Here is a 144,179-nt window from a genome sequence, read left to right on the forward strand (position 1 = left end):
GTCTGAAACGCAGGAGAGCTTCTGTAAAGTTTGGAAGGTAAGAGACGAGGTACTGGCAGAAGTAAAGCTGTGAGGACGGGGCGTGAGTCGTGCTTGGGTAGCTCAGTTGGTAGAGCACTTGCCCGCGAAAGGCAAAGTTCCCGAGTTCGATTCTCGGTCCAGCACGCAGTTTTAATCTGCCAGGATGTTTTATATCAGCGCACACTCCGCTGTAGAGTGAAAATTTCATTCTAGAAACATTTTCTGTTCTCTCTTTTTCACTATGAGATTTACTTCAGGTAAATTTAATCATTTCATGTTGGTACTTTGTTGATGATCGCATTTTCCCATTGTGCTACCATTAGGCTCTTCTACCAAGCCGATAGTCATCAAAACTAAGAATTCCGGCCAATTAGTCCTAGAGATAACTGACTACTTTTCGTAGTTTGAGTAAAAGACTTAATAGACTGTTCTACGAACAAGATGACACAAGGTGGTCAATTACAATATGCACTAAGTTTTTAATAGATCTTTAGTTATTAAATCAGTCATCTTGCATTGCACTTCCACGTGCCTGTAGAGAGAGGATCATTAGCTTTCAAAGTCTTTTCCACATCAAGATTTGCATGGAGACGCTGATTCAGTCTCTACAGGCGCGTAGAAGTTCTTAATTAGACATAACGTTTTCGTCTATGTGATTACTAAGTAATCTCCTCTACAGTATTCACTAATTCAACAATATGATATACCTTCATAGCTCAGCCAAAATAGAATTTCTTAAGTACTATAATTATTCAAACAACGAACAGAATAATTATTCAAACAATTCCAACAGTACGTTTAATGTTTATTCAACGAAACTCTAAAATACATATCACTTAAATATTGAAAACTTTGTTTGAGGCAGCAATCAAAACGTAATTGTCAATTTTATTCGGACTTGACAACAGCATAGTAATCCGTTGTTCTGTAGGGCTGGCAACCACAGCCAAACCTCGGCATTTTTTCTAAAAAACTTCTGCACTGGCTGTATGAATGATTTTTATTAAATCGCACCACTTATCGGTGTATCTTCAGGCAATGTGAACAAAAAATAATATAATAAGAGCTCATATAAACTATTCCCCCCCCCCCCCCCCCCGAGCCATGGACCTTGCCGTTGGTGGGGAGGCTTGCGTGCCTCAGCGATACAGATAGCCGTACCGTAGGTACAACCACAACGGAGGGGTATCTGTTGAGAGGTTAGACAAACGTGTGGTTCCTGAAGAGGGGCAGCAGCCTTTTCAGTAGTTGCAAGGGCAACAGTCTGGATGATTGACTGATCTGGCCTTGTAACAATAACCAAAACGGCCTTGCTGTGCTGGTACTGCGAACGGCTGAAAGCAAGGGGAAACTACGGCCGTAATTTTTCCCGAGAGCATGCAGCTTTACTGATTAAATGATGATGGCGTCCTCTTGGGTAAAATATTCCGGAGGTAAAATAGTACCCCATTCGGATCTCCGGGCGGGGACTACTCAAGAGGATGTCGTTATCAGGAGAAAGAAAACTAGCATTCTACGGATCGGAGCGTGGAATGTCAGATCCCTTAATCGGGCAGGTAGGTTAGAAAATTTAAAAAGGGAAATGGATAGGTTAAAGTTAGATATAGTGGGAATTAGTGAAGTTCGGTGGCAGGAGGAACAAGACTTCTGGTCAGGTGACTACAGGGTTATAAACACAAAGTCAAATAGGGGTAATGCAGGAGTAGGTTTAATAATGAATAGGAAAATAGGAATACGGGTAAGCTACTAAAAACAGCATAGTGAACGCATTATTGTGGCCAAGATAGATACGAAGCCCACACCTACTACAGTAGTACAAGTTTATATGCCAACTAGCTCTGCAGATGACGAAGAAATTGAAGAAATGTATGATGAAATAAAAGAAATTATTCAGATAGTGAAGGGAGACGAAAATTTAATAGTCATGGGTGACTGGAATTCGAGTGTAGGAAAAGGGAGAGAAGGAAACGTAGTAGCTGAATATGGATTGGGGCTAAGAAATGAAAGAGGAAGCCGCCTGGTAGAATTTTGCACAGAGCACAACTTAATCATAGCTAACACTTGGTTTAAGAATCATGATAGAAGGTTGTATACATGGAAGAACCCTGGAGATTCTAAAAGGTATCAGATAGATTATATAATGGTAAGACAGAGATTTAGGAACCAGGTTTTAAATTGTAAGACATTTCCAGGGGCAGATGTGGACTCTGACCACAATCTATTGGTTATGACCTGTAGATTAAAACTGAAGGAACTGCAAAAAGGTGGGAATTTAAGGAGATGGGACCTGGATAAACTGAAAGAACCAGATGTTGTACAGAGTTTCAGGGAGAGCATAAGGGAGCAATTGACAGGAATGGGGGAAAGAAATACAGTAGAAGAAGCATGGGTAGCTTTGAGGGATGAAGTAGTGAAGCCAGCAGAGGATCAAGTAGGTAAAAAGACGAGGGCTAGTAGAAATCCTTGGGTAACAGAAGAAATATTGAATTTAATTGATGAAAGGAGAAAATATAAAAATGCAGTAAATGAAGCAGGCAAAAAGGATTACAAACGTCTCAAAAATGAGATCGACAGGAAGTGCAAAATGGCTAAGCAGGGATGGCTAGAGGACAAATGTAGGGATGTAGAGGCTTATCTCACTAGGGGTAAGATAGATACTGCCTACAGGAAAATTAAAGAGACCTTTGGAGATAAGAGAACCACTTGTATGAACATCAAGAGCTCAGATGTAAACCCAGTTCTAAGCAAAGAAGGGAAAGCAGAAAGGTGGAAGGAGTATATAGAGGGTTTATACAAGGGCGATGTGCTTCAGGACAATATTATGGAAATGGAAGAGGATGTAGATGAAGATGAAATGGGAGTACGATACTGCGTGAAGAGTTTGACAGAGCACTGAAAGACCTGAGTCGAAACAAGGCCCCCGGAGTAGACAACATTCATTGGAACTACTGACGGCCTTGGGAGAGCCAGTCCTGACAAATCTCTACCATCTGGTGAGCAAGATGTATGAAACAGGTGAAATGCCTTCAGACTTCAAGAAGAATATAATAATTCCAATCCCAAAGAAAGCAGGTGTTGACAGATGTGAAAATTACCGAACAATCAGTTTAATAAGCCACAGCTGCAAAATACTAAGACGAATTCTTTACAGACGAATGGAAAAACTAGTAGAAGCCGACCTCGGGGAAGATCAGTTTGGATTCCGTAGAAATACTGGAACACGCGAGGCAATACTGACCTTACGACTTATCTTGCAAGAAAGATTAAGGTAAGGCAAACCTACGTTTCTAGCATTTGTTGACTTAGAGAAAGCTTTTGACAATGTTGACTGGAATACTCTCTTTCAAATTTTAAAGGTGGCAGGGGTAAAATACAGGGAGCGAAAGGCTATTTACAATTTGTACAGAAACCAGATGGCAGTTATAAGAGGGACATGAAAGGGAAGCAGTGGTTGGGAAGGGAGTGAGACAGGGTTGTAGCCTCTCCCCGATGTTATTCAATCTGTATATTGAGCAAGCAGTAAAGGAAACAAAAGAAAAATTCGGAGTAGGTATTAAAATCCATGGAGAAGAAATAAAAACGTTAAGGTCCGCCGATGACATTGTAATTCTGTCAGAGACAGCAAAGGACTTGGAAGAGCAGATGAACGGAATGGATGGTGTCTTGAAGAGAGGCTATAAGATGAACATCAACAAAAGCAAAACGAGGATAATGGAATGTAGTCGAATTAAGTCTCGTGATGCTGAGGGAATTAGGAGTTTTGGTATTTGGGGAGCAAAATAACTGATGATGGTCGAAGTAGAGAGGATATAAAATGTAGACTGGCAATGGCAAGGAAAGCGTTTCTGAAGACGAGAAATTTGTTAACATCGAGTATAGATTTAAGTGTCAGGAAGTCATTCCTGAAAGTATTTGTATGGAGTGTAGCCATGTATGGAAGTGAAACATGGACGATAAATAGTTAGGACAAGAAGAGAATAGAATCTTTTGAAATGTGGTGCTACAGAAGAATGCTGAAGATTAGATGGGTAGATCACATAACTAATGAGGAAGTATTGAATAGGATTGGGGAGAAAAGAAGTTTGTGGCACAACTTGACCAGAAGAAGGGATCGGTTGGTAGGACATGTCCTGAGGCATCAAGGGATCACCAATTTAGTATTGGAGGGCAGCGTGGAGGGTAAAGATCGTAGGGGGAGACCAAGAGATGAATACACTAAGCAGATTCAGAAGGATGTAGGTTGCAGTAATTACTGGGAGATGAAGAAGCTTGCACAGGATAGAGTAGCATGGAGAGCTGCATCAAACCAGTCTCAGGACTGAAGACCACAACAACAACATAAACTACTCGATCCCCCAATTTTGAGGTGTAAATTAAATTTTTAAGTAGCCAGTTTTTTTAATGAAACAAAGTACTCACATACGCAATTTATAACATAGTAATGTTGAACGTTGCCCTGTAGCTGCTCCCCACAATTCACGTCCAATATACCGTCATCTGGTGAAAGCGGTAGTTAAAATTTAAAAATATTTTTTAAAATGATGGGAGCGGCAATGACCTGGAAAATAAAAATAAAATACGATGCTGATAAAACACTCCTAAACACGAACGACGAAGAGCGGAACATTAGCATGAACAAACAGCGGAATTAGACCCATGTAAATACATCAGAACATACCGTGCAAGTTGAGAGGAGCCGCGCGGCACCGGAACGCGGAAAGCGCTCACGCAGTGGCGCGAGAATCGCCCGAGGCCGGATGACGTTTACAAGGTGAGAAGAGTGGGGGGTGCTGAACATTTGATAATTCATTATGTCTATTTTTTAATCTAATACCATACTATGTGGCCAATATAAAAAATGGGCAGTTAGTTAAAACTAAGAATAATAAATGTGGTTCTGAATGCGTAAGGCACGGAGTACGCCTAAAAATATATTGGACAGAACCTGCTAACAAGTAAGCTATAGGGGTAAGACTACATGTTTAAGTAATCAAAATTTTCTAAAAGATCCTTGTGTCTCAATCGTTTGTGAAGATTTTTGATCATCTACATTCACTCTAAATCATATAAGCGATGTTATCTCAGTTAAAACAAGACGTCTACAAACAACATAGCAAACACGAGAATGGCCAGTAGATGTTCCTAGGGCACCAGATTTAAAGCTGATACATCAACGTCACTACTCCCATCAATGAAACAATGAAGAGAGAGGAACAATAGTACTCGAGTATAGTGAGAATTTCAGTGGTTCTCAGGTGAAAATACGTGATGCACTCTGATCGGACGCCATGTAGTCTAGCAATAGCGAAGGTTTTCTGGATCCGGTAGGTCTGGTGTGGATGATACAGAGAAACCAGTGAAGGTGAGGTGTCTGTTTCTTGCTCAGTCTACAGTGCTATGGAGTGGGCAGCATCAGATAGTGTCACCCCGAGCAAGTTGGTTCTCTAGTGGGGGAGCAGAAGTAAATTCAGCAATGCTCACCTTGCAAGGGTATGGATTTGCGAGTATTGTTTATGCTACAGCGATGGTTCTAGTCCGCACACGGCAGGGGCGCATCGTCAGAATCCTGACCGGAGCTGTCGTGCAGCGTGGGTCGGAGCAGAGCGTTCTCACTTGGCACTACCCTGTAATGGCTGAGGATGAGTCACTGCTGATGCTGCAGCCATGGGCGTAAACTTGCAGAAAGATGTTGCTAGCCGATTGGCGGGGCTTGTTGTGAGGTTGGTGTCATCCAGGGAGCGAATAGAGCCCCCCTCCTCCACGACATCTGGCTAGCGGCGTCTGGTGACGCCAGTCACTACACAGACTGTGGCCAGTTCGACCCTTTGTCTCATCAGTGATAGATGCAGAGCTGTATTTGTGATGCTGACTGAGCCTGGCATGTTCACCAGTAGACTGTGATGGGGTCACGAGGGTTCTCCAGAACCCATGACAATTATCCACTTAACAGTGGTCGCTGACTCAAGACTCCTTGACAGCTGGGCAGCCGATATTTATACACACCCAGACGCAGCACATCTTCACGTATACGCCTCAGGTATCAGCCTTTCCCTCTGTCGTCACACTCAAGCGGCTTCTTGGATTTTGGTAACACTGTTGACTGCTGATGTGATGTTGGCTGTCAGAAATCTGTGGCGGTTACGTGGTCATCACTGTCACTGGCAAGAGGTGTTACAAAAGAAGATAAGTGTGTGGTTACAAGACCGTGTACCAGTTATTAGTGCTCTGATGCTGAAAGACCTAAACATCGTGAAACATATTCAGAGTATTAGTATTTTGAACCATATTTTGGTACAACAGCAGCAAGTAATACTTGTAGTAGTTGTGGTTGCAACAGTAGTTTGGGGGGTGTCCAGAGACTTAAGAACGTTTCGGTATAATCAAATAAAAACAGAAGATACCAACACAAAACCTTATTTATGACGTTACTGTACGTTACTGTATTTTTCAACGTAGGCGCCATAGCTGTAAAGGCACTTATAGTAGTGTGGGACAAAGTTGTACTCCTTTGCCGCCAAAGATTTGACTCAGGATTTCACTGCTTGTTTGAGGTTTCCATTTTCTGCAAACTGTTTTCCACTCAAAAATACTGATAGTTTCATGAATAAGTGACAATAACTTGGTGTCAAGTACGACGTTGAAGTTTTTGCTGTGTTCATGTTGATGCCATAATATCTCATAGCTCCCCACTCAGATCTTCTTTGTGGACACTGGTCCCTCACTAATTAAAGATAATGAGCGTCTACGTCACTAAAGCCGCTTTAATTACACTAGCACCAGTTATATTCTTTACTTGCTACACATTTAGTTAGGTCAAACATTTTGTGCATTCCGGGACGAATGAAATACACACTTCCTACATGGCGGGATTTTTAATGGGTGGTGCCATTTTAAAGTGTACAGAAAAAGAGACTTGATCGCTCGACTGTAGAACTCTGCTCACACCGAGATGGGGGAAGAAGCTAACCGGCAGCTTTGCTCTAGCGATGGTGGGGGACAGGCGCCGGGCGTTGGGCTCGATCGTTCATTACTTTCTGGACAACCTCATTTCTAAAATGTGGTATCGGCTGCACTTTCAAATTTGTGGCCGCGTTTCCCACAGCCGCCACCAAAGCACGAGGGCGCTGCCACGAACGATTACGCCGCTGCAAACAATATGCAAGCATCCCCTTCCCGGAGCTCCAGCGGTGGACCTACTGAAGTTCGAACAGTCATGCACAGTCCGCATTTTGTGTGTTTGTCAGTTGAATAATATTTACCGACTTTTATAGTGGCTAGAGCTCGACATTTTCAGAATACATGTTGCACTGAAGAGTGACGGGTTTATAAATCTATTGTAACTGTATATGTTTCAACCTTCAAGTCTTGTGTTCACGACTGAAGCTTAAAATACAGCAAAAATGTTATGCATTATTACCACTGTTTGATATTGTATTGTATTGTATTGTATGTTAACCGGTGGCCTAGAAACGACGGAGGGCCTCCGTCCCCTCCGCAACTGCAGTGTTCCACAACCCCACGACTACCGCAGTCCAGTTCACCCCTCCGCCGCCCCACACCGAACCACTCTTTCAGGGTTATTGTGCGTTTCGGCCCCCAGTGGACCCTCCACCTGCCCCCCTCCCAGGGAACGTCTCACACCAGACGAGTGTAACCCCTATGTTTGCGTGGTAGAGTAATGGTGGTGTACGCGTACGTGGAGAACTTGTTTGCGCGGCAATCGCCGACATAGTGTAACTGAGGCGGAATAAGGAGAACCATCCCGCATTCGCCGAGGCAGATGGAAAACCACCTAAAAACCATCCACAGACTGGCTGACTCACCAGACCTGGACACAAGTCTGTCTGGCGGATTCGTGCCGGGGACCAGACGCTCCTTCCCGCCCGGGAGTGCGTTAGACTGCGCGGCTAACCGGGCGGGCACTGTTTGATATCAGGTGTAGAACAAATTAATATCTGAAGTCTCTGTTCATGAACAGCATCTGTTCGTCGCTCCTGTGTTCACTAAAGAACCACATAGCGTGCAAGGGAGTCATATCATAAAACTGTAATCATACTTGACATTAAACACTAACAGCAGCAGAAGGTAAAGATATTAGCAACATTAGTTAAAGCACATTGATGTAATCAAAACCAATAGCTAGTTTTCTGGGACACGAAAGGAACAACTGTGAGTGAAAAAAAGCAACAGGAATACTACAGAAAAAAAGAGCTCTAAAATAGTTTTGACGTAATGATTTACATAAATTTAATGTGGTGTGCCGCTGTCAGCAAGAAAATGGTGTGGAAAGAATTAATAAATAAATAAATTTCAATAAATAAAAATTTATTCTAAAAATGTTAGATCTTTTAAGGGTGTAGCTCTGTGTACACGATATTGATTTGTTGATTCCCACATAGGTTATTTAGTGACAATTAATAGTGAAACTATGTTACTGTTCCTAATTTCATTCAAGAATTCGACGGGGCCCTGATGAAACGATTCCTTCAGTGCCAAAGGAATCCATTTTTACCTTTTCATTTTTTAAATACAGTCGTACGCAGCAGTATGATCTCTTCTACGGCTAGGTTTCTACACCAAATAATACTCGTAATTACTCAACTAAAATATATCATAAGGCTCATTTTGTAATTGCCTTACTAGTATGTTACCAGAAAATATTCCACTTAGCTGCCAGAACCTATGATATTCGAACTAACCCCTATAACAGGCCTGAATAGATCTAGCTCTCATAACAGAGCAGTTCAGCCATACTGAATGTCTTAGACAAATGATTACCACAATTTCATCGTGATACTTTATATATAGTATAGTGAAACAGTGTCACTTTAAATACAAGTTACAGTTCTCAGTTACTTTATTAAATATGTATTTACATCACCAAGTATTCATTTATTTTGCTTGTTAACTCTTTAGTTGAAAAGAACACAGAAACTTTTCTTAATTCACTTCTCTCATTCTGACACCACAATTAAGGTTTCAGGTTTTAAAATGAAACTTAATAATACAAGTTTTCAGCGTCATTTTGTCGTATATGGTGGTCTACTTAATGAACCCTTCATGACCTACAATTGATAATCCATTCCTCCCTCTCGGAAATTTCCATCAATAATTAGTAAGTTCAAACAATAAATCAAATTACCTTTCCAACATACTGTTTTACTTTAATTTTAATAAATTTAGTGTGATGACCAGCATCTAAGAAGAAAAGAGGCGATCGTCTGGTTATTGGTCAAACAGACGCCTACATTGTTACTGCCTTGAAACTGCTCCAGTTTGCTTGTCAGTAGTAATCCTTAAGCACAAACAACTCGTTGTGAGCTGCGTCATGTATCGGTGAAGATCAATAGAGATTGTGAAATATGGTATAGTATTTTATTAATAATTTCGTTTCATTTTTATTTTCTCATGTCATTGATATGAAATTAATAATTTTATTTCAATAAATACAAATACAATAGTTCCATCTTCAAGCAAATAAAATAATAAATGAAATTAATAATTCCATCTTACTGAGAAGAGAAAACTGAAAACGAAGTTAACTATAATGGACAGTACCACGATGCTTAAGTGTTTAGTTGTACTTAGGCCGTTTCCTGAAATTTCTTAACATTTGTGGGATTTAAGTATCAGGATTATGTTCAGGAACGACGAAACCGCCATTTCGCAGTGACTTGTTACTTATACTTTACAGATGTTTCTCTCGAGTTTTGGATTAAGTCCTTTCTGGCAGAGAGTATTCAATATATAGGTGCTGTTTCTCCTCTTCTCTGCAACTGGTGAATATCTGTAACATTTGTGAGGTTGAAGTATCAGGATTATGTTCAACAACATCTAAACCCCAAATTAAGGGAATTTTTCGCAGTGCCTCAGTAACTAAGCATTAGAGATGTTTGTTTCGAATTCTTAATTAATTGCTTTCCTGGTAATCATTATGTATCAGTAAAGTGCTGTTTATTCTCTTCTTTGGAATCGGTCAATGTCTGTAACAGGAAACAGAACAATATATTAATACATCGTGAGAGATAAGTGGCTGTAAGATAATGTAGCCCTACCACATAAAATGATGAAATGCTTTACAGCATTTATAAACGTATGTTGTAGGGTCAATTGCATTCCATAGCAGCTGAGACACGTTGTGATATTCTTTATATTCAAGAAAGGATATAGAAGAAATTGAGAAAATAATGGAAGAATAAGATTCCTGAATAAAAACCGACAAGGTATACTACAAAATCATCACAAAAAGAATCAGCAAAACTGATGTAGTCATCTTTAACAGAAGAGGAATCAAGATTCAGGAGACGAAGGTGCTGTATTGCTAACATAACAAGCTTGGACAAAATTGTAGAAAAATATACAGACAAGAATAAGGAAATATAATCTCTTTGATTTCATTAAACCTTTTAATCGTGATGCTAGACAACAGAGGTTTATCTAAAACTTTAAGAGAAATCATAAAAGGCATGTATGAATAGTCACTTATATCTGTTGTAGGGAAAAGTATTCAAAATGGTTTTTGAGAGCATGGGCCTAGGCATGGGACAAATGTTCGGCTAATCCGTTTACTTTACCCTAAAAATACATTCTACAATCTTACGATATTATATAATAACTAATAGGTAATTATTGCTGACACTGAGAGTAATCTGAAAAGAGAAGCATGTCAACAGTAAAGATAGTGCGCTTCGTGCAACCAGAAGTTACCTGATAAGATGCAAAGACAATTGTAATTTATGCGAAAAAGAAAATTTTGTCCCATATCGTAATAAACAGGAAGCAGTAGAACAACTAACAAATAATAAATACTACGGGTGCAGTATATCTCATGGAGGCTGAATTGATTTCGAAATTAACGTAGAGAAACTTAAAGTAATGAATGGCAGAACTAACGTATGGGAACGAAAGCTGGCTAAAAGAATAAATGAACTGATGCAATAAGGATCCAGAGTGTACAAATTAAATTCCTGAGATGTGCCGAAGGAAGCACATTTTCGAACGAGAAGTTCAGAAATAAGAGCAGAGTTACGATTAATGACTCGAAATGAAAAATAGGAAGATTGGTGAAGCAAATTTAAAGAGCACATCACTAGGAGGGAAGTTGACAGACTTCAAAAAAACACTACAAAAATATTAGGCAATAAGAAGAAGCAACATGGGGAAACTCTAAACCATGTTAAAAGACTTAGATTAGTCTCTGTAAGTAGGCGGAACAGGCAATGGCTAATATGTGCAGGAGAATATTACGATGATGACACCATAGGTGTAAATAATAATACACCACGAATTGCAATTCTCTCGTTCGTTGATTTTTGCGTTGTTATCAAGATCTTGAAATAATTCCTCCAGGGAGGATCGTGCTCTGTTAGTGTTCCTAAAACGTACCGAAGGGTTTTCCATATCGTTAGAAGAGCTTTTGGAGGAAGTTATTCATGTTTGTCCTTACCTCTTGTGACATATCATATTGTGTCGGGAAATGGCATGAGTGGAACGTTCTCTCTCCAGAAGGCCATGCGCTCGCCATATGGGTCGTGTGCGATCGAGAAGTTGGCCTGCATCAGAAAGTAACTATGGCTGGAAAGGTCGTAGGGCTGCCACACCACGGGATCCGCCTCAGGAGTAGGGTTGCTGTTGGGGCACACAGACATGCATTATTCTTTATGTCGTCTACAGATCCTCAGACGAACACGTAAAAAGCAAGACTAAAAGTTACTTATTAATTACGTGATGAAGGAAGTACAAGGCAGAATATGCTTAATTCACTGACATTCAGTTCTATAAGCATACCAGAAAAAATATCAGTAACATTAACTAGATTTGGCGACACTACGGCGTAACACCACCTCTGTAATTGAGAATAGCTTCAGTTCCGCAATACCGAGACAAAGTATGTTCTCTAGTATGCTATATGCAGCTGAAACCACTCACTAAAGATAAAATTCCGTTGAGTATCCTAACTGCGAGGATGTTGATAGCTACATTCCGTCTACTGTTCGAAATAATCGCAGACCATTTGGATGGGATAGAGATTGTGTAATTTAGACAGCCATTGCGGCTAAAATAAGGTTATTATCAATTCACCAAACGAGAATCGTATACAGGCAGCTCTGTGAACACAGCTGACGCTACCTTCGAACTCCGGTGTGTTCACAGCGTACGCATCATCAAGATCTAGAAGAAAGGGCAACACCTGGGCATCGCTAATGCTGTAATAAACGTCGTCGTTCACCTTCACATTACCCTCAATACGCTGACTCTAGTGGTGGTTTCGAAAAACACCCACAAAACATCACAGGACCACCTCCGTCCTTAACTACTCTCGCGTATACCGTGCGTTATAGCTATCACCACGTCGTGGATGATCGCGACGATTTGCGTCATTAGAAATGAGACAAAATCGCCACTCAATGGACCAAACTACTCACCTCGAGACAGTTCCTGTCAAACTCCTACACTGTTTGTCCTAACGAAGACCTGCAGCATCGTGGGAAGCTGTATTCACAGATCTTTTGCGAGGATTCCAACTTCTCATGTCCATTTCACGAAGTTCCCTTTGCAGTCCACCACGAAATTTTCACTCTCCAGTGGACTGTGCGCTGGTATGGAATTTGCTGGCTAAATAAAACTGCGTGCCGGACCGAGACTCGAACTCGGGACCTTTGCTTTCGCGAGTTTCTGCGTAGTTGGAAGCTAGGAAACGATATACTGGAGGAAGTAAAGCTGCAACAACGGACCAGAGTCATGCTTGGGAAGCTCAGTCCGTGTAGCACATGCCTGTGAAAAGCGAAGTTCACGAGTTCGAGGCTCGGTTTGGCATATAGTTTTATTCTCCCAGGAAGTTCCTCTTTGCAGTGTTCAGCAAGAATCTGGTTCAAACTGACTTGCATTCGCCGACAGCAGCAATTCCTATTAGTACTGTTTAAAAAAAAAACCATAGGTTGCATGATATACGTTATTAACTCAAGAACAATGCGTTTCGTCCGGATTATGTTATGTTAAAAAATATGAACTTTTCTGCCAAAAAGCATTTATCACGGACGCAAGATACTGAATAAAACCTATCAAAAGGCCACTACATGGAGACGCTATTATGTCTGACGTGGCCTGCATGAGGTTACTTTATTCGGTAACATATTTACTCACGTATGCTTTTTTGGAACAAAATTTCTAACTTTTTAACACAATCTGATGATGCTATATTCGGGAGATACGCATTGTTCTCAAGTTAATAAGGAATATTTTGCTCTAACGACTGTTTTAGAACGTCGGTTTACCACCACGCCAAGATGGAATTTCTAATTGCAATAGGGTCTCAAACCAAACGCCAGTGAAAAGGTGACACTCGTCTTATTACAGTGGATAGTCACATGGTGTCACTCCTAAATATTTATAAAAATCTCCGAATCCCGCTGTTAGCTTTTACATTATGTTTTACCGTCTTTCTTTCACGCGCACGGTATATATTTTTAAGAATGTTTCTTCATTCCATCAATTTTCAACCGGAAGCATATTCTTAACGGTGAATTTAGTTTTTGATGTACCGGTAAATTCCTGTTTTCCATTACGTGAAAAGGACATAACACATGCTTCCGAAAATAATTGATAAGAAATACATCTCGGCAAACTGCTAGTTGAATTACGTTAGAAGAAAGCTTTGAGGCAGAAGATCTGCCGTTTAAGTCAGTTGTCTGGTATCAATCTCACTATGACAAACAGATCCGAAGTGTTTATAGACGGCACAAAATCTTATGTAGTGTTGTAAAGTCGGTGATGATACACAGGGTGTTTCAAAATTTCACCGTAAAACGTCAAGGGTATATAGAGGATGTTTTGAGGAACAAAACGAGATCAGGAGCGCTTGTCCGGAAACGTCATCCAACGACACTACACGACTTCAAAGTAACTGTGTCCGTGTATGTATATATATGGTGATTCCGAGATGATGCTACGTATTTCAGGGATGATGGATCAATTTGATGTAAGGGGCCAAGGTCTGGACCGGACCGAGTTGGAAGGGAAAACGGAAAATCTTTCTGGTAACTCACAGTGTAATACATGTACAGGTACTATTGCTGGCAAGATTGCAGCGTAAGCAACTTTGAGAGGTGGTAGTACGCACCGAAACAAGAAAAAAATGTCTAGTAAAATGAGCTTACAGTGCATACTTTAACAGCTGTGAGCATTTGTTCAGTAGTGCAGATGCTTTTCACAAAAGCAGCCGGCCCATGTGGCCCAGCATTTCTAGGCGCTTCAGTCTGGATCCGCGCGACCGCAACGATCGCAGGTTCGAATCCTGCCTCGGGCTTGGGTGTGGGTTATGTCCTTAGGTTAGTTAGGTTTAAGTGGTTCTAAGTTCTAGGGCACTGATGACCTCAGATGTTAAGTCCCATAGTGCTCATAGCCATTGGAACCACAAAAGCGAAGATAAACAAGTGCTTACAGATCCTGAGATATGCGTTGTAGAGCCTATGTTTACTATAATTTTTTTGTTTTAGTCTGTATTAAAGCTTCTGAAACTTGTCTACCATAAAATCTTAGCAACAACAGTGTCGGTACGCCGGCCGGAGTGGCCGTGTGGTTCTAGGCGCTACAGTCTGGAACCAAGCGACCGCTACGGTCGCAGGTTCGAATCCTGCCTAGGGCATGGATGCGTGTGATGTTCTTAGGTTAGTTTGGTTTAATTAGTTCTTCTAAGTTCTAGGCGACTGATGACGCATAGTGCTTAAAGCCATTTTGAACAGTGTCGGTACATGCATTCCACTGGCAGGGGTATCAAACAGATTTTCGTTTATAACTTTGTACTCCTTCGTTTCTGGACCAGATTTCGTTACCTCAAACTGATAAATCCTTCTATCATTCCTGAAAGTCTGTAACCTCACGAAATCACCCTCTTTGTACATACGTACATATAGGATAGGTGGCGGAAAAAGTATGCGGAGGCAAGACAACACATCAAGTTCCCACGCCCCAAAGTAGAAGTTCACCATTCTCCCATCAGGCAGCGCATACGTCATCATATCCCCCGTTTTATATTGGAACCTCGTGGCAGTCGGACGCTTACGGATGGAGAAAACACGATAAGTCACGTTAGTACATTTAGATGTAAGATTTCTATAATTTGACTAGGAGTTAGGTGAAACTAGATGTAATTAAAAATTAGATAAACTCAGTACCGGATCTGGCGGCTATAAGCTTCCAGTATCCATGACTTTATTTATGTGTTATCTGTAGATTTCTGGAAAAGAAAATAGCGAAATGGGGTAAAAGTATGCAGGTCTGTAGGGGTAAAACTTCGCAGGGCATACTTTTATCCCTTCATAAAACTATTTGCGATCTTTTACTTTAGATAAATCATTATTCACTTTAGAGAACTTAGTTTTTCTTTTTGTTGTTTTTCTTTCGTTGGAGATCGGTTTATTCAAACGCGCCTACCTCTCAAACACACCCCGAGTATAAGCACAGCTTATATACTGATTTTTTTTTTTCGGGAACCGATAGAGAACATGAACGCAACAGCCATTTACAGAGGCGTTCTACCATCAAGCTCCTGGCCTTATTGAAAACGGGAACGTAATACGACAAGCATCCAAAGTTACCGCGATTTCAGAGACTCCCTTAACAAGACGTCTTAAGTCAGTCACAGGCAGTGAGCAACTCGGCCGAATCACGGAAATTTTTCCATTGGAGGAAGAATAATAGTGCAGCACTGCATTTTCCTCGATAAAAGTTTTCGGCCTTACTGTCACATCACTACGACATTTACTTTTTGATTGCGCGGAAAAATAAAGAGTTGCTAAATTTTATCTCATGTATTTATTTGTAATCCATTTTATTTTCTTCAGCAGGGTGTAACATTACGCGCTGCGTACTCTTGTTCCATGCCCAGGTACTCAAAATTTTACTACTCTTCTAATAATAATTGGATAGCAACGAAACTATTACACAGTGTTACCAAGATATCAAACTAGGTGTTGCATGCTACCGTTCGTCATTTATATAAACGGTTTATATAAACGGTATCGGCTAGTAAACTTATCAGAACATCAAAACAAACTGCAAAACGATTTAGAAAAGATATCTGTATGCTGCTAAAATTGTCTGTTATTAATTATTATTTAAATGAAACGTGTGAGGTCATCCACATGAGTGCTAAAGGGAATCCGTGAAACCTCGGTTACACGATAAATCACTCAAATATAAAGGCCGTAAATTCAAATAAATACCTACGAACAACTCAAATTGTAAAGAACGCAAAGAAAATGTTGTGGGGAAGGCGAACCAAATACTTCGTTTTATTGACGAAACGCTTACAAGATACAAAAATCTACTTACTGCCTACGTTACGATTCTCCGTCGTCTTTTGGAATACAGCTGCACGGTGTGGCATCCTTACCAGATACGTTTAAACGAGTGTATCGAGAAAGTTCAAAGAAGGGCAACGCGTTTTGTAGTGTCGAGAAATACAGGAGAGGGTGTTGCTCACATGATACAGGATTTGGGGTGGGCATCATTAAAACAAAGGTGTTCTTTGTTGCGGCGGAATCTTCTCAGAAATGTCGTCACCAATCTTCTCATCCGATTGCGAAAATATGTTTTTGACACTGTGCTACATAGGGAGAAACGACCATCATAATAAAATAAGGGAAATCGGAGTTCGCAAGGAGAGATACAAGTGTTCGTTTTTCCGTGCGCTGTTCGAGATTGGAATAACAGAGTATTATTGTGAAGAGTGACCGATAAACCCTCTGCCAATCAGATCTGCAGAGTATCCCTGTAGATGTAGACATATATGTAGATGTAGTCGATGTAACAATGCTGCAAGTTCTTAAAATCATTTTGTAAAACAGAAATTAATACTTTTATCCGCCCCCCCCCCCTCCTTGCCATACAGGAGTCAGTGCCCTATAACTACGAAGCTCTGTTGCGTCGTTGAATGACATTTCTGGGCACCGGTTTCTGTCCTCCATTTCCGGCAATCCATCAAGTGGAACTGCAGCTGGTCACGTAGTATTTGGATTTTTAAAAAAACTAAACACCGTCCAAACAGGCCTTGGAAGGCGCAACAGTACCGACCGGCCGCCGTGTCATCCTCAGACCACAGGCGTCACTGGATGCGGATATAGAGGGGCATGTGGTCAGCGCACCGCTCTCCCGGCCATGTGTCAGTTTACGGGACCGGAGCCGCTACTTCTCAGTCAAGTAGCTCCTCAGTTTGCCTCACTAGGGCGGAGTGCATCCCGCTTGCCTACAGCGCTCGGCAGACAGGACGGTCACCCATCCAAGTGCTTGCCCAGCCCGACTTCGGTGATCTGACGGGGAACCGGTGGTACCACTGCGCCAAGGGGTTTGGCGTAGTAGTTAAATAATGATGACAAAACCAGCGGACTCATTTGAATTTAATGTTGCTTATTCTTTTTAAAACATGCTACCAGTTTGAATTGTCATCTGACCATGCTGGGCTTGTTATTGCCACGGAAGGTATGGAATGCATTTCATTTTGGCCCGCTCCAAACTCCAAACCATTCTGTTCATTCACATGAAAACGGTTGTGGATAGAAAGTTACGTTCGGGGTCTGAGGATGACACCATGTGGTGTTGAAACTGGTTGCATGTTTTGAAAAGAATGAACGACTTTATATTAAAATACAGCAGCTTGTTTTGTCATCACTGTTCAAGTACTACCCTCCTTTTGTTCCTCAAGACACCTTTTACAACCCATCTAAGTTTGCTGGTGTGATTTTGAAACACTGGGTGTCTATCTTTCACTTTCAGCTTTAGGTTTGTAATTCCTATTCTCCAGTATAATCTCTCCACCTGTTTCAGCTAATGTCAACTTACATTCCGTTATGTACTACTGCGCTAGTTATATTTGAGAGCAGGCAGTAATGTGTCTGCGATTGGGCTAGCCCACGATTTCTAATCGTTGTCTTATTCGGTTCAGATTGTTGAGGCTATTACTTTCAACTTCGGCTGCAGCCTCGTATTCTGCCAATGTAAATTTATCAGATACTGCATTGCTGTAAATGTGCACTCTAATTTCAATGTTTTAAATTTTCGATACTCGCAGGTTCAGTCAGCGGAAATACCTACCCATACTTTGCGAAGTTCGTCCAGAGACGCAGCATGTTTCTGCGCACTTTGTCTTCTTCTGATTCAGGATCCAAGTTATATTCTGTATCTTTTCTGAAGAACAAAATAGCTAACTCTCCTGCATGTGAAACTCCTGAAAGAAGAAAGAAACAAATGACAGATGGGAAAGATTTGGTTATGTTAACATTGAAACCGGTATACTGACCATGGCAAGCAAATCCTCGACTTCCTAGCAGTCAAAGACTGACGCTAACATACACTATTCAGTGACATTTTTGCCAAGTTTCCCAAAAAATAATGATACTCCTATACATTTATTTCGACTAAGAATTCGTACAGGTTACACTTGTAAGCTAAATCCTCAACTGGTAATGAGAACCAAATATTTTTAACTAGGATCACCATTGCCACATTATTATCAGTTAGCTGGGATTTGACTGAAGAAAAACCATCTCTACCTTGGGCTGGATCTTAAACAGATCTCTCTCTTTCCGACGTTGACAGCGAAACGTATTTAAAAATGGTTTCTGCTTTCAAGCGGAAGTAAAACCTAGACAACAGCTTTATTTCAGATAATTTTATATAATACGTTGCAGAAAGAGATTATTTGAAGTACAGTGCTATGTAATTTATTTACCACAATTCTTGTAACCCAAATTACAATTCATTTAACGGTCCTTACCAAAGACAACAATAAAAAAATCTGTGTTGCCACCTTTTCAAAAGGGAGATATTACTTGTAACTAAGAGGGGTTCCCACATTTTTCTCAAGTAGAAATATACAGTATTTAATGAAAGAGTGTAACCGATAGCGAGTGCTCGGATGCACCAGCTTTACACATAAAAGTAACCACTAAGAGCTTTTCGGTGCTCTCTGCAAGTTCTTTCTCGAAATACGGGTAACGGGCAACACAGACGTGAGGAGAAGAGTACCATTGCCCGCTGGAGGGAAAGTACTGTGAAAGCTTCATTATTGATACGGGGGAATCATCATCACCCTGTTTTCTAACCTAGGAAAACCCCTCCTTGAGAAAGATAACGGATGAGCTAACCTCTCCACAAGTGAACAATCAGCCTAAAGTCCTCTGAAGACTCACCAGCGGGGGAATCCTGTTTTGGATAAGCTGGGAGCTGTCAATCTGTGATTGTAAACCGCGAGAGCGCTTGTTAGATGAATGTACTATTCTCAAAGGAAATATTTTATAGACTTTCACTGTCCTGAGCAGAACGTAGGCACGCAGGAACGAGTAATCAAGAAGAGGAGAATTTCCCAGCCGTCAGTGAATGATATGATACTAACGACCAAATTTCAGCACTCGAAAGCACAAGGTGGAGAACATCTACATCATAGCTGGTGAGTCCTTTTCAGTGGAATTTTTCTGTGGAGACCCCCAATTAGGATTGAGAACTCGTTATGATTCTTTTGAGAGACTTCATGTGGGGACTTCATCTCAAGACTTCATAGTCAGGACTTAACCTGCGCTGACCCATGGATCTGAACTTCAGTCTACTCCATGTTGTTGTGATTCCCATTCTAGTCTTAACTGCAGCTGCAGCCTCGTATTCTGCCAATGTAAATTTATTACATACTTCATAGCTGTAAATGAGCACTCTAATTTCCAAGAATTCAGTAAAATCAGTCAAATCCCGGTGTCGCTAGCTTTCCGACCGTCGGCGTGACCCGTGACGGCAACGTAGTGTTTCGGCCACAAATACTTTATCCGTCGGATTTCCGATCGCCAAAGGAACCCGCAAAATTGGGGTGACTCTGCCGGCTGTTTTATAGTAACACCACATTCTCTTCACATTTAATCCAGGCTTAGGAGTGATTGTGAACGTAGTACATTGACATTTTCGGTTTCTTTTTTCATTTTTGATTTCATTTTTTACTTTTATCTTTTCTCTTTATACCAGATTACTGTAGAGAGTGATTAGACATCTTGACTTATTTACAAATTTTAAATTCCGACTAGTTTTCGTAAGAAAGCCAGAAATTTAAAATTTCGTAAAACTTAATGCACGGTGACCAGGAAAGGTCTCAGAAGCTTGTAAGGGTGTTGCACGGTATGATGTGCCAAGAAATAATTGTTATGAAAAAAATTCGATACGCCGTGCCTTTTTCCATTAATCAGTAAATGCAATTGGCCCGCAAGAGACTGTGTCGCCAAAATTGATCTTCGTTTAGTCTCCTAAAACAGAACAAGAGAGCGATACAAAAACTGGACATGGGGCAGTAGTAAGGATCGAACCATAACCAAAGGCTTGGCAATATTGTGCATTGTCATCTACGGTATGAGAGAACGGACACTAATTCTACGTGGCGAGGCACTTGAATTTGCGCGAGAAGTAGCGTGACTGGTTATCTTCAGTACTATCTCGGAAGCGGGGCAACGTATCGAATTTTTGTCTTAACAATTATATCTCAGCAAAACCTACCCTGCAACACGCCTACAAGCCTTTCAGGTTGTTTCTGACCAACCAGTATAATCTTGTAATGTCTTTTATCCTTTCTCCAAGATCTATGTACTATTTTCTAGACCAAATGAATCTTTTGTAATTTCAAGTATATTAGTATATCACTTACTGCGTTCACAGTATTTAAGTTCAGACATTTTTGATTTATTGAGGGACTTAGTTTTCTATGCCACACTTCGACGAGATTCGTACTCCTGAGCCACTGGTTAAAGTCTTTCCACATTTCAGTTGGCATACTAGCATTTTCCATCCTTTGGTTGACCATACAGTCTACTAACATAATGACCTTTTTCCCACTGGGCTTTTCTTCCGTTACGGCCATCCACGATTCATCGGCACTGTTAGGTCGATCAAATGCTATGCAGAACTGATGCCGAGAAAAATAAGTGTTATTCTCTATCCCTGTATTCCTCTGTTAATTCTAGTTCCAGTATTTTCTTCCACAGACATTGGATAAAGTGTAAAATGTAATTGGAAAGGGATTATCGGGGAACATTGTCTTCATAGTTTTAAACAAATCCATTTCAGAGTCTACCACTGCAGCTTTTGGTGACCAACCGGGTCCCCAATTTTTCATTCTAGAAAAAGCTTTCATAAGCATTTTGACATTTGTCTGGGAGAAAAGGAAATCCCTTCGTATCTTCTTTTGTGGTTCCGCTGTTAGCACTTATGCTGTACAGTTGTCTGAACTGTTTCGAACAACAGTCAGATGTCCCGTTCATAAGAAGATACCCTTTTTCATACAGGATTTTATCTGCTTCTTCACAACAAGACACCACCGTAGTTTTCTCAAGAACGGAACAGTTGCCAGTTTTCAAAAGACTCTTAAGGGGACACGCCCATGAACGGGCTGCATTTTTAGCATTATCTTCACCCTCATAGTGCAACTGATCTGTAAATGAGAGATAGCTCAAAATTCTTATACACAAGTAGGGTCATTACTAAAAGCAGTTCCCAAAAAATCATTGAGATATTTATTATATTTTGGAACTGACAAAAATATTTATAATAGTCTAAAAAACGTAACACTACTTCACTGCGATACCATTTTCTTTGGAACCACTGACTGCACAGCGTGGAAAAAGAGTCAGAGTACAGACAACATTCACTTAAGTGTTTTATGCCTCCAGTTTCCTTCCCTGATGCTGAACTGTCAAAAAGTCAAATATTTTATTGTACTACAACAAAAATATTTAAAAATTTAGCTCAAATATCTCCGACATCTTCATCATGTTACAAATTTTTCAGGAAATAGTAGGCAAGAGAGGTGGATGAGGTCATTCTAAATATCTGTCCCAATTTTTGTGAATTTAACTTAAGTCATTTAGGAGAAAAGTGTAAATGAATGTTGAAAATTCTAGTTTTCGGTAAATAGCAAATGAAGATTTAGAGATTTATTAACTTACCACTACACTCGTTTAGAACATTCCAGCAGCATACTTCGGTTTTCCCCCTATTTCCTTATATTCCATACTCTTTCTCTTTATTATTTTCTTTATCTTTGACTCCTTGGTAGCAGCTTCTGCAGCTGTGTCTGCTTCGGTTATTCACCGCTTGTCAATTGCAGTTACAGCTGAAGTCATATTCCTTTCCGTCTGGATGTTCAATTTCTTCATATAATTGATCCTTGAAACTGCACCATCATTGAATGTTATTATTACATGCATTATACGAACCTTCAGCACTGTCAACCCAACAAATGCAGTTTTTGATATTCTCAATCATATACAACTGTTGAAGCTTTCGTGTGCATTCTGAGAGAGTCCAAGCATACATTTCCTAAGTAGATTTTTTCCAGATCCCTACATATAGGCCTAATTGCCTCCATTACAGCAAGTGATAAGGAATGCTTGTGCGTATATTTTGCTCCTGTAATATTGCTCAACCAGTACTTGCACCACGAATCTTCCTGTTTTGAACACAAACCACTCTGTCGGGGTTCATCTGTTGACACTCTGTGAAACAATGTTGCCCAAACAGCCCGTTTGATGTTCTCCAAATCTCCTTCATTTCTCCTTATTGCTAGTCCACAATATTGAGTAGAAGAATCAATTTCACTTTTTGTAAGACGACCTGGACCACCTATGTGTTTGCCGTCTGATAGTTTTTTTTTCACTGAAGTCTTTACATAATTTTCTCAGTGGAGCGCCCATTCCTTTTTGTACATGCCCAACACATTCAAGCTTTTCTATCAGAGTGTCCCTAATAAGGTCTGTCATTAACAACAGTACTGTGTCCTTTACAGTCTCCATCCCTAAGGTAGCCTACATACCTCACACAACGACTGACCTCTGATCTTCTTTCGATTCCATATTTCCACTTGGGCCATCAAAACTCTTCACAAAAACATGGGTGTCAATAAACTTACTTGACCAACCCTGGCAGTGCTTTGTTAGACATTCATAATCCAGTATCTTACCAGTTTCTTTAAATGTGGCAGTTACAATCCCATTCAGAGAAGTATAACCTCTCTTCTGCCAAGATCCATCAAATGCTGCTACAATGTCTGTATTCTCAAACAAGGCTACTGCTTCTTCTGCTGCTCTTTTCATTGAATGTTCACTTACACCACATAAAGCATTATATATTAATTTATTGTATCTCTCAAACCTCAAGGGAGGTGGAGGCAAAAGCACAAAAAGTCTGGGCAGCTCTCCTTCCCCTTCTAATACATCGCATTGCATAAGCAAGCTGAATATTTACACTGTAATGTCGTTTATAAGTTACTGGCGATGTCATAGTATCACTGTGAGTCTTACATGAGTTACAGGCAATCACTAATCGATTTGAAAGACACTTCCTTGCTGAAATGTCCTCAGAAACTTCAATACTACCTTCACAATTTCAGTACTTACATTTCACAGCATTCTTCTTTAAAAGTCTTGACAGAGTGTTTAGGTTCACAATAACATTTCCGTCGTTATTGCTGCTTACAATATTACTAGGCTCGCTCTTATTATATTCAGAAAGCGGAAGTGTACGTCTAGAAGCGCTGCCTCTAGACACAGTTTCTGCGGGCGACTTTTGAAGCAACTGATGTGTATTATTCGGTTGTGTTTGGAGCAGGTTGCCGTGAAAATTTTGTTTGGGGCTAAAGTTCTTTACTCTCGGCATTTGTGGCCCAGGAAACACACACATAGAAACAAAGCAACACCCAATAACTACAAAACCACACGCGTATGAAGCCCCGAAATCATATATTCTCAGATCGTTGTTTACATTCGAACCATAGCCTTCTAGACATGCCTGTACTTTGGTTCCGGGAGTCAGTTCCTTCTAGAATACACCTATGTTAACGATCCGTAACTAACGACGGAAAAAACGGAAGAACAAAATAATACATACATATTTTGACGTACGTCAAACCTGTGCAACATTGCGTTCAACCTCAATTTTAGAACGAATGGAAAATGATAATGCGCATAAACTATACATTTTTGAAATCAGCATGAAATTCCCTTTTCTATAGAGCAAGAAATTTTTCAAATTTTTGGTCATTTTCACGAGCATGTCCCCGTAAACCAACTGTTCGCCAGGCTGTGATAATCTTTTGACTACAAGTAATAAGATGAATCTAGAAATGTAAAAAAAAATTGACAGATGATATTATCTCCAGACTTCTCAAGTTCAATCACCAGAGTTTTCACAGCATTTTCTCCAAGTCAGACGGCTCTGGTGTCTTCCTCCTTCCCCAGATACACTTTCATCTTCCAGCAGTAGTTTGTTGCTCTGTCACAGACTGTCCAGAACTTTATTAGTGTATGTACTAGTACTAGGTTTTGATGAGATGTATTGTCGACATTAATGCGACATTGAAATATGAGCAACCATCCTGGAATCTAAGAGTCCCTCAGGTTCCCACATCTCAGAAATTTCTCTGATTCGTTCCAGTTTGTCATTAGGCATATGTTCAAATACGGCCAAAGCTCCACACCCTCAGAATAGCATGGAAACAGTCGCGAGACATATTTCATTGAGCAGTGGTCGGCGATTCTCAACACTTCAGAGCTGAGTGATATCTTCATTTCTTGACTGGTAAACAGTCGGGATCAGAACACAAAAGATTTTTTCCATTCCACCCTAATCTATATCCATCAAGGCCTTGTAAACGATTCAGCCTTCCTTGTGGTTCCACAAACACAGTTTCTCAATGAGGGGTACATGAAAATCCAACATAAAAAGACTCTTCACTATCACAGATCCTAATTGAATACCATGTAGGTCTCTGGCCTTCTTTCAGTAGATCATTTTTGCTCTGTCTGCCAAAAATTCCAGCCTGAGCACCTGTAGCCAATATTTCATTCCTATTACTAGAAAACAGTAAGTCGTAATCAATAGAATTTACACTAAATGGTACTTCTCCTTCTTCGTAAAGGAATTCTTCATCATGACATCATCATTTTCGTGTTGTTCTGAGTTTTCAGCGACGTCTTCTTCACTATGATGTTCAAAATGTCCTCCGTTAGCGAGGATACATGCATCGACCCTCCGTCGCATGGAATCCCTGATGCGCTGATGCAGCCATGGAAAATGGCGTATTGTATCACAGCCGTCCACAATATGAGCACGAAGAGTCTCTATATATGGTACCGAGGTTGCGTAGATAAGAGCTTTCAAATGCCCCCATAAATGAAAGTCAAGAGGGTTGAGGTCAGGAGAGCGTGGAGGCCATGGAATTGGTCCGCCTCTACCAATCCATCAGTCACCGAATCTGTTGTTGAGAAGCGTACGAACACTTCGACTGAAATGTGCAGGAGCTCCATCGTGCATGAACCACATGTTGTGTCGTACTTGTAAAGGCACATGTTCTAGCAGCACAGGTAGAGTATCCCGTATGAAATCATGGCAGGCAATCGAGGAAGTACAGTACATACTGACGAAACTAAAATGAGCCCTATCATGCAAATTAAGCGTTTCCGGACACATGTCCACATAACATCTTTTATTTATTTGTATGTGAGGAATGTTTCCTGAAACTTTGGCCGTACCTTTTTGTAACACCCTGTATATGCTTGTCACTCGGATTGAGCCAGCGCGACTCGTTATTTAAATATTTTTGCCTTTAGGAACCACCCGCCTTCTCAGTACTCGCCTCAGTGTTAATATCGAGAACGTCCCTGGTCGCTGCTTGTCTTTGGCGAGTTGGCTTTAGGCGCGCCGCGAGGCGAACAGGAGGAATAAGAAGAGGCTTTCTGGGAGTGAGCGCTGGACTGCGCCTGAGGAGCGACGCCGGTGTCGGAGGGCAAGCGAGCATGGTCGGTGGGCCCCTCGGAAGCAGTCGGTTGGGACGGAACGCCGTGGGCTCGAAGATCCCAGGGTGTGGAGGGACGGTGTTGTCCCGATGGCAATCATCGTGTGCTGTTCAACGGCTGAGAAGCGATTTCTTGGTTCTGTCCTTGGATTCCGACGAAGAATTACGGCAAGTTTGGTGTATGAGGTGAACATAACAATTCTAAAAAGCTGCACGTTGGTGGCGCGTATATCTGACTTGTGTAAGCTTTGCTTCGGTACTGCTGTCTCCAGCTAGAGCGCTGCTTGGGAAGAGAGCGTTGATATCGGCATTGTCATCTACTTAGCTGCTTTAAGGTAAATGACTGTTTTGGATCGAAGGTAGATCCAAGTGAAGGACCGAATCATTACTTGTCGTATTAAGAAACCTAAGAGGGAGCTCCAGTGTATTAAACTTGTTATCGGCAGTTATAACGAGTAACTGACACCCTGACAGCGTCCACGAGTGAACTTTGGAGGTACTGTTAAGTGTTTGTAGTAAGGGAAAGATTGGCTGTGGAGCTTTTCTGTCGGACGCTCACGAATTGTGTTAACCGCAGTTCACTTCTTATGGTATTTTGCCGTTATACTTGTCGTGGCGAAATCGCCGATAGTATTTCCATAATTTAACTTGGGACGTCATTCTATTGTTTGGTGTGGCCCTTCCAAGAGTTTAAAGTCTCAGATATTTTGTTACTGCCTTGCTGAGGTTACCTTGCAACAGTTGTTGATTAGTCCCTTGTCTACCCCACCGTACTGCTGTTTAGTGCGGTGCGGTATAGTCAAAGCGTTTAGTAGTATCGCATCTACTACCTCGCCGAGTTTAATATTTGCGAGTCGCATCCACATCGACGTAAAATCCTAGTATGCAAGTTTGTAAGTTGGTTGCGCCCTGTTAACGTTTTATCCATCGTGGAAAATGTTTCCCGTGCCGCATGTGATCCTGAAGAACAAAAGAGTGCACAACAGTGCATGACCGCGACGAAATCAAAAGGTATGTTTTAAACATTTTTTAATGGGTGTAAACACTGAGCTTAAGAGTTGATATGTGTTTTTTGATTTTGAAACGAAAAGTTTTACATACCTGGTTAATTATAACATTTATGCTTATTATTTCTCATAATTCTTTGGCGGTAGTGTGCATCACATGTAAGGATGTTTATGGTGTAAAGTGTTTAAAAGGAATGAAAATATTTTGTGATACGGTGCGCATCGTTGAGGCTATGGGGTTTGAGTGTACTTTGATAGCAATCAAATTTTATTGCATTTAAGTTGTTTTAATTAAAAATTTTTTGATCAATATTTTATTGCCTTTAGAGATTACAGGTCATGTCTACGAAAATTTTTGTATTACCACGTTGCGTTAGAATCTTCTGTTTAACCTTGCATTATGCAATTTGTATTTTTTTCCTTTGATTGAAAACGTATTTTGAGTTGTAAGCGTTGTAAATTGATTCTGAGAGCTGTTCTTTGATCTGTTACAATACTTCAGGAACTATATTCAGGATCTTGTTGTTCATGATAACAAACGTTCACTCACTATTTTAAAATCAAGTCAATAAAGTTGCAAATTTTAAAGGTAAAAGAAAGGGCTTTTATTAGAGAAACGGTGCCTGTCCGTACCCCCGCAACTCCAACATATTCAAAGCACTGGCCAACGCCTGCGGGGCCATGTCGCGAATGACTGAGGAACTCTAAAATACGAGGCAACAATATCAAATGACGTAACAGACGCTGAGCAGCCAAACATTATCATGTTTAAAAATTGCGTCCAACAGGACGGGATTGCGAGGTATGTACGGGAGAAATCAACACTTTAACGCAAAACTATAGGGAAATTTTTATAGCTGATTTCGAAAATTATAACTAACGAGAAAAATTAGGAAACAGCCTTAAAATTTCATTTAAGCAAGGCGTATAGTCACTGACAGACAATGTAATAATAATCATATACCAGCCTCTGAGGGCCAGTGTTAGTTAAAGGATTAATGGCACGGAGCCATCTTTCTGAGTTAAAAGTAACGTCGAGTCATTGGGGAGAGGCAGGTAGGAGCATCACACCACAAATCGCAAAGATTGTTGGTTGCCGTACAGCGTCTGCAAAACGAGTGAGAGCGAGATCTAAGGACCACACAGTGTCAAGAAGACAATGCACGGTTCCCTGCGAATGGACTACACTACGAGAGGACCATAAGATTGTTTGACTGGTCCTGACGGACAGACGAATTATAGCAGCTGCAATATGCGCAGAGGTTACAAGCAAAGTGTCACAATGTAACGCCGGGAAGCTTGGTTGTGATCTGCAGTAGTGCTCCCTCTACACCACAGTCAGCCAGAGTATAATGGGACACTGATTGTCTTTACGTAGTGCCCAGCGGAGGCTCACTTCTGTAGATGGCATCCGATCGATGCCAACGTGCCAATAGACGATTTGGTTTCTTTCTACACGTCATTTTACTAGTCATCTGCAATTTACTGGTGTACACCGTTGTTTGAAGCCTTGCGGCGTATTGGTCGTCGAATACTGTTCTTCTTTCCTTAGAGTAGCGCTAGACACATCAAGAGCGTAAACAATGGAAACACCAGCATAATGGCTTGCTGTCGTGCTGTGAAGTTTCCATCAGGAAGGGCATGTTCCTTTCCGTACATTTTTATTTGAAGCTGCTGCTCCGGTTCGCGTGTAGGGCAAGCGGGTGTGCGATTCAGCGGTGGCAACAGCTCATAAATACTAGAAATGATCTTTAGTTTTTTTGTTAAAGCGAAAATAGAAACAATAGTGACATTATCGATATCATTGGGTAGCACAGTGATTTTTTTACTTACCCCATGGATTTGTAAGAATGATGTCTCCTCTGTAGTCGAATATATAGGAATGAAGGGTCAAGTTAGAGACCTCTACGACTTTCTTTATCATGGCATCGTTGGGATCAGACCATGCGAAGTCTTCGAAAAACTGAAAGGAAGAGACTTTTGTACATTATTAAGAAAATAGAAATAATTACGGCAGATAAACTCTGCCTGTGCTTTACAGAAGGAAGATGGAAAGGCAAAAAACGAATAAAAATTGAAAGACTGACATGAACTAACGTAAGCTACTTGGCAGCACTGACGCGTTACTGATCGAACATAATGTCGTAACAGTCGTATTTGTTGTAAATATTCGCCTGGCTAATTTTCTCTACCCCGTATATACAGGGTGATTCAAAAAGAATACCACAACTTTAGGAATTTAAAACTCTGCACCGACAAAAGGCAGAGCTAAGCACTATCTGTCGGCGAATTAAGGGAGCTATAAAGTTTCATTTAGTTGTACATTTGTTCGCTTGAGGCGCTGTTGACTAGGCGTCAGCGTCAGTTGATGCTAAGAGGGCGACCGCTCAACAGAAAGCTTTTTGTGTTATTGAGTACGGCAGAAGTGAATCGACGACAGTTGTTCAGCGTGCATTTTGAACGAAGTATGGTGTTAAACCTCCTGATAGGTGGTGTATTAAACGTTGGTATAAACAGTTTACAGAGAATGGGTGTTTGTGCAAAGGGAAAAGTTCTGGACGGCCGAGAACGAGTGATGAAAATGTAGCACGCATCCAGCAAGCATTTGTTCGCAGCCCAGGAAAATCGACTCGCAGAGCTAGCAGAGAGCTGCAAATTCCACAATCAACTGTATGGAGAGTCCTACGAAAAAGGTTAGTTATGAAACTACCCGAGGCGATGGATCGGCCGCCAGGCAGCCCGTGACAGAGCACTTCATCACTGGCCTCCAAGAAGCCCTGATCTTACCCCCTGCTATTTTTTCTTATGGGGGTATGTTAAGGATATGGTGTTTCGGCCACCTCTCCCAGCCACCATTGATGATTGGAAACGAGAAATAACAGCAGCTATCCAAACTGTTACGCCTGATATGCTACAGAGAGTGTGGAACGAGTTGGAGTATCGGGTTGATATTGTTCGTTTTTCTGGAGGGGGCCATATTGAACATCTCTGAACTTGTTTTTGAGTGAAAAAAAACCTTTTTAAATACTCTTTGTAATGATGTATGAAAGAAGGTTAAATTATGTTTCTTTCATTAAATACACATTTTTAAAGTTGTGGTATTCTTTTTGAATCACCCTGTACTTTACACATATTTTACAATGTACACTTATTGTTTCTCGGAAATGTTTTACTGACATGTGTAAGTGAGCTATGATGGTCTTGGTGAGGCTTATATAATACTAGTACATCGACAAAGATCTTCCCCGTTGGGATACATGGCAAAGACATGCCGCACATTTACAGCGCCCTTAAATACGAAGTGAAAAACATAAAAATAAGAAAAGACACAGGCAACAATATGTTACAGAATTCTATGAGAATAATTATGGCCAATTGTAAATACTATTTACATGTCACGTAGAATGCGAAACGGGAAAAGTAAAACTAAAATTAGTGTTTTATACAGAGTCAAACATAAATCAATAACTAAAAGGTCAGCAGTGCAATGAGAAAGTCCGTTTGGATGAAGGTAGCAAAAACATATAACACGTTACTGGAATATTTGAAATGCGCAACAGAGAATTGTGTGTTAAGTTACACAAAGATGGAGAAACGCAGAAAAGTGTTACAAAATCTTATTCAACAATTGGAATGTGATACAGCAAGAAACGATGTCTCTTAGAAGTACATTTGATAACATCAAATATTGCATTTCAATTGAAATGTGACATCAGAGGTCAGAAACTGAAATATACTGATATATGTTGCTTAAGGAAGACCCTTGACCTATGCGATCGTAATACTTAGGAAGAAAGAACTTAAGTAAGAAATCCTTTGCTGTAAGGAATAAAAATTAGGCTAGCCATAGTTCAAAGTCTTCAGAGGTACTTAACGTGGTGTTGGAAGTAATGAAGTTGTGGGAAATGAACACCTTAATACGTAGAAGACACTGCTGTAGACGTTGTCAACGTTGGGAGTCGAGAGATAAAAAGGTTAACATTGGCCAGCAGTGAGAAAACGTTCACTAACGTACGGATATGTCTATGTAGAAAACAATATATGATCTCAGATTAATACCAAAGGTTTTATTTTTCATTGAAGGTATATATTCCATATTTATCAATTTCTTGACAGTGGTATGTGTACCAGTCCTGCGAACTCATCTAATGGTGCATTATTCCTAATACGTGTGCCGCGTATTACAAAATGTTATAAATCCGACGCCTAAGTTTAAAGAGGATACTTCGGAAATGAAACTACCTTTCGTAAAAGTTCGCAATAGTGAAGTCGGTAACGATATCCGACGCTGTACATTTCGACAATATCGACACTAGGAAGGGCTGTCGGTAATTCATACCCATTTTCATAAAGCTAACAAAACTGGTGTCCTACCCTAACAGGCAACCATTTGTTGTTGGGTATAACTCTTTCTACTAGCTGATGTAGTTGTTTACAAAGTATTCCTACGCCGGTGTATGAGGTCCAATCCGATTTCAGTGTAGGGAATTGGGATTCTGGCGACGAATTCAGCTAAACATGTAGTTACATAACTTCGTACTTACGAAAACAGTTGGCCGTCTATCAAAAACTGTTCCACAAAAACACAGGCACGGAGTGACTACCAGTTGTGCCGAACCATCATGCCAGTTCATCGTTAGACGTGTTTCTTTACGCATACGGCTTTCACAACTTTTCAAAGGAATCTTTATTGACGGCGGCAGGCTTTGTTCAATCCGAAGTTCGTCTTTTGATTTGTTTCGGACAATTTTACGACATCCGATTAGGTAAAAACCTACAATGTAACATACATTAAATCTCGAACGAATCTTTAATTCTGCAGGCAAACATAAGGTATAGTTGGACCTACGCCTTTTTTAATACTCTGAAAATTTTCAAGTTACAACAGTCTGAGATACTGTAAGCTTACCTTAACTCTAGCAGTACCCAGGGCCTGAAAATATCTTTTAGCACATCCTTAGCGACATCAACGCACTTTCAATAATGTACACTACCGACTAGGATTGGTGAGGGGCGGAGGCAGATTACTTAATGCCAGCATAACAATTTAAAAAAAAGGTAAAATTCGTTAAGATTTTGATGTCTAAGTAATGTCTTGAACATTGAATACTCAATCTGACATACATTGGGGAATGTGTTCTACTACTACGACATACCTTTCTGGTTTAAGTTTAACTGAAAAAAGAAACGTTTGTGAAATCTGCTGGAAGAATTCAATAAAAACAATAAACATTTTTTCAGAATTTTAAAATATAATGTAAATGACTACATCACAATATTTTCAAAAGGTCGGCACACAGTACCCCCTCCTCCTTAGCACTGCGAGGGTTAAGCAAAGATGCTTCACATATGATAATAAGGATTGTAGATTTTTTCCCGTATTGTTATATTTTTAAATTTTCTATTGTAGGTTACGGACTATTTTTGTAAAATTCTCAGTTATTTCTTCGGAGTCAGTTTTGAGAGTACTTTCTAAACTCAGTACACCATATGCGACATTTTCACTACGTAAACCAATATCTCCAGATACCCGTTGTTTTTCGTTCTAAAGACGCCAAACAAGTAGCTAATATTCAATATATGAATGATATCCATTCCGTACCATTTCACTATTCAATTCTGCAACAAAAAAAATTCATGCTATATTCCGATACACTCGGCACAGAGTTTGTTATCATCTTTCCCGAGTCGTTGTGAATAACTGAAGTAGAGTTTTGTTGTGGACGTATCTCCCACAAGGACGCACTGAGCTGATGGCCAAATGGTTGGTCGATGTGGGAAGCCAATTCAGAGAACCCCTCTTACTTTGACGTAGCATGGGATAATCCCATTATCTAAAGTATTTTCATAACTGTCTTAATTACCTTCTCACTGATTCAAGATAATGATCCGCGTCCAAACCAGGATCTCTGTAATATGCCAAGAAGACACTCTGAACAATTATCGTCCTTGCACCTTGACATAATTTTCAAGGCATTCGATAGGTGCACACATGAAAATATTCTTCAGTAGGTTATGTACAAATGAGAGCATTGTTTACACCTCTCTGCACATATTCGTGCATTCGTTCATATGATCGATAGCATATTACGATTCGCGATGAAGGAAACTCGGACCTACCGTCTATTTAAATATAGCTCTCTCATTTATCTCTGTACTGAAGCTGCGACACAGCTACGATTACTGCGTTGCCGCTGATATTTGGCAGCTCTCTCGTAAGTGCGCTATCGAGTACGGCGACACCTGGTAGGTTAATTTTGCTAGTACTATCAAGTGTATTATTCATACTTCTCATAACGCCTTTAGTTATAACCCAGAGTTTATTTAAGGTGGTACTATACTATAACTTATTCCGTTTTAAGTTGAATTCGTAACATGAGCGTCAATACTACAATTCTTCCACCTGCGTCATTTCGCGTCGTGTGTATGGGAGGAAATGATAAATACGTTGCCCACTTTCTCCTGGCAAGAGAGGTCTCGTAAATTTTGACAGTTAATCTCTCCAGTATGTATAACGTCTACCACTGAAGCCTCATAAGGATCTCCGTGATGCTCTAATATAATGAATCTTTAAAAATAAATTGAAATTATTTATGCTGGACAAATGTTTCTGCTGTATGGACGAAAATATTAATAGATAGGGGGATGCGCTACATTAATCCTATTTGTCCTTAGGATAGTTAGATCACTTGAAAATACTGTACACAAGAAACTCAATACGTCTGTTATATATTTTCTGTATTGCCGCTGTACACTGGAAAAGCGATTTTTATATCGAACATGTTCCTTTACTTAGAACTTTTAGTACAGCAACACATATTTATCATCGGTAGAGGTCTCCGAAAAACATTTTCATTTTTTTGGAAGAGTCACGGTCGATTAAGAGCCTGTCTGGTTTTAAATTGTTAAATACCTAAAAGTAACGCCCTTATAACACTCTTTTATGGTACTCGTACTCCAGAAGGTGCTTATGTATCTGACGGTTACAACCGTTTAAGGATAGCCCTTTCACTTTTCTCTGATGGAAAGTTCTGTGTGCAGTTACTAAGCTGTTCAGGTATTCTGTAAGCTAGTACTTCGTTCACTACTACAGAAAGTAGCTGTAGGGAATGCCTTCCGGAAGTAAGTTCCAAAATCCTACAAGAGTATTACGTTACTGAAAGTGACGGTCTTTGGTCCACCGAATTACCGTAACTGATACCAGAGTGGGAGAAATTCCTTCGTCTTAATATACGTAGATTTGCACATATGTTACCATCCATCTGTTACCCTACTTGGGTAGATTTTCTAATGTGCCATTACTTAATACCGATCTTGTTGGCCTTCGTACAGCAACTGAAAAGAGGCACTTTGTTAAATTACTCCGCTGTGAAACAATTTCAGATGATCAGTTTGACGTCAGGTGTGTCATTTTTCCTGCTACCACTATCATCAACGAGTGATTGAGCAGATGATTTTTGTCTACAACTGTTGGTCAGGTCAGTAGCAAAATTTTACATTAGAATTCCTTGGACGATTATCGTATTGGTCTTCTGCGAAATTTGGTTGCATTGAGCTTCCGTTTGTCGGCAACGCTTTGACTTTCTTTAAATCCACAGAGAGCCACCACATTGAGTGACCGAACACTTTTATTCACATAAAATAGATATCCATGACAATAAGGAAATAGTGTTAGTACTAACTAATTACTCACGGGGATCAGAGTGTCTGGATCGTCGGGAGAAATGGTGTTGTTGCCGAAGTAGAAGTCTTTCACCTTCCAAGCGGCCTCTGTCTGCTGTTCCACGGTAGGCAGGTGTAAGCTGGGACCTATCACAGCCGCGAAGTCTTCATTCAAATTGGCAATCAGTTCCGGTCTCTGAAGGGGAAAGGTTCCTGCAACAAAGCTACAAAGAATCACCTAGAGCAAAGAACTGCAATGGCTGATTCACTAGGACTATAACTACGAAGCAGACTCAACAAACGGCCAGTCCACTGACGAGCACAGTACACATACATTTACCGAATTGGGCAAGGGTGCAGATAAATCGATTAACACACGAGAGAGTGTGACCACACTAAACTGTGCGGCTGGTCCTGGCGGATGTTCGAGTCCTCCCTCGGGCATGGGTATGTGTGTTTGTCCTTGATAATTTAGGTTAAGTAGTGTGTAAGCTTTAGTGACTGAAGACATTAGAAGTTAAGTCCCATAAGATTTCACACACATTTGACCCTTTTTTGACCACACTAAGAAATACTGACACTAGACAACATTTACTAACAGGGAACCCGGCTCAGATTTATAAACACCTAATAGCGAAATTCGCTAAACTGGAGTATGAAAGAGACACACATAAATGATACAGACATCACCCTCCGAGACAATAAAACGGGTCTGCTACTTATACGTTGACGCATAATATAGGGTTTTTCCGTTAGAGCGTGCAAAAGTTTAACAGGACATAAAGGAATCTCCACTGAACAATTTGAGATAGGGAACCTGGGGTCGAAGAAAGCAGCTTAAGGAGATAATAGAAATAAAATCATATTACTGTGTACTTTTTTATTTACTCTAGTTACAGTTGACTGCAAATACCATCATTAACATAATAAACGTACTGTTTGTATTTTATCTTACAAAATATGCTGAAACTGACGGCCATCAACTTCAATGCAAGCATGACATCGGCGAACAAGGTTGTGACGCATTCTTACATATATCCCTGATGTGTTTCGAATCATATCACAGGCAGCTACAATTCTGGGAACTAATTTCAACTCCGTATGCACTGAGGTCTCATACACATAATACACAATTTAGATGCCTCCATAAGGAATCATCAAGAGGATTCAGTCAAATAACCTCGCAGGGCATGGAATAGGACCTCCCTTTCCAATCCAGCGACCAGGAAATACCGACTGAAAAAGCAACGGACGTCCACACTGAAGTAAGGCGGTGCAACGTCATACTGTATCCACATCCTCTCACGAACAGCCAATGGCACGTTCTCCGACAACTCAGGTAGAACTCTTTGCACGAACCTCAAGTACAGGTGGTCATTCAGACGGTCAAGTAGAAGATGCGGTCCAATGAGATTGTTGTTGTTGTTGTGGTCTTCAGTCCTGAGACTGGTTTGATGCAGCTCTCCATGCTACTCTATCCTGTGCAAGCTATATCATCTCCCAGTACCTACTGCAACCTACATCCTTCTGAATCTGCTTAATGTATTCATCTCTTGGTCTCCCTCTACGATTTTTACCCTCCACGCTGCCCTTCAATACTAAATAGGTGATCCCTTGATGCCTCTGAACATGTCCTACCAACCGATCCCTTCTTCTGGTCAAGTTGTGCCACAAACTTCTCTTCTCCCCAATCCTATTCAATACTTCCTCATTAGTTATGTGATCTACCCATCTAATCTTCAGCATTCTTCTGTAGCACCACATTTCGAAAGCTTCTATTCTCTTCTTGTCCAAACTATTTATCGTCCATGTTTCATTTCCATACATGGCTACACTCCATACGAATACTTTCAGAAATGACTTCCTGACACTTAAATCAATACTGGATGTTAACAAATTTCTCTTCTTCAGAAACGCTTTCCTTGCCATTGCCAGCCTACATTTTATATCCTCCAATCCAATGAGATTGTCGCCAACAATTCCGGCCCTAATACTCACAGCACAACGTACTTGATAGTGTGACTCTACTACAGCGTGAGGGTTTTCCTCATCCACACATGGCTAATATTGCTGTTCGATATACCATTACGATCAAATGAGGCCTTGTCAGTAAACAGCACGATTTCGAGGACATCTGGTCGATCAATCTATTGTTGGAGTACCCACTGTAGAAAGTCAGTAACAAGCACTGCGTAGATTCCTTTTTGCGTGATATGGGTGTGATTGTTCGTTGAGTACTCGCCACACGCTAGTATGCGCAACGCCCATTTCACGTGTAATACGTCGAGTACGTGTAGTGGGGTCCTCTGCAACACGTTACAGCACCTCCTCTTCAAAATCGGCTTTTCGAGTGGTCCTCATGTTGCCAGGTTCTCGTTTCTACTTTTTAAATCGCCGGCGAGTTAGTGCGACGACTTTATCACCTGAAGATGGCGGCCAGGTGGATCGCCGAAATATTTTGTCCAGAGGACGATATGTTACGGCGGCAGACCCGACATGAATATCACAACCCAGGTTCTTATTTATGTATTCTCACAGTGCCTCCTATTGTAGTAGAATGTAATGAACTGACTATGATGTCTTTATCAGAAACGATCCACCAACTAGTAAGCGCGAGTTCCATGCCACGCCACAGTGCGTCGCACCAACTCGTCTCATCCCCTGGATATTGTACTGCCACTGCTGCTACCCACTACTGCTGGCATCTACCATGCCTCCGTGATGCGGGGTCCCAAACCCCTTTGCAGATGCACGAGACCCTCTAGCAAGTCTCAGACGGAGCCCGTGCAAGATGACTGACACATATGGGTGTGCACTGGGTTCATACTTGCTGCTTTATATCATCAGACTCACGTCTAGAAGCTTACATAGACAGCATATACGTCATTCAACATACTACCACGAGATGGGAGCACAATACAGAAATACTATAACAGAAATCAGAGCTCACATAGAGCATTGTAACAGTGTAAGGAACACTTTCTTTTACGTCGTGTCTACTACATACTAAAACTCAACATTCTCTCCATCAAGTAGTGTAAAGTGCTAAAACTAAGAGCTTCACTACTAATCAGCCTATAACAGCACAGTGCAGAAATACTTTAAGATAAATCAGAGTTCATGTAGAAACATTTAACTGCACAAAACACATTTTTTACGTTGGCCTTACTGCACACGAAAACTCGTCATTCTCTCCACTGTGTACCGTACTGAGTTATAAATAGAGGTTCTGCTACTAATCATGCGAGGGAAGTGCTTTCAACCTCTGTACAATCAAGTGTTACCAGCCCTCCTAATAAAGCTGTTTAACCAACATGTGTGCTAAACTAAACAGAAATACATAATGGTAATGAGATAGCGAATTTCTACAGCAGAGAGTAACTAAGTTATTGTTAAATTTATCTCTCGGATGAGGTACTGCGAACAGTTCGGTGATAGGGTTGTTCTCATCAGAATCGACAGAAGAATAACACCGGCAACGATAGTTCAGGTATACATGGTGGCGTCGCAACCGATGATGGAAAGGTAGAGAATGTATTTGATAATACTGAACAGGTAAGTCAGTACGGAAAGATAAAAAGTGGTTCAAATGGCTCTGAGCACTATGGGACTTAACATCTGCGGTCATCAGTCCCCTAGAACTTAGAACTACTTAAACATAACTAACCTAAGGACATCACACACATCCATGCCCGAGGCAGGATTCGAACCTGCGACTGTAGCGGTCGCGCGGTTCCACATTGAACCGCCTAGATCCGCTCGGCCACCCGGCCTTCACGGAAAGGCAGATGAAAATCTAATAGTCATAGGGAATGGAATGCGGTTGTAGGGGAAGGAGTAAAAGAAAGGATTGTTGGACAGTATAGGCTTGGTACTAGGAGTAGTGCAAAAGAAAGACTAATTGAGTTCGGCAATAAATTTCCGCAGTAACATCGAATACTCTGTTCGAGAACTACAAGAGGAGGAGATACACTTGGAAAAGGCCAGAAGATACGGGAAGACGTCAGCTAGATTACTTCATGGTCAGACTGATATTCGGAAATCAGGTACTGTGTTGTAAGTTGTGAACTGAGTCTATATATGCTCCAGGGCACCCAGGAGCATATATAGACTCAGTTCACAATTTAGTAGCGACGAAGAGCAGGCTGAAGTTTAAGAGACTAGTCAGAGAGAATCAACGTGCCAAGATGTGGGATACGTAAGTACTAAGGGAAGAAGAGATACGCGTGAAGTCTCGAAGGCTATAAATACTGCCATAAGGAATAGCTCAGTAGGCGTTTCAGTTGAAGAAGAGTGGACATCTTTAAAAATGGTACTCACAGAAGCTACAAAGAAAGCAACAGTCAAGGAACCATGGGTAACAGAAGAAAAACTTCAGTTGGTTGATGAAAGAAGGAAGTAGAAAAATGATCAGGGATAATTAGGAATACAGAGGTACATATCACATAGTGATTAAATAAATGGGAAGTGCAGGGAAGCTAAAGCAAAACGGCTGCATGAAAAATGTGAAGCAATCGAAAAAGAACTGATTGTCGGGAGGACTGACGCAACATATACAAAAACAAAAACCACCTTCCGTGAAATGAAAAGAAAGGTGGTAACAATAAGGGTGCAACAAGCAGAGGAGAGAGCGAATAGTAGGAAAGAGTATATCGAAGGTCTCTATGAGGGGGAAGACTTGGCTGATGAAGTGACAGAAGAAAAGGCTGGAGTCAATACAGAACAGACTGGGGGTCCAGTATTAGAATTTAAAATAGCTTCGGAAGATTTAAAATCAAATAGGGCAGAAGGGATAGACAGTATTCCATCGGAATTTCTAAACTCGTTGGGAGAAGTAGCAACAATACGATTATTTCCGTTGGTGTAGAATGTGTGAGTCTGGCGACATACCATCTGATTTTCGGAAAAAGTCATCCACACTAAGAGTGACAGGTTGTACAGCATTGTGCCAGAATCATGAGTATCTTCTGCAGTCAGTATCCGGTCTGTAGTATTCTTTTGTGTGAGCATGAGCACTTGAATTCGCCAAACTATATTTATGTTCGAACATATGGTTTATCTTAAATTTGACATGCTGATATCCTGTGATTTTCTTGATTTTCAGATGCTTACGCATGATATGACATGATATATACCACAGATGGAGATGATAATGTGAATTTGTAGAGGATAAGGTATGGTACTTTTCCAAGTATATGGACAATTAGTTTTGTACATTGTTATATTTGTCTTGTAAACCTATCATGCTGCCAAATTGATTCTGTACAGTGTAGATCCGAAGGTGGTTTTCAAAATTAAGGCTTTAAAGGAGACCTTGGATTCTGAAGTTTTTCTTCTCATTTTACTACCGTAAAATCATGTCTGACTGCTATTCATTCTTCTTCTTATGAAATTTAAATTTTCTTTCTTTTTGGCTGAAACATGTACACCTAACCTTTCATTTAACACTGCCAATACTACATATCATTTCTTACAATTTGTTAATCGCTGTTATTATTTTAACACTGAAACTCAAGTTTCAAACAATTATAACATGTAACAAGTAGAAAAAGTACTGTAAATAGGATCTGTTGCATAAACATAGACAGTAAGTCTCAAGGCAACAATAAATATATGCAAAACATATCAAATAATGAAACTCCTATGTTGAAAGAAGTGATAGCAGTATGCATTATCTAATCTCAAACCTATATCATTATACGTCTTTAATGCATTGATAACAAGCAATATGACTGTAGGATTTGCAATTTATTATGTTTCATAGACAGAATTAAAAAATGAAGCCAAACATTTCTTAGTAATTAACTACTTCCTCTTAGAATTAATTGTCAAGGCTTTTTAATATTTGGAATGGAACAGATGTGATTATCTGTAGAAAATTAAGTGACGCAGAAAAATGGTACGTTAAGATTCGTGTGGGATTCTTTGTCGGCAACATTGGGTAGATGTTCGGCAAAATAACATATTCTTCAGTACACTTGTTCTTTACCATGTGCGAGTGTCATACCTTACGATCTTACGTGGACTGGTCTAGATAACCTTATGATTTATTAACTGGAAATCAAATAGTTATTTATTGAGAAAATTGCTGCACCGTGGACAATTTAAAGACAACTTAGTTATTTTGTCTATAATTAAACTACGATACATTTGAGTCAGCGCTCTGAAATTATGGGTCCGATAGACATAGTGTTGCTGTTTTTCCTGTAGAAGCAAATAAACTCAAATTACTAATGTAGAGTATTCTTCAGCAAGGTGTATTCCAGCTGTTTGTATGTATTTCTAATACTGTGTCATGTAAAGCTGAGGACTATAATATTTGGGGCAGAGGATGGTGGTGAGTCAAGGGTTGGAGTGGGGTAAGAAACAACGATTGACTAAAAATGCATTACCTTATAGTATCTTTTTCAGTTCAGATTTTAGATTCTATACATTTACGTAATAAGCCACTAACTCTGATACAAATGCCGTGACCATAAGATTAACAAGAGTCAGCTGTCAAATAATGGAAGAAGCAAATAAGTTACAGAAAGTTTCGCCGAAAAATTTCCTGTTTGAATTTTGTACTAACCTTGTACTGACCTAGAAAAACCTGTCATGCAGCACAAGTGAAGCAGCTTCAACTCGGATGGGGCAAACACGAAATACGTACCAATTTCGGCAGAAACAGTGCCCAACATGATTGGCACGTTGTTGAAACGGCCGTCTATGAGCATCTGATTAGGGGACTCAGTAACTATAGCACCCTCCACGTCTGGCTCGATATTTGGTTCCCATGGACGGTGTATAACTTGCTTCTTTTCCTAAAATGCATAAAATGAAGACATGAGTCACACTTACAGCCTTTTAAGTGGTGTAGCTACCACATCTTTGCTTAGAAATAAATGGTACTTCGCGATGTTCACAGCATTAATCGTTTGTATCTTGTGGAACAAATGCCTAGTGATAAAAGGCATGTTTATTGAGAGGATTGTTACATGAATCTAATTATAAGTGAATTTTGACAAGTCAGATGCTGGTTAAGTATTTTTCACGTTGGCTACAGTTGTTTTATTTGCTGGCGGTCACCATGTACTTGTTATTTTTGCACAGAGAAAACAAACAGCACAAGCAATGAGCACTGTGGGACAAGAGATCGCAAAGTGCACAGTGAAGTGATACACACTGTTCCAATGGAAATATTAATTAAAGAAATAAAGGAACCGTTGTTACCATAACGTGTCTAGCAATAGATGCTGTGACCCGAGAAAATTATTTGATCACTGAGCTATTATTATTTCAAATTTGACGTGGGAAAGTAGCTGCCACCCCTGTGTGTCGTAGAAAGTAAAATTATGATCTCCATAAGCCAAAATTCCATTCTAACCCACCACACCCACAGAAATATTGTCCGTTCGAATTTTGTATTAGTCTTGTATTGACCAAGACAAAAGCAGTCATGCTACACAAGTACAACAGTTACAATTCGGATGGAGCAGACACAGAATTTTAATTTCCATAAGTTATTACTACTTCGATCACTTACAAATCATTTTCAGTTACAAAGAATATTTATTTTTCAGAACTAAGGCTTACAGTAGAGAGGAAAAAGTTGTGGGAAGAATTAAAATAATACAACAGACAGCTCTTTCAGACCGATTTCTGAAATATAAAAGATGAGCCAACCACTCTGAAGCAAACTAAGCTCTCCAGGCTAAATCTTAAACTGGAACCTAGAATTATCACAAAATTGTCAAGGTTTATCACACTTGACTGGTCATCACATAAGCTAGAGAACAGGTCTCCACTTAAATTTGCATCTGCTGTCTCACCGCGATGCAAAGTGTACTCACCGCCCGCCATTTATCCTCCCACCGTGTCACGGCTCTGAGTCAACAGTAGAATGACTGCAGGGGAAGGGAAATTGCACCACGTTTTGTCCCCTGTAAATCCCTTTCACTGCTTGGTCTGCTTGATTATTTATCCGAATTTCCGCGGGCGCTGATACCCAGCGCGGAGATACAATCTTCCCTTGCAACTAAGAGGGAAGCAGATTTTCTTGAATTTGTTGTAACATTATCTCTGAGGGTGAAATTGTTGTAACATTATAGGACACTAAGGAAATTTTAGCTGACGAGGAACTTATTGCTATGAAGACACATCATTTGCCCCAGAGCTTTTTCCAGATCGACAAATCCTATGAACGTGTCTTGATTTTTCTTTAGTGTTCCTTCCATTATTAACCGCAACGACATAATTGGGTCTCTCATGCCTTTACCTTTCCTAAAGCCAAACTGATTGTCATCTAGCGCATCCTCAATTTTCTTTTCCATTCTTTTGTATATTATTCTTGCAAGAACCTTGGATGCATGAGCTGTTAATCTGATTGTGCGGTAATTCTCGCCCTTGTCAGCTCTTGCCGTCTTCGGATTGTGTGGATGATGCTTTTCCGAGAGTCAGATGGAATGACGCCAGACTCATACATTCTAGACACTAGTTTGAATAGTCGTTTTGTTGCCACTTCCCCCAATGATTTTAGAAATTCTGATGGAATGTTATCTATCCCTTTAGCCTTATTTATCTTAAGTCCTCCAAAACTCTTTTGAATTTTGATAATAATACCGGATCCCCTTCCTCTTCTAAATCGACTCTTGTATCTTCTTCTATGACATCTGACAAATCTTGCCCCTCATATTGTTTCAACTTATCCGCTCTCTCCTCTGCATTTAACAGTGGAATTCCCGTTGCACTCTTAATATTGTCACCCTTGCTTTCAATGTCACCGAAGGTTGTTTTGATTTTTCTGTATGCTGAGTCTGTCAAAACTCTCATTGCCTTTTCATGTCTTCAGATTTTCCCTAGAGCTATTTAGTCTCATCCTACCTGCACTTGCTATTTATTTCATTCCTCACCGACTTGTATTTCTCTATTCCTGAGTTTCTAGAAACATTTTTGAACTTCCTCCTCTCATCGATCAGTTGAAGTGTTCTTTTGTTACCTATGGTTCCTTCGCAGCTACCTCCTTGTACCTATGTTTTCCTTCCCTGCTTCTGTGATGGCCCTTTTTAGAGATGTCCATTCCTCTTCAACTGTACTGCCTGCTGAGCAATTCCGTATTGCTGTATCTATAGCCTTAGAGAACTTCAACCGTATCTCGTCATTCCTTAGTACTTCCGTATCCCACTTCTTTACATATTGATTCTTTCTGACTAATATAGTTAACTTCAGCCATTTCTTCATCACTATTACATTGTGATCTGAGACTATGCCTGCTCCTGGGTACGCCTTACATTCCGGTATCTGATTTCGAAATTACTGTCTGACCATGGTGTAATCTAACGGATATCTTCCCCTGTCACCTTGCCTTTTCCTAGTATACTTCTTCCTCTTGTGATTCTTGAAGAGAGTATTCGCAATTACTAGCTGAAACTTTTTACAGAATTCAATTAGTCTTTCTCCTCTCTCATTCCTTGTCCCAAACGCATATTCTCCTGCAACATTTTCTTCTGCTCCTTCCCCTACAACTACATTCCAGTCTCCCATGACTATTAGATTTACTTATCCACATGGTTCAAATGGCTCTAAGCACTATGTTATTTAACATCTGAGGTCATCAGTCCCCTAGACTTAGAACTACTTAAGCTTAACTATTATAAGGACAGCACACATATCCATCTCCAAGGCAGGATTCGAACCTTCGACCGTAGCAGCAGCGCGGTTCCGGACTGAAGCGCCTAGAGCCACTCGGCCACAGTGGTCGCCATTTACATATCCCTTTGCATACTGTATTACCCTTTCAATATCCTCGTACACATTTTCAATCCATGTTCAGCTTGCGACGTCGGTATGTATACCTGAATTCTCGCTGTCGGTGTTGGTTTGCTTTCGGTTCTGATAAGAACAACCCTATCACTGAACTGTTAATAGTAGCACACACTCTTCCTCTTCATAATGAATCCTACTCCCGTCATACCACTTTCTGCTGCTGTTGATATTATCCTATATTGATTTGGCCAGAAATCCTTGTTTGCTTTCCACTTTACTTCACTGACTCCTAGTGAGAGGAGTGACCATACAAAGGCTGTAAGAGTCCTCGAAAGCAACATTCTTGGAGCTACTGAGGATATTGTGCCTCCAAGTGGTATCACAGTCCGTCTTCATATAAAAAAATTCGACTCGTATGTTATCAAAGGTAGCGTGATATCTGTTGACGGGCTCTGGAGGCGACGAGGTAACTGTCTGTCCACACAAGGTGGAGACTGACCATATGGTGCAAGGCCTTCCCAAGGCAGACAGTGATGGTAACACTACGAGAAATAATAGAGCATTTAGGGTCCTTCTCGGTGTTTAAAATTGGGATTAAAATTGCCTCACTTCACGAGTCTGCAATGTCTCCTACGGTCCATATGCAGTAATAAAAAGTGAGGAGGGTTTATTTGCTTCGCACTATGAGGTTCCGTAGCATTCCATAATAGAACACAGCAGTTGTCCCCTTCATCATTGGTAGAACTGAAGTCTTACCTTCCTCCCCTTCCCCAACCCCCTCCTCCCCCAACCCCACCACCACCATCTTAGAGGCCATCCTGAGGCGTCGGAAAGCTGGAATCTGAATGGCAGTGACTGAAAAGACCCTCGTATACGAACAAACTTGTTTGCCAAGTTTCCTCCTACTCAGCCATGGATTTGTAAAATAAGCCTGTTTATATAACAACAATATGTGTCATTGTAATCTCACTTTTGAAGCAGACGATTTTTTGTATGATGTAACTCGAAATTAGTGGCAATGGCTACAAATGCAGATAAAGAATTTCTTACACTCTGGCACTGTGTTTAAAGAAGAAGAAGAGGAAAACCAAATGCTGCTGAAGGGAATTGCTTAAAATGAGAGATCTGAAAAGAGACACAAATATAAGCACTGGCACCTGATCATGGAAGTATGACACTTGGAACCTGATGATAAAATCAATTTTCTGCGAATGGACAGTGAAACTTTCAGTAAATTGTTTAGAATGACTTCGCCCTCACATTGCAACAGAGGACACAAGTATTCGAAAATTTATTCTCTGCTGTTGGTCCACTAATAACTGTTCATTAAAATACCGTAATTTGGGCAAATATGGGATAACGTACATCGTCCTTCAAGAGTCGGAGAACTTTATTTTTTATTTTATTTTATTGCACTCCTACTTGTATGTTATGTATAGAAGCCGATTTTCTTCTTTAGTCTGTTCCAGCGTAGTATATGACTTGGAATGATGTGACACCTCTGCCATTTTGGTACTTGCGGTGCTATATTGTTTTTATCCCCGCTTGTGCTTTCCATAGTTGTGGAAACTCACGATACAGTGGGATAACATGTAATATAACAGTCTACACGAAACCTATATGTCGTAGCATCGCCGGCCGCGGTGGTCTAGCGGTTCTAGGCGCTCAGTCCGGAACCGCGCGACTGCTACAGTCGCAGCTTCGAATCCTGCCTCGGGCATGGATGTTTGTGATGTCCTTAGGTTAGTTAGGTTTAAGTAGTTCTAAGTTCTAGGGGACTGATGACCACAGATGTTAAGTCCCATAGTGCTCAGAGCCATTTGGACCATTTTGTCGTAGCATCAACACAAACACCGTTCCCCATCTTGCCAGATTTTCGGTCAGTAAAACTTTCTGGTAAATGCGTCCAATACGGTCTACGAATTGACGAGGCATGTACACCGGCATGTACACCGAGAGATTTTGATTCAAGAAATACGTCGCGAATGACTTCGTAGCCACAATACGGTCTATGTTTGACAAATTTTTCAAACTTCACCGTGCACGTTTTTGAAGGACATGATGTTCGCCGTTGGCTGTAGAAAATTATTAGTTTTACTCCAGTTTCGCAGTTTACGCCTTTAGGCCACTGTCAAGTGGTATTCCATAAGATTCCGCTTCAGAACATATCAGAATTCTAAAATCTTCCGACACCTGCCTACATGTCATCGTCAGAGCTAAGTTTTTTCACTTTAGGAATACTGTAACAAACAGTACATGGTTACATGTTTGGCAAACGTAGTGAAGTTGACAAATTGTTTGATCGTTTGCCGGAGCCTTAACTCTGACAAAATATTGCGCCATGATCTGAGTAAAGTTTCGCGGGTTGGTCTGGAGACTTCCGGTCCCCATTGCAACAGCCACTTTGGTTCTCCCACCTCTACTAGAAATCCTGCAAATGACCTTCCATACGACTGAACTTTCAGTGGAACAGTTTATGATGTTCAGGAAGTTTTTCCACGATTATTTCTTGCCATTTCTAATAATTAGGTTACATTTCACCTTTGTCGCCCGAAAGGCTGCGAAGTTCTTTGCAGTTGACCGTCCGTTGAACCTACAGTCAGCAATTTGCCTGGATTGGACTTCTGAGTGACCTCCATAGCACCACCAAATGAAAGGCTGCCATTTTAGCCGACCTGTAAGTATCTACATCTGCAACTACATGGTTACTCTGCCTGGTAGAGGATTCATCGAACCACCTTGAAGCTATTTCTCTACAGTTTCCCTCTCGAACAGCGTGGGGGAAAACGAATACTTAAATCGTTCCGAGCGAGCCCTGACTTACGTCGTTTTATTGTGATGATCATTTCTCCCTGTGCAGATCTGCACTAACAAAATATTTTCACGCTCTGAGGAGAGAAGTTTCTGCCACAACGAGAAAGTCTTTTGTTTGAATGATTCCCAGCTCAGTTCGCATATCATATCTCTGGTGCTCTTTCCCTTTTTTCGCAGTGATACAAAACGACCTGCCCATTTTTTAACTCTTTTGATGTCCAATTTGACGCTTATCCCACAATGCACAACAATATTCCAGAAGTAGATGGACAATCGTAAAGCAAGCAGCCTCGATAGAACCTGTGAAATGGATGTTTCAGTGGCGTGTTGAATAGACTTGGTAATATGATGGACCCATCCTTAGACACTGCCACAGTGCATAAACGTAAAAGTTGGATGTAAAGCATCCAGCCTTCCTTACTGAGCACCCAAATTGTCTCCTGTCTTTTGGGTTTCAATCTGTTTGGCAGGTGAGTACAGATCAGGAAATGGTCATTTGAATACAAGCCATTGATCACACCCCATTCAGAGTGTGTGCGAAGTATCGAGAGTATACCAAGTGGTCAACAGCAATAAACGACCCTCTTGAAGTGTTGATGTGTGGACAGTGTCCTCTGTTTAATTGATACACTTGTGATGACTTTACGAGACCCTTAATTGGTGGGTTCAGAAACCCAAACAACAATCTCTGTGTTAAAATCTCGATAATGGTGTAAGAGTGGGAGAACTGAGGGTGAATTTCATGAGAGCCAATGTATCTACAACTTCATGCTGGGGAAGGTGAGGGACCATATTGTAAATCTATGTTGCACATGCACTGATACAGCGATTTTTTGTTAGCTGGTGGATAGGGATAGAGGCGAGGAGTCTTATTAACGCTTACGAGAATAACAACTCCTGCAATAAATTTAATCTCACGAAGATCGTCATTTTTTGGAGGATCTAGCCACATAAACCAGGAGCATCAAATCGTTTAAAATTGGAGACATATAACTGTGCATCTCTCCAGCCTTCGCACACTGCCCAATGAGAAGTGTCAGTGGTCTGCACTCAGGTAACCATTTTCCAGTCGTGACTTACATGCTAAACATATTGGTGCCTAACACACAGCAGCAAGGATGGCCAGACTGGATACTTTACAGTAGTGTTAGGTGACATAAACAGTTAGTCAGTCACAATTATTGTCACCTACATCTACATCTACATCCACATCCATACTCCGCAAGCCACCTGACGGTGTGTGGCGGAGGGTACCTTGAGTACCTCTATCGGTTCTCCCTTCTATTCCAGTCTCGTATTGTTCGTGGAAAGAAGGATTGTCGGTATGCTTCTGGTGGGCTGTAATCTCTCTGATTTTATCCTCATGGTCTCATCGCGAGATATACGTAGGAGGGAGCAATATACTGCTTGACTCTTCGGTGAAGGTATGTTCTCGAAACTTTAACAAAAGCCCGTACCGAGCTACTGAGCGTCTCTCCTACAGAGTCTTCCACTGGAGTTTATCTATCATCTCCGTAACGCTTTCGCGATTACTAAATGATCCTGTAACGAAGCGCACTGCTCTCCGTTGGATCTTCTTTATCTCTTCTGTCAACCCTATCTGGTACGGATCCCACACTGCTGAGCAGTATTCAAGCAGTGGGCGAACAAGCCGACTGTAACCTACTTCTTTTGTTTTCGGATTGCATTTCCTTAGGATTCTTCCAATGAATCTCAGTCTGGCATCTGCTTTACCGACGATCAACTTTATATGATCATTCCATTTTAAATCACTCCTAATGCGTACTCCCAGATAATTTATGGAATTAACTGCTTCCAGTTGCTGACCTGCTATTTTGTAGCTAAATGATAAGGGATCTATCTTTCTGTGTATTCGCAGCACATAACACTCGTCTACATTCAGATTCAGTTGCCATTCCCTGCACCCTGCGTCAATTCGCTGCAGACCCTCCTGAATTTCAGTACAATTTTCCATTGTTACAACCTCTCGATATACCACAGCATCATCTCCAACAAGCCTCAGTGAACTTCCGATGTCATCCACAAGGTCATTTATGTATACTGTTAATAGCAACGGTCCTATGACACTCCCCTGCGGCACACCTGAAATCACTCTTACTTCGGAAGACTTCTCTCCATTGAGAAAGACATGCTGCGTTCTGTTATCTAGGAACTCTTCAATCCAATCACACAATTGGTCTGATAGTCCATATGCTCTTACTCTGTTCATTAAACGACTGTGGGTAATTGTATCGAACGCCTTGCGGAAGTCAAGAAACACGGCATCTACCAGTGAGCCCGTGTCTATGGCCCTCTGAGTCTCGTGGACGAATAGCTCGAGCAGGGTTTCACACGACCGTCTTTTTCGAAACCCATGGTGATTCCTACAGAGTAGATTTCTAGTCTCCAGAAAAGTCATTATACTCGACCATAATAGGTGTTCCAAAATTCTACAACTGATCTACTCGAAATATTTTCCAAATTATCCTTCAGGTGCTCAGCCACAACAGCTTCTGAGGCAGGGGGCCTATAGAGACATCCAGTTACCATGTCTGAGCCTGCTTTAACCATGACCTTCACCCAAATTATTTCACATTTCGGTTCTCCGTCAATTTCCTTCGATACTATTGCACTTCTTATCGCTATAAATACGCTTCCCCCTTCACTGTCCAGCCTGTCTCTGCGGTATACATTCCAATCTGAGTTTAGGATTTCATTACTGTTTACGTGTGGTTTCAGCCAACTTTCTGTCCCTACTGATAGAACCTAATTAATTTATAATTTACAGTTGCTACCTAAAGCGCAGCAGTGAACTTTCAAATTATGTGCCACAGTGGTAATTCCGCGTCTGAATTGTTCTTTAACTGTACAAAGTACATGTCATTTACGATAACATGCTAAGCAGGCAGTGATTATTTTAGGCCTAAATGAGGGTATGTTAAAGAAGAACTTCCAGAGACGTTTGTGGCTTTTGCCGAGTGGTACTATGGTGCCAAACCTCTCTGTAAGACTCAGTAAATACTGTACGTACCATAATCAATAGCTAAATGATACCACATTCTGTTCACAAAGCTCTGAATATGAGATGCAAACACACAACATAACCAAAGGCATACGAACTGACCAAGCGCCATTTTCGGGCAGAGGAATACAACATGGCCAAAGACGTGGTGGACAATGTTTCAGACGCAAAGAGGTGCATATATAGGTACGAAACGAGGTATCTATAGTTTCAGCTATCCACTTTCAAAGCCAAACAAGAAAAACAATATTATAGCAACTCCATGCCGGTGTATCTGGCAGTAGACAACCTTCCTCATCTTCTGCTAATAATGCTAACTTATTCAGTCACAATACGCCTGCTTAGCTGGGACGTAACGTGGTCGCTTGGCACGCAAATGGGCCCGGGTTCGATTCCCGGCCGGCTTGGAGAATTTCTCTGCTCGGGGAATGGGTGTTGTGTTGTCCTCATCATCATTTCATTCTTATCACGGGCGCGCAAGTCACCCAATGTGGCGTTGACTGAAATAAGACTTGCACTTGGAGGCCGAACTTCCCCAGATGGGGCCTCCCTGCCAACGATGACATACGCTCATTTTCATTCTGTCATACAGTGGAAATTACAATGCTAGGCAGGCGATGCAGTGACACTTGACTGAAACAAATACATATTCATAGCTCATATAGTATTCTAAGAGAAGACTATGACAGTGTATGAGCCACAACTTGTTAGTGGGTCTCACATACTGGATTTTCAAAGAGTATTGTAACACCAAAAGCTGTCCTTTTATACGCCGCTACTTGACACTGTCTGTCGGATACAAGATATCAAAACTGCGCTGGAAAGCTAGTAGCTGTCAGCTTATATGTTCAATGTATTTCGGCATTAATGCATTGTTCTTAAACTACGTGGCTCTGAAAACAGTATTCTAAAACCAGTAGCTGGCCATATGTACCTGGGAGAATGTTGGCCACCATGCAGTGGCATGGAGTGGAATGGATTGGAATGTCATAAAAGTTCCTCAATGCATTTCAAGTGGTAGCATTCACACTGGTTGTGAAAATGTTATAGACTGTATTTGACAGGAACCTCAAAAAAAAAAAAATTACAACGAGTGTCTTCACTGTGACTTCAAGAATTCTGTGTACTTCAAGCATTTTGAAGATATGGCTTGGTAGGCCCAGCCCCACCTGGAGGAAGACCAACTTAGCAGCTCACCACACTTACATGTGTTGTATGCTGCTTTTCTCATTATTTTACATGTGATGAATGGGATATTTCACTATAATTGTTGACTTTTAAAAACTAATGACTGATCAGTGATAACATTAAGAACATTACATTTTTGATATTTTCTAAATGTGTTACTCACTTGTATAGAGACTTATATTAATGATTTATTTCCATTTATAGATACGAATGCTACAATTAAATGATTGAAATTTGTGACAATTTGCTGCTGATACTATTAAAATAAATACTTTCTTTAAATATAGATTTGCAGCATCTCTCATGATAATGTTGCTGTTGTTCTGGTTTGATGTAGTTCTCCATGCTGGTCTATTTTGTGCAATCTTCTTCATCTCTCAGTCTACATGCCCGCTCACAATATTCAAGCCTTGGTCTCCTTCTACAAGTTTTACCCCATACTCTTCGTCCCGTTACCAAAATAAGAATCACTTGACGCCTAAGTTGTGGCCTATCAAAGGACCCCTTCTTCTACACAAGTTACGTCGTAAATTTCTTTCTTCCAAATTCGTTTCAGTATATCCTCCTAAGTTATTAGATCTACCCATTTCAACTGCAGCGCTCATTTACAGCACTGTAATTCAGAACCTTTTTTTCTCTTCTTGTCGTAATTGCCTGTCGTTCACGTCCACATTCGTACAAGACTTCCCTCCTGAAAAAAATCTCCAGAAAAGACTTCCTAGCTTCCACATTTGTAATAGATGTGAACAAATTTCTACTAATCAGAGATGCTTTTTCTTGTTATTTCCTGTCTGCATTTTATATTTTCCCTGCATTTGCCATCATCAATTTTCTGCAGCCCGAAATCAAAACTCATCTACTAATTTTATTGTTCCATTTCCCAAACTAATTCCCTCAACATTGCCGGCTCTACTTCATCTACATTCCATTAGCTTAATTTATTTTTTACGATTTTCATCTTGTAACCTGTTTTCAAGCCATTGTTCATTCCGTTCAGAGCCCTTAGTCATTGCTGGCAGAATTATATTGCCATTAGCGAAACGTTCAGTTTTTATTTATTCTGCATGAACTTTAATTCCTTCCCAAATATATCTTTGGTTTCCTTCATGGCTAGGTCAGTGTATAGATGGAGTAACGTCTGGAATAGGCTACAACACTGTATCACTCCCCTCTTGTAACTGCAGTCTGATTTCCGCACAAGTAGCAAATACCCTTTGGGCAAAGTTATTTTATCGCTGCCATCTTCAGAACTTCAAAGAGTGTACTCCGGTAAACACTGTCAAAAACTGTCTACATTTTCAAATTCTATAAACGTAGGTTTGCTTTTCATCGACTTATTACACGTAAGATTTGTTAGTTTGTTGTTGCTTTGGCGTGCAAAACAGCTGAGGTCATAAGCGCCCATAGACGTAGGGTGATTATTGCCTCAGGTGTTTCTACATTTTTCCTGATCTACTCCAAGATCTGACTCTACTGGTTTCTCCATTCTTCTGTAAATAGTACGTGTTATTATTTTACAAACACGACTTATTAAACTGACAGTCAGTAGTATTCACACCTGTCAGCACCTGTCTTTAGTGGGATTGGAATTCTTACATTCTTTCTGAAGTGTGAGGGTATTTCGCCTGTCCCCTATGTCTTACACACGAGTTGGAATTTTTTTGACGTGGCTAGCTCTCCCAGCGGTCTCAGTAATTCAGAGGGTACCTTGTCTACATCAGGTGCACTGTTTTTGCAGCTATGTCCTTCAGTGTTCTGCTGATTTTTTTCGCAAATGTCATATATCAGGTCTCCAGCCATCTCTTCTGCTCTTTAATATTCGTCCTCAATTTCGTTCTCTTACACAGACCCTCTATGTATTCCTTTCACCAATCAGCTTTACCTTGTTTGCTTAGTAACGGTTTGCCATCTAAGCTCTTGTTATTCATTCAGTAGCTTCCCTTTTCGATAACGACCTCTGTAATTTTCCTATTCTTCTCCTAATTACTCTCTGTTGTACAGCCTTGCATTTGTCTTCTACCAAATCAGTACAGAGCTATTTTTCAGTTTCTGCCAGTTACATTTTCTACATATCTGTATTCCCTTTCGGCAACTCCGTTTGTTTTGTTTTTAAATTTTCTCTTTTCCTCAGTTACATTCGGTCTCCCCTGAGGTATCCAAGATTTTAAATTAGTACTTGTTTTTTTTATCTATGTAATTCCCTGCTTCTTTCCTACTTCATCCCTCAGGGCTACCAAATCGTATTCTATATACTCTTAGCAACAGTTTCAGTTCAAGGTTAACAAACGCTCGCTCTAAAACTCTCAACAACCCTTGGTTCCTTCAATTTATCCAGGCCCATCTCCTTAATTTCTCACCTTTCTGCAATTTCTTCAGTTTCAATCTTCAGGTCGTAAACAATAAACTATAGTCGGAGTCCACATCTGCCCCTTGCATTTTAAAATCTGGTTTTGTTATTTTTGCGTTATCATTATATCATCAATCTGTAATCCACGTATATAACCTCGTTACACGATTCTATAAGCAAGTGTTAATGATGACTGAAGTACGCTCTGTTTAAAATTCTACAAGGTGGCTTCCCCTTTCATTCCATTTCTCAGTCCATGTTCTCCAAATATCTTTTTCCCTCTCTTCCTCTTCCTACTACCGAACTGAAGCCGCCCACAAAACTAAATTTTCATGTCATGTAACTACCTGAATAATATCCTTTGCCTTATCATCCATTCTTTTAGTTTCTTCATCTGCAGACCTAGTTGGCATACAAACCTGTACCACTGTGATGTGAACTGGTTTCAACTTTATCTTGGCTACAACGGGTTCACAATGCTCTTCGTAGCAATGTACTTGTATTCCTATTTTCTTGTTAAGGTTTAGGGTTAATACTGTATTACCCCCATCCAATTTTGTGTTGATAATCCAGTACTCACAAAACCTAAAATCTCGTTCTTTCTTCCTCCGCACTCCACTAATTCCCACCATGTATATCTTCGGCCTATCCATTTCCCGTTCGAATTGTTAAACCTACATTCCCAAATTAAAGGATTTAACATTCCACGCACCTTGCTCTAAAGTACCAGTGCTGGTATTTCTTATGACGACCTACTCCACCGAAAGATACAATATTTTACGTAAGAGGATACCATCATCACTAACTGCATGGTCTTAGCACAGAAAATGCTACAATAGCTGTCCCTTGTTTTCAACAGCTCACAGTACCAAACCAGTAAGACCATGTTGGCTCACTGTATAAACCTAGATCCATCAGTCTTAAAGACAGTTCCCCTACACTACTAAAAAGGTTGTTGGTTCTCTTTAGGAACCACGAATTAGACAGACCTCTTCGAAGATACCACTAAATTGTGATAGCACGTGTTATCTGCGTTATTCATGCAAGCAGTCAGCCCGGTCTCTGTAAGGTCCATGATTCACATGGGACTCAAGACATTTCGTCGTCTACAACCAGTTATCAGTTTGAAGAAACCCAGAAGATATAACAAACATTAACTGCTATCATTTTAAAGCTACTTGTCGTGAAACTCAAAACAAGTTTGCGACAAAACTGTTGAACTTCCCCTTAACAGTCTCCGCGTGACCCAAAGTCCCCCCTCCCCGTTTCCCCCTTCCATCACACGTCAAATCTTGTTCACACTTTTGCTCACATGCAGTACGCAGAAGGAGAAAGTTGTGTTTTTACCTACCACATCTGTCTGGATCAGTGAGTCGTTTACCAGAAGGTCTGTAACGTTCACAGACTGCAGAAAGTCGATCAGCTGTTGTGAATTGTTGGTTTCGTAGCCGAGGATGGCTCCTAGTTTGAAAGAATGAGTCCGGGCATTTGTTGTTGAGAATGGATTTGCGACGACGAAGTTACTACTCTGAATAATAGCTCTTGAGAACAGACCTGCAAAAGGACGTATTACACATTTCAGTTAGTGTCGGCGCTGAGAGGTGTGCCATAGGTATTGCAGTCAAACAGAAGCTCTGTGACTTATTCACCTTGTTACTCTCCTTCTGAAAGTAGGCATCAATGGACGCTATTTGTAGGGATAGTAACATGTAATCACTTGTTAAGAGGAAAGTGAATCAGTAAAAAATAAATCGTGTGATCTGACTCCTGCACATAATGTATAACCTCGACCTGATGCAAAAGTATTTTGGTGGATCATCGAGACTCTGATAAGGCATAATCCTCAAATTACAGAAAGGAAGAAATTTTCACGATATAACTACTGCATGACATGATTAACATCTTACGTTCTACACATTAACTAAGGTAAGTACTTGACAAATAAAAAGGAAAAAATAGAAAATTAGTAGCATACTAACTAATTGAGACTAACTCGAGAAAGCAACTAAGCTTTGTGTTCAGTAGAAGAAGGAATTCAGGAAGCTCCAATGTGGATTCCTTTAGATAATTGTGAGGGACTAAAACAACCTTGAACGACATACTCTGAACAACCGTATTCTGTACCTGAGAACAACCGGGATACAAGAAAAGCAAGATGGGAAATTTGCAAGATTTGAAAAACAAGAGACCTGTAGTTGAACGCTTAAGATAGTAGTTAATCTGTTAAAGAAATCTATTGGGGTAGTATTTCGCGGCGTCTGTGGGAAATAATCCAACAACTGAGAGGTATTTTAAGTTCACATGGAAATGGTGCTTACGAGGTTGCATTTGAAAGTCAGTCTTGAAGTCTTTGAAATACTACGGATATTAGCAACTGCCTCGTTGGAAACACTTTCTCATTATGTATACGTTGATTTGTGCAAAAAAAGTATTGCGAGGCTCAAGGTATAGGAATATTTCAAAATGCATTTGAAATATTATTAACAGTAGCTGGCTATGGTTTAAGTGGAGTTACTCATGGAGGTACGATATGGACTCCAATTATCGGATGGCAGCAGGACTTAACAGATACGCTAAAGCGTTCATGCGGAACCAATTTGGGCTGGTAAAAAATAGTTCCAATATTGGCCATCAGGTGCAGATCTGGTTCTGTAGAGCATCTCGTCTACGCCTTCGACGCTGATACTGAATAAACTGTGTAAAGACCTTTCTTACTTGCACACGTCTCCATGCTACTCTTTTACGCATGGAAACATTGCCATACGACTTTTTTTGCGTTCGCAGCGGGAGATATTCATCAGGTGGCGAAAACAGGAACAAATTCTTTTACTTCAGTTAATATGTTCCACATTAACGCATTAGAGTATCTGGCAAGTGTCGTTGCCATACGAGAATTGCAGCCTGTACTGGACCTCTGTGAGTAACTGCACTATAATTATAATCAACCGCTAGTTGATGGGTATGAGCCTCTGCAAGTTAACAGATCTGCACATAATGACCCGCAGGGGGTTCTTGAATAGCTGTCATCGCCAGGACAGCCTCTAAGGGCAGTGATTCGAGATACTGGGCGGCAGTCAGCGAGTATTCCCTGGCAGTTTTCGTAAGACTGTCCATGCGTGCGCGGTCTTGCTTGCCTGTGGGACCCTGGGAGTTGCGTAGTGGGTGCCAATGTGACCAGTAGTGAGAGGCGTTCAGTATATATGGTTTGATGTTTTAAGCGCACAAACGGCCTCAGTACATCGCATAACTCACAACTCTGCTATAAAGGGCGTTGTTCGATGCTAACGTCCTGCAAACGGATGTTATTCGAGGGTTATTCCAAAGCAGCGTTAGAAGCTTTGGTTTCTGGACATTATCAGTTGCCTGGGTTGTCTGCTTGTGACGGCGCCCCCCAGGGGAATGCGGGAACACCAGCTGTTTTTAGATTCTAGTTATTTCTCTAGAATATTGTAGTATGTAATGTCTTATAAGCAAATTATTGACACACTAAAACAAAGAAAATGACGTACCATCAAGGAATTATCAAACTGGTGCGGATATCGATAAATGTGACGCACAAGCACAGGCAAACAAGTGATTACAATTTCAGAAATGATGGATGATTTGTACACGAGGAAGACATTCACAAATTTGCAAGTGAATCACACAATAGTCCACCTCTGGCCTTTATGCAAGCACTTGTTCAGGTTGTCATTGATTGATAGAGTTGATGGCTTTCCTCCAGAGGGATGTCATCTCAAATTCTGTCCAATTGGAGAGTTAGATCGTCAAAATTCCGAGATGGTGGGAGAGCCCTGCCCATAATGCTCCAAACTTTCTCAGTTACGGAAAGGTCCGGCGCCCTTGCTGACCAATTTACGGTTTGGCAAGCAGGAAGATAAGCAGTAGACTCTCTTTCCAAATGTGAGCGAGCTTTGTTGAAATGTAAGCCCAGGATGATTTTCCGTGAAGGGCAATAACGGGGGGCGTAGAATTTCGTCAACGTGTCCCTATACTGTAGGGTACCACGAATGACAAGCAAAGTGGTCCTGCTATGAAAAGAAATGGTACCCCAACCGTTAAAAGCTGGCTGTCGGGCCGTATGGCGAGTGATAGTCACGTCGATACCCCACTGCTCTCCGGGGCGTCTCGACCCGTCTTGGGCCTGGAATCTCAACGACTGGAGTAGAGTAGTCTTTATGCTGATTCCGGCTTCGAATTAAGCCCGCGGGCCAGCGGAGTCGGATTCGCCGCAGACAGCGGTGGGGTACCAACGCGACTGTCGTCCATCATACGGCGCGACAGCCAGGTTTAATGGTCCGGGTTGCCATTTCTTTTTGTCAGAGGACCCTTTGGTTCTCGTCATTAGGATCCTTACGGCACAACGATAACTCTACGTTATTCTACGCCCCGTTTTGTTGCTTTTCATTGTAAACCACCCTGAGCATCCAGTTCAGCTAGATAATGCCTGCCGCACACATCTAGAGTTTCTAGAGGTTGTCTTCGTGCTTGCCTAGCCCTACCTTGTGCAGCAAGCTTGCCGCATCTCTCACCAACTGAAAACATTTGGAGCATTATGGGCAGAGCCCTCCTACTAACTCGGGATTTTGACGATCTAACGCTGCAATTGGACAGAATTTGGCACTATTTCCTCCAGGAAGACATTCAAGAACTCTAACAATCAACTCCATGCCGAATAAGTGCTTTAAAAAGGGCCACAGGTGGACCAACATGTTACTGACACGCTTAATTTGTGAAGCTCTTTTTCTTGAATAATCATCTATTTTTTCTGAAATTGTACATCTACCGATTTACTTTCTTTTCGGCTAATTGCTTCGTCGTGCGTCGTTTGTTTCTGTCCTAGAATGTACAGGTCAAAAAAGTTAATGTTGTGTGTACACGTGATGTTGTGAGAGCACTCTAGTTAAAGAAGGAACTTTCTTATAACCTGGGGTGTTCATTGTACATTTCCGTTCGTAATTTTTTTATTTTAATATAAATCAGCAGTTGCTAACTTCCATAACAGCCTACACGCTATGATTCCATAACTTACTTTGAACTTGTCATTTTATATTTGTGCCGTAAATTTTTTCAGGTGTTAAATCTGAAGAATTTACCTTCAAGACCATTTTCTTTCAAAGGGAGGATTGTTTTAGTATCAGCGATATATTAAAATTTACCAAAAGTTGGCAAGATGGAGCGTTAATCTTTCTACAGTTTTGATTTTTTTTTTCAGAAGGGGACGGAAGAAGTGATATAGTCATCGTAAATGTTAGACGTTGTCCCGCTACGTCTACTTATTGTTGTAACAAATTGTGAAATGAAATGATCGTATGGCATTGATGGCCGGAAGTCCCCAGCCGGGGATGTTCTGCAGCTAAGTTGCAAGTCTTTTCATGAGATGTCAAATTAGGCGAACTGCGTGTCAGTGATTATGCAATGATAAAGAGAACAGTACAACACCCAGTCCCAGAGTGGAGGAAATCTCCGATCTGGCCGGGAATCGAACCCACGATAACTGTATTGCGGTCCGACGCGCTGATCACTCAGCTAAGGGGGCGGACTGCAACAAATGGTAATTATCCTTTAATTGCTTTAAGCTAGAAGTAGAAAAACCAGCAATCACAACTTCAGGAACCCGTCTTTCTCCTGTTACAGGTTCTATGCAGTGGAATTCCATCGGCTCTACTGTGTTTATTCCTGAATATGCCCTTAAGATTTGCTTAGCTAATACATTCACTGTATATAATGCTGATTTATATGCGACGTTAAGAGCTTTGGATGTGATGAGATGTAATCACACTACCAAAGTCCTCATTTACTAGTGGTTCTATAAGCTGTCCTTCACTTATAACCAGAAAAAAGACACACTCAATTGAGTAACGACTACCTGGTTCATTTACAAGTGCAGGGAAAGGACGTGTTATTCTTCTGGGTAATATGATATGTCGTAATTCAAGGAGACGAAGCAGCAAATGAAGCTGATAAAACGGTTGTGCAGCATATTCGGTCAGCCCACAGGCCGCTATCTGTAGTAAATAAACTGACTGAAGTTCTCATAGATGGACTTTGAAAGATGTCATGCGACATATGCACAGAAACGCAGATGAAAAACCAACGAAGAAACAAATGGAAAGAAAGAAAAGGGAATAGCGTCTTTGATTAGTAATCAGAACACAATGGGTCCCCGGATAAATCCGCGTTTCTGTTGAAATTCTGTACAAAAAATTATCAGCAACGGTGATCGAATACCTCCCGTATAACGAGTCACTCTTGTTCTGCCAACGGCCTTGTCAGTGACGATGAAGGAGTTATGGCAAAGAGCCGCCACGTAAACAGAGAACTGTGCGCTGTTCTCGACAGTTTATGGCCAATGGTTGTTGCTCTGAACAGAGAAGTACCGATCGACCAAATGTGCCTGATCGAATTATGGGGTGGGCGAGGGGAAGTTTCGAACATAGTCCAAAGAAATATCAACCGTCCGCGCAATCTACGAACTGTGATTACCGAACCAAACTGTGTGGAAGATTTTGCGACGGCGGTTATGTTTTAAACTGTACCACTGCAGTTCGCGTAGGAATTAAAACCGAAAGATTATGTCTGGGGCATCACTGAGTCGGTGGTAGTGGTGGACATAATGTGGCTCCGTTCTCTTGGCCCTGTAGGTTTCCTGACCTGACACCTTTCGAATTTTGCCTTTGGCGGTACATTACAGACCGTTTCTGTGTACCCCGACTTACAAGAGCAGTGGAACAGCTCAGAGAACGTGCCAACGCCGCTGTGGTGACCATTGGCAGGATGTTGCTACGTAAGGTAAGCAACGAATTTGACTAGCGATTGGACGTGTGTCATGTTATTAGAGGGGCGCTTATAGGACGTTTTTGGAGTTCAAAATGGACAGATGGCGAGTTTACGCTTCTATTCCTGCATCAATCGTATTTGTACATGTAATACTTAGTAATACTTTGAAACGAATGAATCATTTATAGTAGTGCTCTTGTGTACAAAGTTTTGTAATCGGCATTTAGAAGTACGTTATAAAATAGTTCATGATAAACAACAGAAATTCTGCCAGGGAATCTGTAAGGCCAACTTTAATGCAAGTGGAAGAACTCTGTCAGAAGTTTTGCTCACCTGAGGACTGTGGCGAGATAAAGTGATAGCAGGTAGACAGTGCACCGGCGCTATGTCCGAACACGGTGACTTGCTGCTGGTCGCCGCCAAAGCGCTCGATGTTTCTCCGTACCCAGGTCAGTGCCAGCCTCTGGTCCTTGAGGCCCGCGTTACCAGGGGCGACAGCGTCTCCCGTGCTCAGAAAACCTGGAATTAAACACGGCAACCCGGACATAAGAATGTAACTAACAACCAAGGCAAGCTACAATGGCACAAGGCACTTAAGAACATATGGAACTATACTGATCGCAACCACATTTGTTCAGTTTTCATGTTGTTTCAGTTTTCATGATGTGTTTGAAAAGCATCTGCAGATGTACGATGAAAATATCTTAATTAACCACACAATAATTACAAAACAAAATCAATGAGACGCATACCAAGATAAGACACGATATTTTAAAATGTGCATGATCCAGTTACGTTAAAATGTACACTGCCTATGGGCAACGTCAACGTGCAATAACAAGTCAGAGACGACAGGTGGCATCCAAGCACTGGGGGGGTGGAGGGCAGAGTGCAGGGGGGGGGGGGGGAGGGTATCGTTAAGCTACGCGCCAAGGGTGAAGCATTTCCGAAATGGGTAAGTGTGTAAACTGTTAGCATGCTCCCGTGATTAAAATATACCGTGCGAGACAAAATGGCGCTACCCGAAACCAACGCCGAGGCAACTGTGGCACACCACAGTCCATAGATATACGTGAACGACGACTGCGGAAATGTGTACGGGCGAATAGACATGGAACTTTTTGGCATCTGACTGCCCAAATAAACCAAGTGTCTACCAACAATGACTCCCCAAAGCTGGTTAAGCGAATGTTACTGCGAATGGGCGTTCGCACGAGGCACTTATTTCATGAACCCCTGTTGACTGCTGTTCATTGCCTGGAATTTGCATACCAATACCGCAACTAGACGTTCATTGAGTTGAAAGTGAAAGCCTATTCAGATGAATCACATTTTACGCTCCATCGGAGAGATGGTCGTGGTCGCGGACATTTAACCTCAACTGAGGATTCTCGTTGAGTGTCATCGTACCCCTTTGGAATGAAGCACGACTGCAGTTTTTGCTGTGGTGTACTGGATGGAACCATTAGAGACCGTTCAAATCCGTTCGACGACATTTGAACGAACCAGTAAAAGATGTTTATGCATTTTCGGCTGTCCTGTTTCTCGGCCTCCTATGGTGAGGGTGAGGGTATATCGGCGAGACATTGGCACATGCATGAAAAAAACGGGAGTGTCCCTTTAAAGCTTTCTTGATGACACCCGCCAAGCTTTATTGAAAATTTTAAAAATGTGTCTTTAGAGAAGCAACCGCAGTCACGCATCTAGAATTGGAGGGTGTCTAGGCGTTGCCTCCCTGCAGGTGCGTAAGACTACTTCACAGGTTTTCTCTGTACAAGTTCAGTTGTAAAATTCTCAATAAATGTTGACGGGTGCCACCGAGGATGTTGCCGAACGAGAAGGTTTTAGAAGGATATTCCCCGTTTTATTCACGCATGTGCTAATGACATCTCTCCCCCCCCCTCCCCCCTAACCTGTAATCACGACAAAGGTGGGCGTGAAACAGGAAAGCGTAAGCACCCATTTGTGTTTTGGGTCACGTTCAAATTCCATCGAATGGGTTTGAACTGCCCCCAGTGGTTCCAGCACATACACCAGAGCAACAATTGCTGGTGCACTGCTCTCCATAGTCCAATAGGGATGCATCCTCACAATGTTCCTGTGGAAGTATTAAAATGTCTGCTGCTGTCAGCCGCTTCAAAGGTTGTCAAGAACGTCGCCCTGTTGCTCATAGCATTCCGATCTGTCGTTATATCGCGAGATGTGCTGGAATCAACGCCCTAAGGGAACTTGTTCGTTCATTGACGCCCTTCAGACCACCTGCTAGGGCACTTTCGTGTCTAATCTGATCGGGTGTCTCAGAAATGCTTTCCTCGGCTACCTATAAGAAAATCGCGTGATTTCAACGTTGGGTGTTGCGGTTCTGACTTTTGTTGCAAAGGATGTAAGGCGCCGCGATTTTGGACACCTTAAATGTAGAGTGCCTCAGTTTTAAGAGTCGTTTCTAGTGTTGCTAGACACTAGTTTTGCAACATGGGACAGGTTTTTGTTTGTATATTCGTCGCGTTTGAGATTTAGTACACGTGGCATCGAGAGTGACGAGAATAACTTCCTTACATAAATTTGTACGTTTAAGTAGAAACAGGATGGAAGCATCACTGGAGGGGAAGCCAGCTTTTCGGTAGCCACGCTTTGGCACAATGGCCTGCACAGCCGCAGCCTAGACAAGGTCAAGCGCTGGTGACGGGCAAGGCAGAGAACTGGGGGAAGAACAGAATATAGTGTGAGCGGCACGTGAGGACGCAAATTACCACTTGCGGATGATGGAGTGTTCATACGGGGGTAACTGACCTGGCTGTTCACTTGAAAGCCAGCCTATTATACGACACTGTACTTACCAAGCCATTGGCTGAATGAGCTGCCGTGGCTACTAGAAGTGAAAGAGCGACTGCCATTGGCTGTTCCATCCACAGTAGAGAAGGGAAACTAGGCTGAGGAGACGCTTCGCTCTCTGACATGACGACAGGGAAAGGAGATACACTGGTGTGAACACTTCGTTCTCCCGGCTCCAAAATTCAGTCAAGATCTGGCTGAATTCTTTTACTAAATCTCCAGAGAAGAGAACGAAGAGAGCCAATATAGTCTTGCGAGAATAGCGAATAGCGCCAGCCTTGCGCGTGTACTTAGCCCTTAAAAGAAGACTGGGATGAAGTTAATGTTTGTCGCTCCATGAAAAGGTGGGGCAAGTTTGGTGATACAGAATCAGACAAGCTCAGTATAGGATTCTTATAGATTTACAGATCCGACGACATATGGCCTCAGCCAAGCCGACGACGCTGTGCAACACAAGGTAAAGAACGTAGCACGCTAGTAAATGTAAATGTCGTGTCACAAGCCAGTTTTTACCCCTGAGATACGAAGCTCGAAGTAGGAAAACCTGTCCTCCTTGCAGAATTTCCCCAAATTAACGTAGCCTATTTCCTTCGTGCGCTCGATGGCTACGTTTGATTAGCATTTGTGCGAAAGGAATAAAATTTGTCAAGGCCAGTAACATTGTTCAGTAAGACGTTATGATAGTCTTTAACCAGAGAGTCGTTCTCTCAGTTAAAATAACTGACTATCCAGAATTTTATATTATATTATTATTTATATTTATATTATTCACCTTTTATATTTTATGTTATTTCAAAAATTTAAGACCAGGATACCCATGTGTGGACAGGTGATGCCTGAGATTGCTGTTGAGAACTGTAATGACCTAACATGTGCATATGGGATTCCAATAAATACAATTACAGTGAATAGTTTTTGTCTACTCTAAGATAGAGGTTCCCTTCCTACCTCATTGGAATATTTTAGGAACATGGACGGCAGCTATTCTTCTGAAGTAGTAGCAAGTTTCCTTATAGGTCGTGTTCAAACTACGTTATGCGCGCTAAGTGGAATCGAGCACAAAATGCAAACATAGCAGTCACTTATTTCCAACCACAGGTGCGTTTAGAAGGCTTCAGTCGAAGGGATGAAACGCGGGTAAGAGGGCCTGTGACGTCCTTCTCAACGTTTGACACGTCCACGATGAGGCTGGGCACAATTGTAGCGAAATATGGATCCATCGTGAGACCACTGAAATTTGGTACCCGTGTGACACCATTAACCCACCCCACACAAGACGTGATCTTCTGAGCCTTGGCCTTTCTTTGCAAGTGGCGACGCCTTGCTGTTTGAAGCGTCCTTGAGTTCGAGGGTGACGTCCCAGGACGGCGTAGTTTTACTCCATTACAGTGGAAGGTGGCAGGCATCTTTGAGCCAAATTTCAAACTTCTGCGTCGCAATGGGAGACAATGTTGGCGTTTCGAAAAAGTGATCCTTTAAATGTATTGCGCATTGCTGTACATAAAAATAATGAGTCGATCAATACGCAAACCTCAGTACACAATGACGTGCCCATGTCAAGGTTAGACAGCTTTCTGGTGATCTTGATTATCTACAAGTTTTCTGAATCGACAGCTTCATTAGAACATTTTGACTATGTCAAAAAATAAGACTGTTGATAAATCCGATGGTTATGGCTTTAGGGCAGTTTTACGTTTAAGTTTTATCAGCTTCTTCATCCTCTTTGGTAAAACCATGCGCTGAGTGGTTGTGACTCCTTGTTCCAGATCTATTCGTCGAACAATACACATATTCCAAAATTAAGCAGTGGCTCGTAGCGAGCCTGGGACCCAATACCTTCTCACAGCCTCTAGACCAGAATGTCGGAAAGCAATACTTACCAAGCTGCCCCAGCCGGTAATTAACCGTGACGAGTATGACACTGTAGGAAACGAGGAAGTCGGGGCCGTATTCCTGGTCAGAACCACTGCCAGTTCTGAATGCGCCACCGTAAATGTAGAACATCACAGGTAGGTTGGCGCCCTCCTGTGGAACGCCCGGCACGTACACGTTCAGGTAGAGGCAGTCCTCGGAGCCGCTGCCGTCCTGTTGGACGCAGTCGTTGCCGTATTGAGTGGCATTGCGTACTCCTTCCCAGTTTCCTGCCGGCTGAGGAGCCTGTAAGGCATTCCTAGGATAATTTCAGATTTAGCAGAGATTCATCACAATGACATTTATGAAACATTTGAGAAAATTGTCACTATGACTAATCTCCTAGGACACATACCTTCTCTCACTGATGAATTCAATCAATTTATTTTCACAGCCGGCCGTGGTGGCCAAGCGGTTAAAGGCGCTACATTCTGGAACCGCGCGACCGCTACGGTCGCAGGTTCGAATCCTGCCTCGGGCATGGATGTGTGTGATGTCCTTAGGTTAGTTAGGTTTAAGTAGTTCTAAGTTCTAGGGGACTGATGACCTTGGAAGTTAAGTCCCATAGTGCTCAGAACCATTTGAACCATTTTTTTATTTTCACAGGATAATAGATTTACAATCGCCAAATTAAAATAAAATATAAAAAGGATGTAAAAACGTGACTGATTTCTGATAACTCATTTCTTCGCACACTTATTTTCTGAGATCACACGTAACCATTGTTAGAAAAGCGATACAATGACTGAGTAGGCAATAATGATCTATGTATTTTATAATATCACCACACATTACTTTCGGCGCCTTTCATTGTATTTAGCATCGTGATTTGTTTTCTGTTTCACGCAGGCAAGACTTACAGAATTCATTTTGTGCCCAAAATGATCTGAAACACAAATAATTTTTGTAATATACACTACTGGCCATTAAAATTGCTGTGATGGTGTACTCAACGACGAACCCGGGTGCACGAATGGCAAAAAGTAATTTTTTCGGATGAATCCAGATTCTGTTTACAGCATCATGATGGTCGTATCCGTGTTTGGCGGCATCGTGGAAAACTCACATTGGAAGCGTGTATTCATCATCGCCATACTGGCGTATCACCCGGCGTGATGGTATGGGGTGCCATTGGTTACACGTCTCGGTCACCCCTTGTTCGCACTGACGGCACTTTGAACAGTGGACGTTACATTTCAGATGGGTTACGACACGTAGCTCTACCCTTCATTAGATCCCTGCGAACTTCAGCAGGATAATGCACGATCGCGTGTTGCAGGTCATGGAAGGGCCTCACTGGATACAGAAAATGTTCGACTGCTGCCCTGGCCAGCACATTCTCCAGATATTTCACCAACTGAAAACGTCTGGTCAATGGAGGCCGAGCAACTAGCTCGTTACCATACGCCAGTCACTACTCTTGATAAATTGTGGTATCGTGTTGAAGCTGCATGGGCAGCTGTACCTGTACGCGCCATCCAAGCTCTGTTTGACTCAATGCCCAGGCGTATCAAGACCGTTATTACGGCCAGAGGTGCTTCTTCTGGGTACTGATTTCTCAGGATCTATGCACTCAAACTGCGCGGAAATGTAATCACGTGTCAGTTCTAGTATAATGTATTTGTACAATGAATACCCGTTTATCATCTGCATTTCTTCTTGGTGTAGCAATTTTAATGGCCAGTAGTGTAAATTCATAATATTTAGTTTTCAGTCAACACACATTTCCTTTTACATCTGATTTGCTATTTTAAATAGTCCCCCATTCGGATCTCCGGGCGGGGACTACTCAGGAGGACGTCGTTATCAGGAGAACGAAAACTGGCGTTCTACGGATCGGAGCGTGGGATGTCAGCTCCCTTAATAGGGCAGGTTGGTTAGAAAACTGAAAAAGGGAAATGGATAGGTTAAAGTTAGATATAGTGGGAATTAGTGAAGTTCGGTGGCAGGAGGAACAAGACTTTTGGTCAGGTGGAAACAGGGTTATAAACACAAAATCAAATAGGGGTAATGCAGGTGTAGGTTTAATAGTGAACAAAACAATAGGAATGCGGGTAAGCTACTACAAACAGCACAACGAACGCATTGTTGTGGCCAAGATAGACACGAAGCCCACGCCTACGACAGTAGTACAAGTTTATATGCCAACTACCTATGCAGATGACGAAGAAATTGAAGAGATGTATGATGAAATAAAAGAAATTATTCAGATAGTGAACGGAGATGAAAATTTAATAGTAATGGGTGACTGGAATTCGATAGTAGGAAAAGGGATAGAAGGAAACGTAGTAGGTGAATATGAATTGGGGGTAAGAAATGAAAGAGGAAGCCGCCTGGTAAGAGTTTTGCACAGAGCACAACTTAATCATAGCTAACACTTGGTTCAAGAATCATAAAAGAAGGTTGTATACATGGAAGAAGCCTGGAGATACTGACAGATTTCAGATAGATTATATAATGGTAAGACAGAGATTTAGGAACCAGGTTTTAAATTATAACACATTTCCAGGGGCAGATGTTGACTCTGACCACAATCTATTGTTTATGAACTGTAGATTAAAACTGAAGAAACTGCAAAAAGGTGGGAATTTAAGGAGATGGGATCTGGATAAACTGACTAAAAGAGAGGTTGTACAGAGTTTCAGGGAGAGTATAAGGGAACAATTGACAAGAAATACAGTAGAAGAAGAATGGGTAGCTTTGAGGGATGAAGTAGTGAAGCCAGCAGAGGATCAAGTAGGTAAAAAGACTAGGGCTAGTAGAAATCCTTGGGTGACAGAAGAAATATTGAATTTGATTGACGAGAGGAGAAAATATAAAAATGCAGTAAATGAAGTAGGCAAAAAGGAATACAAACGACTCAAAAATAAGTTCGACAGGAAGTGCAAAATGGCTAAGCAGGCATGGCTAGAGGACAAATGTAAGGATGTAGAGGCTTATCTCACTAGGGGTAAGATAGATACTCCCTACAGGAAAATTAAAGAGACCTTTGGAAAAAGGAGAACCACTTGCATGAACATCAAGAGCTGAGATGGAAACCCAGCTCTAAGCAAAGAAGGGAAAGCAGAAAGGTTGAAGGAGTATGTAGAGGGTCTATACAAGGGCGATGTGCTTGACGGCAATATTATGGAAATGGAAGAGGATGTAGATGAAGATGAAATGGGAGATATAATTCTGAGTGAAGAGTTTGACAGAGCACTGAAAGACCTAAGTCGAAACAAGGCCCCCCGGAGTAGACAACATTCCATTAGAACTACTGGCAGCCTTGGGAGAGCCAGGCCTAACAAAACTCAACCATCTGGTGAGGAAGATGTATGAGACAGGCGAAATACCCTCAGACTTCAAGAAGAATATAATTATTCCAAACCCAAAGAATGCAGGCGTTGACAGACGTGAAAATTACAGAACTATCAGGTTAATAAGATACGGCTGCAAAATACTAAAGCGAATTCTTTACAGACGAATAGAAAAACTGGTACAAGCCGACATCGGGGAAGATCAGTTTGGATTCCGTAGAAATATGGGAACACGTGAGAGAAAGCTTTTGACAATGTTGACTGGAGTACTCTCTTTCAAATTCTGAAGGTGGCAGGGGTAAAATACAGGGAGCGAAAGGCTATTTACAATTTGTACAGAAGCCAGATGGCAGTTATAAGAGTCGAGGGACATGAAGCAGTGGTTGGGAAGGGAGTGAGACCGGGTTGTAGCCTCTCCTCGATGTTGTTCAATTTGTATATTGAGCAAGCAGTAAAGGAAACAAAAGAAAAATTCGGAGTAGGTATTAAAATCCATGGAGAAGAAAAAAATATTGAGGTCCACTGATGACATTGTAATCCTTTCAGAGACAGCAAAGGGCTTGGAAGAGCAGTTGAACGGAATTGACAGTGTCTTGAAAGGAGGATATAAGATGAACGTCAACAAAAACAAAACGAGGATAATGGAATGTAGTCGAATAAAGTCGGGTGATGCTGAGGGAGTTAGATTAGGAAATGAGACACTTAAAGTAGTAAAGGAGTTTTGCTGTTTGTGGAGCAAAATAACTGATGATGGTCGAAGTAGAGAGGATATAAAATGTAGACTGGCAATGCCAAGGAAAGCGTTTCTGAAGAAGAGAAATTTGTTAACATCGAGTATAGTTTTAAGTGTCAGGAAGTCTTTTCTAAAAGTATTTGTATGGAATGTGGCCATGTGTGATGTGAAACATGGACGATAAATAGTTTAGACAAGAAGAGAGTAGAAGCTTTCGAAATGTGGTGCTACAGAAGAATGCTGAAGATTATATGGGTAGATCACATAACTAATGAGGAGATAATGAATAGGATTGGTGAGAAGAGGATTTTGTGGCACAACTTGGTTAGAAGAAGGGATCGGTTGGTAGGACATGTTTTGAGGTTTCAAGGGATCACCAATTTAGTATTTGAGGGCAGCCTGGATGGTAAAAATTGTAGAGGGAGACCAAGAGATGAATACACTAAGCAGATTCAGAGGGATGTAGGCTGCAATAGGTACTGGGAGATGAAGAAGCTTGCACAGGATAGAGTAGCATGGAGAGCTGCATCAAACCAGTCTCAGGACTGAAGACCACAACAACAACAACCTGCTCGTACACCGCTTTAGTTGCTGTGCGGTCAGAGACTGGCTGTTGTGTTTCCGTTACGTTCGTATCCTTAAAACTGACATGTCACAGTTAAGATGGCTGCGTAGCTAGGCCCCAAAAGCGAGTAAATGGAATAAATAACCTGCTCGTAAAAAATAGGGCAGAGAGCCCTAGCGCACGAGACAATGAATTGGGTTCTACCAGGATATATCAGCGTAGCGCATTAACGAAAATGTGTTCGTACACTGGCCAACCTGCCTGTGGCGGTTATTAGGCTAGTTTGCAAATGCTGAAGTGGGCACCTAATTCCACCTTAGTTAATATGATACACGAAACAGTTGAAAAACGAGAACACACAAAACAAACTCTACTCGTTTCGCAGATAGATGGCACACATGCATTTTGCTCAATTTGGCCCCCTGGACAACTGTGCGTCAGGTGGGCATCCGGCCATACAGTTTAATAATGAAATAAAATTTGCCTAATATAGAAATAAATGGACGTTGTAACGTACAGAAAGGAGAAAAGCTATGGAAAAGAACTATGTCCTTAATATTTCAACCAAACGCTACAATAAGAAACAGATGTCTTTTCCAAAGAGAGATACGTTTCTTGTTGATATTATTGTTTTTGCTATTGCTTTGATTTTTGCTTCGTATATACTAAACATGATCACAGGAAAATATACGAGGTGCGCTTAACAAGTAATGCAAACACTTTTTTTCTTAAAGCAGATTAGTTTTATTCTGTGCTGCAATACACCACAATATCCCCCACATTTTTGGCTACAAGACTCTAGTTTTCCACATAATTTCCAATAAAACGCAACCCTGCTGGGAGGGTTACAGACGCCATTTTGAAGACCGTTTCAGACGCCGTTTTGAAGACCACATATAGCGCTGCCACCAATCTGAACTTAGTGAAACTAAAGGGGCTGAGGCGGGAGTATTCCAGGATATTCCACAACAAATTCCGCACTTTTTCAACCGAAATCGGTCGAAACAAAAAATTTGTTGCATCACTTATCGAACGCCCTTCTTTCATGGCCACTGTCCCTTCCTCTCAAAGTGGCACAGCACTTTGTAACTGCCACTCGAGCTTTGATATTGTGGTTGTGTCACAGTGTCAAACATTTGGGGTTCAAATGATAGTATTATTCGCCTTGTGTTTGGGTTATCTTTGCATGGAATTGCTACAGGAACGAATTCTGTGGTTAGCTTCTACACGAAGCGCTCATGATCACACGGAATGCTTTCCAATAAATTATCATAAGAGATTGAATCACTGGTTTGCTAGGCAGCTTTACCTCTATATGGATTAACAATTGTTTGTATCTTCGCTCCAGTTCATAGGTTTCGTTGCCTCTATACAACTCTTCATACAATACTCTCAGATCAATTATTATCTTCAGGCCTATTTTTTTGTTTCACAGCATTCTGTTTTGCGGCAGTAACAATATCGACAACTATCTCGTATCTCAGAATGGTTTGCTGCTGCAATAACTGCGGTGGATGCCAAATCAGTGCTCATCAGTTACTGTTGTATACAGGAGACAATGAGGAGCGTTCTCATTATAATGAGTCATCATTTAACTTCCAGAATGATAGCGGGCGTATTTGCATTAATTACGAGGACAGAATGTATTACCAGATTTGCTGGAACCGACTGCGAAACGAACGCCGCATAGAACGGTGAAATTTACACAGTAGCGACACTGAAACTGACAATAGCACCTCCGTCAGCCTTGTTGTATCTCGAGTGGTGACTCATTGGTTTCTTTGGAAGAAAATAATGAAGCACCAAGACGGCGCTTCATCTCCAGATACCTAGTATTGGCGTCCATAGGCCGCTGTCAGCCAAGTGCCTCTAGAAGCACCACTAATGATGCCACTGGCTGCCAGTAGTTATACGAACCAGACAACGTCTGTCACCAGTTTTTAATGACAGCTCAAATTCTGAGGCATTAAACCGGCTTCTACGGAAATAGTCAGTTGTGAGAATGACATCGTACATAGAACTACGTCTGCTCACTCTTCTGTTAAAATGATAAGCTGAAAGGTTAGGAAAAAGATAATATTCGATATACATTGCTCGATTGACCATAGAAATATGTTACGCTGTTTGACGATCTAACAGCGGACGACATTAAAGTGTTCAACTGTCTTCAAATGTCGAAGTCATTGTTTAACAGGTTGCTTGGCTATATAACAGAAGATACGTCATGTAACTGGAATCAACACAGAACTAAACAAGAAGAGAAATTGGTCCTCGCACTGTCGTCATTATTATATTTCTCATTATACATCTTCAACGGTGTTCTAAAATTCTGAAAACACTTTCTGTAACCAGTGACGACATAGTAAACTAGTGGTAAATGAGGTTGGCAGAAACGAACAATTAAGTGAGTCTTTGAACACGTTATCCATACACATTATAAAAACGGATGTATTCATACATATGTTTTTATGTGTGTATATATGCGTGTTCCACATCTCTTCCTAAACCACTGGACCGATTTCAAGCCGGCCGGAGTGGCCAAGCGGTTCTAGGCGCTACAGCCTGGAACCGCGAGACCGCTACGGTCGCAGGTTCGAATCCTGCCTCGGCCATGGATGTGTGTGATGTCCTTAGGTTAGTTAGGTTCAAGTAGTTCTAAGTTCTAGGGGACTGATGACCTCAGAAGTTAAGTCCCATAGTACTCAGAGCCATTTGAACCATTTGAACCGATTTCAGCCAAACTTAGTATACACACAATGATCAGCCACAACATATTGATCACTTTAGATATAAACCAGTTCAGGCGATAGCAGAATCACCTGGCCATGAATGACTCTTATTGATCACAATCAAGGTGCATACAGTGTCAGTGAGCGTGCTGTCAGTGAGTAAAATTGGGAAGCCACGCGATCTACCTCAGTCTGTCTGAGTGCAGATTGTGATGACCTGGATGCTCGACACGAGCATTTTGGAGACTGCACGACTTATCGGGTGTTCGAGGAGTGTTGTGGTGAGTGCTGTGGTGTCTTCAAAACGTGGCGAAAGCAAGGTGAAACAACGTCGCGATGTCGTGACGTTGGGCGGCCACCCTTCATTAGAGATTTTGGACGTCGTAGGCTAGTAAAACAGGACAGGCGGCGAAATGTGGCGGAACTGACATCAGACATTGATGCTGGGCAGAGTAAAAGTTTGTCTAACACACTATGCACCGAACACTCCTAACGATGGGACTCCGTACTCCGATGCATGGGCCAGTGCTAACACCACGACATTGGCAACTACGACCGAAATGAGCACGTGACCATCGGCGCTGGACGGTAGTGCTGAGGCAGAGTGTTGCATGGTCTGGTGTATCACGTTACCTTCTTCATGATTCCAATGAGAGGGCGCGAATCCGTCGCCTTCCAGGCGGACAGCTTCTTGACAGCTGCACTGCGGGACGGAGGCAAGCTGGTGGAGGCTCCGTTATGTTCTGGGGAACAATTATGTGGGCATCACTGGTTCCACTGGAGGTCGTGCAAGACACCATGACGTCCGAGGAGAGTCGTAGACTGGTTGCAGACCATGTATACCCCTTCATGACGATCATGTTTTCCTCCGGCAGTGGTTTTCTTCAGCAAAATAATGCACCATGTTACAAGGCCAGTAGTCTGACGAAGTGGTTCGAGGAAGGCAGTGCTGACCCTCGAACTTGCCAGACGTGAATTCGATCCAGTATATCTGGGACGCGACTGAACGTGGCGTCAGGGCTCATCGCCCCCTCTGTGAAATTTAAGGCAAGTAGGTGACTTGTGTGCAGATGTGGTGCCAACTCCTCCTTTGACCTACCAAGGCCTCATTGCTTCCAGGTAACGACATGTTGCCGCTATTGTCCGTGCTAAAGTTGGACACACCGGCTGTGACGTAGGTGGTCATAATATACTGGTTGATCACTGTATACCTCATTGTCAGACAACAATCACTGTGGGTGCAATAACCAGCGATCTATCATGGGAAGGCGGTGGAGGAAGGGAGGGGGGAGAGGATGGGGAAAAGCAATTGCAGCCCGTGACGCGTGAATTACCGACTTTATACACACAGTATCTGAGAGAGCACTTAGCGACTTGCAGCAGACTTAACACATAATTTCAAAGCTTTGGGAATTTTATCCGTGGTAACCCCTACAAAATTCCAACGGTCTTGCAGCAGTGGTAACACGGGTTCCCGTCAGATCACCGCTGTCGGGCCTGACTAGCACCTGGGTGGGCGACCATCCTGTCTGCCGAGCGCTGTTGGCAAGCGGGGTGCACTTAGCCCTTGTGAGGCAAACTGAGGAGCTACTTAATTGAGAGGTAGCGGCTCCGGTCTCGGAAACTGGCATACGGCAGGAAGAGCGTTCTGCTCACCACATGCCCCTCCATATCCGCATCCAGTGACGCCTACGGGCTGAGGATGACACGGCGGCCGGTCGGTATTGATGGGCCTTCATGGCCTGTTCGGAAGGAGTTTAGTTGTTTAGTTTAACCCCTACAATAAAGATAATAGATAAACGCTTACTACTTTTCCGTTGTTTATGGAATAAATGTACCACGAGACCTGACGTTATAATTTATTACCTCCTTACTACCAGTTGTATTCGCGAAATATTTTGCAGACTATGTGAATATATATCGCTGAATTAATTTGCAAAATTATATCACTGTAAGAATCAGTTCATAAGACATGACGTCATATACAATGAGATGCATCGAAAACTGTCACATCGTGCATGACGTTTAAATTTATTACTTCTTTGGTACTAACTTTGTTCGCAATAAATTTCGCAAACATTATTCATTTTTTTTTAATTTTCAGGCTTCTGACTGTTCGGGTGCGGCCTCGCCACGAATTCCTCTGGTGTGCCAACCTGTACACCCTTACTATAGCTAGTCTACTGAGGACTAGGCTAAGTGCCCCGTCTCATGGCATTTGGAACTCCAGAGGGAAACACCGCTTGGCACATGGACCGTGTGCCATCTACAATGCATGTTTAAACACTTTGATCATGGCTTGGCACCTGAACAAACCTACAAATATGCAAAAGAGTACTGAGAGGAAGAAAAAACAACATTGAAAACGCCTTTTCCGAAAAAATTGCGCTTAAAAATTCACAATGTCCACTCTCATAACGCGCAGGGCGGTAAGACGTCAACTAGGACACACAGTCAACGAAAATAAAAGATTAATATTGTGTTGTTGTTGTGGTCTTCAGCCCTGAGACTGGTTTGATGCAGCTCTCCATGCTACTCTATCCTGTGCAAGCTTCTTCATCTCCCAGTACCTACTGCAAACTACATCCTTCTGAATCTGCATAGTGTACTCATCTCGTGGTCTCCCTTGATGCCTCTCAACATGTCCTTCCAACCGACCCTTCTTCTAGTCAAGTTGTGCCACAAATTTCCCTTCTCCCCAATTCTATTCAGTACCTCCTCATTAGTTATGTGATATTCCCACCTAATCTTCAGGATTCTTCTGTAGCACCACATTTCGAAATATTCTATTTTCTTCTTGTCCAAACTATTTATAGTCCATGTTTCACTTCCATACATGGCTACACTCCATACAAATACTTTCGGAAACGACTTACTGGCACTTAAATCCATACTCGATGTTAACAAATTCTCTTCTTCAGAAACGCCTTCCTTGCCATCGCCATCTACATTTTGAATCCTCACTAATTCGTACATCATCAGTTATTTTGCTCCCCAAACAGCAAAACTCCTTTACTACTTTAAGTGTCTCATTTCCTAATCTAATTCCCTCAGCATCACCCGACTTTATTCGACTACATTCCATTATCCTCGTTTTGCTTTTGTTGACGTTCATCTTATATCCTCCTTTCAAGACACTGTCCATTCCGTTCAGCTGCTCCTCCAAGTCCTTTGCTGTCTCTGATATAATTACAATGTCATCGGCGAACCTCAAAGTTTTTGTTTCTTCTACACGGTTCAAATGGTTCAAATGGCTCTGAGCACTATGGGACTTAACATCTGTGGTCATCAGTCCCCTAGAACTTAGAACTACTTAAACCTAACTAACCTAAGGACATCACACACATCCATGCCCGAGGCAGGATTCGAACCTGCGACCGTAGCAATTGCGCGGTTCCGGACTGCGCGCCTAGAACCGCTACACCACCGCGGCCGGCCTTCTCCATGGATTTTAATACCAACTCCGAATTTTTCTTTTGTTTCCTTTCCTGCATGCTCAATATAGAGATTGAATAACGTCGGGAATAGGCTACAACCCTGTCTCACTCCCTTACCAAACACTGCTTCCCTTTCATGCCCCTCGACTGTTACAACCACCATCTTTTTTCTCTACAAATTGTAAATAGCCTTTCGCTCCCTGTATTGTACCCCTGCCGTATTCAGAATTTGAAAGAGAGTATTCCAGTCAACAATGTCAAAAGCTTTCTCTAAGTCTACAAATGCTGGAAACGTAGGTTTGCTTTTCCTTAATCTATTTTCTAAGATTAGTCGTATGGTCAGTGTTGCCTCAAGTGTTCCAGTATTTCTACGGAATCCAAATTGATCTTCCCCGAGGTCGGCTTCTACCAGGTTTTCCATTCGTCTGTAAAAAAAATCGCGTTAGTATTTTACAGTAGTGAATTATTATATTGATAGTTTGGTAATTTTCACATCTGTCAACACCTGCTTTTTTTGGGATTGGAATTTTTATATTCTTCTTGAAGTCTGAGGGTATTTCGCCTGTCTCATACATCTTGCTCACCAGATGGTAGAGTTTCGTCAGGGCTGGGTCTCCCAAGGCTGTCTAATGGAACTGTGTCTGCTCCCGGGGCCTTGTTTCGACTTAGGTCTTTCAGTGCTCCGTAAAACACTTCACGCAGTATCGTATCTCCCGTTTCATCCTCTCTACATCCTCTTCTATTTCCATAACAATGTCCTCAGGTACATCACCCTTGTATAGACCCTCTATATACTCCTTCCACCCTACTTTGCTTAGAACTGGGCTTCCATCCGAGCTCTTGATATTCATACAAGTGGTTCTCTTTTCTCCAAAGGCCTCCTTAATTTTCTTGTAGGCAGTATCTATCTTACCCCTAGTGAGATAACCCAGTACATCCTTACATTTGTCCTCTAGCCATCCCTGCTTAGCCATTTTACACTTTCTGTCGATCAAATTTTTCAGACATTTGTATTCCTTATTCCCTGCTTCATTTACTGCATTTTTATATTTTCTCCTTTGGTCAATCAAATTCAATATTTCTTCTGTCACCCAAAGATTTCTACTAGTCCTAGTCTTTTTACCTACTTGATCCTCTGCTGGCTTCACTTCATCCTTCAAAGCTGCCCATTCTTCTTCTACTGTGTTTCTTTCCCCCATTCCTGTCAATTGTTCCCTTATACTCTCCCTGAAACTCTGTACAACCTCTGGTTCTGTCAGTTTATCCAGGTCCCATCGCCTTAAATTCCCTCCTTTTTGCTGTTTCTTCAGTTTTAATCTGCAGTTAATAACCAATAGATTGTGGTCAGAGTCCACATCTGTCCCTGGAAATGTCTTATAATTTAAAACCTGGTTCCTAAATCTCTGTCTTACCATTATATAATCTGTCTTAAACTTTCTGTTCTCTCCAGGTCTCTTCCATGTATACAACCTTCTTTCATGGTTCTTAAGCAAGTGTTAGCTCTGATTAAGTTATACTCTGTGCAAAATTCTACAAGGCGGCTTCCTCTTTCATTTCTTACCCCCATTCCATATTCACCTACCACGTTTCCTTCTCTTCCTTTTCCTACTATCGAATTCCAGTCACCCATGACTATTAAATTTTCCCCTCCCTTCACTATCTGGATAATTTCTTTTATCTCATCATATATATTATCAACCTTTTTCTCATCTGCATAGGTAGTTGGCATATAAACTTGTACTACTGTGGTAGGCGTGGGCTTCGTGTCTATCTTCGCCACAATAATGCGTTCACTGTGCTGATTGTAGTAGCTTACCCGCACTCCTATTTTTTTATTGATTATTGCACCTGCTCCTGCATTACCCCTATTGGATTTTGTATTTATAACACTGTATTCACTTGAACAGAAGTCTTGTTTTTCCTGCCACCGAACTTTGCAAATTCCCACTAGATCTAACTTTAGCCGATCCACTTCCCTTTTTCAATTTTCTAACCAACCTGCCGGATTAAGGGATCTGACATTCCACGAACCGATCCGTAGAACGCCAATATCCTTTCTCCTGGTAACGACGTCCTCCGAAGTAATCCCCGCCCGGAGATCCGAATGGTGGACTATTTTACTCGAGAGGACGTCGTCATCATTTAACCATGCAGTAAAGGTGCATTCCCTCGGGAAAAATTACGGCTGTAGTTTCCCCTTGCTTTCAGCCGTTCGCAGTACCAGCACAGCAAGGCCGTTTTGGTTAGTTTTACAAGGTCAGATCAGTCAATCATCCAGACTTGCCCCTGTAACTACTGAAAAGGCTGCTGCCCCTCTTCAGGAACCACACGTTTGTCTGGTCTCTCAGCAGATACCCCTCCATTGAGGCAAGCAAGCCACCCCACCAACGGCAAGGTCCATGGTTCATAGGGATTACTATATCCAAATTGTTTATTCAGAGCAGCATTGAGAAGGGAAGCAACAACAGCCTTGGATAAAATTCAGACGACCCCCATCATTAATAGCTGTGCCTTGTGTAAACTACAGATTGTAGTTGTAATCATTTATAGCGGGAGCTATTTTATGGGTGACAGCACGGCAAATATGAAAAGGAAATATCTCCAAAGTTCCCTTCAAAAATGCTGCCCAGCCCTTTGTAGTTGTTCTCCTGGGTGGATTAACATGCTGCGCATTATGAAACACTTCTCCGACTCAGCACTTAAATGATTATACAAGACAAGAACAGTGTTACAAAATCACTCTTCTACACGCTGCAGTAATATAGCTTGGAGCCCAAGGTAGACAGGCTTTCACTTCCTTATTCGGTTCAGTATGCTCGCAGTATGCCCGTGGTCTAGGGTAGCGTCTTTGATTTATAATCAAAACGTCTTCGGTCCCGGGTTCGATCGCCGCCACTGCCTAAATTTTGGTAAATAATCAGCATTGGAGGCCGAAGACATCCGACATAAGAAGTCAGCCTCATTCTGCCAACGGCCTTGTCAAAGAGGGCGGAGGAGCGGATAGAGGTTCAGGGCACTCTCTTGTACTAGGGGTGGGAAATTGCCCCTAAAGGCGGAAGAATCAGCAATGATCAACGACATGAGGATGCAGAAGGCAATGGAAACCACTGCATTAAAGACACGTAACGTGTATCCACAGGACATGTGGCCTGTAATTGAAGAAGTGTCATGATGATCTCTCCAATGGCAGAACATTCCGGAATAGTCCCCCATTCGGATCTCCGGGAGGGGACTGCCAAGGGGGAGGTTACCATGAGAAAAAGATTGAATAATCAACGAAAGGATAACGTTCTACGAGTCGGGGCGTGGAATGTCAGAGGCTTGAACGTGGTAGGGAAACTAGAAAATCTGAAAAGGGAAATGCAAAGGCTCAATCTAGATATAGTAGGGGTCAGTGAAGTGATGTGGAAGGAAGACAAGAATTTCTGGTCAGATGAGTATCGGGTAATATTAACAGCAGAAGAAAATGGTATAACAGGTGTAGGATTCGTTATGAATAGGACGGTAGGGCAGAGGGTGTGTTACTGTGAACAGTTCAGTGACCGGGTTGTTCTAATCAGAATCGACAGCAGACCAACGCCGACAACGATAGTTCAGGTATACATGCCGACGTCGCAAGCTGACGATGAACAGATAGAGAAAGTGTATGAAGATATTGAAAGGGTAATGCAGTATGCAAAGGGGGACGAAAATCTAATAGTCATAGGCGCCTGGAATGCAGTTGTAGGGGAAGGAGTAGAAGAAAAGGTTACAGGAGAATATGGGCTTGGGACAAGGAATGAAAGAGGAGAAAGACTAATTGAGTTCTGTAACCAGTTTCAGCTAGTAATAGCGAATACCCTGTTCGAGAAGGAGGAGGTATACTTGGAAAAGGCCGGGAGATACGGGACGATTTCAATTAGATTACGTCATGGTCAGACAGAGATTCCGAAATCAGATACTGGATTGTAAGGCGTACCCAGGAGCAGATATAGACTCAGATCACAATATAGTAGTGATGAAGAGTAGGCTGAAGTTCAAGACATTAGTCAGGAAGAATCAATACGCAAAGAAGTGGGATACGGAGGTACTAAGGAATGACGAGATACGTTTGAAGTTCTCTAACGCTATAGATAGCGCAGTAGGCAGTACAGCTGAAGAGGAATGGAAATCTCTAAAAAGGGCCATCACAGAAGTTGGGAAGCAAAATATAGGTACAAATAAGGTAGCTGCGAAGAAACCATGGGTAACAGAAGAAATACTTCGGTTGATTGATGAAAGGAGGAAGTACAAACATATTCCGGAAAAATCAGGAATACAGAAATACAAGTCGATGAGGAATGAAATAAATAGGAAGTGCAGTGAAGCTAAGACGAAATGGCTGCAGGAAAAATGTGAAGACATCGAAAAAGATATGATTGTCGGAAGGACAGACTCAGCATACAGGAAAGTCAAAACAACCATTGGTGACATTAAAAGCTACGGTGGTAACATTAAGAGTGCAACGGGAATTCCACTGTTAAATGCAGAGGAGAGAGCAGATAGGTGGAAAGAATACATTGAAAGCCTCTATGAGTGTGAAGATTTGTCTGATGTGATAGAAGAAGAAACAGGAGTCGATTTAGAAGAGATACGGGATCCAGTATTAGAATCGGAATTTAAAAGAGCTTTGGAGGACTTACGGTAAAATAAGGCAGAAGGGATAGATAACATTCTATCAGAATTTCTAAAATCATTTGGGGAAGTGGCAACAAAACGACTATTCACGTTGGTGTGTAGAATATATGAGTGTGGCGACATACCATCTGACTTTCTGAAAAGCATCATCCACACAATTCCGAAGACGGCAAGAGCTGACAAGTGCGAGAATTATAGCACAATCAGCTTAACAGCTCATGCATCGAAGCTGCTTACAAGAATAATATACAGAAGAATGGTAAAGAAAATTGAGAATGCGCTAGGTGAGGATCAGTTTGGCTTTAGGAAAAGTAAAGGGACGATAGAGGCAATTCTGACGTTACGGCTAATAATGGAAGCAAGGCTAAAGAAAAATCAAGAGACTTTCATAGGATTTGTCGACCTGGAAAAAGCGTTCGACAACATAAAATGGTGCAAGCTGTTCGAGATTCTGAGAAAAGTAGGGGTAAGCTATAGAGAGAGACGGGTCATATACAATATGTACAACAACCAAGAGGGAATAATAAGAGTGGACCATCAAAAACGAAGTGCTCGTATTAAGAAGGGTGTAAGACAAGGCTGTAGCCTTTCGCCCCTACTCTTCAATCTGTACATCGAGAAAGCAATGATGGAAATAAAAGAAAGGTTCAGGAGTGGAATTAAAATACAAGGTGAAAGGATATCAATGATACGATTCGCTGATGACATTGCTATCCTGAGTGAAAGTGAAGAACGGAACGAACGGAATGAACAGTCTAATGAGTACACAGTATGGTTTGGGAGTAAATCGGAGAAAGACGAAGGTAATGAGAAGTAGTAGAAATGAGAACAGCGAGAAACTTAACATCAGGATTGATGGTCACGAAGTCAATGAAGCTAAGGAATTCTGCTACCTAGGCAGTAAAATAACCAATGACGGATGGAGCAAGGAGGACATCAAAAGCAGACTCGCTATGGCAAAAAAGGCATTTCTGGTCAAGAGAAGTCTACTAATATCAAATACCGACCTTAATTTGAGGAAGAAATTTCTGAGTATATACGTCTGGAGTACAGCATTGTATGGTAGTGAAACATGGACTGTGGGAAAACCGGAACAGAAGAGAATCGAAGCATTTGAGATGTGGTGCTATAGACGAATGTTGAAAATTAGGTGGAGTGATAAGGTAAGGAATGAGGAGGAGGTTCTATGCAGAATCGGAGAGGAAAGGAATATGTAAAAAAACACTGATAAGGAGAAGGGACAGGATGATTGGACATCTGCTAAGACATGAGGGAATGACTTCCATGGTACTAGAGGGAGCTGTAGAGGGCAAAAACTGTAGAGGAAGACAGAGATTGGAATACGTCAAGCAAATAATTGAGGACGTAGGTTGCAAGTGCTACTCTGAGATGAAGAGGTTAGCACAGGAAAGGAATTCGTGGCGGGTAGCATCAAACCAGCCAGTAGACGGATGAAAAAAAAAAAAAAAAAAAAAAAAAAAAAAAAAAAAAAAAAAAAAAAAAAAAAAACGAAAAAAAAAAGACGACAACGCTCTTTACTGTGAAAAAAAAGCATATAGCCTTTTCTGGCTATAAATTTGAAGTGCAGAAGAGATACAGCTTGTAATCGCAATTATCAAAAATAAACAATTTCTCTTACGAAAAAGAGTTCAATATCGTCTACGAACCTTTATTCGATGTTAGATGCCCGGACCTTCATAAGACTATTAGTGTGTTTAGCAACACAGTGCGTAGTGATTTCCTCACACATTAACAATACTGGGCGAATCTGCTACTATCACTGTCAAAACGACGCGCAATATTTCGCCGTCAGCTTGTGTGTTCAAGACGTTCGCTAAGCGGCCAATTTGTTAGAAGACAGCACATTACCACTGTTGTTCAACCTTCTCCTTCTGAAAATGTTTCCCAAAAATCTTACGGCGACTGTGTACTTTAGCTGCCAAGAGAGACGGTCTTCATCGCGAGTTGAAGTGGTTTTCTCCGACTCAGTCCGGCGATCTCTGAGAACCGGAGAAACGGAAACGTCCGACCGCCAACTGATCCTATACCTAAACCGTTCTCCTCTACAGCAGCCACGAAGAAAACATAATCATCTAAAGTCAAATTCTTTCACATACTTTTATCTTAGACAAGTTAATAATTTTAAAATATATGCATCTAGGCAAAGATATCAAGAGAGAGTTTAAATGCAGTACCTGTCTTATCTGCGTCAAAGGTCAAGTTAGTTAATTAATCAGTTTCTTTACGACGTGGCAGTTCACGCTGAACGCATCAGAAAACCCTCAGAGCAAGTAGACGAATACTAGGAAACAAGCGTGGCGAACATCGCATCTGGGAAATACCAGGGTGACCGTGAAAGGATGCTACTGAGCACTCGGTATGCTTGACTGGAGATCTCATCCGAGATGTGGAGGAATCTGTGCCGGCGGCTACTGAACGCACTGGGCGCAACCGGTTGGATGTCGTGACGTGGGACGAATGGTTCCTGACGCTTCGGTTCTGAGGCTTCTCTACTGGCCGGATAATGTAGAGCCCACCTTAACAGGTCAGTCTTTATGACACGGAGAAAGCGACTCCTAAGACAATGTAGAATGTATTGTTTGTACGCTGTTTTTATTAGGTTAGAAGAATTCGGTTTTAGAGCCGTGATTAACTGCGTGCTGAAACTTAGACAGATCAGTCACATTATCCTAAGAGAACATTTGTCCTCACATACATGAAATAGAACACGTCTTGCATTGGTAAAGTCCCAGAAGTGAAATTTCGGTACAGTACTCTTCAGGAGGAGTCGGACAACATATTACTTCCCCCCACACACATCTCGCGTATTGACCATGAAGAGAAAATTCGTGAAATTAGAGCCAATACAGAGGCTTACCGACAATCATTCTTCCTACGCACTATTCGCGAGTGGAACAGAGTTGAAGGGGGCACATAGTGGTACCGAAAGTATCCTCCGCTACACACCGTTAGGTGGCTTGCGGAGTATGATGTAGGTGTAGATGTAATTGGGTAGATACTCTGATAATGAATTTTAATGTAGGCAGTTCAGCTGAAGGCGAATGGAAACCTTTGACAAGGGAAATTACAGAATTAGAAAAGACCAACATTGGTACAAGGGACCTAACAACAAAGAAACCTTCGGTTCTCTAAATACATAAATAATCTGATGGACAGAGTGAGCAGGAACCTACTGCTATTTATGTACAGGTAGTTATCGTCGATGAGTGACAGTAGGACGGTATCAGATGACAGACAAAACTTCTAGTTGATGTGATAAATGGAAGCTTATTCTAAATGTAGAATAGTGTAAGTTAACGTGGATGAGAAGGAAAAACAAACCTCCAGTTTTCGAGTACAATATTGGTAGAATGCTGCTTGACACAGTCATGTCGATTTACTATTCTGGTGTAACGCTGCAAAGCGATATAAAGTGGAATGAGCTCGCAAGGACGGTAGTGGGGAAGGCGAGAATTTTAGTATTGGGATAATTTTAGGAACATGTAAATCATGTGTAAAAGATACCGCGTATAGAACAATAAGTGCAATCCGTTCTAGAGAAATGCTTGAGTGGTTCGGATCACCACCAGGTCACATTAAAGGCAGACATCGAACTAAATCAGCGGCGTGAGGCTTGATCTGTAGCGGTAGTTTGATCAACACCGAGTATTATCGGCAAACTTTGTGAGCTCTTATGGAAATACCTGGAGCGAAGACGACGTTCTTGTCGCGAAATAATTTTGAAAAATCTAGGGAACCGGCATTTGAAGCTGACTGCAGAGAGATTGTATTGCTACCAATGGACGTTTTACGTTAGGCCCATGAAAGGAAGGTGAGAGAAATTAGAGCTCACACGGAGGGATACAGACATTCGTTTTTCTCTCACTTCATTTGCGAGTGGAACAGGAAACAAGTTAACTAGTTGTGGTAAGAGTTACCCTCTGCCATTCCATGATTTCCTACATTTCTCCAGACAGACCCCGGGACGATTCCTTTGAAAGTGCACTGCCGAGTTCCTTCCTCACCCTTAAATAAATCGTAATTTGTGCTCCGTCACTAAAGACCTCGACGCCGACGAGACGTCAAACCCGAATCTCTGTTCCTTTTTTTCTTTAGCTCCAGGTACCTGTAACGCTATATAAATTACGAATCGTATGTAAGACAGCACATATGTGTTACAGAAGATGCATCGGTGGCTTTCAGGAAAGCGTGATGCTGTATTTTTCAAATCCTCGTCAAGCTGGAAGTTTTTTTTTTTTTTTTTCCAAGAAGAATGACGCTGTTGGGGTCTCACACGTCGCCTTTAAAAGAATCGTACTTACAGCATGTAATAATTACTATTCGTATTAGTATTACTTGTACTGTGTCAAACTGACATCCCATTTGTATATTACAAATTATATATAACTTCCAGCACGAGTTATTTATCCGAAACGCTGTTTGCAAGTTACCGCTTTGCCGGTTTTCTTCATTGTAGATACGTTTCGACATTTTTTCTTCCATCTGGATATTTTTGTTGAGATTTCTCGATGGACTGAAACAAGATCAGTTCAAAAACTGTGCGCCCTGTCACCTTCAGACAGCTGTCCAACTTTACTCACTGACAGTTGAACACTCACCAAAAATCGCAACTTCCCGGTTGGCGGCACGGCATACGGGATACCCAAAAAGGACGAGTAAGAGGTGTTGTAGACGCTCGTGGCTGTGGATCCTCGTAGTGTTCCCTGCTGAACGGTCACCAGCACATCTTCTCCCTGCAACAGGAGTGAGGTTCACATGGGTATGAGGGTGAGATAAAAAGTCTCCGTTACCAAAAGCATTCGCCAAAATGTAAATAAACTCATTCCCTCGATCATTAACCCCGGAATGTTTCAGTATATAAAATTTAAAACTGTTACATAAGAATCAATGTCATACTATCACTTTTGAAGACATTATGAAGTGAATATAGGTTGACGCTGAAAGGTATCTTTACATTTGTGGGGTATCTTTACAGTTAATCTGAATATAGGGGTAAAGTGTGGCCTCAATACAACTGTCGCGCAAACGGAATTCAGTAGGATGTGTCGTACATCACAGCTGGATGAAGCAAGAAGTGGAATTTTAGCAGTGAGAGCGTAAACAACAATTCTGGCAGAAGAACATTTATTTTATCGGTAAATTGCACACATGACCGAGTATAGTGGGTAACATGATGACTGCTGTTGGCTGCAATCTAATACGTCGCATACTAATTAATTCTAGAAAATTACTTCGGAGTCCCTTGCAAGGTCTGTGATCTATGGAAAAGGAATGTTTAAAGGATGGTTTAATTACGAACGCTTATATTCACATACACTTGACACACTAACAGGAAGGAAAAGAACTAAAAACCTTCACCACAGCATACGTGGGCAGCAAGAAAGGCTGTTCCGATTTCAACATGCTGGATAAATTAATAAAATTTCTGTTTGAAGTGTATTGCTATAAAAATGAAGCCTAATTAAGAGTCATAATTAATTCAGATATTCTACAGCGGAAGATCACTATAGCCTTGGCACCATAAACTTTCTTATTAGATCACGAGCACGTGGACCTCACAAACAAAAGCGTGCACAAAGAAAGTTATCAAGTGAGACAAATTGCACAAAATTCTGTCATAAAATCACGGAAATCATACACAACATATATGCTCTTGCGAAAGGGATACTAAACAGAATTAACTGAATCACAATAAACCCAACACGGCTCCACGTGTTTGATTAACAGTTCAACTGAACAATAGCCTACACCTTCCCTGGATTTTAACGCATTTAACAGTCGCGAATTAGCAAGTAAAATACGTCACACAGGAAAATAAGCTATGAACAATGAAAGGAATAATTTTCTTTGACTAGCTCAGAAAAACTTACATAAAACACAACATTAACTTCTCATCGCAAAGGCACAATTACCGCCAGTAGGTCTCGCGTCCAACGGAACAATCCACGAGCATTCGCTCTCAACCAAAACCGCCCCATACCTACGAAAGTGACCAGAGGAACCCCTACTGTGGTGCTAACCTACAAAAAAGGTCCGTCCAAGGCAAACAGAAACCACTTTGCTACCTGGCACGTGTTTCCTACACTTGGCTGCTCTGACACAATGGCAGACTACTACGCTCCCACGTACCTACACCCGGAAATCATTGCACACTCTCATCCATACATTCAACTGATCGGACAAAAAGAGGAAAGAATAGGTACATTGAAATATGGCACATAAATGCATCAAACACGCGTGTGGGGCTCCGACACGTACCAACAACCTAATGAAATGTTAAAATGATATATGGATAAGATACTGTGGCCACTACGAACATACGCAGCTGCTCAGTCTTTCCCCTTTTCTTCTTTACATCCAGGGTAGCAGACCATTTGCAGAGGCAAACAATTAAGAAGTTGGCACAAACCGTAGACAGTCAGCTAGTTACACACCTGACAAATGGGCAGGGAATAGCCTTCTATAACTTGTAGGGGGGACAGAGTACACAATATTACGAACTGGAATCCATGTCTTAAAACGTACCGTTTACGTACTACAGCCGCTTGAAAACTTGTTTTCTAGGTAGATATACAACAGGGTAGTGACGGCGGCGCAGGCGAGGTCGGGAGGAGGGGGGAGGGCTGATTCTGTCGGATCGGCTGATGTCATTTGACGTCTATACTACCTCTCCCACCTGGTTCGAGTTCCATTCTCGTGTCTGTAAGTGTCAGGGCTACATGGTTGAGCACACGTTTGCAGAATATACCGACACGATCCTTCTGTATGGCGAAGCTCACAGTAATGAAACAGCTGCTCGTCGCCTTTATCAAGATCGCTATCCACAATGTCCGACTCATTACATACCCCTCTCGCTGCAATTACGCAACGGCCTCGAGAGCAGTACCTTTACTGTGAGCAGGCGTTACTGTGCTGCTGCAGGGAGACACCGCACTTCCGAAATGCAAGAAGCCGTACTAAATCTCGCTGAAACGAGCCCGTCAACTGGTTATCTTTCTTGGATTTTTAATGAGCATAATGGGGAAACAAGTGGTGTACTGGGTCACGCTTAATAAATTACTTGCACAAGTGGTTGCGTTACCAATAAATTTTCAAATGATTGTAGCAAGGAACGGTGCGTTTCCAGACATGCGTTCCAACTCGAAATATTATTTACTCAGCCCCCTTACAAGTTATAGATTTCTGTAAGGGTGCTCTAACACTGTGAAGAAACGGTGAAAGGTTAGGGGTTAACATACTGTTGATATCTACGTCATTACAAACGTACTGCTGTCTAACTTCGAGAATGCTTCTGAAAATAAATCACTGTGATCAATTTAAGAGAACACCAGCCTTTTAGAAGGGATGATTTTAGTAAACCATAGTAAAACTGTATCAATTTGGTATGGCATGGATCAGATAATTATGAAAATAATTAGTGGTGGTAGTGCATAAACGTCAGTCTCCCAGTGTAACTGTTGACAAATTAGTGTCCAATGGGCAGAATGTTCCATCAGACTATGACGTTGCCATCATCAGGTTAACCGAAATCCCGAGACTCAGTCCTACAACCGTGAACTATTTTGTAAGGCACTGATCATTTACAGGGTTCTTACCCACAACCTGTTACACGTCACACTAGTAGAAATTCGTCTTCGTAAAAGAAGGAGTTGTCAATGGAGAACATTTTCAGTTTATTTTACTTTCCTATCTGTCAGACATTTTATATATCTAGCTAAGTGATCAAAAATGTTGAACACAGCATTATCCACCTATTTTAGTGTTAAAGACTACCTTACACTGGCGTAATGAATTTAATTTTTTCTTCTGGTATTATGTACCAACATCGTTCTTCCTTTACAAATGCACTATATTATGTACAGCAAACTTCCTGATGGAAAAAAAAATTGCATAGCAGTAGTCAGAATACCTAAATCCTGAAACAGATGTCTACAAGATGATCTTGGTAGTTCACGACATGTTTCCCTTACACCAAGTTTTTGAATGATGAAGACTATGTTTCCTAAAGATGAGCTGCGCTAGGACGTTGTTACATATACCTTTATTGAATGAAAATATGTAAAAATGTCGACTTACTGATTTGTCTCTCTTCATAACTTGCAGTGATTCCAAGTGTGAATGTGGGAAAACTAAGCTGTTTAAGGAGTTTCAAAATGTTCTTTTCCCAGTTTAAATTCTCGTCAGTACGGTCACATCATCCGTGTAGGACCCCTAGATGTGTAGAACTGAATACGTTGCGTCTTTTTAAAACTGAGAGTGAGACCATTTCCAGACGACCGATCAATGATATTCTTAAGAATACTGTTTATCATTCCTTTAGTTGTTGTACGCATACTTGCATTGGTTACTAGCGTCATCTGCAAAAAAGAACTAATGCTATTTATTGTATATAGGATGGGAGATCGTTTACGTGTATGAGCAACAACAGCAGACCTAGACTGATCTTTGGCTAACACCACATGTGATTTGTCCTAGTTAGAATAATATCTCTGGAGTGTATCAGCTGAATCACTAAGTAGAACATCCTACATTTTTTTGGTTTGGTGTGGCATTACCCATTGATTGGCTATACAGTCAGTCCCATCAAACTTCAGTTTATCTAAGAGATAATATGTTAACAATAATATATTAACACAGTAAAATGCCTCATATAGGTAGCAGAAAATACCAACCACGAAATTTTATTATTAAATGCTTGTAAAATTTTATTAATGAAATGTAAATGCAGTCTGAGTAGAGCAAATATTCTCAAATCCAATCTCAGATTTGCTGAGGATATTACCGTTGCTCAGGTGAGATACAATTCTATAACACATCCCATTCTTAAAAATGATATCAGTAGTGAAACACGTCGGTAGTTATTGACATCACTCTAATCATCTATCTTAGAAAGGAGTTTAGCAACTACATATTTCAGTCGCTCTGAAAAATGTCTTAAGTCAGTGATGAATTACATTTTTCGTGTGATATAAGGTTTACTGACGAACAAATGCTTAGTATTATTTTGGAAGCACCATCAAATCCAGATGAACTTTTATTTTTGAGAGAATATATAATTCTCTAAATTTCAGAAGGAGAAGTTGGTGAATCGTTCATATGAGTGAGCTTGATGAGACTTGCTTTTTCAACATCTTTCTTCACTGTCCCTATCTGCGACTCAACACTCCCTACATGTGGCAGGTAGCAATCTGTCATCAGTGTTGTTATTCCATCACGGACCTTACATCGTTTGAAATGCATTACTTAGTTCACTTTGTGAACTGTCAGTCGCTTACAATGAAGTAGTGGATAAGATAATGTATAACATTGGCGAAAGCTGTGAAGACGAGGAGGTTTAACAATGCACTCGACGATAGGCTTGGCTCCATAGCTGATGGTGTCTCCCACCGACGGGGACCACTTGCATAGTGAAAAGGGAACTATCAGGAGGTGGGTAGTGACTGGACAGGAGGAATTCTTATGCTGAAATCTGCTTAAAGTGAGTATAAAGTGATTTGATAACCTACCAGTATGTGTTGTTCAGATAGTACGTGAGATACTCTTGAGCTGCGAATGGACTGAGAATAGGAGGAGCTAGACTGGTTGATCCAAGTCTGAAAAGCTGAATAATACTGGGGTAATGTTGGTCCTGAATAAGATTTGTGGAGTATTTTCGTCCCACACGATGCGTGGGGCGAAAGATGCCTCCAATTTCTCTTTTATGAAATGAGTGGTACATGTATGTTGTCTTGTAATTCTGTGATACCATTCGTCAGCCGATAAGATGATTTCTGAAAACAAAACTTGATCACCATTCATTTTTCTGTTCTTATTTATATCAAAATAAAGTGACCCTATGTCGCTGTTTGAGACACTAAACGTTCTTTTTGAATATTTGGATATGCATGCATTATTTACATTACCAATTTTCCAAAGTTGTCAAAACGCTTTGTGATTTTGTAAATTATAAATGGATTTTTTGAATGGTTGCGCCTGTGAAAGCAATGGGTTTGTTTAAAAATAACTTTTCTGCTACGAATCACAATTTTTATTCGTATTTCACAGGACACGTGTCGGGAAACAATTCCCGGTTTCAAGTGTGTTTTCTCTTAGCTTGATTGGTATCTGTCAAATAAATGTTTGTTGTTAATTAATTCGTAACCTGCTGGTACACTACATAGTCTAAGACCCAGCACAAGGGTAGAAGATAAAAATGGGGTGTTAGAGGGCTGCGGACTGTGGCGGGGACCTCCTGTGGTAGTGGTTTGACAGATGTCTCTTTCCAGGCAACAGGGAAACCAGTTGTCAAGGACTGATTGAAAATCCCTGTTGTATGGGCAATAATGGGTCACTACGAAACTCTGTCATTAGGACCGAGACCTAACGGGTCCAGTAAATGCTGGTGTGACACGCCTGACAGCTTTTTTTAACAGAATTGCCAGTAATGTGACTTCTCGATCGAGGCCGTTACGTCAACTACCATATTTCCTTTGCATTTATGGTTCAAATGGCTCTGAGCACTATGGGACTTAACAGCTGCGGTCATCAGTCCCCTAGAACTTAGAACTACTTAAACCTAACTAACCTAAGGACATCACACACACCCATGCCCGAGGCAGGATCCGAACCTGCGACCGTAGCAGTCGCGCGGTTCCGGACTGAGCGCCTAGAACCGCGAGACCATCGCGGCCGGCACATTGCATTTATATAGAACAAGCAGTTTGCACTATCAGCGTCTGGTTTATATCAATTGTGAGTTAATGTAGCGTTTCTCGCAGACTGACTAGCTCTGTTGCCTTTGTAATAGTAAGCAACATGATATTCAGGTGTGGGACGTCGTTTCTATGCACGATGTACGGCGTCTCTGAGTTTCCTAAGTTGCTTTACCGCAACCGTTTTCACATGTGCTGGTTTTCCTCTTCCTTTTCCGGTCTTTCGGGAACAATAATTGTACCGTAATATAGTGGAATACATATGTTGCTCAGAAAATCAGAAGGTTTCTCTTTCATGTTCCTTAACGTAAGGCACGTTATATACCAATCTGTCACTTGTATCTTTGTTGAAGTTTAAGATACAATGGTGCACTTAACGTCTGAACCATGGACCTTGCCGTTGGTGGGGAGGCTTGCGTGCCTCAGCGATACAGATGACCGTACCGTAGGTGCAACCACAACGGAGGGGTATCTGTTGAGAGGCCAGACAAACATGTGGTTCCTGAAGAGGGGCAGCAGCCTTTTCAGCAGTTGCAGGGGCAACAGTCTGGATGATTGACTGATCTGGCCTTGTAACATTAACCAAAATGGCCTTGCTGTGCTGGTACTGAGAACGGCTGAAAGCAAAGGGAAACTACAGCCGTAATTTTTCCCGAGGACATGCAGCTTTACTGTATGGAGTAGCATTGGGAGCTGCATCAAACCAGTCTCAGGACTGAAGACAACAACAACAACAACAACGTCTGTGTAAATAGTCCGTTGTGGTTTTCTTTCTTGGACACTCTAGCGACCACAACACGAAATTTATGTTACAGCCACACATAACAGCTGCGGATATTACTCTGAGGATTTCATTGCAAATGTATGTATGGGGCTGTGACAGTTTACTATATAATGGGTAGGTCAAGCTGAAGTGGCGTTAGATTTGAAGAAGAAAGTGATCTGGTGTACATGAGCATACAGCCAACTTGTTTCTCTTCATTAGAGTTGGATGTACATAGCGTGATAATACGTCAGAGCTTGTTTACCCCCTCTCGTATCTTACATCTGCCCTGTTCTAGAAGACATAGATGAATGCATTTACACTGTTGTGGATCGCTTCTGTCTGACAGAAATTTTATATACATGTTTGCATCTTGAAACATATGGTGGAACTCGTCGCGATGACAGGCCAGAGACTGGACATTTTATCCAAATTGAAGGTGGAGGAGGTGGTTGGGGAGGGTGCACGGAAGAAGGGAAAAGGCAGAAATTCATTATGTCATCTGCATCGGAACTTTACGCGGAGTAAGTGTGACAAGTGAAACTGTGCCCTAGACCGGTATTCGAACCTGGGGTCTCTTGTTTACTAGGCAATAGCGCTAACCAGTGAGCCACCTGGACACAGTGTCTATTGCTATTACGCAGACTACTTCGGTATTGTCCTCGGCTGACCCACATTCCCACCTCGCACCACCTATCCATAGTGCCCATCTATGTCCACCTTGCTCGCTACTTTGAAATTCCTGCAGGAGGTCGAATGTGATTGTAGATTCGTACTTACGGTGTCAGGATCATAGCTGATCAAGGAGAATCAGGTATATAAATACATGGTGTCTGTTGTTTCAGACATGTCCAAAATCCCAGGCAGCACATCGGAGTCAAAGCATGAAGTATGTGCAGAAGGCGTATGGAAACTGGGAGAAAATAGGAAGGATAGTTCTGCGATCGAGGCCAGCTGGGTTATACAGCTGTCACACGAAAAGAAGAGGTAGTGGGAAGTCAAATTTACTGAGTAGACCAAAAACATTTCTCACACAACTCTAGCAAATGCAAGATAAAAAATGACAGTGTATGATTTAATGTCAATAGCTCTAATGATAAGTAACACCAATTATTTGGTAACAAGGCGCCAAATAAAACATGGTAAAGTTAAGTCAGTACAGGGGAAAAGACACACAAAAAAGAAATAGTTATAAAGTAAAGTAGTTCAGTATCAAATGGGTAAATCACATTTATGTTGTACGGAAACAGTATCATACAAACATATAAATAACCACCGCATGAAAAGACGTGTTTTTAGGTTCTACTTGTTAGGTTTTCAGTTCATTTGCTATGAAAATTGTGTTTTTTAGCAGCTTTCTTCGCCATTATCGTGCCATTACGGGTACACAAGTTGTCTAATTCACATCTGGAGTCTCCCAGCAATTGGCAGAGCTAACTCAAAAAGTTTCTTCTCCTCTCGTAACGTCATTCCATATATGATACAAATTTCACTATTATAGTTCTAGGTTTCGTAGAGCACGGCCTCGTTAACACCACTTTTTGACTTTCATCGTCATTTTCTGTCACTGCACCCCTAGCTTCTCTCAGGCAAGATTTATCACCGTACTTTCGAAGTTCTCTTTCCCGTGCTCTGGAATTCCGATCTGATAGTGATCAAGCTCGTCAGATTATTCTGTTAAGTTACGTTTGAGCAATTATGCCATATCCACAGTTCCCTTCAATGATTTGGTCAGGGCACAGACACGGATCACATAGACCTACAGTGTCTTCGCTACATTTTTCGCAACACTGCTGCAGTGACAGCATCAGCAACAGTCTGGACCATTGACCTGAAGCATGTTTTGTCTTGTTTCGCTGCACTCACATTTACCTTGACGAATTCAACACTTCCCACAATGCCCAATCGTGTGTCCACAGCATTCTCTGTGGGCTCGCCTCCTCTGCTCTCACTGGCCTGGCCATTGTGGCATACAGCTCTTTGGTTTTCCATTTTAGATACAGTTACATATTAAATATCATTAAACAGAATGGTAATGGGGTGTTAGATCAAGGATCTCGAAAATATTTAGCAGTGTTGCTATTTAATAACAGCTCCAAATTTCTGGTAAATCTGCGAAACAAACAAACATGCATTACTCACTAGCAGACAAACATGCTTTTGTCTTCTCTACATAGTTTGTTTCCAAACGTCTTTCAAACTTTCTTATTTCAATAATGAGTCTCTTATATCTTCTTCTTCAGTCATAACTGAAAACAAAATCTCCTACCACATAGTCGTACTTAGGACATTCATTCCACCTGCCAGGTCTATCATCTCTGTTTAACTCTGAAATTTATGTTGCACCACAATGTTGATGCCCTTTCTTTGTTTGTTAAGGAACAATCACATAATTAAAATTTAAATGAATGGAAAATTATTCTCTTATGTGAATTTGATACCAAAGTACATTGGTTTCATTATATAAGTATAATTGATTATAAATAATTTATTTTACAGTTGTGTTAACTGGAACAGCAATTAGATTACTAGTAACGCTAAGAGTAGTCTACCTAAAATTTCGTGGAACATTCAAATTCTTCTTAGGAGGTTCAGACACTGAGAATAAAGTTTTGTGTCTTTAGTATGAAATTTTTCTTCCTTATTTGCATAAATTATGTTTAATTATTTAAATTCATCAAGTTTATTTCATTATATTAAGTTAATGCAATAGGAAAGTTATTAAACAGATGATATGGTAGTGATTTTCCTATCAGAAGTAGGCTTTGATACACTCCTGTTTCGTTTAACAGTTCATTGTTTACATTCTTTTATCTCATTACAACGCACATGACGTATTACGTTTACTAACATCTTTAAATGCAGTTCACCAATATTTTTTCAGTAACAGTTGTTATCACTTTAGGCCGTTTTGATGTATGGGCACTGTGTAAATAATAATCCAAGCAGTAGTATTGTAAATATTCCTTAGAGTTATTATTTTGATGTTGCATCACTCTTAGCTTCTAATGCTGCAACTGTTCAGGAATATAACATATCTGGGGGTTCTGTTTGATTAAAATTTGTGTTCATATAAAAAATTGTTCGATTTCTACAAATAGAGTGTGACATACGTGAATTTCCAGTTTTCTTTCTCATTTTATGTAAACATCTACTACAACATCAATATAATCTGACTATTCATATCTTCAGTTTGATTGTTATCCATGATATTCATTGTGAGCGTTGCTTCAATAGTTTAAACTACACAATAAAATAGCTCTAGTTATGGTATTGTAATAAAATTAATCTTGAAACTGGTAGGAATGTTCATATAGTTCTGATCAATATCCCTGAAGTATATTTAGAAAAAGGTGTCTAATATGTAACTGGGGTATTACTTACAAACACTGCAACTAAAAGTATTATAACTGTTTTGAGAATGATAGATAATATTCCTGTTAATGGTGAATCACTATCTTCTAATGGTTCTGGGGTTTATAACATCACTTGCGATACATGTGTCATTTATTATATAGGACAAACTGGAAGATCATTCAGTCTCATTTATTATATTGGACAAACTGGAAGATCTTTCAGGATCAGATACAAGGAACATTTATTGGGAAAAAGAGGCGCTAATGTATAGAATTACAATTTTGCTGATCATCTATTAATTTCCGGCCACAAATCGAAAAGCGTTGAAGAAAGCTGAGTTTGACGTAGGGAAGAAATGGATCATAGGCTCGACAGATTCGAGGAGTTAGAGGTTATCTATCATATTACTAAGAACGATGGTCTCAATCTCAATGAACTGTTAGAATTATGTAAATTTTTTTCTTAATAACTTTAATGCACTACTCGCGTAATTTCGGTTCTTTTATTTTCTACTTGTTTTCCTGCCTCTAGTTCCGAAGCATCTTAGTCTTCGAATCTCATAGATGAATACTACTAAAGCTGCCTTCACCCACATATTTTTCGGATTGTGCAGCTATTTGTATGAATATTCTGTAATATCCTGTGCTTTACATAACGATAATTCCTGTATAGCCTCATAGATGGCTGTGTTGCACTTTATTTGCCCTACTTTTTTTGTAATTTCAAAATTATATTAAGTTCTTTTCCTTTGCACTTGGTTTTTCTGTCAATTGTTGCTTAGTTCAATTATATCTGTTATAATGACTCAGGTGGGCATATTCCACCCAATAGGGGTCACAGCTTGTATTGCTTTCGTAACAGCAATGTAAGCCACTAGACTGATCAGTCTGACGTTGTTACCAGCAAGGGATACATGCCAAAGGCTTCAAAGTGTTTAATTTTAATTTTTGACTCGAGCATATCTGCTCGAAAGTTGGACCATTGCTTCCTCGCAGTGTAACTTCACATAAGTAACCTTTGTATGCCATGACAATTGTCATCTAGGTTAATAATTTTGTCAAAAGTATTTTTCTGTGTATTATTTTGCAGGGTCTCTTAAAAATACATTCTGAAGAAGACATCCTTAGAGGAGTGGAAACATAGGTCAGTGTACCAAACAGTTATTTGCAACCTGTTAGCTGTGTAGTAGAGTAGAGTATAGAAGATAAATTAGTGATAGTACTAATGAACAATGACGTTTAGTAAAGACGAGGAAAACAGAATCTCTTTCAAACATAAATTGAATGATATAAAAGAAACAATCCAGTGACAATAGTTTCAAATCCACTTGCCTGTAAATGTTGTGCTGGGAGGATACTTTCAGCTGAACGTCACTTATTAATACATCAAAGAGAAGTAAAAAGACTGTAGGGAACGATCTGTGGCTGACATTTTTGCGCTTCTGACAAAGTTGTAATAGTAAACGTGAAGGTGCGTTATGTGCGGCTTGCCTGAGACGGAAGATGCTCTTACCAAATGAGTAATCCGAACATTTTCTAATGCCGTACTTGAACTTGTTGGTACTCAGAATAAATCTTTCATTCGACACCAGAGCGTATGCTATATTAAAGCACACTGATTGCTCTATACTATTTTTGGATTGTTCAGTATATGAGAGAGATTACCGCAGACGTACCTAGATATTTGTTAGAAGTAATTGTTCTTCATTTATGTATTCATATAGTAGTTCTGTCTTTGTATTTGCAACTAACCCTCAATATATACACATGTAAAGCAATGCGAACACATGGACAGAAGGACCCTTTATTGTATGACTACAAGATAGATACAATCACAGGAAGCTGTTCCTTCCATAAAATGTCTGTCAATTTGCGTACGGAGAGATCTGAAGGGCAATGACCATATAAAATTAATCGCGGTTAAGGCAGATGCTGGAGATTCATTGGGAAAGTTCTCAGAAAGTGTACCCCATCAAAAAAGGAAGTAGCTAACATGACATTCATTCGATCAGTCAGTTTGGGATCCGTACTAGACCTGAAAATGGAAATGAGCGTTTGGCGTCATCGGCCGGAAGGCCCCTTACGGGGCAGGTCTCGCCACCTTGGTGCAGGTCTTATTACATTCGACACCACATTGGACGATCTGCGCGCAGGATGGGGATAAAATGACGATGAAGACGACACAACACCCAGTCTCTGAGCACAGAAAATCCCCTACCCAGCCGGGAATCTAACCTGGGCCCCTTAGGACGGCAGTCCTTACGACGGAAGTCCGTCACGCTGACCATTCAGCTGTCGGGGCGGACGGTACTAGACATGAGTAATAGAGTAAATAGAGAAGACGACAGATGAACAGCACGTTTTGTTTCAGGTTGATTTAATAAGAGCGCAAAACGTCACGGTGATGGCCAATCACCTGCAGTGGCAGACGGTGCAACACAGGCATTCTGCATCACAGTATACTCTACTGTAAAATTGCTGAAAGAGTACGTTTGTAGAAGAGCCAGCCAACATACTGCGTGCTCCTGCGCATATCTTGCGAAAAGAACGTGAGGATAAAATTAGAGGGATTGGGGCCCTCACAGAAGCCTCACTGGAACAAGATAATGGGGAAATGACGTTTGTACACAAAGTACCCTCCACCATACACTGTAGGGTTGCTTGCGGAGGATAAATGTAGATGTATATTTGTCCATTTCCACGACGTAGTTTTAATACGTGAGGAATTGTCTATACACCCTGCAGAATCAAGGAATTTCTTAAGAGGCTCTTACGGATGATGTGTGAACTGCAGTGAAAGAAAAGCTAGAATACTGTGTAAGGTCACTGTTACATAACCCTTGGATAAACATTATTGCAAAGGAACAGCAACAGGTCTGAGAGTCTGCGCTGAATATACTGCCAGCAATAATTACCTTGCAGAGCGTTACGGACCCGACGATTGCTAGCGTAGCGGCGATTGGGAAATGCATAGTTGGGGCGTTGTTATCCTGTTTCACTGCTGCCGAGAGTTCCCCAGCGTCCTGAAAATCACAAGGATTCCACTGAGATAAGTTTTGTAATATTCCGACACTTTATATACAGCAGCGATATATTCGAACACTGTACTAGGCGTTATCTGATGAAGCTGCTGTTATCACCATTACTGGCGGAAGTTATGAAACGTTTCGTAATTACAAAGCTACTCCGCTGAGAATGCCTTCTCCTGTAGGATTAGAGTGAAATGTACGTTTCTGATTTCTCACATGTGAAATTTCTAGTAATGGCCATGCTCCATGTTTTACGACGTAATAAAACTTTTCTGAATTTAATCTTGATAACGAATGGCTGCACAAGGTGGCAGCACATAGAGCATCTTTGTTGTGGCGTCGGTCGGATGTCCAGGATTCGAGGAGTCTGATATTTCGTCGAAGCGACGATTTAAGAAATTTATATTTGAAAGCAGATTTTTACAGAAAATATAAAGAAGGTTTAGACGAATCAAACTAATAGCAATAAACTACAAATTCTACTAAAGAAAAATACAGAGACAAGCCAGGGGCCGTCGAAAACGATAACAGCTGATAGCCGAATGTTCGGCGCCGACAACGTGTATCTGTAGGGAGTGCGGACCACTATCAATGACGGATGTGTCGCCTCTCAAATATCTGAAACAGACGGAGAAAACCTTTCTTAAATTCACTGAATCGTTGTCAGACTTAGTTAAATGGCTGTAATTCTTGCAAATGTGTGCAACGAAGTTTTGTAAACGGGTGGGAAGGAAGGGCGAGGGAGGAGGGTGACAGTAAACAACACAGAAGAATCAGCAAATTGCAAGTTGGTGATATACGCGCTGTCGTAGTGTGGCAAACGATGCCAGTGGCTCTCCTAACAGAAAACGATAGCGAGGGATATCTACGATAGATTCCAATGATACCGTGGCCTTGATAGTTGTCCGGTCACTACACAAATGAAGAAATCGAAAGCGACGTGTTGTTTTATTTCCGTATTAATGTGTTAGAGAATTTCCAATCGGTTTAAGTCCCAAAAAAGCTGGAAGTGTCTTTATAGAACACAACTAGTGTAGAAATCTAAAGATAAGGAATTCGAGCGACGCCGCGTGAGTCGTCTGTCGACATTAATAAGACGTCACCTGCAATATCTTCGAGAATTGAGTAACCGTCTAGTGCCCAGTGAGAAATACGTACTGCACAAGATCATTAAGAATGGACAATAAACTTAAATCGACTTTCGAGACAGTAGCTCTTTTACTTTTTGCTTAAACCATGTACTCTAACAGAGTAGATCAGCAACAGCACTTTAAAGTTTCCTTTCAAGAGCTACCCTCCTTCATCAGCTCTCTTTTCGGAAGTATTGACCACTGGGGAACTTTGTAGCTTACTGTAGAAACTGTAGTAGTACTAAGGATGCACAATCATGTGTCTTCTTAGATGAATGAAATGAAGTAGGATAGCATGCTGACAGGGCCATCCTATCAAGGCACGGAAGACTGTTAATTATCGGCGGGGCAGAGGATCGGTGACAACTTGAAGGCGTTGAAGCAAGAAGGGGTCATAGGACAGCCAGGTGCCCCACATGTCTACTACAGGCGTCAGGCCCTGCTTGTATAAACCACACTTGTGGGCCGTGAAGGGCTTATGCTCCTGCAAATTAAATGAACCCAAGATCGCTATATCAGCCACTTGATCAATAAAGCTTATAACAACAGCCACTGAAATAATTTTCATTTATTGTTCAATCTCAGTAGCACATTTTTAATTTTATGACACGTTTCGGTCACTGTAGACCATCTTCATATCTAAGTAGTAAAGTCGTCAGCCCGCCTTGTATTTTGAGACTGCTCTGGAATAACGTTCCGGAAAGACAAGACGACCTGCTGGGGCAACTATTGATCTGAAGATGATCCAGAGTAATTGAAGCATGTCATCAAACGATAAATGTGCAACTGAGACTGAAAAACAATTGAGAATTATTTTCAGTATGAGTATGGTTGCTGTTTGTCCCGAGACGAACATGTCGGTAACAGTGAAAAATGGCCGCTTAGTCTTAACACGGTTCATGGAAGTTTACCCGATGTATGTAGGAAGAGTGTCGGTTTCTTGGATGATGATGATTGCTGGAAAATTACTTGACGAGGGAACGTTGCAACCTGTTAGCAGCCCATGAGCTGGCCAGGGTAAACAAGGTCACGTTTTAGAATCGATGTTGGCAGTTGAGTGTGCTTTGTTTCGAAATTTTGTGGAAAATTAATGCTGACAGGACTCGAAGTCGGCACGATGCTTTTCTTCCTGACTGCTCTTGCCAACTAAGTTATTATGACTCCCGAGTTTCCTTCGGTGCTTTAATTTTCGTAAAACTTTCCTTTCCCTTTCGAACGTTCACAGACACGCTCTTGCGTTCCTTGCTGTACTAGCACTTCAGAAGGACATCCATAGCGGAGAATTTACTTGGTACAGCCAAGAGCTTGTTTTCAAAACTAATATCTCGGCCTATAGCGGTGTATTCGCTGTTTTGAGTGCACGTGGCAGATTCGTTGTAGAAATAAGATCTAGGCCGTCGGAAAGTCATTTCTTCTCTCTCTTGTTTCTTCCAACCGTACTACAAAGAATGAACAATGGAGTAAATTTCCAAGGAGAGCACCATTCTCTTCTAGCAACTAAGAAATTCCAATATTCAATATATATCCTTCGTGATTTATTTTCTGATCTACGGTCACCGGATTCATTCCACACAGAACTGCTAATCTGTGGCCACAATACTGGGGTCCTTTTTTTTTTGTGAAAAATGTTGAGTCGATTGCATTCTTTAGATTATGTCATTCAAATTACTTTCATCAGAGTAAGCACCTTGAGATTTTGCAATCAAATCACATTCTCTAAAAAGCTACATTCCCAAAAGAAATTAACGTAATTCTTGCATATATCATGGTAGTTTACATTCAGTATATTTTTGGTACGTACACGTCTTTATTAAAAACATGTAAGGTGACCAATCTAACTTACACTTTTTATTTCTTCAGAGAAGAGTCAGGAGTAAAACCTACACATGTCTCTTGTTGCCATGTTAAAATTTGCTTCTTTTGCCAAATCTCAGCGGACTTTACACAGTCTCACCTCACTAGCGTGCTGTGCAGACGCAATTGAGAGATAAATCGGAAACTGTGGTTTATTAAGTTTATTAAGGAAAAGTAAGGTCAGAATTTTATGGAAAATGACACCCTCGGTACGAAATAAAAGTGTAATGACTTTACTTATGTTATTCCCAAAGCCATAGCATTTCTCGTTTCACCAGCTGTCGATGACCTTTAAAGCTCACATTCTTTCATGGGAAAAGTCTCTAGTTTCTGGAGTAACACAGTACCTAAAGAAGTTTTGCGTGATAAACATGTAGCAAAATACTCTCCTCTTCTACGTTTATGAAACATGAGGAATGTTGTGCGTGTTTCATCTTGGCTTTGTCGCTGGCGCGGTGCGATCGCAAATGAGTGGGCTACGTCAGATCAATTTCCTCGACATCGGTGACAGATAGAGACCTTCAACCAAGTCTAAATAAAATTCAATATCTTAGCTAAATTTCATACGCAGCAACATATTATGTAATATTCCCCAGACATAAAATCATAGCGACCCCTGTTTCGCATTGCAAACATTTTCGAATTTTGTGAAATGTCTTACTGACACGTAAATATCCCAGAAACTACGAGCATAAACGAAATGATGGGCACATCATAATGAACCTGACATAAAGCTACAATTAAAGAAAAAAGAAAATTTTTTACCAAATATTTTCTGTGAAATCGTTTGAGAAAGATTGCAGGGCGTACGCGCCGATTTCGTCATCACCGATCATCCGAAAGGAGGCAAACTCTTGTCGGCCTCCCCTTCTTAACAAATGAACGACCTCTCCCACCTTTCTGGACGAAAACCGCTCACTGCGCGTCGTCCACCGTACCCTGCACCAGCTATTCACTGAAGTCAACGCGGTTAATGAGGGTTCCCTGCACATTACAAATGGTGGGACTTGGATGTCTGATCACCACTGACGGCAGTGCTCGCTCTGAAACGTGCTGCTATGCTGGTCACAGGTTTGTACAGGTAAGGAGTTCTTGTCACAGGGCGCTCCATTCCTCCACCAGCACGGTTGACAGCCGCTGGATGGTCTTTGCTGAATGTGGGTGTGCTGCATTATGAGATCGCATTCGTGCTTAATGGGTTTTTAAGCAGATCAGACCATTCACCGAATGATCTGAAGCTTCAAGACTTTCTCCACTTGCACAGTTGGAAGCTGTCGCACATTGTGATCCACTAAGATCATGTCAGGGCCGAATGCACTCCTAAAAAGATAAGAAAAGGGAGAGTTACAGTGCCACAATTACATCGACCATCGTATGGTGAGATGTGGCAACACTTACACCCAGGAACGTTGTCGATAATTATCGTTTTGGGGATACAAGTGCTATGGTGTAGTGAGACATAATGTTGCAAGGGCATACTGACCTACAAATTTTTAAACATGGTACATTCACTGGTCAATGTTATTGCAACACTATATCAATTCCCTTCATAAGTCGTTTCAGGTAACATCTGGCTCTGACTTCATAACTACGGATGCACTGCGCTACCTCATCGAGCTGCGCGTCTTGAAAGGGTCTTAGAATGACAATATATATGCTGCGAATGGACTGACCTTCCTGTTCCTGTGACTAAAATCCCATTGAGCAGTGTGGGATGCATTGGGAACATGTACAGTATTACAGCACGTGCAGATGCACCAACCACCACCCAGCATTTGTCAAAAGAGCTAGTGCAGGGATGAAACGCCCTACTACAAGAATTCCATATTAAACTTGTGGCCACTATGGGAGAACATTACAGAGCATAGTTTCTCGTCCGTGGTGATCACACACCACGTTAAGAACTGCGTCCCGTCTCTTGCATTGCTAAAAGGCCATTGTATCTTTCTTTTGGTTTAATTTTGTTGAGTTCTGGGATTCGTTCATTAATAATTACTCCTAGAGGCTCAGTTTATTTAAGGTAGCTTCTGTCTTTGAATAGAAGTGTCCCTTCTGTTCTTCTTACTACATATTCCTTTCAGTTACCTTCTGTATCACACTGCAGCAGTTCTTTCTATGTATAGTCCACGTTCCATTGGGCTACGTTACTTCTTAAATTTTTCTTTAATTTTTGCACATCAATGTATTGTCGTAGTCAAGGTAGATACGAAGGCACTCCCCAACCATAACAGTACACCAGCTGGGCAGAAATTAAGAGAAATATAAGGTTCCGCAATCTGGCCCTAGACAGGTCCAACATGTGATCTCCTGCCAGTGATGTCACCCTCTGTCAATGACATCATCCTCTGCCAAAGACGTCATTCGATGCAGCATGGAACACAGCTCTCTCCCCGCCATTGTTGGGCTAAAGAATGAATGTTGAAATGAAATTACTCAGATTGTTTAATAAGACGAAAATGCACTTTTGAGGGTGGCTTGGAATTCGACATTAGGAGAAAGGAGAGATGCAAGAAATATAGGAGAACGTGGACTGGGGAAGAGGAATAGACGGTGAAAGAGCCTGTTAGAATCTTGCTCGGAGCATAGTTCAATCCTTGGCTTAAGGATTATGAAAGAAGATGGTGTACGTGGAAGAGACACAGAGCTGAAGGCTTCAAATAAAATACATCATGATAAGTTGTAGACTTCGAAAACAGATTTTAAACTCCAAATCATATCGAAAATCATTTGCCTATTCTCACTATAATTTACTTATTATGACTAGCAAATTAAAACTGAAGAAACTGCAGAAAAATAGGAGCATATTTCAATCCTTGGCTTCAAGATCATAAAATAACGCGGAAGTGTACGTGGAAGAGACGTGGAGATGAAGGCTTCAAATAAGATACATGATGATAAGACATAGATTTCGAAAACATATTTTAAACTTCGAATCATATCGAAAAGCATTTGCCTGTTTTCACTATAATTTACTTATAATTGTTAGCAAATTAAAACTGAAGAAATTGCAGAAAAATAAGTGAGTTTAATAAATTGGAAAGAAAAATAATTGACTGTGGAGATTTTCAAACGAAGCTTTAAGCAAGTGCTGACCAATACAATGGAAAGGAATACAGGACAAGATGGGCGGGTAGAGTAGAGAGATGAAATAGTGAAGGCAACACAAGATCAAATAGACAAACGGACGAAATGAAATAGAAATCACTTGACAAGAGAAAATATATTAATTTTAATAGACGAAATAGAATAATACGAAAGTATAAAATAACAGGAACTGAAACAGACGGAAAGAAATACAGACGTCTGAAAAATGAAATTGACAGGAAGTGAAAAATGCCAAAGCAGGAGTGACCATGTGAGACATACAAAGCAGTAAATGCAATCATTACTAGAAGAGAGATAGACGTCACCTATAAGAAAGGTAAAGGAAACTTGGGACGAAAGAAAACATACCTCTATGAAATGAAGAGCTCTAATGAGTAGGCTGTACAGCGCAAGGAAAAAGAAAAGTGAACTGTGAAGAGAATGTACAGGATGACTCCAAGAAGATGTTAAATACTTTCAGAGATGATGGAGAACTGTAATTGTATCAGTTGGATGTAATGGCCACTGGTCCAGAAACGATCGAGTTCGAAGTTATCAGCGAAAATCGTTTTGGTACCTCTTACAGAGCACCGATATTGTTGTTTCTAAGATTGTAGGGTAGGCAACATTGATAGTTGGTAAGATGAACCAAAACTAGGAAAAACGTCGAGTGAACATAGGTTCTAAGATTCATACTGTAAGTAGGCTGTTTAGGTTTTTTTATTGGTAACGCCACCTCTGTATGAAAAGCACTGGCTGTGCTGTGTGCAGTCCGTGGCTGCTTTGCATTGTTGTAATACTCGGCATTGTAGTGTTAGGCAGCTGGCTGTGAACAGCGCATAGCGTTGCGCAGTTGGAGGTGAGTCGCCAGCAGTGGTGGATGTGGGGAGAGAGATGGCAGAGTTTTGAAATTTGTCATGAACTGCTATATTTATATATGATGATATCAAGGTAAATACATTGTTTGTTCTCTATTAATATCTTTCATTTGATAACTATCCCTATCAGTAGTTAGTGCCTTCAGTAGTTTGAATCTTTTATTTAGCTAGCAGTAGTGGCGCTCGCTGTATTGCAGTAGCTTGAGTAGCGAAGATTTTTGTGAGGTAAGTGATTTGTGAAAGGTATAGTTTAATGTTAGTCGGGGCCCATTCTTTTGTAGGGATTATTGAAAGTCAGATTGCGTTGCGCTAACAAAATATTGTGTGTCAGTTTAAGGACAGTCGTGTATAATTGTTCAAAAGGGGACGTTTCATATGGCTCATTCATTGTCACATAAGAAGAAACACTTGAGTCACAAATTCTTTCTAGTTTACAATGGACCTTACAGAATCCGACGTATACCACATGATAATTGCGTTGAAGTTGAAACTCTGCGTACTAGGAAGAGTAAAGGTTTACACCACATTTCACATATAAAACCGTTTGTTGAAAGATAATCTGCTTTTTAACTTAGTCTTTGTCATAAAATTTTTCGCTTCACATTACTAATATGCTTTGTCAGACTTAGAATCTGTTAACATACAACAATGTTTGAAGTTAAATATTCAATCAAGAACCAAGAGAACTTATTTAAACAGAAATGACGAATGCATTGTTATAGCGAACAGACGTCACAGCGTTATTGTGTGTGTACATTCTTGCTTGTTAGTTGCACGATTATGGAACGACTATAAGGCTTACATACTTAGAACATTTACCAGTACTGCTAATGAGATTTTAATGCAACATTTTGGTTTGCTTGAAAATACATTCAGGATTTAAAGTACTTTCTGTGAGATATCAGACGACACAGTGGTTAGTTTATGTGACGACTACACGATTTTATCACGACGCTACTAATGAGTGACAATTTACAATGTTGCTTTTGCAGTGTTTCTGTTTTATATCTGCACAGTTTTCTGTTTTATTCTGGAACGTAAAACATGTTTTAGTAGTAACTTTTGTGGTATAGCTACAATGAGACTGCCTTTTCCGTAGCACAACAATACGTTACAGCACAGTACTTTCTTCATCATGGCAATAAGCGTAATAACTAAGATATCTATACATAAAGCATTTCACTTTTGTTTATCATGAGGTAAGTACATTGACTTCTGCAGAACTTAGGTTTTGGAGGACGATAAGTACGACACTTCCACAGAATTATCTTACAGCAAGACGCACATTTAGCGCTACAGGACACTCATTTGAGTGATTAATTTTGTACTTAAAACATTTATTTTTAAAGATATTTGAAGTACAATGATACAAAGGTTTTCAGTGATACATTTCATTTCATTGCTGTAATCTGTAACACCTGAGGGTATAATTACATTACATGGGGGTACATGCTTACTTTGTGTATCATGTGTTTGGCAAGCACAAGGAGCCCTAGCTAATATGGTATTTGCTTATACAACTTTACACATCGGTACCATATTTCTCTAACACAGAATTACACAGCTATCTGATCATTTAACTGAGAGATAAACATTTTTTTTTTTACTACATCAGTGACAGATGTTTACGTAATTACACAGTTGGAAAACTTCACACTTACGAAATTGTATTTTGTCTGTAGTTTGAGAAATGCTCATATTTTTCGGAACCATTGTGATACTACGAGAGCTTTGAATGATGTATTTGGTATGAGATCATGATTTTTAAACTACGTTTGAGGTAGATGACATTATTGAAATGAGCAGAGAATATTTTTTAGGGTTTGAAATTATTGCAGAAAGCTACGACGTTTTTGAGATTTGACTGAGGTGTTATGATGTTATTATTACGATGACGATGTGTATTATGTTGTTGAGGAATGTTTATTATGCTAAGTATTTCTCATGATGAAATATTGAAGAAGTGTCGATGAATATGTATATGTATAATAAGGTAAGGAATAATGAGCAGTGTTTAGGGACTCTGATTTGTGGAAAAGGTTGTTGGAAACCAAGAATCGTACTTTAAGAGTTATGAAATGTGTGTAAATGCGTGAATGTATCACAATGCTGACGAAAACTTATTGCACACTGTTATATTCATAAGATTTTGTATCTACACATTTGCAACGCAAATTCTCGACCTCTGAAATTTTTTATATGAGACTGCCACTGTAGCGGAAACTGCTGTCGTAAATATTTCCGTAAGAAAGTTAAGTGACCACCTGCACGTAATTCGTTCTGAGCGGCCAGGTGTGCCAGCCGCCTTGAGAAAAAGCCATTAGGTGGTAGAAAAAAAAAAGGAGGCCATTATCCTGGCTATTGACGTTCCTTTGTAGAAAGCATCGGAAAAACGACACGCTCGAACTTGATAACATATGATTACACTGTGGAGCTCTTAATTTATGACTTACTGAAATGCCTAATGAAATGACGAGAAATATTTTTATGTCTATACACCTGATTATGACTACTGTCTCTCTAGTTGAGAGATTTTTCTACTAACTTATGAAGTGCCTAATGACTACTGAATGATGTTCTTACGCTTTACTTTGTACATAGTTGCTTATTTCATTTGATATCTAGTTTATAGCTGCACTGCAGCATTGGTTAAAATAAAATTTTATAGATGTACTAATATAAATATTTTCTGTCTACAGATCGAGTAAATAATTTTTTTTTCAAAAAAATGAGGGAGCACAAAATGACATTTACCTTCACAGGAACTGCATTCATAATTTTCTTTTCAAGTACTTGGTAACTTTTTGGTAGAATAACTTCTTGTGGTGCACCACTTTAATTACATAGACATTAAGATGTGATTATACATTACCTTTGTCTGCATTGTTATCTTTAGTGTACTATTTTTTTTGCTTGAGCTTTGTCATGCTTAGGTATACATAATAGCATTTACTGCTGCTGTTTGCCAGGCATAGTGCTACTGAATTTTTATTTGTGTTACTCTGCTAAGCCAGTTTTACTACACATTTATTTTTCTTGTTTGCTGCTCATTGCCTTATATTAGTTGTAATTTATGCTGCTTGCTTTGCCTTTTGTATTTTTTATCATTGCTGTTTGTGTTAATTGTTTTGTGCTGCTGCATTGCCTCGTCCCTCAGTTTAGCATCTGAGCTCAGTAGATTTAAGTTAGCTTAAGAGGGGTAGACTATATAAGAAACTGACTATGGAGAATAGGTAAAGAATGCGTTGCGAAGTTATATGAAAAAGATTTGGGCCAAAATGAGTATTGTACACTGAGAAATAATTATATTGAAAGAAATATCAATAGAATACAGAAAGCAGGTATAGATAGGACTTTTTGGGAATAATGATGAATGAAGGGAGATCTCCAAGAAGTAAAGAAAGTTTTGTTTGCAAAATACTGCAGTACAACAAACCCTGTCCCTTCCTTTTGTATTATCCCACTATATGTTTGTGTACCCTTGTGTATTTGTTTTCTTCCTGTCTCTGTGTAGTTTCATAGAATTTTTTTTTCTTCTAATACTAAGCTCCATCACTATGATGAGGAATACTGTTATCCTCCAAGAAAATTGGCATTAATAATATGTTATTTACCTTGTAAATATGCTTAGACATTATTTATTCTGGTTTGTTGCTCACATGTGAAGGTGATGTTTCAAAAGTTCTTGTGATCTTTATGTATTTACTTATGTCATAATTCCTGTAACACTGATGTATATGTCTATTTCTATTCTTTTGTAAAGCCTGTTTTACTACAAATGTTATCTGTATTTTGTACCTTTGTAATTGTATTCTTATGTTATAAAATTGTAATTAACGCCAGGTCATCAAATTAAGTAACTTGTCAGTTCCATTTCACTGCACACGTTTCGGTTGGTCATAGTATATGGACAATATGTGAGAAGTAGGGACTGTTAGTGTATGCATGTGTGTTAATAATTCAGCAAGGGACTGGAAAACAGCATTGCTGGTTCGAAGGACAATTTCAAAAACTTTGTGAGTGCACAAGTGGTGGTTTATGGACTTGCTATATTGTCCACAAGACTCTTCGATGGTGATTGTGCACCTGCACAGTCGCAACAGATGGCTGCTGGCGTCTCTACAAGGACTACAGTGGGTCTGCATCTTTGATGACCCACCAGTACCATTATCTCTACAAGGACTACAGTGGGTCTACATCTTTGATGATCCATCAATACCATTATTTCTACAAGGACTGCAGTGGGTCTGCACCTCTGATGACCCACCAGTACCATTATCTCTACCAGGACTACAGTGGGTCTACTCTGTGATGACCTACCTACCAATACTCTTCAAAACTTCGATTGACCGTGCTGTGGGTTTGCTCTGTTGTGGCCCATTACCTGTCTGCATGTCAAGAGTCAGCACTGTCGTTCCGTTGGAAGGACAACACTACTTCTTCAAGATTGCATGGAAATCCACTACTTCCGTGTGCATTTCCTTCTACTGCTCAGACTTTGAGAAAAACACTACTATTTTACCGTGATGAACGATCAGGACTGTTTTTATGGACTGTGAGAAAATTTGAGCTTTTGACCAACATTGTATCAATAAGTGTGTGCATTTGATTTCTTTGTCATTGTAATTATGAAAATTTTTTTCAAATCTGTATTGGCCACTGCCCAAACCAATTTGTACAATTTTTTGTGGGGAGCATGGGGGCTATGTAAGTAGGCTGTTTAGGTTTTTTTATTGGTAACGCCACCTCTGTATGAAAAGCACTGGCTGTGCTGTGTGCAGTCCGTGGCTGCTTTGCATTGTTGTAATACTCGCCATTGTAGTGTTAGGCAGCTGGCTGTGAACAGCGCATAGCGTTGCGCAGTTGGAGGTGAGCCGCCAGCAGTGGTGGATGTGGGGAGAGAGATGGCAGAGTTTTGAGATTTGTCATGAACTGCTATATTTATATATGATGATATCAAGGTAAATACATTGTTTGTTCTCTATTAATATCTTTCATTTGCTAACTATCCCTATCAGTAGTTAGTGCCTTCAGTAATTTGAATCTTTTATTTAGCTAGCAGTAGTGGCGCTCGCTGTATTGGAGTAGCTTGAGTAGCGAAGATTTTTGTGAGGTAAGTGATTTGTGAAAGGTATAGTTTAATGTTAGTCAGGGCTCATTCTTCTGTAGGGATTATTGAAAGTCAGACTGCGTTGCGCTAACAAAATATTGTGTGTCAGTTTAAGGACAGTCGTGTATAATTGTTCAAAAGGGGACGTTTCAATTCCTTAATAGCTAAGAGCACATGTTCAACTTCGACTGAAACACATCTCTTCTACTGAACAACTGCTTGTAGCTCTTAAGATACGCATTTTAGAGACGACTTTTACTCGCTATGTTGGACCATACTACAACCTCTGAAATTTACCTTAGCAACAATAGTACCGGTACATCCATTCCACTGCCAAAGATACAGGGTGTTTCAAAAATGACCGGTATATTTGAAATGGCAATAAAAACTAAACGAGCAGCGATAGAAATACACCGTTTGTTGCAATATGCTTGGGACAACAGTACATTTTCAGGCGGACAAACTTTCGAAATTACAGTAGTTACAATTTTCAACAACAGATGGCGCTGCAAGTGATGTGAAAGATATAGAAGACAACGCAGTCTGTGGGTGCGCCATTCTGTACGTCGTCTTTCTGCTGTAAGCGTGTGCTGTTCACAACATGCACGTGTGCTGTGGATAACATGGTTTATTCCTTAGAACAGAGGATTTTTCTGGTGTTGGAATTCCACCGCCTAGAACACAGTGTTGTTGCAACAAGACGAAGTTTTCAACGGAGGTTTGATGTAACCAAAGGACCGAAAAGCGATACAATAAAGGATCTGTTTGAAATGTTTCAACGGACTGGAAACGTGACGGATGAACGTGCTGGAAAGGTAGGGCGACCGCGTACGGCAATCACAGAGGGCAACGCGCAGCTAGTGCAGCAGGTGATCCAACAGCGGCCTCGGGTTTCCGTTCGCCGTGTTGCAGCTACGGTCCAAATGACGCCAACGTCCACGTATCGTCTCATGCGCCAGAGTTTACACCTCTATCCATACAAAATTCAAACGCGGCAACCCCTCGGCGCCGCTACCATTGCTGCACGAGAGACATTCGCTAACGATATAGCGCACAGGATTGATGACGGCGATATGCATGTGAGCAGCATTTGGTTTACTGACGAAGCTTATTTTTACCTGGATGGCTTCGTCAATAAACAGAACTGGCGCATATGGGGAACCGAGAAGCCCCATGTTGCAGTCCCATCGTCCCTGCATCCTCAAAAAGTACTGGTCTGGGCCGCTATTTCTTCCAAAGGAATCATTGGCCCATTTTTCAGATCCGAAACGATTACTGCATCACGCTATCTGGGCATTCTTCGTGAATTTGTGGCGGTACAAACTGCCTTAGACGACACTGCGAACACCTCATGGTTTATGCAAGATGGTGCCCGGCCACATCGCACGGCCGACGTCTTTAATTTCCTCAATGAATATTTCGATGATCGTGTGATTGCTTTGGGCTATCTGAAACATACAGGAGGCGGCGTGGATTGGCCTCCCTATTCGCCAGACATGAACCCCTGTGACTTCTTTCTGTGGGGACACTTGAAAGACCAGGTGTACCGCCAGAATCCAGAAACAATTGAACAGCTGAAGCAGTACATCTCATCTGCATGTGAAGCCATTCCGCCAGACACGTTGTCAAAGGTTTCGGGTAATTTCATTCAGAGACTACGCCATATTATTGCTATGCATGGTGGATATGTGGAAAATATCGTACTATAGAGTTTCCCAGACCGCAGCGCCATCTGTTGTTGAAAATTGTAACTACTGTAATTTCGAAAGTTTGTCCGCCTGGAAATGTACTGTTGTCCCAAGCATATTGCAACAAACGGTGTATTTCTATCGCTGCTCGTTTAGTTTTTATTGCCGTTTCAAATATACCGCTCATTTTTGAAACACCCTGTATGAAGAAGATGTTCAGTCAGTCGTTTCCTGACCAGGGTCCCTACCTGAAATTGATACATATTCCTTCTCCGTCATCCTTGGGAGTTTGTAACATCATCATTGAATCAACCTAGCTGACCTAGTTTTGTGACCTCCCTGTCAATTTCAGTTGAAGGGACCAAATGTTAAGGTTGATTAAGCTCCAGAATCGTCAAATAACGAAACCCTAGAAACAGGAGTCGATTTAGATGAGATAGGAGATCCAGTATTAGAATCAGAATTTAATAGAGCTTTGGAGGACTTAAGATCAAATAAGGCAGAAGGGATAGATAACATTCCATCAGAGTTTCTAAAATCATTGAGGGACATGACAAGAAAACTACTATTCAAATTCGTGTTGTGAGGTAACGGGCGATTTATGGCGCGCCGAAAATATTCTAAGTTCAGAGCTGGCTGCCACCACTCGGGTCGTTCGCCTAGCGGGGGTCGGCAGGCCGGCTGCGTGGTGCCGTTGCATGAGGGACGTGGCTGGGAATTCAGCTGTGACGAGGACGGTGCTTTGAGTCGATGAAGGAGATGTCTACACGGGGAGTACGGGACGCACGGTCGCGAGAGAAACTTGGAATGTGGAGCTGTTCGCGCGTGGTCGCAAGAGATAGAAATACTTCAGAATGCGGACTTGTGAACTTGTGAGACTTCCGAGGTTTCTACAGTCAAGACGTAGTGTGCGTTTAGAAGTGAATATATCGTGAGCTATGATGTTCTTCATAACTAATTACGTGCATTGATTGGCGACTCCATAGTGTCCTATGCACTACGACCAGATAATGGGTATACTTGGAAGGAGAGACAGCATTGGTCGTATATTTTTGTTTATTATCGCAAAATCGATTTTCGGTCACTTAGTGACCATCTTCAGTGCTCTAATATATAACTTAAATTAGTAAGCACTGGTGTCAATAAGCTTACGGCGATCACATAGACTGCAGTCTATGTGATCGCCGTAAGCTTATTGACACCAGTGCTTACTAATTTAAGTTATATATTACAGCACTGAAGATGGTCACTAAGTGACTGAAAATCTATTTTGCGATAATAAACAAAAATATACGACCAATGCTGCCTCTCCTTCCAAGTATAATTACGTGCAGTAAGAATCTATAGTTTCCCTGTTATTCAACTTGTATTTTATTTAATGGCTGGATTATCGACACCAATAAGTGTTTAGTAGAAATATACCGCATTCTCAAAAGTACTTCTACTACCGTACTCATCATTTAAAGTCGTTAAGATAGTACCTACAAATTTTATTTAATTGCAATCTTTCATTTATAAATTTATATGCTCCATTCATAATTCGCAATTGCTGAGTGATAGAACTCATCGACCATTCGATTCATGTGTGTCTTATTATCGTATGCTGAAGACTCAGCAGTGTTTGGCCTGTAATGCGGCAACTACATATCCCAGCCCTTAGACAACGAAACCAGCCAAAACGTTTAATATTCCAAAAGCTTTGGACGTTCCTCTAAGCACATTTTATTTTAATTATACGCCTTTTGGCAGCTGTTCGTCTTTAAATTCAAAATTAGTTCCTGTCCTTAGTGAATATAATTCTGTCCTTTTATTTGAATGTACTTCCCCTCCCAGCTCAACGTCACCTCCTTTGTCATATTGTAACTCTGACAGTGATAGAACAGGACTTGGCATGTCAGTTCATCAGAACGCATAGAGTCTTGAAAATCCTACGTAAGATCTTTAATGTTGTTAATCGGTCACACCGAGGATATTAGCGTTAAATTAATGGTTTTTTAGTCAGGACCCTCTGCCTACAACTGAATATTGGCAATATTTGCTTCATCAGATGCGTTTCGCCTTAGTTTACGAGGACATCAGCAATGGCCTAATATGTACAGGGTGCTATGAGCACTAGAGCAGATATTGTGATCATTGGTACCTTACTGTTTACCCACTTCACGTGTTGGTTGTTTTTTTCTCTGCGCCTTATCGCAGATATGTCATGTAACTTACTACCACATGTTTCCTGCATAATCGTACCTGTACCACTAAGAGGACTATGCCTATCAGTATAGACTAAACGTCTTGCGTCCACACTTCCACACCTGACCTGCTGGCCAGGAGAAAATAATGATCAATCGTTCGCCCTTGCCAGATGTGCTCGTAGGTAGCCTACCAACCCCCTAAAAAAATACTGCTCCTGGTAACTACAGTTATTGATCTTCAGGTGACGTAAACATTGACGTAATGTAGTTCATTACGCTGTACTCAGTCCCCAGGATATACATTCTGGGGACTGAGTACGGTGCGATGAACAACATTACATCAGTATTTACATCATTTGAAGACCACTGACTGTAGTCATCAGCGCAGGAAACAAACCGCACACACCGTCTTCCACTATGTCACTCATATTATGGACTTTTGGCAATGCTGACATGTACAAGCGAATTTACGTCGAAAATCTTAAATCTATATAAATAAAACAAACGTTATTAACATTCTACATCGTTATTCTTCATGTATGATTATTTATTTCAGATCATAGTCATCCCGGCGACGAATATGTTTCTGCCAACGTGGGACAATTTTGTTGAAGGGAACACTGCAGATTGTTTGACTTTATTGACCGGACAACAGCCTCACCTCTCCTTGCACTGCTTCATCACAACGAATGTGAACTCATCGCAGGTGTTTAAGGTTTTGAAACGGATGATAATCATATGGGGCCAAGTTGGGATTGTACGGAGGATGATCGATGACAGCGAACACAATGCGTCGGATTGTTGCATATGTGGCAACGCTAGTACATGGTGTGGTGTTGCCCTGTAGGAGAGTGTGTTCCATATGTGGAAGAATTCTTCCAACTCCAAATTCGATTACAGTACTGCGTTTCTCACGCACCGAGATAGTTACGTTGCAGTCAGCCATGTTACAGGCTACAATTAGGAGCCTTCTGCCGCCAGAGGGCTGCAAATATGTTGACATGAAAATGAAGATGTAGTATGCAAATAACGTTTGTTTTATTTAATAATCTTTAAGAGTTTTCATATAAGAAACTCGGAGGCATTGTTTTTCAACAGTCCCACGTATATCGAGCTGCCTGCGATCAAAGGTTGAGTGTCCGTATGTGCCAGGTTTTTGGCTAGGTTTTTTTTAGTGAGTTGGTGTTTATAGCTGTGTGGTCATTGATCAGTTGCTTGCTCTGTACTATTTATTGTGATGATTTTCATCTTTCTTTAAATGTTGCACAGATACGGGAAAATTACTGTCACAGTCCGAACTTCTGATGTGTACTTTATATCTTGTCTTAAAATTCCTGTTTGTCATTCAAACATACGCTGCATTGTAGCTTTCACCTTCAACGTGACAGATGCTACATTTCTGGAATTTGGTACTCCTTAGAGTGGAGGTCGTTGTTTCGTTATTATGTTCAGAGCTCTGTGTGTTTATGTGTATTTGTCTGCTAACTTATGCCGTTTGTGTGGTGTTTCTTTCATGTGGAGCGAGTCCGTTATGGCATCAGTCACGATTTGCTTCTGGAAACGTTACCGGTGTTGATCGGTTAATAGATTGAAGAAATGAACTATTTTGAGAATTTAACACCATAAGGACTGTGAAGAAGCATGGAGAGATGTATCTGCATTGCAGATCTGTTCACTGGCGGGATGTCTAGATCTGTGATGCAACATGACTGCTACATCCTCCATTACCCAGATTTTCGATAAATAAAACTACAGTTACAGCTTATTGTAACTGAAAGCAATGCTGTCCTGCTCTTGTTTATCCTCAGTGTCGGCCCACAGGAAGTTTATTTACGATAATAAAAAATGAAATAAACCGAAAATTGAATCATTAGAAAGAAATGTGCAAACGTAAATGCTCCTTTCTACCCCAAACAAAAGTTTCAACGTCGCAGTATAAATTTACAAACACAGATATGAACTCAGGCACTTCTGTAAGATTATTTCACACGACATTGATTAACAGCATAAGTCGCAGTGGAGTGGAAGTGAAATTAGAATTAGTGTCTTGGGTTATTACGTGCCATCGGGCAAAGCTGCAGACTGCCAAGATAACAGTGTCAGGAATAACACAGCGCTGTACGCCGCTGGTGCAATTGGCAGCTTGAGCACACCTATCACAAGCCTTTGAGGTAATTCATCCGAACGTTATCAGCTGCTAAGGACAGCGCGTAATCCGTTATACTCCAGATAAAAGTGAGAAATACTTACAGATGTTCCTCCTCTGAAGACGTTTCCAGCAGAGGACAAAGTTTGCAGCCAATGCGGCTGCAGCCACGTCCCAACTGCCGGCACGCCTGCTCTCGAGGTCACCAGCCAGCACAGTAAGCTTCCCCTCCCCTCACCTCCCAACCCCCCCCAAAAAGCCATCCACCACTCCTTCGGCTCTGTCCACCACACCGACCTCATCCTCCTGCTTATGTAACCTCCAGGACGACAGCAAAAATGTGCTTGCCATAGTTCGTCATTTATATACTGTGTAATAACGACGGTCATTTAATTCGGTGCTTGATGAAAAGCAAGAAAAGACGGTAAAAAAATTATACCAAAATTCAAGAGCTATGTAACTTCTTCACAAGTCTTCAAAGTCGGCAAAATTACTTTATCTTCACCATAGGCACCTTTGATCAACTTGCTGCAGTATCTGTTCATATACAACTTCACAATATTACGAACTTAAATTTAAGGGCACTCTTTTTCTTTTATTATTCCTTGTAACCGAAATTTACTGCGTAAGTTATTCAGGGAACTTACACATACGAGCCCTGTCAGTAACACACTCAATCATTTTAAAAAAGAAAACGTGCATCAAAAGAGTTTGCTGTAGCGTTCCGTCTAATGTGGTTAGACAAAGAGAAGAAGAATGATTAAGGTTTGACGTCCTGTCGACAATATGGTAATGAAAGATAGGGTGAAAAGCAAATGAAATAACTCAATGGTCGTCGTGTAAACTGCGAGTCCAGTGTGCTACCCACTACATTGCCTCGCTCGGTAAAAAGATAAAGCAGATAATGTTATAGATGACAGAGTTGCTACGGTGAATTAACATATTTTAAAATTTTTAATAAGATGGAATGGAGAAAGCTGTGATACACGGTTTGTCATTATTGGCTGACTTTGATTTCCAAACATCACACGAGCCACCGTTATATTTTTACTTTTTGTTGAATTTTTTTCGCTGTCATGAGTGTTCTAACTAGTTTGATGCGGCCCACCACAAATTCCTCTCCTGGACCAACCTCTTCATCTCAGAATATCACTTAGTTGTTAGATGTATTCCAAGCTCTGTCTTCCCCTCCAGTTTTCATCCTCTATAACTCACACTAGTACCATGGAGTCTATTCCCTTGTGCCTTAACACGGGTCGTATCATCCTGCCCCTTCATCTTGTAAGTGATTACGATACATTCCTTTCTTCACCCATTCTGCGAAGAACCTACTCATTCATTTTCTTCGTAGTGCATCTAATTTTGAACATTTTTGTGGAGCAGCGCATCTCAAACGCTTCATTCTCTTCTGTTCGGTTTTCCAAAATCGACGTTTCACTACCATACAATACCTTGCTCGATATTTCTTCAAGTCTTATATTTGATACTAGTCTGTTACTCTTGGCCATGAATGCCCTCGTTGCCTGTCCTAGTCCGCTCCTTATGTCCACCTTACTTTGTCGAACATGGGTTATTTCGCTCTCAGGGTAGCAGAATTCCATGTTTTCCTCTGTTTCGTGATCACGAGTTTTGACGTTAAGTTTTTCGCTAATTTTATTTCTGCTACATCTCATCACTTTCATCTTTCTCCTGGTTTCTTTATATCCTTATTCTGTAAATATTAGACCTTTTCATTTATCAGGTCCTGTAATTCTACTTCACTTTCACTGACGACAGTAATGTCAACAGCGAATATCGTCACTGACGGATTGAATATCAGTCCCACACTTGAACCTTCCTTTATTTCCGTCATTGCTTCTTCGGTATGTAGGTTGAGCAATAGGGGTGAAAGACTGCATCCCTGTCTCACATCCTTCTTATTCTGACCACTTGATTCTTAGTATTACTTGTATTTCCCCATATTTCACTCTTTTTTTTCCAGAATTTCAAACATTTTGTACCAATTTATGTTGTTGAAAACTTTGTCTTGGTCGACAGACCCTATGAACGTCTCTTGATTTTTCTTCAGTCTTGCTTCGAATGGCAAGCGGAAAGTCAAAATTGCCTCACTACTGCCTTTCCCTTCCTAAAGTCTAACTGATTGTCATCTAACTGGGTCACCTACCGTGATTCCGATGGAATGTCATATATCCCTTCTGCATTAATTCATGACTAGTCTTCCAGAGTTCTTTTAAATTCTGACGCCGATACTGAATCGCCCAAACCTTCCATATAAATTCGAATTTCTTCCTTTATCAAGTCATGAGGCAAGTCCTTTCCAGTGTACTCATTCCAACTATCCACTCTTTGTCTTTAACACTGGAAGTGCCATCGCATACTTAACGCTACCAACATTGCTTTTCACTTCAGGGAGGGATCTTTTACTTTTCTGTATGTTGAATCTGTCCTTTCGATATTCGTTCTGTTTCGATAACTTCACATCCGTCCTGCAGATTTCGCTATTGTATACAATTCTTCAAAAGCCAGGAAGATAATAGGTGTTTCTGTCAATCGTTCGTAGTCCAGAAGCAACGAGGTGGCCATCTAAACTATGTGGTGCAATAAAGTAATATTACTAGTTTTAGTATTAAATTGTGTCTACACAGTACTGTAATCGGTCACTTGAAATTTTACGATAGCTACAAGTCCTTTAATGTCGTTAACTCATAATATGCAATGACGTCTTGAACGAATACACCAAACACTTTCGGAAAATGTCATTGTCTTATAAGCAAGAACACGTAGAGGAAAGTTTACCAAAGCAGCAGAGTGCTAACTGGATAACGTCAGGCGCTGAGAACGGTCTTACAATTATTTCCGCCGCCTCGAAGTGCTGCTATCCCGTATGCGCGCAAAAGCAGCTGTCGATGGCACGTGTTGTGGCTGACCTTGACCGGAAGCGTCTCGATTTATCACGGTGTTGAATCACGTCGCGCGGTGGCAGGAGTGTTGCTACAGCTTGTGCAACTACACGCTCTTACATGCTCTGTGACGGATGTCTTGAGTTGGTGCTTGAGAAACGTAGAACTCGTAGTGCCGGAAGAGATGACATCACATCACAACCGAAAACAGACATCATCGTCCGTTCTCTGAGTTGGCCATAATTTCAGCACTTGACACTGGTTCCAGTTATCGTGCAGAGAGTGCTCCAAAGCATTTTTTGTCTGCTTTATTTGCATACAAGCATGCATCCGAAGATAAATGGAGTTATTTTAGATTGATTTCGGATTGCAATCAACGGGAAATGGCGTAATTTATGTGTGATATCTGGCTCGCATTCGAAGAAAAATGGCACAATTTTAGTGCCATATTTACGGTGTGTTGTTGCCTATTAGTGCACGATACCTGCCTGTCACTGTGCAATACAGTCGTGATACTTGTCCTGCCATCTGCGTCTTCAGTGGGCCAAGATGATACTGGACGTCTAATATGTCCCAACTGATTTCTGTTTTAAGTCTTTTAAATTACGCAATGCATCGAGTACACCGATGGCGAAATTAATTTAATCTGATATGTGTGAAATATGTAGTTCAGGCTGTGAATGGTGCTTTGATGTTTTGGACGTATTTAATGTACCATGACTTGTCACCAATGATTCAGATTACGGTGACCATGAACCAGGAGATGTACTTCTATATTCTTCGTGCGTGGCCCTAGTGAAAAGTAGGATGTTACAAAATGTATTATAGTTCATTGCTTTCCCCCCAACCATCCCACACCGGATGGAGCGGAAGTGGTCGGAAATGCCAGAATTTAAGTTATTCTAGGAAAAAGCTGTTTGAATCAATACGTTGCACGTTCGTAAAATGTTAGGCTATCTGCATGTACGTTAGAACTGGATAGTACAATGGATATTACAATGCTGTCCCTGGGAATCAACGAGAACTTATTGTCGCTTGTAAGAAAACGTGACTGAGCACTTCCTTTGTAGTACACTGTTTGATAATCTTCTCTGGAAAGATGTGAGAAGGAAACAGGAATTAGGAATGCACAGTCTATGGAAAGGATCGGTCCTATTGTTTGAAGAGCATGTGGTCAGTGCTCCAGCAGGGCTTAAGGTTGCCCTAGTCGTAGGATATACGTACTAGTGAGCGACCTGCCTGTTTCTATTCGTCAACGGCTTGCGATGTGTAAAACTAATTACAAAGATAACAGTGCAGTTGCCCATATTGGAAATACCGTTACCTGCACATACGTCAATGTAGACATTTACATACATACTCCGCAATCCACAATACAGTGCGTAGCGGAGGGTACGTCGTACCACAACTAGCATCTTCTCTCCCTGTTCCACTCCCAAACAGAACGAGGGAAAAATGACTGCCTGTATGCCTCTGTACGAGCCCTAATCTCTCTTATCCTTGTGGACATTCCGCGAAATATAAGTTGGCAGCAGTAAAACTGTACTGCGGTCAGCCTCAAATGCTGGTTCTCTAAATTTCCTCAGTAGCGATTCACGAAAAGAACGCCTCCTTTCCTCCAGAGACTCCCACCCGACTTCCTGAAGCATTTCCATAACACTCGCGTGATGATCAAACTTACCTGTAACAAATCTAGCAGCCCGCCTCTGAATTGCTTCTATGTCCTCCCTCAATCCAACCTGATAGGGATCCCAAACGCTCGAGCAGTACTCAAGAATAGGTCATCTCCTTTACAGATGAACCACATCTTCCCAAAACTCTACCAATGAACCGAAGACGACTATCTGCCTTCCCCACAACTACAATTACATGCTTGTCCCACTTCATATCCCTCTGCAATGTTACGCCCAAGTGGCAGTGTTAAAGTAGTAAATCGTTTGTGGCGGTGTCAGGGGACGAACAGAAAGGGATTTAGTAATCCTAACGATAATTCACAGAACTACATAGGTACTCTCAGCAGTTGTTTGCAGTGGTTGCTGACGAGACGAAATTTATTTCCGCACAATTGCAGTGGAGCAGCGTTTCTCAGTACTTCAGTATTCGGAGCCCAATTTGCAGTCATAATTGTCATGCCATAACGAAAGCTAAAAAGATATAAACTTTAAAAATTACCAATAATAACTAAATTTATTGACGTTTCGCAATATCTATCCACTACAATGTCAAAACCAAAATCCATGGCTCTCTATTGCTCTCTCTCTCTCTCTATCTGTCTATCTATCTTTCTTACAACAGATTGCAGGCGAATGTTCGCTCGAAAGTCTCTCAGCTGATGAAGAGTTCACAGCAAGTGGCAAAACTAAAAAACAGTTTATTATTAAATAGCCCTTTTAATTTTGGGAAGGGTGGATCGATGAGTTTTATTCACCGAAAACAAGAGCATTTCGTATACTATTACCATTTTCAATATTCTACCTTTGAAAAACCGAATTTCATGCGTTGGTTATTTTGAAGACGAAGTATAACTCTGAGCTGAACGTAGAAAAACAACTTAGAGCGTCTGTTTCTAATGTCCTTCGAAATGCTTTTCTCTGCAAGCCAGACCGAAAGGAGGCCCTAACAACTACAAAACTTTATTTTAATTTAGTAGTAGAAAGTTATCTATCAAATGCGTTATGCAGCATGTATATCAGTGTAAATGTGAATTTTAACTTTTATTTTGTCAGAATGTGTTTTGCTTTACTTTTCTTTCAATTAATTGGTCAGTTTTTTCTGTCATTTTTATATTTTGTTTGACCTATTCTCTGTTTTATCAATATCAGTTTGAAGGATTTTACGCAAGGGGAACTAAAATACACGGAACGTATTGCTTATCTTTATCACATTTTCATTTATTGAAAACAATGAAATGAAAAATATTTACATTTCAGCAAACAAGGATTTCAAGAATATTAAAAATTTAAATTCCGCTGTGTGATGTATGTGCTAGCTTTTGAGAACAAAGTTCCTTAAGACGTGATGCAACAGGAGAAATGGCCACTCGAAGCTCTTTGCTTGTGTTTAGCTTTGAACAGGATTTCGACTACGTAGTTGTCGGAAAGCCAGTGTCGTACAAGTATGCTGTTGTGAAAGGAATCAGAACCTTCATTGCGTTTTGGCTCAGATTTGTGGATTCCTTGCGAAACAACAACACAGAAACTTCATTATATTTACTTTTCGATGAAGTGTCACAAATGAGGTCAGTAAATCGTTGTTCTTTTATATTCAGATGTAATGGTCCAGGAGCATTTATGAACTGATTTTTAACCCAATTAAATCTATCAATATAATCGCTGAAATACATTCCGAAAAGAACCTTCAGTGCTGCAAGACGATGAAGAAGGCAGGGTTTTACCGCCATTGGAATTATCGGACTCTCCCTGTCCTGTAACATAGACACTATAGAGGCGAACATACACTAAATGATCATATGTATCCGGACACCTGGCTGAAAATAACACAAGTTCGTGGCGCCCTCCGTCGGTAATGATGGAACTGAATATGTAGTTGGTCCACCGTTATCTCGCAGCCATACGCTCAGTCAGGTGCTGGAAGGTTTCCTGGGGAATGGCAGTCCATCTTCATGAGGTGCTGCACTGAGGAGAGATATCGATGTCGGTGGGTGAGGCCTGGCACGAAGTCGGCGTCCCAAAACATCCCAAACATCCCAAACCTATTCTATAGGATTCAGGTCAGGACTATGTGCAGGGCAGTTCATTATAGGGATGTTATTGTCGTGTAACCACTCCTCCACAGGCCTTGCATTTTGATCAGGTACTTGATCATGTTGAAAGATGCAATCGCCATCCCGAATTGCTCTTCAACAGTGGGAAGCAAAAAAGTCCTTAAACATCATTGTAGGCCTGTGCTGTAATAATGTCATGAATAACAACAAAGGGTGCTAGCCCCATCCATGATAAACACGACCACACCATAACACCTTCGCCTCCGAATTTTACTGTTCGCGCTACATACGCTAGCAGATGACGTTCACCGGCATTCGCCATACCCATACCCTGCCATCGGATCGACACATTGTGTACCGTAATTAGTAACTCCACACAACGTTTTTCCAAGTGTTAAATAGTCCTAAGTTTACGCTCTTTATACCGAGGTAGGCGTCGTTTGTCATTTACCGCCGTGATGTCTGTGTGGCTTATGAGCAGCTGCTCGACCATGAAATCCAAGTTTACTCACCTCCCGCATAACTGTCTATGAATTGCAGTAGATCCTGATGCTATTTGGAATTCCTATGTGATGGTTTGGATAGATATCTGCCTATTACACATTACGACGCTCTTCAACTATCGGCAGTCCCTGTCAGTCAACAGACTAGGTCGGCCTGCACGCTTTTGTCCTGTACGTGTACCTTCACGTTTCCACTTCACCATCACATCGGAAATTGTTGAAAGGTGGCTACGCTGAGTCACAGCGCCAGAGATTGCGCCAAAGATCATTATTCCGCCGCCTCCACTGGTGCAGGGTCGAGTACAGTTGTTGTTCTGTTGGGCGAGAAAGTAGATGTTGTTCGGTTAGTGTAATGTATAGATGGAGGATGTTGCAATGATCACAGTGTATTTTTCGTGAATATATATTGAGTTAAAAATATATATATACATTTATTTAATGAAAATGCCTCTTGGTCATAGGTTCAGTCAACAAAGCATCTGGTTCGTGTTCATGTATTAGACTTGTAATTCTGGTTTCTATGTGCAGTTATAGTATTTCTGGTTTTTCAATTAGTTCATTGTAAATGGTGTTTAAAATATCTTGTCGTATTGAGGAAGAACCGTGCCAGATACATGTACGTTGAGTCACACTACGACATACAGAACAGTTACACTTGTGCTTTGTTGTTTCGTACCTTTTATAGTTGCAGGGGACTTAATTAATCAATTGTGTTAACAGAAATTTCTTGTCATTCTTTATTTTTATTTTATGCAGTCAGATTGCGTGCTAGTACTACTCAGGGCCAACCGGTCACGAGACTTCATAACCGGACACACAGCTACTACAGTTATTGCATTTATTGATTATTCTTTTTAGTTAAGCCCCCATGCACGTGGCGACCGCTGCTTCAGATCGTATCTTGGAATTCTTTTGATAGTAAAATTGGCAGACAGTAGTACTGTTATAGTAATTTGTAGTTTAGTAATTGTAGTCTATATTGCAGATACAGAATTTGTAATTGAACATTTGTAGTTGTCTTGTCATTCTTCTGATGGTATTTTTGTAGAATTTAATTTTTGATGAGTCGTATACGGGTTTGACAATTTTGTGCAATTGTGAAGGTTTTAATGGTTCGTTAATTGTGTTTGTTAGGAAGCATTTCGTGTGGATGGTATTGTTGGTGATAAAGTGTTATATTGTGTGTAATTTTCGTATAGTGACGAGTTTTGTATGTTTTGTAAAAGATCACGCGATCGATGAAAAAGGCAAAAATGATGGATAGTCAGAATGACGAAATTGTTAACATAGCGAACTCGCCATCACAGGAGAACAGTAGGATGAATATGAAGTAGAGAACAATTTAATAAGCCGGGAAAATAGACCGGGACCAGTTCAAAATTTTTCACAATCAAAAAATTTTCAGCATACGAGATTAACGACAGAAGATTCTGGAATAGTATCGAACACAGATAGCTTTACAGCTGTGACGAAGGAAGTTAGTTTTACGGGAAATGTTAGGGGCGAAAAGAATTTCGAACCAGTTGATATGGGGCAGTTGATGAGTGCAATATTAAATTTGGGATCACAGTTAGGATCTGAATTAAAACCAGTGGCAACACGGTGGGAATCTGATATGGGAACATTGGCAACACGGGTAGACTCACAAATAGGAACGATTAATACTGATATGGGAACAATGGAATCACGGTTAGACTCACGAATAGGGACATGTTTCAAAAACATGAAGGATGAATTAAAGAAAGAAATTAGAGAAGAAGTACAACCGATTTTGAATGCTCACAATAATAGATTAATTTCAATAGAAATTAGACAAAAGGCACAGGATAGAGAACAGGAAGAAAGAGATCGCGTGATGGTACAAATATTTTCAGAGCTAGATTTACAACGTGCACACGACAAGGAAGAAATATTTGAAAGAATCGAGGAATCCCTACCAATGACAGAATAAATAACCTAACACAACAATATGAACAGTTAACTACTAAATGTGTCAATACTGAATCCCAAGTCGCGACACTTACGGAAGACGTAAATAAACAGAAAGAATAAATAGGTGACTTATCGGAAAGAGTTGAGGAGATTTCAGATAAATTGACAAGTCTTAGTTTAAATGGGGACAGAGATTCAGATGATACAGCTCCATTCCCATTTGCAGAAGCAGAGGAGTACCAGAATATAAATAAACATGTTGAAAATCAGGGAAAATTTAATGAACGCGTTAAAAGGGAATTTGAGGCGTTACGAAGGCAAGTTAAACAAACTGTAAGCAAAATAGTAGGAAAAGACAGTAGAAGAAATTTGGAATCACCGATAGCAGCGGGTTTTGAAGAAAATAATTTATTTCATTTACGAGATGCAACAAGACAGCGCCAGGCGCGCGAACTTGACAATAATCAACATTCGGACTGGGACAGACGCAGTAGGTCTTTGTCGCCACGAGGCGAAAACTTTGACTATAAACACTTTTTAACTGTTCGGAAATTTAAGATCTTTCGCAATTCTAATAATGACATACATACATGTTCATGATTAGATCAATTTATGTACGCACTTCCGCCAAATTGCCCACTAAGTCACAAACTGGAATTTATGTGTGGCTATTTAGGTCCTCAGGGGATTCACTACACTAAGTGAATATGTGCCGTAGCATGTACAGGTCCCCGAGCTGTAGTGGTGCTAGTTCCCTTTTAGTTTTCTGCACTGCTGCCTACTCTTTTGCTATTCTTTGTATCTATCAAAACAACTCTTCAACTATCAATCTATCTAGAAAAGGAGTCAGTAAAGAATAACCGGATAGGACTATTTTACCCAAAAGTGACAGTTTTCAGGATACTGATGAAAACGAACCGGCGACGCTCATGCGCGCACTTATTAGAGATTGTAATAATTTAAATGACTTTTATGATGTATTTCTATCGACATATTGGTCCGAAAACACGCAAGACAGAGGCAAACATAGTCTTATTATGCAGCGTAATTTTAAAGTCTCAGTTCCGCACGCTGGCAGAATTCTTTGAATATATGATTCGAATCAATTCCTTTCCAACCCTTATAGGCCGACTGAATTAATTCGCATTTGTTTAACTAAGCTGCCACAATCGATAAGACACATTGCTTTAGCCGGAAGACATAAAGACGACATTGAAACCTTTATTGCTACAAGAACTTGAGTATGACAACGACGACGGGACTTCTTGTAATTTTTTCAGTAACTGTAATCACAATAGATTTTCAGAGAAAAGGGATAATGATCGGAACGGACCTTACAGCGGTAATTTTGAAAATGATAGACGAAACAGACAGGACAATAGATACCAGCCTTATGACAATAACAGACGCTCTAACAGAGATTACACAGACAATTATAATAACGGAAATTCCTACCGGAATGATCAATCATATGGAAACAGGAATCGGTATCATCAAGACAGAAATTATTCATACAATAATAGAAATTCTTACTACAGAAATAACTAGGGTATTACATCTAACAATAATTTCAGAAGTACAGTCGAAATTGCACAAGAAGTAGTCAGGCAGATAGCCAGGAAAATAGAAATTTTAATAACAGACACAACCAAGAATTTACATGTGACGGACAGGAGGGACCTAATTGGCATCCTACAAGTGACAGATATTCAGAGAGACAAGTGCAAATCGTAGAAATTTATCCGCGAAATTAAGCGAATAATCAAAGACGTGACGCAAACAATCGACAGTGACTTGTAGCTTCGGCTTCTGGCAGCAATATAGACGGTTCAGAAAGTAATGACGCTACGATTTTACACTACGTGCGCATGGAAGACATGAGAGTTATTTTGCTAGACGAAATGGAAAATAATTTAGACGCATTTTTACATCCCGTTATCGTTCATGGTGGTCCTAGTTCATGAACCACGGCCAACGTATGAGTGGCCAAGTAAGTGGTCCCAACAGTCGGAATACCAGTTACCTTAGAATAAGGCTGGGCACCTCGGACATATTCTGAGTCGTGGTCACCTTTGTGCTCATACGGCAAATACTACGAAATCCACCGGTTAGTCCTTCAACCGTTAGGGGTAAAACTCAATGGGACTCGGGGCAGGTAAGGCTAGCAACCTGCTTCCCCGGTACTTCAAATATGATGCTGGCAACAATCAGAGCAAAATGCCTCGGACCTTTGGAGGTGACGGAGTCCCACCTCTAACTGACAAACCATGGACACCTAAGATACGACTTGGAAAACAAATGGTAATGAGATGGGGAGCTATTAATATCAATGGGGGCTACTCTGGGAAGAAGGTAGAGCTGGCAGAGGCTGCAAGTAAGATGGACCTGGACGTTTTAGCTCTTAGTGACATTCGGGTAAGGGGTGAGAAAGAAGAGGAAGTGAGAGAATACAAGGTCTACCTGTCAGGAGTCAAAGCAGGAATAGCACAATGGGGTTTAGGGCCTTACATCAGGAAAGAAATGGAACCCAGCGTAGTTGCAATAAGGTATGTAAACGAACGAGTGATGTGGATAGATTTGACAGTGTCTAGCAAGAAAATTAGGATTGTGTCAGTATATTCGCATTGTGAAGGGACAGACGGATAGTTTTTATGATGCACTCAGTGATGTAGTTAGAGTAAAGGACAAGGACAGTGTTCTGCTCATGGGTGATTTTACTGCCAGGATTGGAAATCGAACAGAAAGGTATGAAAAGGTTATGGGTAAATTTGGAGAGGATATGGAGGCCAACAGGAACGGGAAACAACTCTAGGATTTCTGTGCCAATATGGACTTAGTAATCACAAACTCCTTTTTTAAACATAAGAAGATTTACCGGTATTCTTGGGAAGGCAGGGGAACCTGATCTGTCATTGACTATATAATAACAGATCAGGAATTCAGGAAGGCTGTGAGGGACACACATGTATTCAGGGGACTCTTTGATGACACTCATCATTATTTAATCTGCAGTGAAATTGGTATTGTGAGGCTGAAAGTGCAGGAGGTCAGGTCCATATGTAGGAGGATAGGAGTGGAGAAACTTCAGGATAAGGAAATCAGACACAAGTACATAACAGTGATCTCAGAAAGGTACCAGTTAGTTAAATGTAGTCAATTACAGTTATTGGAAAAGGAATGGACAAGTTACAGGGACACATTACTAGAAGTGGCTAAAGAATGTCTTGGAACAGTAGTGTGTGAAGGTAGGATGAAGCAAACAGCTTGGTGGAATGACACAGTCAAGGCAGCCTGTAAAAGGAAAAAGAAGGGGTATCAAAAATGGCTACATACTAGAACTCAGGTAGACAGAGAAAGTTATGTTGAAGAAAGAAACGCAGCCAAACAGATAGTTGCAGCATCCAAGAAGATATCTTGGGAAGACTTTGGAAACAGGTTGCAGACTTTGGGTCAAGCTGCTGGAAAACCATTGTGGAGTGTAATTAGCAGTCTTCGAAAGGGTGGTAAGAAGGAAATGACAAGTGTTTTGGACAGGTCAGGAAAACTGCTGGTGCATCCTGTGGATTTCTTGGGCAGATGGAGGGAATATTTTGAAGAGTTGCTCAATGTAGGTGAAAATACGATCAGTAATGTTTCAGATTTCGATGTACAATGGGATAGGAATGATGATGGAAATAGAATCACATTTGAGGAAGTGGAGAAAATGGTCAATAGATTGCAGTGCTATAAAGCAGCTGGGGTGGATGAAAATAAGTCGGAACTCATCAAATACAGTGGAATGTCAGGTCTTAACTGGCTATACAGGATAATTGAAATGGCCTGGGAGTCGGGGCAGGTTCCATCAGACTGGACAAAAGCAGTAATCACACCAATCTTTAAACATGGAAACTGAACAGATTATAACAACTACAGAGGTATCTCTTTAATCAGCGTTGTGGGTAAAATCTTCTCAGGTATTGTTGAAAGGAAAGTACGAGTATTAGTTGAGGATCAATTGGATGAAAATCAGTGTGGGTTTACGCCTCTTAGAGGTTGTCAGGACCAGATCTTTAGCTTACGGCTAATAATGGAGAAGTGTTATGAGTGGAACAGGGAATTGTATCTATGCATTATAGATCTAGAAAAGGCATACGACCGGGTTCCTAGGAGGAAGTTATTGTCTGTTCTACGAGATTATGGAATAGAAGGCAAACTTTTGCAAGCAATTAATGGTCTTTACATGGATAGCCAGGCAGCAGTTAGAGTTGACGGCAAATTGAGTCCATGGTTCAGAGTAGTTTCAGGGGTAAGACAAGGCTGCAACCTGTCTCCACTGTCGTTCATATTATTTATGAATCATATGTTGAAAACAATAGACTGGCTTGGTGGGATTAAGATATGTGAACACAAAATAAGCGGTCTTGCATATACGGATGACTTAGTTGTGATGGCAGATTCGATTCAAAGTTTGCAAAGTAATATTTCAGAGCTAGGTCAGAAATGTAAGGACTATGGTGTGAAGATTAGCATCTCCAAAACGAAAATAATGTCAGTGGGAAAGAGATATAAACGGATTGAGTGCCAAATGGGAGGAACAAAGTTAGAGCAGGTGGACGGTTTCAGGTACTTAGGATGCATATTCTCACAGGATGGCAACATAGTGAAAGAACTGGAGGCGAAGTGTAGCAAAGCTAATGCAGTGAGTGCTCAGCTACGATCTACACTCTTCTGCAAGAAGGAAGTCAGTACGAAGACTAAGTTATCTGTGCACCGTTCAATCTTTCGACCAACTTTGTTGTATGGGAGCGAAAGCTGGGTAGATTCAGGTTACCTTATCAATAAGGTTGAGGTTACGGATATGAAAGTATGTAGGATGATTGCAGGTACTAGTAGATGGGAACAATGGCAGGAGGGTGTCCACAATGAGGAAATCAAAGAAAAACTGGGAATGAACTCTATAGAGGTAGCAGTCAGGGCTAACAGGCTTAGATGGTGGGGTCATGTAACACGCATGGGAGAAACAAGGTTACCCAAGAGACTCATGGGTTCAGCACTAGATGGTAGGAGGAGTCGGGGCAGACGAAGGAGAGGGTACCTAGATTCGGTTAAGAATGATTTTGAAGTAACAGGCTTAACATCAGAAGAGGCACCAATGTTAGCACTGAATGGGGGATCATGGAGGAATTTTATAAGGGGGCTATGCTCCAGACTGAACGTTGAAAGGCATAATCAGTCTTATATGATGATGTTATTGAAGTATGTGTAAGAATAAGTTTACTGCTGTTTTAGATTCTGGTAGCCCATTGAATGTTATTAGTGAATCAGGTTTTCGTATATGTGGAAGAACTATTGCTTGTCCTGTATTACCTGTTTCTAAAACTACAATTCGAGGAGCTATTTCTGGAAAATGTGTGGAAGTCAAACAACAGACCAACTTAAATATCATTTGTCAAGGATATGAATTTTCTGTTAATTTTATTATTGTTCCATTACTCAGTACACAAATTATATTACGTTTTGGTATACACATTTCAGTTATGCACACTTTGGTCCCAGATAATGCTTTCATAAATTACGATTAAATTGCCACTTCAGTAATATGGAAAAACGCATTTGATTTGTTCTCGCCAAATGCAAATTATGTCATAAGGCTAAGCCGCCAACTATTTCTCACAGAGCACCGTTGTTTCCTATCATTCCAGAGAAATTAAAGGAGATGGCTGCAGTCGATTTGTTCGATCCAGTGGTTCGTTCTACTAATGGTTTTGGGCACATTTTGGTAGCAATGGAATTGACATCAAAATATGTGTGTTTTACACCTTTAGGTAAAGCAACAGCTCGTTCAATATCTAATGCTTTCATCAGACATTTTCTTAAAGATGTGGGTCATGTTGATAAAGTTGTATCAGATGATGGATCACAGTTTCGCTCTAAAATTTGGCTTCGTACTCTACGGCGTCGTAAAATTAAACCAATTTTCATTTCACTTTTTCACCCTCAATCTAACGCTTCAGAGAGGTGGATGAAGGAAATCAATAAATGTGCGTCGTCTTTATTGTCATCATAATCACAGAACGTGGGATCAGTATCTTGATATTTTCCAAAACATTCTGAATGAACTCCCTAATGATTCAACTTCTTTACCGCCTATATTGACATTAAAAAATAAAGCACCGACAAATCGCATTTCTGAAATAGATCCTTTTCCGTCCACACGGAAACTGCGCCATTCTGAAGTTTTCAACCTGGCTCTACAAAATATTGCATCTGCGGCTGCTAGAAGAGAGAAATCAGCTAAACGTCCTGGTCGTTTAACACTTTGTCAGTTGGTCAAAAGGTGTTAATTAAGTCTCATAGTTTGTCTCACAAAGGAAAAGGCTTGTGTCGCAAATTTTTTCTACTTTACAACGGTCCATATAGAGTTCGCAAAATTATTCATGATAACACTGTTGAAGTAGAAACTCTTAAATCACGGCGCTCTAAGGGAATACATCATATATCGAACGTTAAAATTTTTGTGGAATGACATACTTTTGAGAAATTAACAGTTACACTTAAACACGCAGAGCATATAAGGATACCGCGCCGTGTTTTTTTGGCGGCGGCACATACACAAAGCGACAGTCAAGTCTGCGCGCCGCACAAGGTAGTCGTTGACCGCAAACAATTACTTCCCACGTCACGCTTACCTACAGCTGATCGAGCGTTCAGTGCGAATGCACTGACAGCCGTAGACAAATACACAGTCTAATTTTTCCGATTAAATTCAGTATAAAGCTATAATGACTTGATAACTTATATTATTAACGTTCAGTTTTTTTCCAGGATACAGTTGTACAAAATATTTAAGAACTTCAGGTAAATTCTGTGTGTGTCCGACATTAAGAGGACTGCTATCGATAAAATTTCAGGAAGATTGTAATTTCGAAGAATAAAGTAATAAACTAAAAAGGTAACTATTAATTGAGTTTATTTTTCAAGTAACATATTTCTACTTAGGTATGTACTTTATATGTAATTTGCTGCTCGCGAATACGTGATTTATACTTTGTGTTAACTGATTTTGATAATGATTGATTAATGAACAGGATTATTACTAATGTATATTATGCATCCCTTGGCTGCTCTGCTTTTTCACTGATGTCATACACTCCTGGAAATGGAAAAAAGAACACATTGACACCGGTGTGTCAGACCCACCATACTTGCTCCGGACACTGCGAGAGGGCTGTACAAGCAATGATCACACGCACGGCACAGCGGACACACCAGGAACCGCGGTGTTGGCCGTCGAATGGCGCTAGCTGCGCAGCATTTGTGCACCGCCGCCGTCAGTCAGCCAGTTTGCCGTGGCATACGGAGCTCCATCGCAGTCTTTAACACTGGTAGCATGCCGCGACAGCGTGGACGTGAACCGTATGTGCAGTTGACGGACTTTGAGCGAGGGCGTATAGTGGGCATGCGGGAGGCCGGGTGGACGTACCGCCGAATTGCTCAACACGTGGGGCGTGAGGTCTCCACAGTACATCGATGTTGTCGCCAGTGGTCGGCGGAAGGTGCACGTGCCCGTCGACCTGGGACCAGACCGCAGCGACGCACGGATGCACGCCAAGACCGTAGGATCCTACGCAGTGCCGTAGGGGACCGCACCGCCACTTCCCAGCAAATTAGGGACACTGTTGCTCTTGGGGTATCGGCGAGGACCATTCGCAACCGTCTCCATGAAGCTGGGCTACGGTCCCGCACACCGTTAGGCCGTCTTCCGCTCACGCCCCAACATCGTGCAGCCCGCCTCCAGTGGTGTCGCGACAGGCGTGAATGGAGGGACGAATGGAGACGTGTCGTCTTCAGCGATGAGAGTCGCTTCTGCCTTGGTGCCAATGATGCTCGTATGCGTGTTTGGCGCCGTGCAGGTGAGCGCCACAATCAGGACTGCATACGACCGAGGCACACAGGGCCAACACCCGGCATCATGGTGTGGGGAGCGATCTCCTACACTGGCCGTACACCACTGGTGATCGTCGAGGGGACACTGAATAGTGCACGGTACATCCAAACCGTCATCGAACCCATCGTTCTACCATTCCTAGACCGGCAAGGGAACTTGCTGTTCCAACAGGACATTGCACGTCCGCATGTATCCCGGGCCACCCAACGTGCTCTAGAAGGTGTAAGTCAACTACCCCGGCCATCAAGATCTCCGGATCTGTCCCCCATTGAGCATGTTTGGGACTGGATGAAGCGTCGTCTCACGCGGTCTGCACGTCCAGCACGAACGCTGGTCCAACTGAGGCGCCAGGTGGAAATGGCATGGCAAGCCGTTCCACAGGACTACATCCAGCATCTCTACGATCGTCTCCATGGGAGAATAGCAGCCTGCATTGCTGCGAAAGGTGGATATACACTGTACTAGTGCCGACATTGTGCATGCTCTGTTGCCTGTGTCTATGTGCCTGTGGTTCTGTCAGTGTGATCATGTGATGTATCTGACCCCAGGAATGTGTCAATAAAGTTTCCCCTTCCTGGGACAATGAATTCACGGTGTTCTTATTTCAATTTCCAGGAGTCTATTTTTTATTATGTGCCTGCTGTGCCTATTTATTTAAATTACAATTGTCACCTGATTAGTTGTGCTGATATGGTTATGTATGCAAGTTATACTTTGTGATTTATCTGCTTGCGCCTTCATGTTTACTTATTGAGATGTATATGAACATTTATTTGCTTATGCTGATTTGATGCTAATGACCTGTTTATTATGTAAGATTTGTGATTTGTTGTCATAACTACTCTTTAAATTGGTACATAGAAATGCTTAATACTGTATACGAACATGGAGCTTGGGTTAAACTATGGTATTAATTATAGATTGTTCGCTTGGCAGAGCCTCGTTGTAGGGATTGTGCTGCATCCACTTGTTGACATTCTGTGTTTACTGGTATATTTACTCGCTACTACATGTTTTGCTTACGCTCAGTGCTTTATATTTTAAATAAGAAATGAACTGCTATAATTCTACGAACTACATTGGTACAAGAAACTTCATTGAAGTTACATGAACTGGAGGTTTTGTAGAATCTGTATAAATTCATGCTAATAGAAAGGAAGCTAACGACATGAAATGCCAACACTAGCTTTAGGCCATTGACAGTTATTACTCTGAGCCATTGAAATAGCAAGTGACACTTGACACAAAGGAATACTGTACATGTTTGCTTCTGTTTTGCCATGATTCTTGAAGTGGTGTACACACTGTGAAATATTACGATTTATTCATTCAAAGTATTATGTGATCATCCATACTACATACTCGCACCTACTTACTGAAAGTTATTCAAACTGAAGGCTGTTAGAGGTCATGTATGCATTTGTTTTATTTTATGATGGACTATGTAACCAAAATGTATTTTATAGTTCATATTGAGTAGAGGAATTGGCTCAGTAGGATTACACAGAGGTTGTGTGTGGACATTGTGTCTTCAGGTTGTATGGGACGATGAATTGAAGTTTGCACTCTGATTTTATTTGTACTTGTTCAAAGAGACTGACTAGAGGAAAGAGTTGTTATGGAAGTGAAATGATATTGGTGATAAGGTTTATATGTATCGACGTGTTTAAGATGTATTATTGAAGTATTGAGATTGTGTGATGATGATTATTGGGGTTTTGGTGGATAACAAGTAAGGTAAATGATATTGGTGATAAGGTTTATATGTATCGACATATTGAAGAGAAATTATTGAAGTATTGAGATTATCTCATGCTGTTGATTATTGGAGTTTTGGTGGCTAAGAGGTAAAGCAAGTGAGGAGTATATTTTTTTTTTTTTTTTTTTGTTTATATGGAACAAGAAGGATGAAGATAGCAGACTAGAACACTCAGTGGAAGTAAGATTGTCTACACACACACTTTTTTAAATCAATAAGCAGTATATACTTTTTTTGGAGAGAGGAAGTATTTGCATATCTTGGAACACTGACAGTTGTTCAGCAACCGTACATTTTGATTTGGATTGGCAAACATTGGTCTTGACATGATGACTATGACGTTGACTAACTATTATTGACTATTATACACTGGTGCCACTACAATTTGATACACATGTTGAACATCAAATTTTGACAGAATTGCATTTACACAGTTAACACTGTTCAATTACACAATAGTACTTAATATGCAGAGGAAAGATGAGTGAGTGTGTTTTGTGTGTTTTCCTTTCCTAATCCCAAATAACTGGTACCGACCTAAATCCTACATATTATTTTACTGGATTGTTGTGGCTTGCACTGACACCCACAAATATTATAAGATTACTGATTTTTGTGTATTTGTAATAGTTAATATAACAATTATCTGATATCATTTGTGTGTTTATTGTAATTTGTATGTTTAATGTAAGAGCATTAATAATAATTTTGTAGAAGCAGTTGTGTGTGCATTCAAACTGTTGTCCATGCTTGCACTTATTAACATTGGTGGGTGCCACTTGGAAATGTTTAATTTCTGCTCAGGAACTCTGATGAACTGTGTAATTATTGCTGGTGAATATTATGGACTGTTACCTGCATCTGCTCGTCATTGCTGGGTGCCACTGATGGAACTGTTTCTACTGAAATAATGTGACTTGTTGCTTTCTGCACCTGTTCAACATTACTGGATGCCACTGATGGAACTGCTTCTACTGAAATGATGTCACTTGTTGCTGTCTGCACCTGTTCAACATTGCTGGGTGCCACTGATGGAACTGCTTCTACTGAAATGATGTCACTTGTGGCTGTCTGCTAGGAATACTAGTGCAGATATTGTGATCATTGGTACCTTAGTGTTTACCCACTTCACGTGTTGGTTGTTTTTTTCTCTGCGCCTTCCCTAAAATATGTCATGTAATTTACTACCTCATGTTTCCTGGTTAATCGTACCTGTACCACTAAGAGGACTATGCCCATCAGTATAGACTAAACGTCTTGCATCCACAGTTCCACATCTGACCTGCTGACCAGGAGGAAACAATGGTCAACAGTTCGGCCTTGCCAGATGTGCTTGTAGGTAGTCTACCAACCCCCTAAAAAAATACTGATAACTATAGTTATTGATCTTAAGGTGACGTAAATACTGATGTAATGTTGTTCATTATGCTGTACTCACTCCAAAGGACAAATATTCTGGAGAGTGAGTACGGACTGATGAACAAATATACATCAGTACTTACATCATTTGAATACCACTGACTGTATTCATCAACTTAGGAAACAAACCGCACACACCGTTATCCACTATGTCACTCATATTATGGACTTTTGCCAACGGTGAGATGTATGAGCGAATTTACGTCAAAAATCGTAAATCTATATAAATAAAACAAACGTTATTAACATTCTACATCGTTATTCTTTATGTGTGATTATTTATTGCTGAACATAGTCATCCCAGTGAAGAATACATTTCTGTCAACGTGGGACCATTTTGTTGAAGCTTGACTTTATTGACCAGACAACATCCTCACCTCTACTTGCACTGCTTCATCACAATGAATGTGAACTCATCGAAGGTGTTTGTTTTTTAAACAGACGATAATCATATGGGGCCAAGCGAACACAAGGCGTCGGATTGTTGCATATGTCGCACCGCTAGTGTATGGTGTGGTGTTGCCCTGTAGGAGAGTGTGTTCCATATGTGGAAGAACTCTTCGAACTCCAAATTCGATTACAGTACTGCGTTTCCCACGCACCGACATAGTTACGTTACAGACAGCCATGTTACAGACTACAATTCTTAGCCCTCTGCCGTCAGAGGGCTGTAAATATGTAGACACGAAAATGAAGATGTAGTATTTAATAACGTTTGTTTTATTTAATAATCTTCAAGAGTTTTCATATAAGAAATTCCAAGGCATTGTTTTTCAGCAGTCCCTCGTATATCGAGCTGCCTGCGATCAAAGGTTAAGTGTCTGTATGTGTCAGCTTTTTGGCTAAGTTTTTTTAGTGAGTTGGTGTTTATAGGTGTGTGGTCATTGATCAGTTGCTTGCTCTGTACTATACGTATGACGTTTTTATTGGGATTATTTATAGTGACGGTTTTCATGTCTTTCTTTAAATGTTCCACAGATCTGGAGAAATTACTGTCACAGTTTGAACATCTCATGTGTGCTTTATATCTTGTGTTAAAATTCCTGTTTGTCATTCTAACATATGGTGCATTGTAGCTTTGACCTTCAAATTGACCGATGCTTCATTTCCGGAATTTGGTACTCTTTAGAGTAGAGGTTGTTAAGTACGTTTGCATCCTATTTACAGTTTTATTTGCAAGCACAGGACCTTGTTTCACTATCGTGTTCAAAACTCTGTGTGTTTATGTGTATATGACACTGTCTGCCAAGTTATTTCGTTTGTGTGATGTTTCTTTTATAGTTTGTACCTTGGAGATCTATGTGGAACGAGTCCGTTAAGGCATCAGTCACGCTTTGCTTCTGGAAACGTTACCGGTGTTGATCGATTAATAGATCGAACAAATGAACTTTTTAGATAATTTAACATAGCGTAGCTTCATAAGGACTGTGAAGAGCCAAGGAGAGATGTAGCTGCATTGCAGGTCCGTTCACTGGCGGCATGTCAAGATCTCTGATGCAGCATGACTGCTACATCCTCCAGTACCCAGAATTTGGATAAATAAAACTGCAGTTAACCGTATCTTGTAACTCAAAGCAACACTATCTTGTTCCAGTTTATTCTCGGTGTCGGCCCACAGGAAATTTATTTACGATGATAAAAAATGGAATAAACCGAAAATTGAATCATCAAAAAGAAATCTGCAAACGTAGATTCTTCTTTCTACCCCAAACAAAAGTTTCAACGTCGCAGTATAAATTTACAAACACAGATATGAACTCGGGCACATCTGTAAGATAATATCTCATGACATTGATTAACAACGTCAGTCGCAAGAATAATGAAGCAATGGAGTGGAAGTGAAGTAAGAATTATTGTCTCAGGTTATTATGTGTCATCGCACAAAGCCGCATACTGCCAAGATAACAGTGTGAGGAAGAACATAACGCTGAACGCCGCAGGTGCAGTCGGCAGCATGAGCACACTCATCACAAGCCAGTGAGGTAATTAATCTGACCGTATCAGCTGCTAGAGACCATCGCGTTGCCCGTCATACTCCAGAAAAATGTTCCTCCTCTGAAGACATTATCAGCAGAGGACAAAGATCGCAGCCAGCGCGGCTGCAGCCATGACCCAACTGCCGGCACGGCTGTTCTCGTGAGGTCACCAGCCAGCACAGTACGTTTCCCCTCACCCCTCACCCCCCCCCGCCCCCCTAAAGCCATCCACCACGCCTTCGGCTCCGTCCACCACACAGACCTCATCCTTCTGGTTATGTAACCTCCAGGACAACGGCACAAATGTGGTTGCTGAAGATCGTCACTTATATACTGTTAAATAACTACGGTCATTTATTTCTCTGTCGTTAAAAAGCAAAAAAAAGGGACTACAAAAATCAGACCAAAATTCATGATGTAACTCTTACGCAAGTCTTGAAAATCGGCAAACTTTTTTTTATTCTCGCCATAGGCACCTTTAATGAACATGCTGCAATATCGATTCATAGACAACTTCACAATTTTACGAACTTAAATTTAAGGGCACTTTCTTTCTTTGATTATTCCTTGTAACCGAAATTTACTGCGTAAGTGATTCAGGGAACTTACGCATACGAGTCCTGTCAGTAACACACTCAAGCACCTTAAAAAAGAAAACGTGCAACAGAAGAGTGAGCTGTAGCGTTTCGTCTAAAGTGGTGAGACAAAGAGAAAACGATTGATAAGGGGGTTCACGTCGCGTCGGCAGTATGGTCATAAAAGACAGGATGAAAAGGAAATCAGATAACTGAACGGTCGTCCTCCAAAATGTGAGTCCAGTTTGCTACCCACTACGTAATAAGGATACAGCACATAATGTTGTAGATGACAGAGTTGCCACCGTGAATTAACCTGTTGTAAGAATTTAATAAGATGGAATGGAGAAAGCTGTGATACAAGGTTTGTGATTATTGGCTTCTGAAAAAATGGTTCAAATGGCTCTGAGCACTATGGGACTTAACTTTTGAGGTCATCAGTCCCCTAGCACTTAGGACTACTTAAACCTAACCAACCTAAGGACATCACACACGTCCATGCCCGAGGCAGGATTCGAACCTGCGACAGTAGCGGTCGCGCTGTTACAGACTGTAGCGCCTAGGACCGCTCGGCCACCCCGGCCGCCTATTGACTTCGGCCTTTGATTTCCAAACATCACACGAGCCACCGTTTTATTTTTACTTTTTGTTGAATTCTTTTCCCTGTCATGAGTGTTGTGACTCGTTTGATGCGGCCCGCCACAAATTCCTCTCCTGGACCAACCTCTTCATCTCAGAATATCACTTAGTTGTTAGATGTATTCCAATTGTAAGTAGGCTGTCTAGGTTTTTACGTTGGTAACGCCATGTAGCGCTCTGTATGAAAATCACTGGCTGTGCTGTGTGCAGTCTGTGGCTGGTTTGCATTGTTGTTTGCTATTGTAGTGTTGGGCAGTTGGCTGTTAATAGCGCGTAGCGTTGCGCAGTTGGAGGTGAGCCGCCAGCAGTGGTGGATGTGGGGAGTGAGATGGCGGAGTTTTGAGAGCGGATGATCTGGACAGAGACTGGATGCAGTGAACTGATATATATATAAATGTATATATATATAATGACTTTTGAACACTATTAAGGTAAATACATTGTTCGTTATCAAAATCTTTCATTTTCTATGCCTATCAGTAGTTAGTGCCTTCAGTAATTAGAATCTTTTATTTCTCTGGCAGTATTGGCGCTCACTATATTGCAGTACTTAGAGTAACGAAGATTTTTGTGAGGTAAGAATTCATGAAAGGTATAGGTTATTGTTAGTCAGGGCCATTCCTTTGTAGGAGTTTCTGAAAATCAGATTGCGTTTCGCTAAAAATATTGTGTGTCACTTTAGTGAACGTCTGAGTATGTTCAGTTTTGCTCAGCTGTTTGAAAATCAAATAACATAAGATGTTTATCAGCACAGTAATTCATTAATTTTTCTATGGGGACGTTACACAATCTCTGTCTTCCCCTCCTGTTTCCATCCTCTATAACTCGCTCTAGTAACATGGAGTATTTTCCCCTGTGCCTTAACACGGGTCGTATCATTCTGCCCCTTCATCTTGTCAGTGATTACCATACGTTCCTTTCTTCGCCTATTCTGCGAAGAACCTTCTCATTCCTTTTCTTCTCAGTCCACCTAATTTTGAACACTTTTGTGGAGCAGTACATCTCAAACGCTTCATTCTCTTCTGTTCCGGTTTTCCACAATCGACATTTCACTACCATACAATACCTCTCTCCAAACGTACGTTCTCCGAAATTTCCCCTTCACATTAAGTCTTACGTTTGATAACAGTGCGTTACTCTTGGCCATGAATGCCCTCGTTGCCTGTGCTAGTCTGCTCCTTATGTCCTCCTTACTTCGTCGATCAAGGGTTACTTCGCTTCCAGGGTAGCAGACTTTCATATTTTCCTCTGTTTCGTGATCACCAGTTTTGACAAGTTTCTCGCTAATTTTATTTCTGCTACATCTCATCACTTTCATCTTTTTTCTGGATTTTTTTTTCCAATCCATATTCTGTACACATTAGACTGTTCTTTTCATTCATTAGATTCTGTAATTCTCCTTTCACTGAGGATAGTAATGTCAACATCGAATCCTGTCAGTGACAGACTGAATTTTGATCCTACTCTTGAACCCTTCTTTTATTTCCGTCATTGCTTCTTATGTATGTAGATTGAACAATAGGAGCGAAAGACTGCATTCCTGTCTCTCATCCTTCTTATTCTAAGCACTTGGTTGTAGGTTCTACTGTCTTACTTTTCGGTCTTACTTCGAATCCTGCCTCGGGCATGGATGTGTGTGATGTCCTTAGGTTAGTTAGGTTTAAGTAGTTCTACGTTCTAGGGGTCTGATGACCTCAGAAGTTGAGTCCCATAGTGCTAAGAGCCGAAATTCGGTATTACTTCTTGTACATGTTGCATATTACTCGTCTTTCCGCATATTTTACTCATTTTTTCCATAATTTCAAATATTTTGTACTTATATCGTCTAAAGCTTTTTCTAGGTCGACAGACCCTATGAGCGCCTCTTGATTTTTCTTCAGTCTTGCTTCGAATGGCAAGCGAAAAGTCAGAATTGCCTCATTAGTGCCTTTCCCTTCCTAAAGTCTAACTGATCGTCATCTAACTTTGGTCACCTATCCCGATTCCGATTAAATGTCATCCATCCCTTCTGCATTATATCATCACAAGTTCTCCAGAGCTCTTTTAAATTCTGACTCAAATACTGGAGCTTCTATATCTTCCATATAAATTCGAATATTTGCTTCTGTCACGTCGTGAGGCAAGTCCTCTCCCTCATTTAGACTCTCAGTGTACTCACTCCACCTATCCAATCTTTAACAAAGGAAACCCAATCGCACACTTAGTGTTACCACCCTTGCTTTTAATTTCAGGAAGGGTTTGTTTATTTTTCTGTAAGCTGAATCAGTCCCTTCGATGATCATTTTTGTTTCGATATCTTCGAATCCGTCCTGCAGCCTTTTCGCTATCATATAAAATTCTTCGAAAGCTGAGAAGATAATAGGTATTTCTGTTTATCAGTGTAGTCCACAAATAACGTGTTGGCCACTAAAATTGCAACAATATGGTACAATAAAGAAATTTTATTAATTTTAGTATTAAGTGGTGCATACACATTACTACATCCCATCATTTTAAATATTACGATGGTTCGAAGTCCTTTAATGTCGTCAGCGCATAATTTGCAGTACACAATACATTGTTCACAACAACATTCTTAGCGGAGGCAGACTAACATCAAACAGTTTCGGAGAACGTCAGTGTCTCGTAAGCAACAACTCCTGGAGGAAAGTTCACCAAAGCAGCAACGTGCTAACTGGATGACGTCAGTCACTGACAAACGTTCTTACAATAATTTACGCAGACTCGAAGTGCTGCTATCCCGTACGCGAGCAAAAGCAGCTGTCGATGCCCCCTGTTGCGGCTGACTTTGACGCTAAGCGTCTCGATTTATCGCGGTGTCGAGTCACTTCGCACGGTGACAGAAGGAGCGTTGCTACAACTTATGCAACTACACGCTCTTATATGCTCTGTGGTGGATGTCTCGTCTTGGTGCTGCGAAAAACGTAGCACTCGTAGTGCCAGATGGGATGACGTCACATCACAACAACAGACATCTGCGTCCGTTCTCTGAGTTAGCCATAATTTCAGCGCTTGACACTGGTTTCCAGTTATCGTGCAGAGAGTGCTCCACAGTACGTTTTCGCCTGCTTTATTTGCGTTCCAGCACGCATCCGAAGATAAATTGCGTGATTTTATAGTGATGTGGGATTGCATTCAACGGGAAATAGCGTTACTTAAGTGCGATTTTCGGCTCGCATTCGAAGAGAAATGGCACAATAGTAGCGCCCTATTTACAGTGTGCTGTAGCACATTAAATCAGGATACCTGTACGTCATTGTGCAGTGGAGATTTGAAGCGGGGAACTTCATCAAAGTGTCTTGTTCTGGCCGTCTCCAGTGGGCCAAGTTGATGCTGAACGTGTAGTGTGGCGCAATGGATCTCTGTTTTACTTCTTTTAAATTACGCAATGGAATACACCGATGGCGCAATTAGGGATTTAATTCCATATGTTTGAAGGATGCAGTTCAGGCAGTGAATGGTGCTTTGATGTTTTGGAGGTATTTGATGTACCATGACTTGTTGCCAATGATTCAGGTTACCGTGACTATGAACCAGGACATATACCTATTTATTCTTTCTGCATATCTACTACTACAGTTTCGTGACAAGTACGCTATGGACACTCTGTATTCCGAGATGACAACAGTCACATTTACAGCAGAGCATTCATAACTTCTTGCTTGGACTAACACAAAAGCATCCTGCGATTGGCCCACTATATCACTCGAACTGAATTCCGTAGAAATGTCTGGGACTATAGGGAAAAACGTATGAATAGCAGTAATCAGCGTATGGGCAGTTTGGTTACCTTCATGAGATCCAGTTATCAATTTGTGGGTTCATCTGCAAATGGCATATCCGGAAAAACTCATGGTCTCACTCCCTGGTCGAAGTGATGCCATTATAAGAGTTCAAGACACTGTTACGTGTGGGTTTGACTAATATCTGGTCCCGTGGTTTAGTTTTACTACCAAAACTATGGTCCTAGTGGAAAGTAGATTGTTACAAAATGAATTATAATTTATTGCTTTTCCTCCAACCATGTCTCACCGTATAGAGCGGAAGTTGTCGGCAATGCCAGAATTTAAATTATCCTAGGAAAAAGCTGTTTGAATTAATATTTGCCACGTTCCTAAAATGTTGTAAGAACGTTGTCAGTGACTGACGTCATCCAGTTAGCACGTTGCTGCTTTGGTGAACTTTCCTCCAGGAGTTGTTGCTTCCGAGACACTGACGTTTTCCGAAACTGTTGTGTGAAGGAAACCAGCTCAGTATGCTAAGATTAGGAATGCACAATCTATGGAAAGGATCGGTCATATTCTTTGAAGATCATGTAGTCAGTGCTCC

General features: G+C 41.0%; 1 protein-coding gene across 1 annotated transcript; it reads right to left on the reverse strand.

The window, feature by feature from the left end:
- Positions 1-9,416: 9,416 nt before the first annotated feature.
- Positions 9,417-116,696, reverse strand: LOC124789508 (acetylcholinesterase-like). The gene is made up of 12 exons (XM_047256892.1): positions 116,601-116,696; positions 98,307-98,414; positions 85,180-85,314; positions 65,114-65,390; positions 60,735-60,920; positions 54,973-55,175; positions 41,159-41,309; positions 34,538-34,719; positions 28,678-28,807; positions 18,112-18,244; positions 11,468-11,649; positions 9,417-10,004 (listed from the first exon to the last, which is right to left on the reverse strand). Exons 2-11 carry the CDS (start codon positions 98,361-98,363, stop codon positions 11,481-11,483), a joined length of 1,623 nt encoding a protein of 540 aa, XP_047112848.1. The 5' UTR covers positions 98,364-98,414; positions 116,601-116,696; the 3' UTR covers positions 9,417-10,004; positions 11,468-11,480.
- Positions 116,697-144,179: the final 27,483 nt, after the last annotated feature.

The sequence above is a fragment of the Schistocerca piceifrons genome, chromosome 3 (assembly GCF_021461385.2).
Source record: "Schistocerca piceifrons isolate TAMUIC-IGC-003096 chromosome 3, iqSchPice1.1, whole genome shotgun sequence".
Lineage (NCBI taxonomy): Eukaryota > Metazoa > Arthropoda > Insecta > Orthoptera > Acrididae > Schistocerca > Schistocerca piceifrons.

Coding starts and splice junctions, on each gene's coding strand:
- LOC124789508 (XM_047256892.1), bottom strand. CDS start 98,363: ATGCATTTCCCAATCGCCGCTACGCTAGCAATCGTCGGGTCCGTAACG. Junction 55,176..60,734: donor TATCTCGCCACAGTCCTCAG/GTGAGCAAAACT, acceptor GTCCTTTTGCAG/GTCTGTTCTCAAGAGCTATT. Junction 18,245..28,677: donor CATTCTTACAAATCCATGGG/GTAAGTAAAAAA, acceptor TTCTTCTTTCAG/GAGTTTCACATGCAGGAGAG.